This window comes from Syngnathus scovelli, unplaced genomic scaffold, assembly GCF_024217435.2.
Source record: "Syngnathus scovelli strain Florida unplaced genomic scaffold, RoL_Ssco_1.2 HiC_scaffold_27, whole genome shotgun sequence".
Classification (NCBI taxonomy): Eukaryota; Metazoa; Chordata; class Actinopteri; order Syngnathiformes; family Syngnathidae; genus Syngnathus; species Syngnathus scovelli.
Window position 1 is genome coordinate 1,281,528 of NW_026061362.1, and position 144,179 is coordinate 1,425,706.

General features: G+C 46.7%; 2 long non-coding RNA genes and 2 pseudogenes across 2 annotated transcripts; all 4 read right to left on the reverse strand.

The window, feature by feature from the left end:
• Positions 1 to 6,584: 6,584 nt before the first annotated feature.
• Positions 6,585 to 7,147, reverse strand: LOC137839931 (uncharacterized). Its single transcript, XR_011086327.1, has 3 exons — positions 7,027 to 7,147; positions 6,802 to 6,848; positions 6,585 to 6,678 (listed from the first exon to the last, which is right to left on the reverse strand). It is a non-coding gene; the product is annotated as an uncharacterized lncRNA (long non-coding RNA).
• Positions 7,148 to 31,056: 23,909 nt separating this feature from the next.
• Positions 31,057 to 39,383, reverse strand: LOC125993153 (janus kinase and microtubule-interacting protein 3-like; annotated as a pseudogene).
• Positions 39,384 to 43,422: 4,039 nt separating this feature from the next.
• Positions 43,423 to 50,846, reverse strand: LOC125993174 (uncharacterized). The gene is made up of 2 exons (XR_007490054.1): positions 47,955 to 50,846; positions 43,423 to 47,882 (listed from the first exon to the last, which is right to left on the reverse strand). It is a non-coding gene; the product is annotated as an uncharacterized lncRNA (long non-coding RNA).
• Positions 50,847 to 78,459: 27,613 nt separating this feature from the next.
• Positions 78,460 to 100,437, reverse strand: LOC125993140 (janus kinase and microtubule-interacting protein 3-like; annotated as a pseudogene).
• Positions 100,438 to 144,179: the final 43,742 nt, after the last annotated feature.

Below are 144,179 nucleotides of genomic sequence, written 5' to 3' on the forward strand. Positions count from 1 at the left end.
TTCCCCCACCATCGGAGCCAACCCACCACCAGGTGGTGATCAGTTGACAGCTCCGCCCCTCTCTTCACCCGAGTATCCAAAACATGCGGCCGCAAATCCGATGACACAACTACAAAGTCGATCATCGAACTGCGGCCTAGGGTGTCCTGGTGCCAAGTGCACACATGGACACCCTTATGTTTGAACATGGTGTTCATTATTGAAAATCCGTGTCGAGCACAGAAGTCCAACAATAGAACACCGCTCGGGTTCAGATCAGGGGGGCCGTTCCTCCCAATCACGCCCTTCCAGGTCTCACTGTCATTGCCCACGTGAGCATTGAAGTCACCCAGTAGAACGATAGAGTCCCCAGAAGGAGCGCTCTCCAGCACTTCCTCCAGGGACCCCAAGAAGGGTGGGTACTCTGAGCTGCTGTTTGGTGCATAGACACAAACAACAGTCAGGACCCGTCCCCCCACCCGAAGGCGGAGGGAGGCTACCCTCTCGTTCACCGGGGTGAACCCCAATGTGCAGGCGCCCAGCCGGGGGGCAATAAGTATACCCACACCTGCTCGACGCCTCTCACCGTGGGCAACTCCAGAGTGGAAGAGAGTCCAGCCCCTCTCGAGAGGGCTTGTACCGGAACCCAAACTGTGTGTGGAGGCTAGTCCGACTATATCTAGTCGGAATCTTTCTGCCTCACACACCAGCTCGGGCTCCTTTCCAGCCAGAGAGGTCCCAAGAGCCAGCTTCTGCAGCCGGGGATCAGACCGCCAAGGTCCCCGCCTTTGGCTGCCGCCCAGCTCACATTGCACCCGACCCCTTCGGCCCCTCCCACAGGTGGTGAGCCCATGGCAACGCAAACTACATAAACGTAAATCTTTTTAAACACAATGAGTTGTACTTACCGTGTACGCTCTAGACGGTCCACTTGCAAGCAGAAAATAAAGATATTTCTGTTGATAATCGTCGTGTTTGTATCCGGTGTCTCGCTCAAGGCCATTGCGCCCACAGATTTGAATTTTGGCGAGAGTTCAGCCTATTGACGTCATTTCCGCGGTGTAATACCCGCATATCTGAAACGGCAAAGTTAAGAGTAGAGTTAAATAAAGTTTTTAGTCAACGCAATAATTTACAACCGTTGACCAGTCGAAATAATCGTCGAAATTTGGCGTCTGTGGCTGGAAGCAGACGCCGAGTTCGACATTCCTCCCAAACGCCACACTCCCTCGCTTTTCAGGGCTAAAAAAAACAGTTGTAATTACCTTGTACGCTCTAGACGGTCAAGTTGCAAGCTGAAAACAAAAATATTTGCCTTGTAAGTCATCGTGTTACTAACCGCTGTGTCTTGATTGCCAGAATTGCCGCTTTCCTACTTCCTGTTGCAAGCCACGCCCACGGATTATAATTTTGCCGTGAGTTCCGCCTATTGACGTCATGTCCGCGTCACATGACTGCGACGTAATATTATCTAAAACTGTTTGTGCGGTATTGTGTTGTTCTGTGCGGTATTGTGTTATTCTGTGCGGCGTCGTGTTGTTCTGTGCGGCGTCGTGTTGTTCAGTGCGACGTCGTGTTGTTCAGTGCGGCATGGTGTTGTTCAGTGCGGCATGGTGTTGTTCAGTGCGGCATGGTGTTGTTCAGTGCGGCATAATGTTGTTCAGTGCGGCATAATGTTGTTCAGTGCGGCATGGTGTTGTTCAGTGCGGCATGGTGTTGGTCAGTGCGGCATGGTGTTGTTCAGTGCGGCATGGTGTTGTTCAGTGCGGCATAATGTTGTTCAGTAAGCCATAATGTTGTTCAGTGCGGCATGGTGTTGTTCAGTGCGGGATGGTGTTGTTCAGTGCAGGATGGTGTTGTTCAGTGCGGCATGGTGTTGTTCAATGCGGCATGGTGTTGTTCAGTGCGGGATGGTGTTGTTCAGTGCAGGATGGTGTTGTTCAGTGCGGCATGGTGTTGTTCAATGCGGCATGGTGTTGTTCAGTGCGGCATGGTGTTGTTCAGTGCGGCATGGTGTTGTTCAGTGCGGCATGGTGTTGTTCAGTGCGGCATGGTGTTGTTCAGTGCGGAATGGTGTTGTTCAGTGCGGCATGGTGTTGTTCAGTGTGGGATGGTGTTGTTCAATGCGGGATCGTGTTGTTCAGTACGGGGTGGTGTTGTTCAGTGCAGGATGGTGTTGTTCAGTGCAGGATGGTGTTGTTCAGTGCGGCATGGTGTTGTTCAATGCAGGATCGTGTTGTTCAGTGCAGCATGGTGTTGTTCAGTGCGGCATGGTGTTGTTCAGTGCGGAATGGTGTTGTTCAGTGCGGCATGGTGTTGTTCAGTGCGGCATGGTGTTGTTCAGTGCAGGATGGTGTTGTTCAATGCGGGATGGTGTTGTTCAGTGCGGGATGGTGTTGTTCAGTGCAGGATGGTGTTGTTCAGTGCGGCATGGTGTTGTTCAATGCGGCATGGTGTTGTTCAGTGCAGGATGGTGTTGTTCAGTGCGGCATGGTGTTGTTCAATGCGGCATGGTGTTGTTCAATGCGGCATGGTGTTGTTCAGTGCGGCATGGTGTTGTTCAGTGCGGCATGGTGTTGTTCAGTGCAGCGTAATGTTGTTCAGTGCGGCATGGTGTTGTTCAGTGCGGAATGGTGTTGTTCAGTGCGGCATGGTGTTGTTCAGTGCGGGATGGTGTTGTTCAGTGCGGCATGGTGTTGCTCAGTGCGGCATGGTGTTGTTCAGTGCGGGATGGTGTTGTTCAGTGCGGCATGGTGTTGTTCAGTGCGGCATGGTGTTGTTCAGTGCGGCATGGTGTTGTTCAGTGCGGCATAATGTTGTTCAGTGCGCCATAATGTTGTTCAGTGCGGCATGGTGTTGTTCAGTGCGGGATGGTGTTGTTCAGTGCAGGATGGTGTTGTTCAGTGCGGCATGGTGTTGTTCAATGCGGGATCGTGTTGTTCAGTGCGGCATGGTGTTGTTCAGTGCGGCATAATGTTGTTCAGTGCGGCATAATGTTGTTCAGTGCGGCATAATGTTGTTCAGTGCGGCATAATGTTGTTCAGTGCGGCATAATGTTGTTCAGTGCGGCATAATGTTGTTCAGTGCGGGATGGTGTTGTTCATTGCGGCATGGTGTTGTTCAGTGCGGCATGGTGTTGTTCAGTGCGGCATGGTGTTGTTCAGTGCGGGATGGTGTTGTTCAGTGCAGGATGGTGTTGTTCAGTGCGGCATGGTGTTGTTCAATGCGGCATGGTGTTGTTCAGTTCGGGATGGTGTTGTTCAGTGCGGCATGGTGTTGTTCAGTGCGGCATAATGTTTTTCAGTGCGGCATGTTGTTGTTCAGTGCGGCATGGTGTTGTTCAGTGCAGCATAATGTTGTTCAGTGCGGCATGGTGTTGTTCAGTGCGGAATGGTGTTGTTCAGTGCGGCATGGTGTTGTTCAGTGCGGCATGGTGTTGTTCAGTGCGGCATGGTGTTGTTCAGTGCGGGATGGTGTTCAATGCGGGATCGTGTTGTTCAGTGCGGCATGGTGTTGTTCAGTGCGGCATGGTGTTGTTCAGTGCGGCATGGTGTTGTTCAGTGCGGCATGGTGTTGTTCATTTCGGCATAATGTTGTTCAGTGCGGCATAATGTTGTTTAGTGCGGCATGGTGTTGTTCAGTGCGGGATGGTGTTGTTCAGTGCGGGATGGTGTTGTTCAGTGCGGCATGGTGTTGTTCAGTGCGGCATGGTGTTGTTCAGTGCGGCATGGTGTTGTTCAGTGCGGCATAATGTTGTTCAGTGCGGCATAATGTTGTTCAGTGCGGGATGGTGTTGTTCAGTGCGGGATGGTGTTGTTCAGTGCGGCATGGTGTTCAATGCGGAATGGTGTTGTTCAGTGCAGGATGGTGTTGTTCAGTGCGGCATGGTGTTGTTCAGTGCGGCATAATGTTGTTCAGTGCGGCATGGTGTTGTTCAGTGCGGCATGGTGTTGTTCAGTGCGGCATGGTGTTGTTCAGTGCGGCATGGTGTTGTTCAGTGCGGCATGGTGTTGTTCAGTGCGGCATAATGTTCAGTGAGGCATAATGTTGTTCAGTGCGGCATAATGTTGTTCAGTGCGGCATGGTGTTGTTCAGTGCGGGATGGTGTTGTTCAGTGCAGGATGGTGTTGTTCAGTGCGGCATGGTGTTCAGTGCGGGATGGTGTCTTTCAGTGCGGCATGGTGTCGTTCAGTGCGGCATGGTGTCTTTCAGTGCGGCATGGTGTCTTTCAGTGAGGCATGGTGTTGTTCAGTGCGGCATGGTGTTGTTTAGTGCGGCATGGTGTTGTTCAGTGCGGGATGGTGTTGTTCAGTGTGGCATGGTGTTCAGTGCGGCATGGTGTTGTTCAGTGCGGTATCGTGTTGTTCAGTGCGGTATCGTGTTTCTCAGTGCGGTATCGTGTTGTTCAGTGCAGTATCGTTGTGTTGTTCGTATTGTGTTGTGTTGTTCGTAATGTGTTGTGTTGTTCGTATTGTGTTGTGTTGTTCGTATTGTGTTGTGTTGTTCGTATTGTGTTGTGTTGTTCATATTGTGTTGTTCATATTGTGTTGAGTTGTTCGTATTGTGTTGTGTTGTTCGTATTGTGTTGCCTTTAACACTTAGCCTCTAACACTTAGCCTCTAACACTTAGCCTCTAGCATCTAGAAGGTAAATAAATAGGAAGGAAGGACTCACCGGTGACGTCTTCGCCCACGTCCAAGCGTTGTACTTTGTATTTTCATCCTTCTGACAGTGGAAAACATAGCCAACAAACACCGTGGAACCTAAACGAATGAAAGAAAACTATCATTTGGCCACAACCAACATTCACAGATACAACACAATGTGACGTGCGGGGTTGAGGTTAAAGGTTGAGTGAAGGGCCCTCGTTTTAAACTACTTTTTTGAAAAGGATTGGGAACAAGTAAGACGTATTTAATTTATTTAATGGGAAGTAGTAAGAGCTATTGAATTTAATCTATGTATTATATTCTATTGTATTGTATTCTGTTGTATTCTTTTGGATTGTATTCACACTAACCCCACTAAAACTTCAGCCCACAAAAACTCGCCTCTGGCGCCTAGCCTCTGGCACTTAGCCTCTAACACTTAGCCTTTAACACTTAGCCTTTAACACTTAGCCTTTAACACTTAGCCTTTAACACTTAGCCTAGAAGGTGAATAAATAGGGTTAAAGGTTGAGTGAAGGGCCCTCGTTTTAAACTACTGTTTTGAAAAGGAGTGGGAACAAGTAAGACGTATTTAATTTATTTAATGGGAAGTAGTAAGACTTATTAAATTTATTTAATCTACTTTTCTTCCCAGGCAAAATTTGATGTGCTGCAATTCCAAATTTCCAAAGTGAATGAAGGAATGAAGTCCTTTAAATTATGATTTTGTATAAATACTAGGCATTAACACAAAATCGACGGCACAAAATGGGCAGACTTTACTTGTTTGAAAAGGACTGGTTACAAGACAGACTTTTTTAATTTATTTAATGGGAAGAAGACTTATTTAGTTTAATTGATCTATTTTTGTTCCCTGGCAAAATTCGATTTGCTGCAATTCCAAATTTCCAAAGTGAATGAAGGCAAGAAGTCGTTTAAATTATGATTTTGTTTAAATACTAGGCATGGACACAAAATCTACGGCACAAAATGGGCAGACTTTACTTGTTTGAAGAGGACTGGTTACAAGACAGACTTTTCTGATTTATTTATTGGGAAGAAGACTTATTTAGTTTATTTAATCTATTTTTGTTCCCTGGCAAAATTGGATTTGCTGAAACTGTATTTTGCCAAATCTTGCCTTGAGACCTGATAGGAAGTATTAAACGCTTAGTTAAATCAATACAAGTTGGTAGTAAGAGCGAGTAATGTTGGTTGAACCGATGAATGAAGGTTGAAAGCAATTTAAATTATGACTTTGTATAAATACTAGATATTAACAGAACATCTACTGCGCGAAATGGGCAGAGTTTACTTGTTTGAGAAGGAGTGGCTTATTCAAAACTAAGATTTATTTAATCTGTTTGTTCCCAGGCAAAATTGGATGTGATGCAATTCCAAATTTCACCACATGACGGTGCCCAATTTCGACTTCATAGGACATATTAAACACTTAGCTTGTTATTATGTTCAAGGTAATCAGATTTGTTTATTATTCTAATGGCCTCTTCAAAACTATTCTGGATTACTACTTTGGATCTATTCTACATTACTTGGCAACAACATACTCTGTAACAGATTAGGCAGTATAATCATATATGTTAACTTGAGAGTGCCCACACTCAATCTACTTATTGTGATGTGTTCAATCAATTACTGTTAGACATTATTTGTCTAATAATCTACCAAATCTTTGAATTGAAGAATTTGTGATTTAATTAATAGCTTGTTGTTATGTTCAGGGTAATCAGACTTGTATATAATTCTAATGGCCTTCTTTTGAAAACTATTCTGAATTACAACTTTGGATCTTATATTACTTTGCAACAATCTACTCGGTGACAGATTAGGCAGTATAATCACATATGTTAACTTCAGTGCCCACACTGTATTTATTTATGGTTATTTGTTAAATCAAGTACTGTTAGACATGAAATAGGAAGTGTTTAACATAAATGTTATGGCTACTCACCATTGTAGCTCGCTCCTGGTCAATGATACGAGCCTCTTCTTGCAGTGGAAAACTTGCAGCCAACAAACACCGTGGAACCTAAAGGAATGAAATTAAACATTAACATTTCGCCTCGACCAATTTTCACACGTACAACGCAACGCGGCTACACTTCTGCTATTACAAACGTAAATCTCCTTAAACACAATGAGTGTTACTTACCGTGTACGCTCTAGGCAAAATTGGATGTGATGCAATTCCAAATCTATCTGAAACGGCAGTTAAAAGTAGAGTTACATCAAGTTTTCTTTTTTTAATCAACACAATCATTTACAACCGTTGACCAGAAAGAATCGTCGAAATTCGACGTCCCCCACAAACGCCACGCTCACTCGCTTTTCAGGGCAACAAAAGTACTTCTTTTTAAAAACGATGAGTTGTACTTACCGTGTACGCTCTGGACGGTCCAGTTGCAAGCAGAAAATAAAAATATTTCTCTTGTTAGTCGTATGTTACCATCCGCTGTGTCTTTGTCAACATCGCCGCCGTTTTCCTACTTCCTGCTGCGAGCCACGCCCACGGATTTAAATTTGGGCGGAAGCTCTTTCCATTGGCGTCGTTTTCGCGTATAGCAAATCCGATTGGTTGGGAAGGGGGCACGGTTATGCAGCCGAGGGGTCCTGTGATCGGTGGGATGTAAAGTAGGCGTCGACGTCACGTCCGCGTCACGTGACCACGACGTGGCAGACGTCATATAGCAACCGCTGTTTTGTTTAGTAGACTTACAGTTGTTATGCATTGACATAATGGCGCACACACCAAATAGATTTAAATAAATTAAATAATTCTTCTGCCCACTCTCTTTTAAACAAGTTAACTCTCCCCGCGGATTTGAATTCCGGCGAAAGTTACGCCCATCGACGTCACGTATGTCACGTGACCACGACGTGGCAGATGTCATATAGCAACCGCTGTTTTGTTTAGTAGATTTACAGTTGTTATGCATTGGCATAATGGTGTGCACTCAAAATAGATTTAAATAAATTAAATATTTCTTCTGCCCACTCCCTTTTAAACAAGTTAACTCTGCCCACGTCCATTGACGTCTTGTCTGCGTCACGTGACCACGACGTAGCGACGTCATATAGTAACCGCTGTTTTGATCAGTAGACTTACAGTTATTATGCGTTGACATAATGGCGCACTGGTTAGCATGGCCACCTCTTAAGCATGATGTTGCGGGTTCGACGCCTGATCAATGTTAGCATGGAGTGAGCTGAAGTGCATGGCGCTGAAGATTTGAATCTTTGAAATGCGCTGAGGTCTGACATATCAGGCAGAATGGTTTGCCATCACGTTCAACAAAAAATAGAAACTTTCCCACTCTGATTAAAACGTCCTGTGTTCATCTACGTATTTTCGTTTTGCTGTGCATCTTTTCCCTGCCAATTCGAGAGCCCAATTGACACTCATAGTTTAAAGAAATGTGTTTGCCCATCCTACTTTGTGGAATTTCACCACATGCGCTTTTGACCAAAATACCAAATTGAACTCAAGTGAAGCCAACACGCACAACCCCCCCCCCCCACACACACACACACACAAATGTTGATATGAACATAAAAGAGCCGCATGCGGTTCGGGAGTTGCGGCTTGGCCAAACCTGTACTATACAACTTTATTTGTATAAAATTTTCACAACAGCTGTCACACAAACAAAGCGGGAAAAACCGAAGACGTGCGTGTTCCGCCCACGCTGGATTTATTTGCACCTTTGAAAAGACACCGTATTGCCGCAGATGTGGCAAAGAGTACTTTTGGGCATCTGAGACGGAAGGATGTCCAAAGCATCACGTCACCTGCTCTGGTAGGCATGGTGGTGGGACGTTGAGGTCAACCGCTTTGGGGTTGGCTGAATCTTTGATCGCAGGATGCCACACACTTGAAGACAGAAGCAGAAAAGCAGAGCTAAATGCAAAATGTACTCACCGGTGACTCCAATTTTTTTCCCCCCTGAAGAAACAGCTGGACGGGTGGCCCCGGCTGGCCAGTGGGACTCTTGTTATTCTGACCCTTTTTAGTGCGCGTTTGGGGCAACAACCGTTTTTTGTGGCGCTCTCTTCTGGTTCAAAAGTGCCCTGCATGTGAATTTGCTTTTCCTGCCTTCTGATTGGATGAGCGCCGGTGTGACGCGGTGCCTCTGTCACCGTGGCGGGGGGTATACGTTGGCATCGGAGCGTCTGCCAACGTCTGAGACCGGCTGGCAGTGTATCGGAGGTGTCGAGTGCGGTGCCGCTGGAGCTCACTCACCAGCTGGTGTTAGGGCCACAGAATGAAGGCCAAGGAGAAGAATAGAAAGAGAAACAGAAACTTCTCCTCCAATTGTTTGATTTGTCTCTTCTGAGCTTCGATGAATTCTTTCAGCTCTTTGTTCCTCTAGGACGGACAAATGGAAAGTGGCATTCAAAAGCCAGTAAGCGTGCAAGTAAGTGCCGGGCTGGCTTTGGGCCCTTACCTGTTGCGCGCTGTGCAGCAGATCCATTCTCTCTTGGAGGATGCAAGCGTCGCGCTCCCTCAACTCGCACATCAGGGCTCGCTTCCATTGGTCCACGGCGCTCCTAAGCTCTTCTCTCTGATCCGCCGTCAGCACGTCATTCACGCCAGCGTGGCTGGCTTTTTCGCCGTCCGTGGCGGGGCAGTCCCGCTGCGGTAGCGCCTCGTACAACATGGCCTCCAGCTCCAGGATCCTCTGGGCCGCAATCCTCGTCCATCAGTGGTCCGGCGGGAGATTTGAGGGCGGCTTACCTTATGAGCCTGGTCCATGGAACACTTCCTGAAGTCCAACTCTTCATCCAGGTAGCCCTTCTGCTTGCAGAACATATCCTAGCACAGCTCAAGGTCAGAATTGTTGGGGCACATTGCCGGAGTTCCCCTTGGCTGATGTCGCGTGTCTGTCTACCTTCTCACTTTCAATGTCCAACATCTTCTGTTGAAGTGCTGACTTGGTCACTTTGATGTATTCTAACCACTGAGGAAAGGCTGCTGTCACATAAGCAGAATGCGAGAGCGTGCGTGGACGTGCGCGTTACCTTCTCGGCTAGGGTGAGAAGGGTCCTGGCGTGAATCACGACCACCTGCTCCTCGTTGGTGAGATTCTGCAAGAGCCCAAAGGCACAGCGTCAACAAGCTTCTTTCAGCGCAAAGCCTTCCAAAAGTCACATTTGAGCCGCCGAGTCTCGTGGAGTGCGAACATAAGGAGTTCGACATACAATTACGGCGTTATAGCCCAGGATGTCCAGCTTCTTCATCAGATCACTGATGACGATGTCCGGGGGAAAGGCGCAAGGAGCAATGTAAGGTGTTCTGGGACCTCGGGTTAAGGTTAGGGTTGCAAGGGACGCCTTACGTACGCTCACGCCCTCGGCCTCGCAGTAGATCTGCAAAGGGCTGAGGCCGTCTGGGAAACGGACTTGCAGAAACTTCAAGACGGGGGAGCCCCACTCCCTCTCCTGAAAGGCAGAGGCATGCATCCGTCCGTCCGTCCGTCCGTCCGTCCGTCCGTCCGTCCGTCCGTCCGTCCGTCACATCTCTGGCCTCAACACGCTTGTGCGAGTCTTCCCACCTCCAGCTCCAGGATGCGGAACTCAAGCAGTTCGTTTTGGTCTCGGATATCCTGGATGTGCTCTTTCAGACGCGCTTCTTCCGCCTCCATCCGCCTGACCTGAAAAGACAGTCAGACCTCATCTGCGGGGCTTCCCGACAGGTGTGACGCCAAGCGACTCCGCCCAGCGCCTTTCTTTCCGTCACCTTTTCGGCCAACTGCTGATTGCTCTGACGCAGCAGCTGCTTCTCCTCCACCCACTTGACATTCTAGAAGAGACAAACGCGTGGACAGCTTTGGAATGTTGTGTCATTTTCATCCACAAATTCTTTGGTTGACTGGAAAATGACATTTGCTTTTCTCCGCATTTTCCCAGCCACGTTCGGGGGGGGGGGGGGGGGGGTTGGTCCAGTAATGCCAGACGGATGAGTGACTGAAGAATGTAGCTATTTTGTCTGAGAAAAAGGTGTGCTCATTGATGAGCTTACCTGTCCTTGTTGCTTCAGCGCTGACTCCAGATCTGCTACTCTGCTTTGATAGTGACCCATTTCTACCATCAGCTTTTCTCTGGTCTGAAAGGAGGAGGAGGGAGGCTCCTCCTCCTCCTTTCAGACCAGAGAACACCCGAGGCTGGGTGAGAACGGGGAGGCTGCGACCCGGCCGGGGGTTGCGGGAAGGGGCGCCACCTTGATCTCCTTCTCGGCGTCGTAGTCCCCTTCGCTGGTCTGGGCTAGCAGAGCGTAGGCTCGTTGCAGCGCTTGATATTCTTGCGTCAGCTGGCGGTAGCGAAGCTCCGCCTCTTCATGCACACACCAATGCAACACAGCACTAGTACCAGAATCAGTCAGACCGGCGACAAAGCACCCGCGACGCAAAGACGAGTCCGATTCCAGGCTGAAGAGGAATGTTTGGTGCCAATACGCTGGCAGAAATGGCGGGCTACCTCTTCGGGTTCCGTGTCGGGGGTTCTGTCGGTGTGAAAAGACAAGGACGATCCGTCCGGGTCCACCAACACGTCTTCGTCGTAGCCGTAAAATGTTTCGATGACCTGCGGGCGCGGAAGCAAACATCTCTCTGAACAAACTGAAGCGACACCTCACGATGAATCGACGAGAGGAACGATAGCGAGAAAAAGGCCATTTCATCTTGCGCAACACCAAGCAGCCGCAAACAAACAGACTCACCTTGCAGGACCTCACGCTTTGTTCCTCCTCAGAGATTCTCGACGTCGGTATCGTAGCAGCAAATCTCTCTCCTGTCGACACAAATAATCCGCCTTTGAGATTCTTTGGATGCAAAGGGAACGAACGGCTCCGGCGCAGAAACAAACGCGACTCACAATGACATTTCTGACATGAGCTCCTGTCTCCAGAGCCTGAAAAACACGTCACCGGCGATGATTGGAGGGACGCTCGTCTTTTCCAAAAGTGACAACTACAGGGTGTTAGATGTTAGGGTTTTCAGGTTAGTTTGATCCTATGATTATGTTGGAATGTAGACTGTAATAATTAAATCAATCACGTCTGGCCCTCACAATGCAGAGTCTGTTTCCCACAATAGTGTAAAACACCCCCTGCTCTGATCTTATCAGAGGCCGGGGGTTCACCAAACCTGTCCACTCCCACCCCCACTCTGTTCCTCCTAATAAATATGCCCTTGCAGGGAGGAGACTTTTAGACTTCATTCGATAATCGCTGTTCAGACAGCGACGAGTGGACTCTCCACCTGCAGGTGTCTAAAAGAACTTGCTTGTCTTCTGTTTCGTTCTTGCAAAATAAGTTGGAGTGAGCAAATCTCTAACATTTTGGTGCCGAAACCCGGGATCCTCATACCCACCATCTGACCGGCGAAGGAGGACGTGCTGCATTGTCGACAAGCCAGCGTCCATTAGGAGGACCTGGAAAAGAAAGTCCTGGGAAGAGAATTCTTCGCTGGGCCAGCATCTTAGGTCTGCCTTCGTCTGACAGAGGTGGATTGACGGGATCCGGCGGTGCAACGAACCAGGGGACAAGTAAGTTAAAGCGCTAAAGATACGGCTTTGGTTTGTCCGAGCTATGAGATACGGCTTTGGTTTGTCCGAGCTATGAGATACGGCTTTGGTTTGTCCGAGCTATGAGATACGGCTTTGGTTTGTCCGAGCTATGAGATTCGGCTTTGGTTTGTCCGAGCTATGAGATACGGCTTTGGTTTGTCCGAGCTATGAGATTCGGCTTTGGTTTGTCCGAGCTATGAGATTCGGCTTTGGTTTATCCGAGCTATGAGATACGGCTTTGGTTTGTCCGAGCCATGAGGCCTAAAAAAGCGCTGGAGTTAGTGTGATTGAGTGTGTGACTGGTAGGATAAAATGACTAAAAAGCAGTTCTAGCGTTGATCCATGGCAAAAAAAACAGGCTAGTAATTTGTTGAAAGGTCAATTTAAACCTGCATTGAGGATCCTCAAAGAAATAAATAAGTAATAATAGTAATAATAATAATAATAATAATATTTTTGAGACAGAGATTGTAAAACCTAAAACTACTAGAATTAAGATGGGAAATAAAAACGGTAAATCTCTACCTCTTGACGGAGATGAGAAGTACATGGCGAGTAGATTTCTTAATTGTATGCAATACATGCCAAAGTGGAAGAAAAAGTATGGTGTAGAAGGGAAGTTGAAAGTTGAAGTGTGGAAGATAGTGGTTGAAGTTTTGGAGGACAGTGTGGCTAGGAAGATAGGACTGAAAAAGAAAAGAAAAGAGAGTGAATTGGATTGTGCTAAAATGTGGTTGAAAGCTTCACAAGAAAGAAGAGAACAAATCCAAAAGACAAAAGATAGAAAGTTGAAAAGTGATGAGGCCGCCATTCAATTGAGATTTGAAAAAGAATTCAGGGTGCATAGTGGCATCCCATTCAATGATACAGCTGAGAGTGCTTATCAACAACAGCTTAAAAATGCGCTCCTCACTAATTTCCGCCCTGAAATAGGCAACTGGGTGAGGAAACATTTGGTGGAAGTGGATGTTGCAAGTGTGACAACAACTATGCAATGGGCCAGACATGCTGGAAAAGTGATCAAAAAAGGCAAAAGTTCTGATGTATTTCATCTAGATAATGATGATGATGAACTAGATGAAGATACAACAGTCTTCTTCCAAGGGTCCCAGCAGGTTAGAGGGAGAGGTAGAGGCCAACAAGGTCGCAGGCCGCCATATAATTCAAAACCCCCACGAGATTCTGACAACTGTTGGAACTGTGGGAGACGAGGACACTTCGCACGAGAGTGTCGTTTTGCAAAACAATATCAATCAAAGGGTGGAGGAAAGAGCAGAGGAGAAGCCAAATGTTTAGCATGACAAGCTTCCTCCTCTTTGACCGCTTATGCTCATACAGAGAAAGAAAGAATAGATGCCCATATGACAGCAAAACATGTCATTGTCAGATTATTAGAATTTTTTTTGATTATTAGAAGTCCTGTCCATCCAAGAAGTATGACAATGCTGTTTGTATTACAAATAACTAGAGCTCAAATTTGTGGTACACTAAAGTTAAAATATGCAAATCAAGTGGTAAAGAAATGCAACTTGCTTCTAGAAGATAAATAAATAAAATTAGAATGTGCTGTCCTCGTGTGCATGGGAGGGACCAGCTCATGATCGACCACAGGAAATGGCCAGCCTGTGACGAATCATTGTTGCTGGGAACTACCTTTTGCATGCGAGAGCTGTGCCTTTTGTGTGCGTATATGTTAAAATGATGAACATTGGCTAAAGTTTTAGTATAAAAAAAAAAAAAAAAAAAATTTTTTAGACTGTGGTCTATCCAATTTGCACCGCAGAACTGAAATGATTTTGATAGATAAAAATGAGGGGAAAAAGAGAGAAATCTGTTTGCAAGCAGAAACTAATCCACACTAGTGCATGTTAAGTGTCGAGCCCACATGAGAAATTCGAAGAAAAAAAAAATGACAGAACATGCTTTCAAGAATTGGAAGAAGCTAAATTGTGAATTTAAGATTTTGCAATGCTACATTTAATAGGAATAATTGATTGGTTGTGTTATAAGATTATACAAAATTCTAAATGCAAGCTAAATCTGAGAGATTGAGTTCTTCAAATTTAAAAACAAAGAAAAACTTCAGATTAATTTGCCAATTGTTTGTTTTAGTTAAGTTTTTTTAAATTGGTGGATTGTTCTACCAGGAAAGCTAAGTTGAAAATGATATATGAATGTTGTGTGGTGAGCTTGGATGAATTGGGACCAATGTAATAGAAAGACTCCTTTTTGGAGACTGCGTGTGAGATGCAAATGAACATTGATGGATGATAGCCTGAATGAAAAGAAATTACAGGTTGAATGTTAGAAAGAAACACGTAGCTTTTGGATTGATAATTAACTAGAAAAAAACTGGAGAACCAGTAACACATGTAGAAGATGTGTGAACTGAGAAATTGAGAAGCGTTTTGGAAAGTAAGTCAAATTAAATAATGATGGAATCGTATGTAGTAAAGAACACATTCTCCCAAAAAGTTTGTCAAGGTGTGAGGCATGGGCGTTGCCAGGCCTCAAAAAGGGGGGGAGTGAGTAGGACAGATAGTGGAAGATAGTAATAATACAACACTTTATGAAAATGAATTTTCGAATACATTTGGTGTTATATTGTGGTAATTTTTTTGTTCTGGTGTAGATAGGTTAGCAACACGAGAGATTTAGAGGTTCAAAAGAAAGACAGTTAAAAGAAAATATTTTTGATTTGGACAATTGCAGGCTAACAGGAACATGAGAACGATAAGAACTACGAGGTGGGATCCAATTTCATTGGGGAGATTGAGAATTCACAGCACCATACTCTAAGTCACATTTTTGAGCAAGCATGACAATAACATGTGATAGGTCAAGACATACAGATCAGGGCTTGATGTGGAAAGCAGACCTCGATGAGTTGGTTTTCAATAATGATACTGAAGACAACATACTGTCTGATTAAATTGGAACTATAGATAAAATGTAGCTCAAAAATAGGATGAGTTGCAGGATTTACGATATGAAAACGAGACCGCTGTTATTAGAAGAATTTGAAGTTTGGTAAACAAACATTACCAGCAAATTGATGGAAGCAGCTACATTTGGAGATAGTCTTACAAGTGTTCAAACCAGCCTGTCATTCTCAGTGTCAGGGCCCCTGAAACCCAATCCGAGTCTTCGCCTGCAGCCGTGAACAACCACAAAATGGTGCCTGGCTCTGAAGCACCTTTGACCTTTGGCGAAGGACAAGAAAAGACTGCTGTTGTGCTTGGAGGAGGACAAGTACACTCCAGAGGAAATACAACATCCTCGGGGACGAGAAAAGACAGTGGAAAGCGGAGGAACTCACAATGATGAAAATTGACTCATTTGAACAATGGACTCATTCAAGAGTGATGGATGGGGTCACTCTGAAGCAACAACAAAAGAACACCAACTTGATAGGGTGAAGTGCGGCAAAAAGATATGGACTTGGAGTGTCTGACAACCAAATCGCACTCCTTGCTACGGCGTTCCCAAATTTGGTGAAGCTTGGTTCAAAGTGGAAGGGAGGTTCATTGTGCACTGAGTTTGACAGAACTGAGGAGATTTGATAAATAAATAAATAAATAAAAATGTGAAAAATCCGTTGGGCTACAGAGAAAAGCATTATAATCAGAGATTGAATGGATTTGGATAAAACAAATAGGCTAAAACGGTAGGAAACAAGAGCAAGATCTTATATTTTGGCTCATCAAGCTTAAGACGTAGAGGTCGAGTTATATAAATTTTAGAACAGGACATTTGGCTGTCAGGAGGAAGCTAGGTTGCTCAATGTACCTACTCAATACAATAGTAAGTTTTTTTGCACCACAGTGGAGGTTGGATGGTCAGAAAGTTAGGTACGTTCAATTTTTGACATTCTCACAATCATGCATAGGAGCCACACGGCGACAGTTATCAAGACAATGACTGCAATAGGGGCCACCTACGACTGCACCGACATGAAAAAGTAGAAGTGAGAGAGCAGAGTATGGGATTATATGCTAAAACGTCTGCTATACAGTTACCGATAGGAGATTCTATCAAGAGAAGCTACATGAGAGATGGATTAGAATCTCTTTGTCTGCGTGGGTGCGTGTGCGTGTGTGTGTGTGTGTGTGTTCACACCCTGTGTGGATGCGAGCGTGTGAGGAGAAAGAAGGCATGGGTAAGACAATCTCTTTTAAACCAGGAGGCAATAAATGGGAACGCCCCTGTCATAAATAGTTTTTGGTTAAAGGGAATCATTAGGAAGTGTTCAAACTCTTCCCGCAAACATTCCTATTTGCCAGTTAAATGGGCACTACAATTGACTACGAGAGTTGCAAACAACAGATGAAGAGCAGTCCTTGGCAGATTATATGATCAGGACGCTCAAACTGTGTCAAAGACAAATTTACTGCCGCTTGATCTTTCCTCCTCACAGGTCGACAACCCCATCAATCCAGGAGACTGGGTCTACATCGAGGTCATCAAAGGAAGGAACTGGGCCAGCCACGACGGGAGGGAGCATTCCAAGTCTTGCTGACTGCACATGTTGCACCCAAGGTTGCAGGACCCACAAATGCATTAACGACGACTGCTCTCCAGGAGGAAACTGGATGGGAGCTTTGGACATCACCGCTGTGTGCCAGGATGAGAGAGCCGTTTTCAAGGAGCACGTAACTCTACTGGACGTCGACGCAGAGCAGTTACAACCTTTGACCCTCATGACCCTGTCTGGGGTGCGAACGTTCCAGATGACCATAAAGTATGGTCCGTCGGAGACAAAGTTGTCCTTGCGCTCTTCCCTCAGATGTACTGTTTCTGTGTTTTTCTTTTTATTTTTTGTTATTCATAGCATTCTGGCCGCCTGTGGCAACGGGGCCGTGTAAGAATTTTCCTGCTAATAACATCTGGCCAGCAGGTTTTTCGCTTACACAATAAGTTTGATCTGGGGTGTTGAGGTAATGCCTCATCTTCACTGGAAAGTGTTGCTATCATTGTTTGTTGTTTTTATTTTTACCATTCTACTTTCTTCATTATACGTATATATGTTTTTTTTTCTTGCTTATCGTTGTTGTTTGGGGTGGCATAATCATATGATAAATCAGGAGGGAGATGTTAGGGTTTTCAGGTTAGTTTGATCCTATGATTATGTTGGAATGTAGACTGTAATAATTAAATCAATCACGTCTGGCCCTCACAATGCAGAGTCTGTTTCCCACAATAGTGTAAAACACCCCCTGCTCTGATCTTATCAGAGGCCGGGGGTTCACCAAACCTGTCCACTCCCACCCCCACTCTGTTCCTCCTAATAAATATGCCCTTGCAGGGAGGAGACTTTTAGACTTCATTCGATAATCGCTGTTCAGACAGCGACGAGTGGACTCTCCACCTGCAGGTGTCTAAAAGAACTTGCTTGTCTTCTGTTTCGTTCTTGCAAAATAAGTTGGAGTGAGCAAATCTCTAACACAGGGTGTGTCAGGGTTTTCCAGATTATCTTTATCGTATCATTGTGTTGCTTTGACTTTGACTGCGACCTGTAATAAATAATATTATTTATCCCTTATTTATCCCTATCGCTTATCCCTTCCTACACAAAGTCGTAAAACACCCCTTGCTATGTTTTGACTAGAGGTCAAGGGCTTCCTCTATTCAATCCACTCTTACACCCACCCTGTTTCTCTTAATTAAAATGCTCGTGCAGGAGCCGAGAGTCAGACTTCATTCGTACAACGGATGGACTCTCCACCTGCAGGTGTCCAAAAGAACTTACTTGTCTCCCGTGTGGTTCTTGCAAAATAAGTTGGAGCGAGCGCAACTCTAACAGGGTGCATTTTGCCACTAGCTGCCTACGGACAATGACGTCGCACTCGCGGCTCATGGTTGACGGGCTGAGCAGCCGGGCAAGTCCGTCGTTTTCAGCGCACAGCGAGTGGCAAAGGCGCTGACAAAACGGGAGCTTTGAGCTGCTGAAAACGGCAAAACAAGTCTAAAGCGTGTTCAAACGCGTGCGCACAATGCTCCTGCTTGAAAGGTCGGAATTTAAGGGGCCAATTTTTTGGATGGCGGCCGCCGGCCAAGCTTTGGACGGAAAAGGTTTCCTGGCGACAGCGAGCGAGCGCGGCGCTGCCGTACGTGCACCGAGTCGCCTGCCTGAAGACCTTGGACAAGTCGTCGATGATGTGCCGCTGCTCCACAACTTGAAGGAACTCCATTTCACCGTCCTGCTGGCCGCAACCGCGGTCCAGGTCATTGAGCGAACTAGGCCTTCTCTGTGGAACACAAATGCAGTGGACTCTGTTGGCACGCCGCCGTTGTCCGCGTCGACTTACCAAGCTTGCCATCTCCTCGTTCTCCTGGGTGACAAAGCGCACTTTGTTTTCAAGGCGACACAGCACCAGCGAGAGTTCTTCATTCTTCCTGCTCAGGCGTTTGTTTTTGTACAGGAGTGGCAGAAACTGGCTTTCTGTTTCTCTCAGTCGCTTTAGCTGCAAGCATGAAGTGCGGGATGTGAAAGACGCACAACACGCGGGCCAGAACGTATCCATTCCTTTTGCATCGGTTTGAACGGAATCGTGGCTTTGGCTCCCAATAAAAGACATCTACCAGGCAACCGACTCGCCGCGCCGCTCAACTAATAAGCAAGCGCAATGGGTGCCTCGCTGGATGGCGCGCATCAAACGTAGCGCAAACCTTCAAGCGTGCCGTCAATAAATTACCAGTCCATTGCGCTCTTCAGAAAGCAGGGCGTTTCGATCCTCCAGTTTCCTGATGACTGCGCTGAGCTCAGCGATTTTCAGATGAAACCGTCGCGTGTCCCGATCCTCCTGAGACTGAAAACGCCCCGCAACACACACACACAAGCACTCGTTCAAAGTTCAAAACTGTTTTTGTGCTACCTTCCTCCAGCAACGAACTAAGTCATGCGTACTGCAAGTGTGTGATGAGGTGGCTTACGCAATGAAGAGGATTGCTAGTAGCGGCGTTGACCCCACTTCCAGGGTAGTTTAGGCCCGCCCTTTGGGAATCCCTCAGGGCAGCGATCTGCTGCTCGGCAGCCTGAGTCTGCAGCTGAAGGCGGTGGACGTGGCCGGCCCCAGGGCTTCATCCAAAACACTAACCGCTCTGTCTTTCAGCTTGATCTCATCCGTCTGGATGTACAAACGGGGAGCGCTCAGGCAGGCGGGCAAACTCATTTGCCAGAATTGTGACAAAAACAAAGAGAGCAACCGGCCAATTTTTTTCTTGAATCGACTAGAACACCTTTGCTGTGACAAAAGCGAAGCGAGCAACCGGACATTTTCTTCTTGTGAAATAGAATAGAATAGAATGCCTTAGGTGTCATTGCACTGCAGGTATACAACGAAATTGGGAACATAGCCACGCACCGCGCATCTGATCAGTCCTACCAGTCGGCGGATCTCCCTCTCGCAGTCTCTCTTGGTTCGGCTCAGCTCCTCCCGATGCTGGTGATGAGCCGATCGGAGCTCGGCCGCTCGGGACTGCCAGGCCTGCTGGGCCGCTGCCAGGGCTTCTTCCGCGCTCCTGGTGGAGGCGACACCGCTCGGTCTCCCGACACCGCCGCGTCTCCTCCACCTCCGCCAGCAAAGCGCCCCCCCTCGTCACCTGAGCAGACATTGCGCCACACCTGGCCGTTGAGACCGCAACGGAGCGCCGCGACGCTTACTGGGGACAAGCTACACAATACGGTAGCGGCCGCATCGAAGCCCGACGTGGCGTGCGGATAGTCAGACACGGATAGAGCGGATCACCTTGTCCATGGAGCCGTCCCTCAGGCTGAGGACCAAGGCATTCAGTCGCTGGATCTCTCCATCTTTGATTTTGATCACTCTCATCAGCTCCATTTCATGCTGCCGCAGTAATGTCTCCCTGGTAATGGCTAACTCTTTCTGCTTCTCCTCATGGAGTTTGCTTTTGAGTTCCGTCATGGCGGCGGTGGCACGGTGGTGCTCCGCCCGCAGGTCCTGACTTCTCTCTCTCTCCAGACAGCTGACCTGACATGACTTAGACTTAGACTTAGACAAACTTTATTGTCATCTTGTCTGCACATGGTGCATACAAAACGAAATTCCGTTGCATACGTCTTACAACAAAGTAGTGATATTGCAGTTGAATAGAAGTAACATATCCTATGAAAATATATATATATACATATACTATATATATATATATATATATATATTTATTAAAAATAAGTATAAAGTGCAGCAGTGATAATTATGCAATAGTGCAAGTAGGCAAAACAGTATTCAAGAGTGTGCAGAGGAATGCTAAACCATGTATTAAACTTCTATTTAAAGGGTTTATACAAGTTCAGTAAAGTTGGTAGTGCGAGATAGTGCAAGATAGAGGTCCGTAGTGTCATAAAGTACAGTTCTGTGAATGTGTGATGCAGAGTTCAGTTTAGAGCTCAACAGTTCTAGTGTTCAACAGTCTGATGACAGCAGGGAAAAAGCTGTTGCAGAACCTGGTGGACCTGCAGCGGATGCTGCAAACCTCTTCCCAGAGGGCAGCAGGGAGAACAGTCCATGGTGGGGGTGTGATGGGTCATTGATGATGTTACGGGCACGGGACATGCAGCGCTGAGATGAAATGTCCTGAATGGAGGGAAGAGGAGCCCCTATGATCCTCTCTGCTGTCCTCACCACTCTCCTCACGTTCTTCCAATCGGAGGCGGTGCAGCCTCCACACCACACAGAGAGACAGCTTGTCAGAATGCTCTCTATGGTGCTCCTGTAGAACGTCCTCATGATGGGTGGGGGCAGGTGGGCTCTCCTCATCCTCCGCAGGAAGTACAAGCGCTTCTGTGCCCTCTTGACCAGTGCCGTAGTGTTCATAGTCCAGGTGAGGTCTTCTGTGATGTGGACCCCCAGGAATTTGGTGCTGCTGACCACCTCCACAGCTGAGCTGTTGATGATCAGTGGAGCGTGGTGAGGCTGTTTTTTCCTGAAGTCGACGATGATCTCCTTCATCTTCTCCTCATTCAGGATCAGGCTGTTTTCTCTGCACCAGCCCACCAGCTGCTCCACCTCCTCTCTGTAGTCCAGGTCGTTGTTGTCTCTGATGAGCCCCACCACCGTTGTGTCGTCTGCTGACTTCACGATGTGATTGGTGGTGAACCTGAGGACGCAGTCGTGTGTCATCAGGGTGCACAGCAGGGGGCTCAGGACGCAGCCCTGAAGGGAGCCTGTGCTGAGGGTGATGACATCAGAGGTGTTCTGTCCGACCCGGACTGACTGAGGTCTGTTGGTGAGGAAGTCTAGCAGCCAGTTGCGAAGGGGGGTGTTGAAGCCCAGGTGTTCCAATTTTCCTACCAGATGCTGTGGGATGATGGTGTTAAACGCTGAGCTGAAGTCCAGGAACAGCCTCCGCACATGGGTGTTCTTCTCCTCCAGGTGAGCCAGGCTCAGGTGAAGAACGGAGGCGATGGCTTCCTGAGTGGAGCGGTTTTGCCGGTCGGCAAACTGGAACGGGTCAAATAATAGGGGGAGTCTGGAAACGATGTGACCTTTAAGCAGCCTTTCGAAGCACTTCATCATAACCGGAGTCAGTGCAACAGGCCGGTAATCATTAAATGAGGTGATTTGAGGTTTCTTCGGCACCGGAATGATGGAGGCAGTCTTAAAGCACGCCGGCACTGTGGCTTGGCCCAGCGAGGTGTTAAAAATGTCTGTGATGACCCCAGCCAGATGACTTGCACATTCCCTGAACACACGCCCAGGAATGTTGTCCGGGCCAGGGGCCCTACAGGGGTTGACTCTCCTCAGGGTCTTCAACACATCGGCGGAGTCAAGGCAGAGTACCTCCTCTTCCTGATGGGGGACAGTTTTAACTGCTGGAGTGCCGTTTAGTGCCTCGAACCTCCCAAAGAAGTTATTTAGACCATTTAGAAAGTCAGCATCAACTACACCCACCGGGGGGGGGAGGGTGAGTTGTCGTCTGTAATCGCCCGTATGCCTTGCCACATACTCCTGATGTTTTTGACGTCGTGGAAACGATCCTGAAATTTTCGACTGCGGTCTCGCTTCGCTATTCTGATGGCACGGTTCAAGTTGGCTCTCGCTGTCCTCAGTGTCTCCTTGTCGCCAGACTTGAAGGCAGAGTTCCGCGCTCGTAGCGTTTGACGTACCTCCTCAGTCATCCAGGGTCGTTGGTTGCCCCGGGTGATGATATTCTTAGTGGTGCTGACGTCCTCGGTGCATTTGTTGATGTAGGCTGACACAGTCATGGCACACGCATGTCTAATCTACATCGGGAAAACTGGGAGGGAGGGAGGCAGGCAGGGAGGCAGGCAGGGAGGCAGGCAGGGAGGCAGGCAGTGTCTGTCTGTTGAGGTTTTCACCTTGTTCTTCTCCTGCTGAAGTTCTAACTGGACGTCCATCAGTTTGGTTCTCAGCTCGTCATTGGCGGCCTGAAGGGCGTCCGTTCGCTCCGCCTTGGCCCGCCCTGCCGGAGCTCGTTTGGACATCTCTTACTCGAGTCTCGCCCGGTCGTCAGTCAGAGATCACAACATTTGTACCTGGAGAGCACAAACGCAGCGCTGTTTTCCACTGGCTTCGAACTCAACTTCAATCGGTACCGTAACTTACAACATCATAAACATAGAACTAGCTTGACTTATTCATTGAATAAATGCATTTGGTTCTTCAAAACTGCATCACGCAACATAGCGTGACCGAGACGGCCGTTATCCACCTGCGTGAAGTTATTTGGTGAAATGAATGAGATGTTTAAGACACCATCGTTCTGTCTCTATGTAGATGAAGGGAAATAATCGATTGCTGAAGGTCCAAAGGTGTTGTGATAAACAAATAAACATATTAGTGATTAGTGACATATTTGTGATAAACATATTAGGCAGGATAATCACATATGTTAACGTGACTGCCCACACTGTATTTATTTATGGTTATTTGTTAAATCGAGTACTGTTAGACATGAAATAGGAAGTGTTTAACATAAATGGAAGACGAAAGGGGTACTCACCATTGTAGCTCCTGCTGGTCAATGATACGAGCCTCTTCTTGCAGTGGAAAACATACAGCCAACAAACACCGTGGAACCTAAAGGAATGAAATTAAACATTAACATTTAGCCTAAACCAACATTCACAGATACAACGCAACGCAAACTACATAAACGTAAATCTTTTTAAACACAATGAGTTGTACTTACCGTGTACGCTCTAGACGGTCCACTTGCAAGCAGAAAATAAAGATATTTCTGTTGATAATCGTCGTGTTTGTATCCGGTGTCTCGCTCAAGGCCATTGCGCCCACAGATTTGAATTTTGGCGAGAGTTCAGCCTATTGACGTCATTTCCGCGGTGTAATACCCGCATATCTGAAACGGCAAAGTTAAGAGTAGAGTTAAATAAAGTTTTTAGTCAACGCAATAATTTACAACCGTTGACCAGTCGAAATAATCGTCGAAATTTGGCGTCTGTGGCTGGAAGCAGACGCCGAGTTCGACATTCCTCCCAAACGCCACACTCCCTCGCTTTTCAGGGCTAAAAAAAACAGTTGTAATTACCTTGTACGCTCTAGACGGTCAAGTTGCAAGCTGAAAACAAAAATATTTGCCTTGTAAGTCATCGTGTTACTAACCGCTGTGTCTTGTTTGCCAGAATTGCCGCTTTCCTACTTCCTGTTGCAAGCCACGCCCACGGATTATAATTTTGCCGTGAGTTCCGCCTATTGACGTCATGTCCGCGTCACATGACTGCGACGTAATATTATCTAAAACTGTTTGTGCGGTATTGTGTTGTTCTGTGCGGTATTGTGTTATTCTGTGCGGCGTCGTGTTGTTCTGTGCGGCGTCGTGTTGTTCAGTGCGACGACGTGTTGTTCAGTGCGGCATGGTGTTGTTCAGTGCGGCATGGTGTTGTTCAGTGTGGCATGGTGTTGTTCAGTGCGGCATAATGTTGTTCAGTGCGGCATAATGTTGTTCAGTGCGGCATGGTGTTGTTCAGTGCGGCATGGTGTTGTTCAGTGCGGCATGGTGTTGTTCAGTGCGGCATAATGTTGTTCAGTAAGCCATAATGTTGTTCAGTGCGGCATGGTGTTGTTCAGTGCGGGATGGTGTTGTTCAGTGCAGGATGGTGTTGTTCAGTGCGGCATGGTGTTGTTCAATGCGGCATGGTGTTGTTCAGTGCGGGATGGTGTTGTTCAGTGCAGGATGGTGTTGTTCAGTGCGGCATGGTGTTGTTCAATGCGGCATGGTGTTGTTCAGTGCGGCATGGTGTTGTTCAGTGCGGCATGGTGTTGTTCAGTGCGGCATGGTGTTGTTCAGTGCGGAATGGTGTTGTTCAGTGCGGCATGGTGTTGTTCAGTGCGGGATGGTGTTGTTCAGTGTGGGATGGTGTTGTTCAATGCGGGATCGTGTTGTTCAGTACGGGGTGGTGTTGTTCAGTGCAGGATGGTGTTGTTCAGTGCAGGATGGTGTTGTTCAGTGCGGCATGGTGTTGTTCAATTCAGGATCGTGTTGTTCAGTGCAGCATGGTGTTGTTCAGTGCGGGATGGTGTTGTTCAGTGCGGCATGGTGTTGTTCAATGCGGCATGGTGTTGTTCAGTGCGGGATGGTGTTGTTCAGTGCGGCATGGTGTTTTTCAGTGCGGCATAATGTTGTTCAGTGCAGCATGGTGTTGTTCAGTGCGGCATGGTGTTGTTTAGTGCGACATAATGTTGTTCAGTGCGGCATAATGTTGTTCAGTGCGGCATGGTGTTGTTCAGTGCGGCATGGTGTTGTTCAGTGCAGCATGGTGTTGTTCAGTGCGGCATGGTGTTGTTCAGTGCAGGATGGTGTTGTTCAATGCGGGATGGTGTTGTTCAGTGCGGGATGGTGTTGTTCAGTGCAGGATGGTGTTGTTCAGTGCGGCATGGTGTTGTTCAATGCGGCATGGTGTTGTTCAGTGCAGGATGGTGTTGTTCAGTGCGGCATGGTGTTGTTCAATGCGGCATGGTGTTGTTCAATGCGGCATGGTGTTGTTCAGTGCGGCATGGTGTTGTTCAGTGCGGCATGGTGTTGTTCAGTGCGGCGTAATGTTGTTCAGTGCGGCATGGTGTTGTTCAGTGCGGAATGGTGTTGTTCAGTGTGGCATGGTGTTGTTCAGTGCGGGATGGTGTTGTTCAGTGCGGCATGGTGTTGCTCAGTGCGGCATGGTGTTGTTCAGTGCGGGATGGTGTTGTTCAGTGCGGCATGGTGTTGTTCAGTGCGGCATGGTGTTGTTCAGTGCGGCATGGTGTTGTTCAGTGTGGCATGGTGTTGTTCAGTGCGGCATAATGTTGTTCAGTGCGCCATAATGTTGTTCAGTGCGGCATGGTGTTGTTCAGTGCGGGATGGTGTTGTTCAGTGCAGGATGGTGTTGTTCAGTGCGGCATGGTGTTGTTCAATGCGGAATTGTGTTGTTCAGTGCGGCATGGTGTTGTTCAGTGCGGCATGGTGTTGTTCAGTGCGGCATGGTGTTGTTCAGTGCGGCATGGTGTTTTTCAGTGCGGCATAATGTTGTTCAGTGCGGCATAATGTTGTTCAGTGCGGCATAATGTTGTTCAGTGCAGCATAATGTTGTTCAGTGCGGCATAATGTTGTTCAGTGCGGCATAATGTTGTTCAGTGCGGCATGGTGTTGTTCATTGCGGCATGGTGTTGTTCAGTGCGGCATGGTGTTGTTCAGTGCGGGATGGTGTTGTTCAGTGCGGGATGGTGTTGTTCAGTGCGGCATGGTGTTGTTCAATGCGGCATGGTGTTGTTCAGTTCGGGATGGTGTTGTTCAGTGCGGCATGGTGTTGTTCAGTGCGGCATAATGTTTTTCAGTGCGGCATGTTGTTGTTCAGTGCGGCATGGTGTTGTTCAGTGCAGCATAATGTTGTTCAGTGCGGCATGGTGTTGTTCAGTGCGGAATGGTGTTGTTCAGTGCGGCATGGTGTTGTTCAGTGCGGCATGGTGTTGTTCAGTGCGGCATGGTGTTGTTCAGTGCGGCATGGTGTTGTTCAGTGCGGGATGGTGTTCAATGCGGGATCGTGTTGTTCAGTGCGGCATGGTGTTGTTCAGTGCGGCATGGTGTTGTTCAGTGCGGCATGGTGTTGTTTAGTGCGGCATGGTGTTGTTCATTTCGGCATAATGTTGTTCAGTGCGGCATAATGTTGTTTAGTGCGGCATGGTGTTGTTCAGTGCGGGATGGTGTTGTTCAGTGCGTTATAATGTTGTTCAGTGCGGCATGGTGTTGTTCAGTGCGGCATGGTGTTGTTCAGTGCGGCATGGTGTTGTTCAGTGCGGCATAATGTTGTTCAGTGCGGCATAATGTTGTTCAGTGCGGGATGGTGTTGTTCAGTGCGGGATGGTGTTGTTCAGTGCGGCATGGTGTTCAATGCGGAATGGTGTTGTTCAGTGCAGGATGGTGTTGTTCAGTGCGGCATGGTGTTGTTCAGTGCGGCATAATGTTGTTCAGTGCGGCATGGTGTTGTTCAGTGCGGCATGGTGTTGTTCAGTGCGGCATGGTGTTGTTCAGTGCGGCATGGTGTTGTTCAGTGCGGCATGGTGTTGTTCAGTGCGGCATAATGTTCAGTGAGGCATAATGTTGTTCAGTGCGGCATAATGTTGTTCAGTGCGGCATGGTGTTGTTCAGTGCGGGATGGTGTTGTTCAGTGCAGGATGGTGTTGTTCAGTGCGGCATGGTGTTCAGTGCGGGATGGTGTCTTTCAGTGCGGCATGGTGTCGTTCAGTGCGGCATGGTGTCTTTCAGTGCGGCATGGTGTCGTTCAGTGAGGCATGGTGTTGTTCAGTGCGGCATGGTGTTGTTTAGTGCGGCATGGTGTTGTTCAGTGCGGGATGGTGTTGTTCAGTGTGGCATGGTGTTCAGTGCGGCATGGTGTTGTTCAGTGCGGTATCGTGTTGTTCAGTGCGGTATCGTGTTTCTCAGTGCGGTATCGTGTTGTTCAGTGCAGTATCGTTGTGTTGTTCGTATTGTGTTGTGTTGTTCGTAATGTGTTGTGTTGTTCGTTGTGTTGTTCGTATTGTGTTGTTCATATTGTGTTGAGTTGTTCGTATTGTGTTGTGTTGTTCGTATTGTGTTGCCTTTAACACTTAGCCTCTAACACTTAGCCTCTAACACTTAGCCTCTAGCATCTAGAAGGTAAATAAATAGGAAGGAAGGACTCACCGGTGACGTCTTCGCCCACGTCCAAGCGTTGTACTTTGTATTTTCATCCTTCTGACAGTGGAAAACATAGCCAACAAACACCGTGGAACCTAAACGAATGAAAGAAAACTATCATTTGGCCACAACCAACATTCACAGATACAACACAATGTGACGTGCGGGGTTGAGGTTAAAGGTTGAGTGAAGGGCCCTTGTTTTAAACTACTTTTTTGAAAAGGATTGGGAACAAGTAAGATGTATTTAATTTATTTAATGGGAAGTAGTAAGAGCTATTGAATTTAATCTATGTATTATATTCTATTGTATTGTATTCTGTTGTATTCTTTTGGATTGTATTCACACTAACCCCACTAAAACTTCAGCCCACAAAAACTCGCCTCTGGCGCCTAGCCTCTGGCACTTAGCCTCTAACACTTAGCCTTTAACACTTAGCCTTTAACACTTAGCCTTTAACACTTAGCCTTTAACACTCAGCCTTTAACACTTAGCCTTTAACACTTAGCCTTTAACACTTAGCCTAGAAGGTGAATAAATAGGGTTAAAGGTTGAGTGAAGGGCCCTCGTTTTAAACTACTGTTTTGAAAAGGAGTGGGAACAAGTAAGACGTATTTAATTTATTTAATGGGAAGTAGTAAGACTTATTAAATTTATTTAATCTACTTTTCTTCCCAGGCAAAATTTGATGTGCTGCAATTCCAAATTTCCAAAGTGAATGAAGGAATGAAGTCCTTTAAATTATGATTTTGTATAAATACTAGGCATTAACACAAAATCGACGGCACAAAATGGGCAGACTTTACTTGTTTGAAAAGGACTGGTTACAAGACAGACTTTTTTAATTTATTTAATGGGAAGAAGACTTAGTTTAATTGATCTATTTTTGTTCCCTGGCAAAATTCGATTTGCTGCAATTCCAAATTTCCAAAGTGAATGAAGGCAAGAAGTCGTTTAAATTATGATTTTGTTTAAATACTAGGCATGGACACAAAATCTACGGCACAAAATGGGCAGACTTTACTTGTTTGAAGAGGACTGGTTACAAGACAGACTTTTCTGATTTATTTATTGGGAAGAAGACTTAGTTTATTTAATCTATTTTTGTTCCCTGGCAAAATTGGATTTGCTGAAACTGTATTTTGCCAAATCTTGCCTTGAGACCTGATAGGAAGTATTAAACGCTTAGTTAAATCAATACAAGTTGGTAGTAAGAGCGAGTAATGTTGGTTGAACCGATGAATGAAGGTTGAAAGCAATTTAAATTATGACTTTGTATAAATACTAGATATTAACAGAACATCTACTGCGCGAAATGGGCAGAGTTTACTTGTTTGAGAAGGAGTGGCTTATTCAAAACTAAGATTTATTTAATCTGTTTGTTCCCAGGCAAAATTGGATGTGATGCAATTCCAAATTTCACCACATGACGGTGCCCAATTTCGACTTCATAGGACATATTAAACACTTAGCTTGTTATTATGTTCAAGGTAATCAGATTTGTTTATTATTCTAATGGCCTCTTCAAAACTATTCTGGATTACTACTTTGGATCTATTCTACATTACTTGGCAACAACATACTCTGTAACAGATTAGGCAGTATAATCATATATGTTAACTTGAGAGTGCCCACACTCAATCTACTTATTGTGATGTGTTAAATCAATTACTGTTAGACATTATTTGTCTGATAATCTACCAAATCTTTGAATTGAAGAATTTGTGATTTAATTAATAGCTTGTTCAGGGTAATCAGACTTGTATATAATTCTAATGGCCTTCTTTTGAAAACTATTCTGAATTACAACTTTGGATCTTATATTACTTTGCAACAATCTACTCGGTGACAGATTAGGCAGTATAATCACATATGTTAACTTCAGTGCCCACACTGTATTTATTTATGGTTATTTGTTAAATCAAGTACTGTTAGACATGAAATAGGAAGTGTTTAACATAAATGTTATGGCTACTCACCATTGTAGCTCGCTCCTGGTCAATGATACGAGCCTCTTCTTGCAGTGGAAAACTTGCAGCCAACAAACACCGTGGAACCTAAAGGAATGAAATTAAACATTAACATTTCGCCTCGACCAATTTTCACACGTACAACGCAACGCGGCTACACTTCTGCTATTACAAACGTAAATCTCCTTAAACACAATGAGTGTTACTTACCGTGTACGCTCTAGGCAAAATTGGATGTGATGCAATTCCAAATCTATCTGAAACGGCAGTTAAAAGTAGAGTTACATCAAGTTTTCTTTTTTAATCAACACAATCATTTACAACCGTTGACCAGAAAGAATCGTCGAAATTCGACGTCCCCCACAAACGCCACGCTCACTCGCTTTTCAGGGCAACAAAAGTACTTCTTTTTAAAAACGATGAGTTGTACTTACCGTGTACGCTCTGGACGGTCCAGTTGCAAGCAGAAAATAAAAATATTTCTCTTGTTAGTCGTATGTTACCATCCGCTGTGTCTTTGTCAACATCGCCGCCGTTTTCCTACTTCCTGCTGCGAGCCACGCCCACGGATTTAAATTTGGGCGGAAGCTCTTTCCATTGGCGTCGTTTTCGCGTATAGCAAATCCGATTGGTTGGGAAGGGGGCACGGTTATGCAGCCGAGGGGTCCTGTGATCGGTGGGATGTAAAGTAGGCGTCGACGTCACGTCCGCGTCACGTGACCACGACGTGGCAGACGTCATATAGCAACCGCTGTTTTGTTTAGTAGACTTACAGTTGTTATGCATTGACATAATGGCGCACACACCAAATAGATTTAAATAAATTAAATAATTCTTCTGCCCACTCTCTTTTAAACAAGTTAACTCTCCCCGCGGATTTGAATTCCGGCGAAAGTTACGCCCATCGACGTCACGTATGTCACGTGACCACGACGTGGCAGATGTCATATAGCAACCGCTGTTTTGTTTAGTAGATTTACAGTTGTTATGCATTGGCATAATGGTGTGCACTCAAAATAGATTTAAATAAATTAAATATTTCTTCTGCCCACTCCCTTTTAAACAAGTTAACTCTGCCCACGTCCATTGACGTCTTGTCTGCGTCACGTGACCACGACGTAGCGACGTCATATAGTAACCGCTGTTTTGATCAGTAGACTTACAGTTATTATGCGTTGACATAATGGCGCACTGGTTAGCATGGCCACCTCTTAAGCATGATGTTGCGGGTTCGACGCCTGATCAATGTTAGCATGGAGTGAGCTGAAGTGCATGGCGCTGAAGATTTGAATCTTTGAAATGCGCTGAGGTCTGACATATCAGGCAGAATGGTTTGCCATCACGTTCAACAAAAAATAGAAACTTTCCCACTCTGATTAAAACGTCCTGTGTTCATCTATGTATTTTCGTTTTGCTGTGCATCTTTTCCCTGCCATTTCGAGAGCCCAATTGACACTCATAGTTTAAAGAAATGTGTTTGCCCATCCTACTTTGTGGAATTTCACCACATGCGCTTTTGACCAAAATACCAAATTGAACTCAAGTGAAGCCAACACGCACAACCCCCCCCCCCCCCACACACACACACACACACACAAATGTTGATATGAACATAAAAGAGCCGCATGCGGTTCGGGAGTTGCGGCTTGGCCAAACCTGTACTATACAACTTTATTTGTATAAAATTTTCACAACAGCTGTCACACAAACAAAGCGGGAAAAACCGAAGACGTGCGTGTTCCGCCCACGCTGGATTTATTTGCACCTTTGAAAAGACACCGTATTGCCGCAGATGTGGCAAAGAGTACTTTTGGGCATCTGAGACGGAAGGATGTCCAAAGCATCACGTCACCTGCTCTGGTAGGCATGGTGGTGGGACGTTGAGGTCAACCGCTTTGGGGTTGGCTGAATCTTTGATCGCAGGATGCCACACACTTGAAGACAGAAGCAGAAAAGCAGAGCTAAATGCAAAATGTACTCACCGGTGACTCCAATTTTTTTCCCCCCTGAAGAAACAGCTGGACGGGTGGCCCCGGCTGGCCAGTGGGACTCTTGTTATTCTGACCCTTTTTAGTGCGCGTTTGGGGCAACAACCGTTTTTTGTGGCGCTCTTTTCTGGTTCAAAAGTGCCCTGCATGTGAATTTGCTTTTCCTGCCTTCTGATTGGATGAGCGCCGGTGTGACGCGGTGCCTCTGTCACCGTGGCGGGTGGTATACGTTGGCATCGGAGCGTCTGCCAACGTCTGAGACCGGCTGGCAGTGTATCGGAGGTGTCGAGTGCGGTGCCGCTGGAGCTCACTCACCAGCTGGTGTTAGGGCCACAGAATGAAGGCCAAGGAGAAGAATAGAAAGAGAAACAGAAACTTCTCCTCCAATTGTTTGATTTGTCTCTTCTGAGCTTCGATGAATTCTTTCAGCTCTTTGTTCCTCTAGGACGGACAAATGGAAAGTGGCATTCAAAAGCCAGTAAGCGTGCAAGTAAGTGCCGGGCTGGCTTTGGGCCCTTACCTGTTGCGCGCTGTGCAGCAGATCCATTCTCTCTTGGAGGATGCAAGCGTCGCGCTCCCTCAACTCGCACATCAGGGCTCGCTTCCATTGGTCCACGGCGCTCCTAAGCTCTTCTCTCTGATCCGCCGTCAGCACGTCATTCACGCCAGCGTGGCTGGCTTTTTCGCCGTCCGTGGCGGGGCAGTCCCGCTGCGGTAGCGCCTCGTACAACATGGCCTCCAGCTCCAGGATACTCTGGGCCGCAATCCTCGTCCATCAGTGGTCCGGCGGGAGATTTGAGGGCGGCTTACCTTATGAGCCTGGTCCATGGAACACTTCCTGAAGTCCAACTCTTCATCCAGGTAGCCCTTCTGCTTGCAGAACATATCCTAGCACAGCTCAAGGTCAGAATTGTTGGGGCACATTGCCGGAGTTCCCCTTGGCTGATGTCGCGTGTCTGTCTACCTTCTCACTTTCAATGTCCAACATCTTCTGTTGAAGTGCTGACTTGGTCACTTTGATGTATTCTAACCACTGAGGAAAGGCTGCTGTCACATAAGCAGAATGCGAGAGCGTGCGTGGACGTGCGCGTTACCTTCTCGGCTAGGGTGAGAAGGGTCCTGGCGTGAATCACGACCACCTGCTCCTCGTTGGTGAGATTCTGCAAGAGCCCAAAGGCACAGCGTCAACAAGCTTCTTTCAGCGCAAAGCCTTCCAAAAGTCACATTTGAGCCGCCGAGTCTCGTGGAGTGCGAACATAAGGAGTTCGACATACACTTACGGCGTTATAGCCCAGGATGTCCAGCTTCTTCATCAGATCACTGATGACGATGTCCGGGGGAAAGGCGCAAGGAGCAATGTAAGGTGTTCTGGGACCTCGGGTTAAGGTTAGGGTTGCAAGGGACGCCTTACGTACGCTCACGCCCTCGGCCTCGCAGTAGATCTGCAAAGGGCTGAGGCCGTCTGGGAAACGGACTTGCAGAAACTTCAAGACGGGGGAGCGCCACTCCCTCTCCTGAAAGGCAGAGGCATGCATCCGTCCGTCCGTCCGTCCGTCCGTCCGTCCGTCCGTCCGTCCGTCCGTCACATCTCTGGCCTCAACACGCTTGTGCGAGTCTTCCCACCTCCAGCTCCAGGATGCGGAACTCAAGCAGTTCGTTTTGGTCTCGGATATCCTGGATGTGCTCTTTCAGACGCGCTTCTTCCGCCTCCATCCGCCTGACCTGAAAAGACAGTCAGACCTCATCTGCGGGGCTTCCCGACAGGTGTGACGCCAAGCGACTCCGCCCAGCGCCTTTCTTTCCGTCACCTTTTCGGCCAACTGCTGATTGCTCTGACGCAGCAGCTGCTTCTCCTCCACCCACTTGACATTCTAGAAGAGACAAACGCGTGGACAGCTTTGGAATGTTGTGTCATTTTCTTCCACAAATTCTTTGGTTGACTGGAAAATGACATTTGCTTTTCTCCGCATTTTCCCAGCCACGTTCGGGGGGGGGGGGGGGGGGGGGTTGGTCCAGTAATGCCAGACGGATGAGTGACTGAAGAATGTAGCTATTTTGTCTGAGAAAAAGGTGTGCTCATTGATGAGCTTACCTGTCCTTGTTGCTTCAGCGCTGACTCCAGATCTGCTACTCTGCTTTGATAGTGACCCATTTCTACCATCAGCTTTTCTCTGGTCTGAAAGGAGGAGGAGGGAGGCTCCTCCTCCTCCTTTCAGACCAGAGAACACCCGAGGCTGGGTGAGAACGGGGAGGCTGCGACCCGGCCGGGGGTTGCGGGAAGGGGCGCCACCTTGATCTCCTTCTCGGCGTCGTAGTCCCCTTCGCTGGTCTGGGCTAGCAGAGCGTAGGCTCGTTGCAGCGCTTGATATTCTTGCGTCAGCTGGCGGTAGCGAAGCTCCGCCTCTTCATGCACACACCAATGCAACACAGCACTAGTACCAGAATCAGTCAGACCGGCGACAAAGCACCCGCGATGCAAAGACGAGTCCGATTCCAGGCTGAAGAGGAATGTTTGGTGCCAATACGCTGGCAGAAATGGCGGGCTACCTCTTCGGGTTCCGTGTCGGGGGTTCTGTCGGTGTGAAAAGACAAGGACGATCCGTCCGGGTCCACCAACACGTCTTCGTCGTAGCCGTAAAATGTTTCGATGACCTGCGGGCGCGGAAGCAAACATCTCTCTGAACAAACTGAAGCGACACCTCACGATGAATCGACGAGAGGAACGATAGCGAGAAAAAGGCCATTTCATCTTGCGCAACACCAAGCAGCCGCAAACAAACAGACTCACCTTGCAGGACCTCACGCTTTGTTCCTCCTCAGAGATTCTCGACGTCGGTATCGTAGCAGCAAATCTCTCTCCTGTCGACACAAATAATCCGCCTTTGAGATTCTTTGGATGCAAAGGGAACGAACGGCTCCGGCGCAGAAACAAACGCGACTCACAATGACATTTCTGACATGAGCTCCTGTCTCCAGAGCCTGAAAAACACGTCACCGGCGATGATTGGAGGGACGCTCGTCTTTTCCAAAAGTGACAACTACAGGGTGTGTCAGGGTTTTCCAGATTATCTTTATCGTATCATTGTGTTGCTTTGACTTTGACTGCGACCTGTAATAAATAATATTATTTATCCCTTATTTATCCCTATCGCTTATCCCTTCCTACACAAAGTCGTAAAACACCCCTTGCTATGTTTTGACTAGAGGTCAAGGGCTTCCTCTATTCAATCCACTCTTACACCCACCCTGTTTCTCTTAATTAAAATGCTCGTGCAGGAGCCGAGAGTCAGACTTCATTCGTACAACGGATGGACTCTCCACCTGCAGGTGTCCAAAAGAACTTACTTGTCTCCCGTGTGGTTCTTGCAAAATAAGTTGGAGCGAGCGCAACTCTAACAGGGTGCATTTTGCCACTAGCTGCCTACGGACAATGACGTCGCGCTCGCGGCTCATGGTTGACGGGCTGAGCAGCCGGGCAAGTCCGTCGTTTTCAGCGCACAGCGAGTGGCAAAGGCGCTGACAAAACGGGAGCTTTGAGCTGCTGAAAACGGCAAAACAAGTCTAAAGCGTGTTCAAACGCGTGCGCACAATGCTCCTGCTTGAAAGGTCGGAATTTAAGGGGCCAATTTTTTGGATGGCGGCCGCCGGCCAAGCTTTGGACGGAAAAGGTTTCCTGGCGACAGCGAGCGAGCGCGGCGCTGCCGTACGTGCACCGAGTCGCCTGCCTGAAGACCTTGGACAAGTCGTCGATGATGTGCCGCTGCTCCACAACTTGAAGGAACTCCATTTCACCGTCCTGCTGGCCGCAACCGCGGTCCAGGTCATTGAGCGAACTAGGCCTTCTCTGTGGAACACAAATGCAGTGGACTCTGTTGGCACGCCGCCGTTGTCCGCGTCGACTTACCAAGCTTGCCATCTCCTCGTTCTCCTGGGTGACAAAGCGCACTTTGTTTTCAAGGCGACACAGCACCAGCGAGAGTTCTTCATTCTTCCTGCTCAGGCGTTTGTTTTTGTACAGGAGTGGCAGAAACTGGCTTTCTGTTTCTCTCAGTCGCTTTAGCTGCAAGCATGAAGTGCGGGATGTGAAAGACGCACAACACGCGGGCCAGAACGTATCCATTTCTTTTGCATCGGTTTGAACGGAATCGTGGCTTTGGCTCCCAATAAAAGACATCTACCAGGCAACCGACTCGCCGCGCCGCTCAACTAATAAGCAAGCGCAATGGGTGCCTCGCTGGATGGCGCGCATCAAACGTAGCGCAAACCTTCAAGCGTGCCGTCAATAAATTACCAGTTCATTGCGCTCTTCAGAAAGCAGGGCGTTTCGATCCTCCAGTTTCCTGATGACTGCGCTGAGCTCAGCGATTTTCAGATGAAACCGTCGCGTGTCCCGATCCTCCTGAGACTGAAAACGCCCCGCAACACACACACACAAGCACTCGTTCAAAGTTCAAAACTGTTTTTGTGCTACCTTCCTCCAGCAACGAACTAAGTCATGCGTACTGCAAGTGTGTGATGAGGTGGCTTACGCAATGAAGAGGATTGCTAGTAGCGGCGTTGACCCCACTTCCAGGGTAGTTTAGGCTCGCCCTTTGGGAATCCCTCAGGGCAGCGATCTGCTGCTCGGCAGCCTGAGTCTGCAGCTGAAGGCGGTGGACGTGGCCGGCCCCAGGGCTTCATCCAAAACACTAACCGCTCTGTCTTTCAGCTTGATCTCATCCGTCTGGATGTACAAACGGGGAGCGCTCAGGCAGGCGGGCAAACTCATTTGCCAGAATTGTGACAAAAACAAAGAGAGCAACCGGCCAATTTTTTTCTTGAATCGACTAGAACACCTTTGCTGTGACAAAAGCGAAGCGAGCAACCGGACATTTTCTTCTTGTGAAATAGAATAGAATAGAATGCCTTAGGTGTCATTGCACTGCAGGTATACAACGAAATTGGGAACATAGCCACGCACCGCGCATCTGATCAGTCCTACCAGTCGGCGGATCTCCCTCTCGCAGTCTCTCTTGGTTCGGCTCAGCTCCTCCCGATGCTGGTGATGAGCCGATCGGAGCTCGGCCGCTCGGGACTGCCAGGCCTGCTGGGCCGCTGCCAGGGCTTCTTCCGCGCTCCTGGTGGAGGCGACACCGCTCGGTCTCCCGACACCGCCGCGTCTCCTCCACCTCCGCCAGCAAAGCGCCCCCCCTCCTCACCTGAGCAGACATTGCGCCACACCGGGCCGTTGAGACCGCAACGGAGCGCCGCGACGCTTACTGGGGACAAGCTACACAATACGGTAGCGGCCGCATCGAAGCCCGACGTGGCGTGCGGATAGTCAGACACGGATAGAGCGGATCACCTTGTCCATGGAGCCGTCCCTCAGGCTGAGGACCAAGGCATTCAGTCGCTGGATCTCTCCATCTTTGATTTTGATCACTCTCATCAGCTCCATTTCATGCTGCCGCAGTAATGTCTCCCTGGTAATGGCTAACTCTTTCTGCTTCTCCTCATGGAGTTTGCTTTTGAGTTCCGTCATGGCGGCGGTGGCACGGTGGTGCTCCGCCCGCAGGTCCTGACTTCTCTCTCTCTCCAGACAGCTGACCTGACATGACTTAGACTTAGACTTAGACAAACTTTATTGTCATCTTGTCTGCACATGGTGCATACAAAACGAAATTCCGTTGCATACGTCTTACAACAAAGTAGTGATATTGCAGTTGAATAGAAGTAACATATCCTATGAAAATATATATATATACATATACTATATATATATATATATATATATATATATTTATTAAAAATAAGTATAAAGTGCAGCAGTGATAATTATGCAATAGTGCAAGTAGGCAAAACAGTATTCAAGAGTGTGCAGAGGAATGCTAAACCATGTATTAAACTTCTATTTAAAGGGTTTATACAAGTTCAGTAAAGTTGGTAGTGCGAGATAGTGCAAGATAGAGGTCCGTAGTGTCATAAAGTACAGTTCTGTGAATGTGTGATGCAGAGTTCAGTTTAGAGCTCAACAGTTCTAGTGTTCAACAGTCTGATGACAGCAGGGAAAAAGCTGTTGCAGAACCTGGTGGACCTGCAGCGGATGCTGCAAACCTCTTCCCAGAGGGCAGCAGGGAGAACAGTCCATGGTGGGGGTGTGATGGGTCATTGATGATGTTACGGGCACGGGACATGCAGCGCTGAGATGAAATGTCCTGAATGGAGGGAAGAGGAGCCCCTATGATCCTCTCTGCTGTCCTCACCACTCTCCTCACGTTCTTCCAATCGGAGGCGGTGCAGCCTCCACACCACACAGAGAGACAGCTTGTCAGAATGCTCTCTATGGTGCTCCTGTAGAACGTCCTCATGATGGGTGGGGGCAGGTGGGCTCTCCTCATCCTCCGCAGGAAGTACAAGCGCTTCTGTGCCCTCTTGACCAGTGCCGTAGTGTTCATAGTCCAGGTGAGGTCTTCTGTGATGTGGACCCCCAGGAATTTGGTGCTGCTGACCACCTCCGCAGCTGAGCTGTTGATGATCAGTGGAGCGTGGTGAGGCTGTTTTTTCCTGAAGTCGACGATGATCTCCTTCATCTTCTCCTCATTCAGGATCAGGCTGTTTTCTCTGCACCAGCCCACCAGCTGCTCCACCTCCTCTCTGTAGTCCAGGTCGTTGTTGTCTCTGATGAGCCCCACCACCGTTGTGTCGTCTGCTGACTTCACGATGTGATTGGTGGTGAACCTGAGGACGCAGTCGTGTGTCATCAGGGTGCACAGCAGGGGGCTCAGGACGCAGCCCTGAAGGGAGCCTGTGCTGAGGGTGATGACATCAGAGGTGTTCTGTCCGACCCGGACTGACTGAGGTCTGTTGGTGAGGAAGTCTAGCAGCCCGTTGCGAAGGGGGGTGTTGAAGCCCAGGTGTTCCAATTTTCCTACCAGATGCTGTGGGATGATGGTGTTAAACGCTGAGCTGAAGTCCAGGAACAGCCTCCGCACATGCGTGTTCTTCTCCTCCAGGTGAGCCAGGCTCAGGTGAAGAACGGAGGAGATGGCTTCCTGAGTGGAGCGGTTTTGCCGGTCGGCAAACTGGAACGGGTCAAATAATAGGGGGAGTCTGGAAACGATGTGACCTTTAAGCAGCCTTTCGAAGCACTTCATCATAACCGGAGTCAGTGCAACAGGCCGGTAATCATTAAATGAGGTGATTTGAGGTTTCTTCGGCACCGGAATGATGGAGGCAGTCTTAAAGCACGCCGGCACTGTGGCTTGGCCCAGCGAGGTGTTAAAAATGTCTGTGATGACCCCAGCCAGATGACTTGCACATTCCCTGAACACACGCCCAGGAATGTTGTCCGGGCCAGGGGCCTTACAGGGGTTGACTCTCCTCAGGGTCTTCAACACATCGGCGGAGTCAAGGCAGAGTACCTCCTCTTCCTGATGGGGGACAGTTTTAACTGCTGGAGTGCCGTTTAGTGCCTCGAACCTCCCAAAGAAGTTATTTAGACCATTTAGAAAGTCAGCATCAACTACACCCACCGGGGGGGGGGAGGGTGAGTTGTCGTCTGTAATCGCCCGTATGCCTTGCCACATACTCCTGATGTTTTTGACGTCGTGGAAACGATCCTGAAATTTTTGACTGCGGTCTCGCTTCGCTATTCTGATGGCACGGTTCAAGTTGGCTCTCGCTGTCCTCAGTGTCTCCTTGTCGCCAGACTTGAAGGCAGAGTTCCGCGCTCGTAGCGTTTGACGTACCTCCTCAGTCATCCAGGGTCGTTGGTTGCCCCGGGTGATGATATTCTTAGTGGTGCTGACGTCCTCGGTGCATTTGTTGATGTAGGCTGACACAGTCATGGCACACGCATGTCTAATCTACATCGGGAAAACTGGGAGGGAGGGAGGCAGGCAGGGAGGCAGGCAGGGAGGCAGGCAGGGAGGCAGGCAGTGTCTGTCTGTTGAGGTTTTCACCTTGTTCTTCTCCTGCTGAAGTTCTAACTGGACGTCCATCAGTTTGGTTCTCAGCTCGTCATTGGCGGCCTGAAGGGCGTCCGTTCGCTCCGCCTTGGCCCGCCCTGCCGGAGCTCGTTTGGACATCTCTTACTCGAGTCTCGCCCGGTCGTCAGTCAGAGATCACAACATTTGTACCTGGAGAGCACAAACGCAGCGCTGTTTTCCACTGGCTTCAAACTCAACTTCAATCGGTACCGTAACTTACAACATCATAAACATAGAACTAGCTTGACTTATTCATTGAATAAATGCATTTGGTTCTTCAAAACTGCATCACGCAACATAGCGTGACCGAGACGGCCGTTATCCACCTGCGTGAAGTTATTTGGTGAAATGAATGAGATGTTTAAGACACCATCGTTCTGTCTCTATGTAGATGAAGGGAAATAATCGATTGCTGAAGGTCCAAAGGTGTTGTGATAAACAAATAAACATATTAGTGATTAGTGACATATTTGTGATAAACATATTAGGCAGGATAATCACATATGTTAACGTGACTGCCCACACTGTATTTATTTATGGTTATTTGTTAAATCGAGTACTGTTAGACATGAAATAGGAAGTGTTTAACATAAATGGAAGACGAAAGGGGTACTCACCATTGTAGCTCCTGCTGGTCAATGATACGAGCCTCTTCTTGCAGTGGAAAACATACAGCCAACAAACACCGTGGAACCTAAAGGAATGAAATTAAACATTAACATTTAGCCTAAACCAACATTCACAGATACAACGCAACGCAAACTACACAAACCTAAATCTTTTTAAACACAATGAGTTGTACTTACCGTGTACGCTCTAGACGGTCCACTTGCAAGCAGAAAATAAAGATATTTCTGTTGATAATCGTCGTGTTTGTATCCGGTGTCTCGCTCAAGGCCATTGCGCCCACAGATTTGAATTTTGGCGAGAGTTCAGCCTATTGACAACATTTCCGCGGTGTAATACCCGCATATCTGAAACGGCAAAGTTAAGAGTAGAGTTAAATAAAGTTTTTAGTCAACGCAATAATTTACAACCGTTGACCAGTCGAAATAATCGTCGAAATTTGGCGTCTGTGGCTGGAAGCAGACGCCGAGTTCGACATTCCTCCCAAACGCCACACTCCCTCGCTTTTCAGGGCTAAAAAAAAAACAGTTGTAATTACCTTGTACGCTCTAGACGGTCAAGTTGCAAGCTGAAAACAAAAATATTTGCCTTGTAAGTCATCGTGTTACTAACCGCTGTGTCTTGTTTGCCAGAATTGCCGCTTTCCTACTTCCTGTTGCAAGCCACGCCCACGGATTATAATTTTGCCGTGAGTTCCGCCTATTGACGTCATGTCCGCGTCACATGACTGCGACGTAATATTATCTAAAACTGTTTGTGCGGTATTGTGTTGTTCTGTGCGGTATTGTGTTATTCTGTGCGGCGTCGTGTTGTTCAGTGCGACGTCGTGTTGTTCAGTGCGGCATGGTGTTGTTCAGTGCGGCATGGTGTTGTTCAGTGCGGCATGGTGTTGTTCAGTGCGGCATAATGTTGTTCAGTGCGGCATAATGTTGTTCAGTGCGGCATGGTGTTGTTCAGTGCGGCATGGTGTTGTTCAGTGCGGCATGGTGTTGTTCAGTGCGGCATGGTGTTGTTCAGTAAGCCATAATGTTGTTCAGTGCGGCATGGTGTTGTTCAGTGCGGGATGGTGTTGTTCAGTGCAGGATGGTGTTGTTCAGTGCGGCATGGTGTTGTTCAATGCGGCATGGTGTTGTTCAGTGCGGGATGGTGTTGTTCAGTGCAGGATGGTGTTGTTCAGTGCGGCATGGTGTTGTTCAATGCGGCATGGTGTTGTTCAGTGCGGCATGGTGTTGTTCAGTGCGGCATGGTGTTGTTCAGTGCGGCATGGTGTTGTTCAGTGCGGAATGGTGTTGTTCAGTGCGGAATGGTGTTGTTCAGTGCGGCATGGTGTTGTTCAGTGTGGGATGGTGTTGTTCAATGCGGGATCGTGTTGTTCAGTACGGGGTGGTGTTGTTCAGTGCAGGATGGTGTTGTTCAGTGCAGGATGGTGTTGTTCAGTGCGGCATGGTGTTGTTCAATGCAGGATCGTGTTGTTCAGTGCAGCATGGTGTTGTTCAGTGCAGCATGGTGTTGTTCAGTGCGGCATGGTGTTGTTCAATGCGGCATGGTGTTGTTCAGTGCGGGATGGTGTTGTTCAGTGCGGCATGGTGTTTTTCAGTGCGGCATAATGTTGTTCAGTGCAGCATGGTGTTGTTCAGTGCGGCATGGTGTTGTTCAGTGCGACATAATGTTGTTCAGTGCGGCATAATGTTGTTCAGTGCGGCATGGTGTTGTTCAGTGCGGCATGGTGTTGTTCAGTGCGGCATGGTGTTGTTCAGTGCGGCATGGTGTTGTTCAGTGCGGCATGGTGTTGTTCAGTGCAGGATGGTGTTGTTCAGTGCAGGATGGTGTTGTTCAATGCGGCATGGTGTTGTTCAATGCGGCATGGTGTTGTTCAGTGCGGGATGGTGTTGTTCAGTGCAGGATGGTGTTGTTCAGTGCGGAATGGTGTTGTTCAGTGCGGCATGGTGTTGTTCAGTGCGGCATGGTGTTGTTCAGTGCAGGATGGTGTTGTTCAATGCGGGATGGTGTTGTTCAGTGCGGGATGGTGTTGTTCAGTGCAGGATGGTGTTGTTCAGTGCGGCATGGTGTTGTTCAATGCGGCATGGTGTTGTTCAGTGCAGGATGGTGTTGTTCAGTGCGGCATGGTGTTGTTCAATGCGGCATGGTGTTGTTCAATGCGGCATGGTGTTGTTCAGTGCGGCATGGTGTTGTTCAGTGCGGCATGGTGTTGTTCAGTGCGGCATGGTGTTGTTCAGTGCGGCATGGTGTTGTTCAGTGCAGCGTAATGTTGTTCAGTGCGGCATGGTGTTGTTCAGTGCGGAATGGTGTTGTTCAGTGCGGCATGGTGTTGTTCAGTGCGGGATGGTGTTGTTCAGTGCGGCATGGTGTTGCTCAGTGCGGCATGGTGTTGTTCAGTGCGGGATGGTGTTGTTCAGTGCGGCATGGTGTTGTTCAGTGCGGCATGGTGTTGTTCAGTGCGGCATGGTGTTGTTCAGTGCGGCATGGTGTTGTTCAGTGCGGCATAATGTTGTTCAGTGCGCCATAATGTTGTTCAGTGCGGCATGGTGTTGTTCAGTGCGGGATGGTGTTGTTCAGTGCGGCATGGTGTTGTTCAGTGCGGCATGGTGTTGTTCAATGCGGGATCGTGTTGTTCAGTGCGGCATGGTGTTGTTCAGTGCGGCATGGTGTTGTTCAGTGCGGCATGGTGTTGTTCAGTGCGGCATGGTGTTGTTCAGTGCGGCATAATGTTGTTCAGTGCGGCATAATGTTGTTCAGTGCGGCATAATGTTGTTCAGTGCGGCATAATGTTGTTCAGTGCGGCATAATGTTGTTCAGTGCGGGATGGTGTTGTTCATTGCGGCATGGTGTTGTTCAGTGCGGCATGGTGTTGTTCAGTGCGGCATGGTGTTGTTCAGTGCGGGATGGTGTTGTTCAGTGCAGGATGGTGTTGTTCAGTGCGGCATGGTGTTGTTCAATGCGGCATGGTGTTGTTCAGTTCGGGATGGTGTTGTTCAGTGCGGCATGGTGTTGTTCAGTGCGGCATAATGTTTTTCAGTGCGGCATGTTGTTGTTCAGTGCGGCATGGTGTTGTTCAGTGCAGCATAATGTTGTTCAGTGCGGCATGGTGTTGTTCAGTGCGGAATGGTGTTGTTCAGTGCGGCATGGTGTTGTTCAGTGCGGCATGGTGTTGTTCAGTGCGGCATGGTGTTGTTCAGTGCGGGATGGTGTTCAATGCGGGATCGTGTTGTTCAGTGCGGCATGGTGTTGTTCAGTGCGGCATGGTGTTGTTCAGTGCGGCATGGTGTTGTTCAGTGCGGCATGGTGTTGTTCATTTCGGCATAATGTTGTTCAGTGCGGCATAATGTTGTTTAGTGCGGCATGGTGTTGTTCAGTGCGGGATGGTGTTGTTCAGTGCGTTATAATGTTGTTCAGTGCGGCATGGTGTTGTTCAGTGCGGCATGGTGTTGTTCAGTGCGGCATGGTTGTTGGGTTGACAACATTTATCTGAAATCAATCTCGGAGACGGTAGGTCTTTCTTGGCTTAGCGTTTTCTCCTGCGCAGAAGGGCGCATCCCAGACACAGCAAGTGTGGCTGAGATTCGCGCTTCGCGCTGAGTTTTGCCGACCTTTTTATTGAGAAAGAAACAATTGGGCAAGTGTACATGATCGGGTAGGTTCACAGGCAGGAAATACATTCCAAAGTTATATCTCATTACCACAGAACAAAGGGGATACTCTCGTGGACGGAGCAGTATTGGACGTCTCATGACTATTAGCTTAACAAAAACGTAGTCTTTAGTGGCCCTGGGAATACATCCCGGTGTCGTACTCATGACTTCAACTTAAATGAGACCTCTGTCTGCTTCAGCCATCCCATGACAATCTCATGATCTGAACATGTCTAGCTAACTATGGGGCTTATTGTATAGCGTGGCTAATGACTCCAGTCATTAGCCGGCCATATGCCCCCAAATCATTTTCACAAGGCTAGATGGTCACATACTGCGGAGAGTCTTGCACACAAAAGTAGATACATAGAATCCAATGATAAAAAGTATATCATTTCCAACATTCCCTCCTGTTTTTAACATTGGAATTCATGGGAAAACAAAACATCAACTAATAACTACATATGTGTATAAATGAGTATATGCTTACACAATATAGTATAGTACCATCAAAAAGCATGAAAATTTACATTCCAGAGTTTATCAGAACTACAGCCCTTCATCCGGCTTTGGCTATGTTCGTTATAATGGAATGTATTTTGTTCTGGATCGTCAAGAAAAATAGACAGGTAGGCGATTTACGCAAGGCGGTCCCACTCATCTTGTTCACACTGGGCCAACATGATATTCTGGACAGCAGATGCTGATGTCAGCCTTTTAGTCATGTGACTAATTAAAATAATGCCGCATGTGGTCATTTGATAAAGTAATGAAGGACATAATATTGACACAATATCACAGCATACTGCAAAGTTGAAATGCTCTTAGTTTTGCCCCCCTTGCATATGTATGTGTCTGTCGATGAATTGCTCTGGGATCACTGCCCAGGGCCTGCTGTCCATCCAAGATCTTTATGTCCACTTCACCGTCCTCAGAGTCTCTTCCCAGGCCCCGGTCAGCGTTCAGGAGTTCCCTAGTAATCGACATCTCCATAACCAGTCGTCAGCAAACAATTCTTCTCCTTTGTGGTTGTTTGGGGCACGGGGATGATTGGTGGTCGTTGTTCAATAGAACCTCCAAGCGTCCCTGCATCTACTCCTACGATCCAGAGGCCCGCGTGAACCTAAAACAAACAAACAAACAAACAACAACACTCCCCCCAGGAGTTATGAATTATCTTCCTTATTTCTCATCGTGCTGTCAGTCTCGCACGATTTCTCCTGTGACTGCTGCCTGTTGAATTCTGGCACGCCCTGTTAAAGCCTCCAAAACAAGTGAATCCAAAAAAGCATTGAATGTCACAATTAAATTTTATATGTATCTACTTACGCACTCAAACGTAACTCCACCCCCCTTTAACACATTCGCCCAATGTGTCATTAGGCATTTAAAAAGGAACCGGCAAACGTCCTACCACATCATCACGTCTTGCAGCCAGTCCTGTCGAACCTTGCAGTCATCCAGGATCGTCATCCCCAAGTTCCTGAAAATTGACTGTGCACCTCACACTCGGCAATACCAACAACGAACACTTGTACTCACAAAACTACACAGGCATCGAGTATCTACTAAATGAAAATAGACACACAATGAATCATGGCGCACGGGGATTCCGTCCTGAAAATCATCAATCATCATAAAAATCAAAAGGGTTAGGGTTAACATTTTCACGTGAATTCAACATAAACTTTCCAAGACTGCAATCGACAACCTGCAAAAGTAATACAAGTTATAAAACAACCAGCAATCTGCTCCTTGGCTGTCGGTTGACGCTGCAATAAGTCAAGTGACACACAGAAACAAAGCCAAGCTCGCACTTGCCACAAGCAAGCTTAAGTTCCATATGTATGGTTGTCATCTACATAGTCTGTCACCTTGTCGGGTGAGTTCAGGTTCGTCATGTCATATGTCCATCGTCCTAGTGTTCGATATCAGTCCTGTCTTGTCCATCCGTGTTGCTGAATTCGGCCTTCTCCATGAACTATTTTTGTTGTTCATGGTGCCTTTGATTAACCATCGGCTGTTAGTCATCACGCTTGGGTGTTCCCGTCTCAGGTGAGAGGAATCTCACCCTCAACTGTGACCCTTTCATACCAACCACAAAATACTTTGGCCTTTCATACTGCCCTCAACACACACACACACATATTCGTAACCACACAAGCGCCAATCCATTTGCATCTATCACTCATACAACAGCAAACAAATTTAGTATGTGTAAGTGAACAGGCAATCAGCGAATATTAACGGTAAACCCTTCATTTCTGGATGTCCTTCCCAAGTGAATATTTCGTACATTCGTACCGGACCTTTACTGTAAAATTGCCAATTAAATGCCTAAAAATTCAGTCATTTGTACTGCTGAGCATGTTCATGGGTGAGCATGGGGAAAGAAGCAGCCTCAGTAGGTCCTTAAATAATCTTGTCCTAATCCATCGTTCTGATCGAGCACCTGGGTAAAGATACTCAAAAGTCTTCCTCCAACAGTCTACTCCACTACATTATTTTCACTTTGCCATGTTAAGGCATTTGTTTTCCGAGTCCTATCACATTTGTCATCGCGTTCACTGTCACTTGGTGTGAGTCTCATGCAGTGTTATTCTTAACTGTAAAAAGTTTTCATGGCTGTTATTCCTTGATCTTATCAAACTTTTTGTTTTGACACCAGAATTTCCCTATGAGGTGTGATTAACTTCTACTTTATTAATTACCTCCATTGAATAATCTAATCACCTTTTGACTGCATCCTAGTAGATCCTAATGCCCTATTTTTCCTTCTCCGAACTGTTAATGACTAAATGTCTAATTGTTAAGCTGGATGGGCTAAATGTGATTCTACTCTTATCTCTTACAATTTTAGCCTATCTGTTTCATCCAAATTTATCCTCTGACTATGATACTTTTTCTTTCTTCGTAACACTACACAATTTGTTCCTTATTTGTTTATCTTTTAGCAAGACTCCTCAGTTGTGTCAAACTCAGTGCCCAAGCAAGCTTCCATCCACTCTGACCCAAGCTCCACCAAGTTTGATAACGTCTTGATGCATCTTTCAGGTCTTGTGTGTCTTTCGCCGCACCTCATTGTCAGGTTGTTATCTTTGGTTGTAGTCCCAGAGTCAACTCATCCCTCACTCTTGGATGAGTCCATTTTCAACTGAGTCCATTCTCATCTTGTGAGCTCCTTCACTCTTTGTACTCCGCCTCCGAGGATGTCGTTCTCCTCCAGGGCGTTGTGCTCCCCCCAAGCACAAATATAGTCCTTCTTTGCTCCTGCAAAGGTCAAAGGTGCCTTAGAGCCATGCACCATTTTTCTTGATGTTCTCAGCTGTCGGTGGAGTCTCGGGATCGAGTTTCAGAGTCACTGATGGATACTGAAAAAACAGACTGGGATACCAAACTTAAATATCATCTTCCAATTTGACATAAATTCCATAGTGCCTTCTGTTAATCAAACTTCAAATTCTACTATTATCAATAATCTAATCTACCTGAGAAGAACAGCGCCTTTCCTTCATGAGCGCTCGGATGTATTGTGATGGACCTCATTTGAACCATTTTAAATTGACAGATTACCCTAAACTTAAATTGCAAGTCTTAACTGTTATTTCTCTCAATTATACTGTAATTTCCAGAAACTCCTCCTATTTTCAGGCCACTATCTATCTTTTGTTTTCCTAACTTTGATTTTATGCCATTCTCTCTATTACCTTTCCACCTTTCCTGATTTGAGCCTTCAATTTCTGATCTAGTTTCCAAATTTTGCCTAGTATCATCTCTATTTTGACCTCAGTATTAATGGTGTTATGCTCACTTTACAGATATTACTGAACTGTCCTGAATTTATAATTCACTGCCAGTACATCGAAGGCCATTTCTCAGCTGTTCACTTTTTCCATGTTCCTGTTAGGCTCCACTATTCGAATCTTCGAATTTTTATATAGAGTTTCTTTTAGGTTCCTGTGTGGATCATGTTTCACACAAACAGGACATGCTTAAAAAAAATTTTTTTTTTCAAGAATCTAAACCAAAGGTAACTAATAGGTAACTAATAACTCATCTCCCCCCTGTTGTCACATAAGTGACACAACAGGCGTTGCCTTAAAAGTCATTTTGGCAAAACAGTTTTGTTATTGACATCGTCAATAGCACCTTATCCATTATCACACCCTTTGTTGTTTGAACTAATATCATTTTCAATCTTGTCAATCCTTCTTCTACTTTTGGTGTCCACGCGAATGTATCTTTGACTGCTAACGGCTGTCCATGAGCCACTCCTGTTAGTGGCTTAGCAATTTCAGCATAGCATGGAGCCCAAGCTCAGCTGTAATGACAAAAAAAAAAACATCAGTTGTTCTTCGTGGCAGGTCGTGGTGTGTCTAATATAACCTGTTACCTGCTCTCCCTTTCGCTGAGAGTAAACCAAGATAGTTTACTTCTGGTTTTTACCCATCCTAACTTCTGTTACTTGACTTCACTTCCTCTCTGGCCTAAATGCTGCATGAGGAGAAAGGAATCTCATCCTTACACTTCCTTTGTTTCAAAAGCAATTATCATCATTGTAGACGAAAACTTGAACTTTTGTCTACTTGAAGCCCTTTGAGACTGTTTGTGATTTAGGGCTATACAATAAACTTGACTTGACTTTTAGATGAAAGCCTAAAACGAGCCATTCAATTCATGATAATCAGTCAACCACTGTGAAATAAGGCCTATTTTCTTTTCTTAGCATTAAATATGCTCAAAATCATTCTTTCTTCAAAGTTGTTCTACTACTTTTCACATAGTAGTCTCCAACAACGTCAACCAGTCAAGCTGTATCTTGTCATTCATTCCTGCTCATTTGCATCTCACACACGCGCACACACACACAGGCACGCACGCATGCACTGTTCTCACTCTCCTCAAGCTCTCTTCAAGCTGTCCACACAGTCATACTACATCATTTTTAATTCACAGTCCTCATTTGAATCTGTCCTATCTCAAGGTTCTTGGTAAAACAACCCACTCATTCCGATTTTGACATATTCCAAAAATTCACTCAAGAGATGCTTGCATTGAATTAATTCCATAAGCTTTTCATTTCCAAAAAATTTGCAGATTTAGGGCAATTTTCCTTCCACTCATTCTTACAGGCAAATTCTACATTTCACCTTTACATTGTCCCAGTTTGAAATTCACATCATTCAGCCCATTTAAATCACACTGGGAACGTTTTTAAACATTCCCGAAATTGCAAAATTAAGAAATTCATATTTTCACGTTAAATTATTACTTCTTTGTAATGCTATGGCATGCTCAAACTTGGCCAATAAAAGATTGATTCAAATTTCTGCAAAATTTTACAAAATTCATATTTCACCTCTAAGTTCTACATGTTTCAACTGATTCAATTCTGCTCGAACATCATTCTGTTGCATCTCCTAAATATTTATTCATCTTTTTCGCCTGTCTTTACACCAATTTCTCCAAAAAATGCATTTTCCAGTTTCAATGTCTCCTTTTTATTTTATTTTTTCTTGCAGTGCAAATCGAATAGACCCCAGTCTAGTAACTTTCCTTGCACACTATTTTAGCCAATTTCAAAATTTTAACACATAGACACACATAAACACACAGAGAACACAAGGACAACACAAAGGCCCACAACAAAACACAATGCACAAACAACATCAACAAACAATGCTGTGCAAACGTCTTCCTCTATTTGATGTTTTGGTTTTACTATTTTTATTTATTTTTTCTCACATTACTGGCCTTTCAATAAGGTTTGACAACTGTATCATTCGCATACATCAGCATCATTTATACTTTGGGGAAATTTAACAGCCTTGGTCATGCTTCTTGTTTGTACAGGAGTTCTTATTGACTGACCATAATATATTTTGCTATCATATGGGGGGGGGGGTTCAGGTCTTTTAAATTAGATGCATGTTTTGCATAGGAGCAGAAGGAGCTTCTGCCTCAGGCTCCTCTTCTTGAGCCACGCCTAACAGTGCGCCTACGCACTATAGCTTCATTGTCTGACAATCATACTTGCGGCCTCAAGTTTGGTAACTTATTTAACGTATACTTCTCATCCCCTGATACATTGTCAGTAACACTTTGACGGCCCCCCCCATTGTAATCAATTTAGTTCAACATTTAAATCATAGGGATTTCTAAAGATGGAATGTTTCTTTAGTGCAATAACAACTTTCTGTGGTAATTCCTGCTTTGACCAGTTTTCTGGTGAGGAATTCCACAGAAATTTGCCATTTCTCCCCACCATGTTACATGCAGCACAATAGCGAGTGATACGTGCTACCATTCACACACATTCACACCGCGGAATTTTCTTAACACAACGAGGTGTATTTCCGTCTACAAGTTCCATCTGTAGACCGAATTCCTATCACTTGGAATTCACAACAAGGACTCCGCCGTCCTTACCCGGGTACCCTTTTTCTGGGGACTAAAATACCCCAACCACGCAGCCAACAAAGAGGTCTCACCGAGTCTCTGAGAGATTTCTTTTGAAGTTTCCGTCAATCCTCGCTGCCGAGAGGTGCTGAACCGGACGCCGGCCTGGTGGATGAACATTGTTCCCCAGGGCTTTCCTTCAGGCGTCCTGTGACCTCTGCCGTGCACGGATTCGGCGTCTTCAACACTCTTCGGATCAGCGAGCAGATTTTCAGGAAATCCCGGACGAGCCCCCAAAAATGTTGGGTTGACAACATTTATCTGAAATCAATCTCGGAGACGGTAGGTCTTTCTTGGCTTAGCGTTTTCTCCTGCGCAGAAGGGCGCATCCCAGACACAGCAAGTGTGGCTGAGATTCGCGCTTCGCGCTGAGTTTTGCCGACCTTTTTATTGAGAAAGAAACAATTGGGCAAGTGTACATGATCGGGTAGGTTCACAGGCAGGAAATACATTCCAAAGTTATATCTCATTACCACAGAACAAAGGGGATACTCTCGTGGACGGAGCAGTATTGGACGTCTCATGACTATTAGCTTAACAAAAACGTAGTCTTTAGTGGCCCTGGGAATACATCCCGGTGTCGTACTCATGACTTCAACTTAAATGAGACCTCTGTCTGCTTCAGCCATCCCATGACAATCTCATGATCTGAACATGTCTAGCTAACTATGGGGCTTATTGTATAGCGTGGCTAATGACTCCAGTCATTAGCCGGCCATATGCCCCCAAATCATTTTCACAAGGCTAGATGGTCACATACTGCGGAGAGTCTTGCACACAAAAGTAGATACATAGAATCCAATGATAAAAAGTATATCATTTCCAACAATGGTGTTGTTCAGTGCGGCATAATGTTGTTCAGTGCGGCATAATGTTGTTCAGTGCGGGATGGTGTTGTTCAGTGCGGGATGGTGTTGTTCAGTGCGGCATGGTGTTCAATGCGGAATGGTGTTGTTCAGTGCAGGATGGTGTTGTTCAGTGCGGCATGGTGTTGTTCAGTGCGGCATAATGTTGTTCAGTGCGGCATGGTGTTGTTCAGTGCGGCATGGTGTTGTTCAGTGCGGCATGGTGTTGTTCAGTGCGGCATGGTGTTGTTCAGTGCGGCATGGTGTTGTTCAGTGCGGCATGGTGTTGTTCAGTGCGGCATAATGTTCAGTGCGGCATAATGTTCAGTGAGGCATAATGTTGTTCAGTGCGGCATAATGTTGTTCAGTGCGGCATGGTGTTGTTCAGTGCGGGATGGTGTTGTTCAGTGCAGGATGGTGTTGTTCAGTGCGGCATGGTGTTCAGTGCGGGATGGTGTCTTTCAGTGCGGCATGGTGTCGTTCAGTGCGGCATGGTGTCTTTCAGTGCGGCATGGTGTCGTTCAGTGAGGCATGGTGTTGTTCAGTGCGGCATGGTGTTGTTTAGTGCGGCATGGTGTTGTTCAGTGCGGGATGGTGTTGTTCAGTGTGGCATGGTGTTCAGTGCGGCATGGTGTTGTTCAGTGCGGTATCGTGTTGTTCAGTGCGGTATCGTGTTTCTCAGTGCGGTATCGTGTTGTTCAGTGCAGTATCGTTGTGTTGTTCGTATTGTGTTGTGTTGTTCGTAATGTGTTGTGTTGTTCGTATTGTGTTGTGTTGTTCGTATTGTGTTGTGTTGTTCGTATTGTGTTGTGTTGTTCATATTGTGTTGTTCATATTGTGTTGAGTTGTTCGTATTGTGTTGTGTTGTTCGTATTGTGTTGCCTTTAACACTTAGCCTCTAACACTTAGCCTCTAACACTTAGCCTCTAGCATCTAGAAGGTAAATAAATAGGAAGGAAGGACTCACCGGTGACGTCTTCGCCCACGTCCAAGCGTTGTACTTTGTATTTTCATCCTTCTGACAGTGGAAAACATAGCCAACAAACACCGTGGAACCTAAACGAATGAAAGAAAACTATCATTTGGCCACAACCAACATTCACAGATACAACACAATGTGACGTGCGGGGTTGAGGTTAAAGGTTGAGTGAAGGGCCCTCGTTTTAAACTACTTTTTTGAAAAGGATTGGGAACAAGTAAGACGTATTTAATTTATTTAATGGGAAGTAGTAAGAGCTATTGAATTTAATCTATGTATTATATTCTATTGTATTGTATTCTGTTGTATTCTTTTGGATTGTATTCACACTAACCCCACTAAAACTTCAGCCCACAAAAACTCGCCTCTGGCGCCTAGCCTCTGGCACTTAGCCTTTAACACTTAGCCTTTAACACTTAGCCTTTAACACTTAGCCTTTAACACTTAGCCTTTAACACTTAGCCTTTAACACTTAGCCTTTAACACTTAGCCTAGAAGGTGAATAAATAGGGTTAAAGGTTGAGTGAAGGGCCCTCGTTTTAAACTACTGTTTTGAAAAGGAGTGGGAACAAGTAAGACGTATTTAATTTATTTAATGGGAAGTAGTAAGACTTATTAAATTTATTTAATCTACTTTTCTTCCCAGGCAAAATTTGATGTGCTGCAATTCCAAATTTCCAAAGTGAATGAAGGAATGAAGTCCTTTAAATTATGATTTTGTATAAATACTAGGCATTAACACAAAATCGACGGCACAAAATGGGCAGACTTTACTTGTTTGAAAAGGACTGGTTACAAGACAGACTTTTTTAATTTATTTAATGGGAAGAAGACTTAGTTTAATTGATCTATTTTTGTTCCCTGGCAAAATTCGATTTGCTGCAATTCCAAATTTCCAAAGTGAATGAAGGCAAGAAGTCGTTTAAATTATGATTTTGTTTAAATACTAGGCATGGACACAAAATCTACGGCACAAAATGGGCAGACTTTACTTGTTTGAAGAGGACTGGTTACAAGACAGACTTTTCTGATTTATTTATTGGGAAGAAGACTTATTTAGTTTATTTAATCTATTTTTGTTCCCTGGCAAAATCTGATTTGCTGAAACTGTATTTTGCCAAATCTTGCCTTGAGACCTGATAGGAAGTATTAAACGCTTAGTTAAATCAATACAAGTTGGTAGTAAGAGCGAGTAATGTTGGTTGAACCGATGAATGAAGGTTGAAAGCAATTTAAATTATGACTTTGTATAAATACTAGATATTAACAGAACATCTACTGCGCGAAGTGGCCTAGTAGTAGAGTGTCCGCCCTGAGACTGGAAGGTTGTGGGTTCAAACCCCGGCCGGGTCATACCAAAGACTATAAAAATGGGACCCATTGCCTCCCTGCTTGGCACTCAGCATTAAGGGTTGGAATTGGGGGGTTAGATCACCAAATGATTCCCGAGCGCGGCACCGCTGCTGCTCACTGCTCCCCTCTCCCCCAGGGGATGGATCAAAATCACATGGGGATGGGTTAAATGCAGAGGACAAATTTCACCACACCCAGATGTGTGTGTGACGATGATCATTGGGACTTTAAATGGGCAGAGTTTACTTGTTTGAGAAGGAGTGGCTTATTCAAAACTAAGATTTATTTAATCTGTTTGTTCCCAGGCAAAATTGGATGTGATGCAATTCCAAATTTCACCACATGACGGTGCCCAATTTCGACTTCATAGGACATATTAAACACTTAGCTTGTTATTATGTTCAAGGTAATCAGATTTGTTTATTATTCTAATGGCCTCTTCAAAACTATTCTGGATTACTACTTTGGATCTATTCTACATTACTTGGCAACAACATACTCTGTAACAGATTAGGCAGTATAATCATATATGTTAACTTGAGAGTGCCCACACTCAATCTACTTATCGTGATGTGTTAAATCAATTACTGTTAGACATTATTTGTCTGATAATCTACCAAATCTTTGAATTGAAGAATTTGTGATTTAATTAATAGCTTGTTGTTATGTTCAGGGTAATCAGACTTGTATATAATTCTAATGGCCTTCTTTTGAAAACTATTCTGAATTACAACTTTGGATCTTATATTACTTTGCAACAATCTACTCGGTGACAGATTAGGCAGTATAATCACATATGTTAACTTCAGTGCCCACACTGTATTTATTTATGGTTATTTGTTAAATCAAGTACTGTTAGACATGAAATAGGAAGTGTTTAACATAAATGTAATGGCTACTCACCATTGTAGCTCGCTCCTGGTCAATGATACGAGCCTCTTCTTGCAGTGGAAAACTTGCAGCCAACAAACACCGTGGAACCTAAAGGAATGAAATTAAACATTAACATTTCGCCTCGACCAATTTTCACACGTACAACGCAACGCGGCTACACTTCTGCTATTACAAACGTAAATCTCCTTAAACACAATGAGTGTTACTTACCGTGTACGCTCTAGACGGTCCAGTTGCAAGCAGAAAATAAAGATATTTCTGTTGATAATCGTCGCTGCTCAGTGGCTCACGGCCATCGCGCCAACAGATTTGAATTTTGGCGGAGGTTCCGGCAATTACGTCATATCCGCGGCACATGACTGCGACGTAATACCCGCTTATCTGAAACGGCAGTTAAAAGTAGAGTTACATCAAGTTTTCTTGGAACCTAAACGAATGAAAGAAAACTATCATTTGGCCACAACCAACATTCACAGATACAACACAACGTGCGGGGTTGAGGTTAAAGATTGAGTGAAGGGCCCTCATTTTAAACTACTGTTTTGAAAAGGAGTGGAAACAAGTAAGACGTATTTAATTTATTTAATGGGAAGTAGTAAGACTTATTAAATTTATTTAATCTACTTTTCTTCCCAGGCAAAATTTGATGTGCTGCAATTCCAAATTTCCAAAGTGAATGAAGGAATGAAGTCCTTTAAATTATGATTTTGTATAAATACTAGGCATAAACACAAAATCGACGGCACAAAATGGGCAGACTTTACTTGTTTGAAAAGGACTGGTTACAAGACAGACTTTTTTAATTTATTTAATGGGAAGAAGACTTATTTAGTTTAATTGATCTATTTTTGTTCCCTGGCAAAATTCGATTTGCTGCAATTCCAAATTTCCAAAGTGAATGAAGGAAAGAAGTCGTTTAAATTATGATTTTGTTTAAATACTAGGCATAGACACAAAATCTACGGCACAAAATGGGCAGACTTTACTTGTTTGAAGAGGACTGGTTACAAGACAGACTTTTCTGATTTATTTAATGGGAAGAGGACTTATTTAGTTTATTTAATCTATTTTTGTTCCCTGGCAAAATTGGATTTGCTGAAATTGTATTTTGCCAAATCTCGATTTGAGACCTGATAGGAAGTATTAAACGCTTAGTTAAATCAATACAAGTTGGTAATAAGAGCGAGTAATGTTGGTTGAACCGATGAATGAAGGTTGAAAGCAATTTAAATTATGACTTTGTATAAATACTAGATATTAACAGAACATCTACTGCGCAAAATGGGCAGAGTTTACTTGTTTGAGAAGGAGTGGTTTATTCAAAACTAAGATTTATGTAATCTGTTTGTTCCGAGGCAAAATTGGATGTGATGCAATTCCAAATTTCACCACATGATGGTGCCCAATTTTGACTTCATAGGACATGTCAAACGCACCTCTTGCAATCAGGTGCCCCCGGCTTCCCGGTAACGGGTTCGTTTTAGCCGGGTTCGGAGATTCGTCCGTAATCTAACCACCCGAGTTAAATTAACTCCTCCGGAATCAATCTAATTTCTGTACGACGCCAATCCCTCTCAAGTCACCCGAAGCGCGTGCCGAGTAACTCAATTCGAGGCAGGACTTCGAAGTGACCGCATCGTATTGATGGCTCCCCGCTAATGTTTGAAGTTCTTATTCGTTACGGATATTTTTTAGATGTCTTTGTTAAGACCTCAGGGATTCGTTTGTATAGCGCACCCAAGCACTAGTTTTGCCGAAGTAAATGTTCATACGGGTCCGTTCCACTTGGTCGCTCATGCAGCGAGCCGACCAACTTTTTTTATTCGAAAGAGAATCGAATTAATAAAAGTGTGACAATAATAGCATTTAAGAAGAAAATTAATGCCCTTTATATTATTAATTCTAACTTCGTATACGTAGACCTAGCACTTGACCGTCGGAGTTCTTCACCCCACTTAATTGTTTCGAAGAGAATAGCGACTTTCTTACCGAATAAAAATGTCGTGCTGTCTTTAGATTTGCCCAATAATTAATTTGGAAGGCAAGTCTATTTTTTGATCGTGTCCTATTTAACTTTTGACGCGGCCCGACAAAAGGGGAACTGGGCCGCGCCCGACAGACAATCGAAATATTTTTATCCTCCACCAACTTCACTGATTTATTTTAATCATCGTCATTATGTTATTTAAAGGAAGTAAATTCTCAACCGAATTCACTTTCAACGAACTCAACTCTTCCGTTAAATATTTACGAAAGTTATTTAATTCTCTAACTTGCTCAGAGTTACTTTCTACGCGGCCCGTCAAAAAAGGGGAACTGAGCCGCGCCCGACGGACAATCGAAATATTTTTATTCTCCACCAACTTCACTGATTTATTTTAATCATCGTCATTATGTTATTTAAAGGAAGTAAATTCTCAACCGAATTCACTTTCAACGAACTCAACTCTTCCGTTAAATATTTACGAAAGTTATTTAATTCTCTAACTTGCTCAGAGTTACTTTCTACGCGGCCCGTCAAAAAAGGGGAACTGAGCCGCGCCCGACGGACAATCGAAATATTTTTATTCTCCACCAACTCCACTGATTTATTTCAACCGTCGTCGTTAATTTATTTAGAAGAAGTAAATTTCCAACAATTCACTTCTAACGAAATCCACTCCTCCCTTAAATATTTACGAAAGTTATTTAATTCTCCAACGGGCTCAGAGTTACTTTTTACGCGGCCCGTCGAAAAAGGGGAAGCGGGCCTGAGCCTTTCAAATAGTTAAACAACTTTTCGTTCTACACAAAATAATAATCCGATTTAAACACTTCCGTTGATTTATTTTATTTAAATCGGCCCCAAACCATCGGTTGCATATTCAGTACAAATCCGAGTACAACGAAGTAAGTAATATACAAAACACATTTATTGAAGAAACATGGAATAGAATTACAAATCTCAATTACCCCAGAAACTGAACAATTTCACTCACTGATACCCGTGTTAATAAAATCATTTAATCCCAGAACAATTCGATTGCAAAACACAGTTCATAAAAAAGGGAAGCGGTGATTACCAGCTGCGTGCTATTTTTGGTGAAAGCAAAGTCGAGTGATCAGTTCGATCTTGCTTCTAAATCCAAATTAAAGAAACAGGCTGGCCACGAGGAATCCGGCGGCCCGATGACTATTCCCCCCTCTCGCTAAAATACATAAAAAAATATAAATCCCTCTCACCTATTTCTCCTATAAAGTTGTCCAGTCCAATTTTTGGGAGTAAACCCAAGTTAATTTCAGTCCAGCGATCCTGCGTCTCACACAAAGATCTTCGGGACTTTGGAAAAAATCTTGAAACTCCTCCGGGCCTCTTCACGTATAAGCGCTCTTTTGGGGAAAAAAGCCCTGAAGCTACTCCAGCAGGACCTTTTATAGACCTCTCCGTCTCCCCCCCTCCCCTTTCTTTTCTCCTGTACTTTCCCTATAGGGTAAGACTGCCCAGTTCTCTCACGCGTATAGAAGGGACTGTCCAGCATTCCCACGCCTATGGAGGGACTGGCCTTTAGCAGCTGTTTCCGCCCTGACCACGCAGTACTTTCCACCAAATGCACAGCTAGTGGCAAAACCTTTCACTTCCCCTTTTCACCTTTGACCTACTTTCTGTTACATGAATTGATCGAATTGACAAATAATATTGCTTTAAAGCGGTTACAGAGTACATTTTTAGCCAAGCAAAAAAAATCAAAAAATTAAAATCACATAATAAACATTTCATTTGTGCTTCTCCAAACAATTTATGTCACGCCACTATTTTCAGTGACGGGTCCCTTGATCGAATTGACAAATAATATTGCTTAAAGCGGTTACAGAGTACATTTTTAGCCAAGCAAAAAAATCAAAAAATAAAAAACACATAATAAACATTTCATTTGTGCTTCTCCAAACAATTTATGTCACGCCACTATTTTCAGTGACGGGTCCCTTGATCGAATTGACAAATAATATTGCTTTAAGCGGTTACAGAGTACATTTTCAGCCAAGCAAAAAAATCAAAAAATAAAAAACACATAATAAAAATTTCATTTGTGCCTCCATGCGTGACTTACACTCTGACACCGTGTTCCTCTTTTCTATTTTAACTGGTCTAGCTTATCCTGGCCCCTCTTTTGGTCTCATGTTTTGGTCTGGCGCCATCTTTTGGACAAATTTGGAATTTTAGCTCTGTCAATTTATCCCTGTGAACAATCCATATTCTACCCTTTGGACCATCTCTACCCCCATGTTACATGACACCACCTCCTTGGATTGAAAAACAGGTATAAATTTTCTCTGCTCACTCCCTCCCCCGTTACGAGCTAGGCAGTCATGTCGTCGTCTCCGTCTGAGATACTCACGACCTCAGCGGTTGTTGAAGTAGGGCAGGCCGCCGCCATATCACCTTGTCTGGCGATCTCCGCGAGGGCGTTGATCAGGCGCGACAACCGACCAGCAGCGTTGTCGTCGTCAGCGTGGTCCTCCACCGCGAGGGCTCTCAGCACCGGTGGCGTTGAATTCCCTGTGGCCACACTCTCGACATCTGCTTCCTCATCCTCAGCCCCGAGGTCGCTCTCGCGTTCTCTGTCTTGAGCCTCATCGTCGTCCTCAGACCCAGAAGGAGCTGCATCCACATCCAGCGGGCTTATCAGCCGTACGGGGCTGGTGGGTGAGTCGAGGGGAGGACCATCACCGTAGCCAGGCCCTCCATACATACGGCTGTCGTCTGAATCCCGACGCCTCATGGAACCCTCGCCTGGCTCTCTGTACCGTCCTCCTCCCCGACGCGCAGGCCGGACAAGCCCCACAGGGGCCTCGCTGGGTATCACCATAGGTCGGTGTGCTCCATATTCCGCGTTCGGGTGGGTGTAAAAGTCAGCCGGGAGAAAGCGATGAGGAGCGCTCACCGCCAGACAGCGCCCACATTGCCAATGCGAAGTGACGCATCGAGTGCCGTTCCGTTGACGCCAGGTCAGGTGAATCAAAGGCCAGATGGTGCCGTGGGTTCTTCCTGCTCCTTGCGTGAGAACCGTACATGCTGTTAGGGGCCCTCGAGTTGTCTCTAGCAGAGTCGCGGTGATCATCAACTCCGCACATCCTTCCCATCCGAGATGGTCCAAGCTGGACTGCTCTCCCTCTTTTACATACAGACCGTCGGGGACCAGCCAAGTCAAACTAAAGCCGGCCTGATAACAACAGCTTCCCACATAAGATCTCCCGATCACCCAGGCCAATTTCATATGGCTCATTCCGCACAGGATGCATTTAGGTGCATCCCCAAACCAGTGTACAGTCTGTAAAACATGGAAGCACAAATTTTAACATTTTTCATCAAACAATCACCCCTCTGCCAGCCCCTTGGTATACAATAGGGGGGCTTCTCTGCGGCCGTCCTCCCGCCTCTCGGGGCGGGAGGGGAAAAAAAACAGAGTATGTAAAAAACCAGGTTATCATTGCCAATTGGTCCACCACTTCGACCCAAAGTAACACAGACAATGACCCCCATATCACGCACCAGAGTACGAGTTTGGCCGTACGCCATCTCCACGCGACAGAGGTGCGTGCATGCTGGTCAAGTCCGGCTACCATCTTTATAACATACATGGCCATTCCTATTACCAATATCGCTTCCAATATGACAACCCCAAACACAACATAGTAAACAAAAATTGACACCACTTCCAAAACACTCCACAAAATAAGCAATACAATTTCGGCGATACCTCTGGGTGTATCAGGGTCAACATACATTCGGCCATGCATGTAGACTACAAAAAGACCCAAACCCATCGTGTGTCTTGTGTATAAAAATCTCAAAATCAAAACCTTGAATATTGATATGACCAAAATTACGGGGCGAGTGAGTTGTTGCAAATCCCAAGACCCAGAACAGCAGTAGGCTGTCCAGATACTGAATAAAACCCAATATTGAACTTCGTTACTCACTCTCATCGCTCCTGGCCTCCCCCTCGGATCTAAAAGCCCACTTGAGCTGTTTGTTGCCATTATTAGTTTTAGTTCCTTTTTTTTTTTTTTCTCTCTCTTGTAGTCCCTGTCTCTGAGCTGTCAGGCTCGAATGCCCGACGGCTGGCCGACTTCTCCTTTTAATACGACGTTCCGACCACCCCTCTTGCGGGCCGTCATTTGCCTAACTAGAGACACCCCTCTTTTGCGGGGGTCGAATAAAATCTTCTTAATGCTTCCTTTTATGGCAATGCACAGAGTTGTTGCTACCCCTATCAATGCAAACCCTACTAGCACCCACGCCCAGATTGGCCCCAGTACCATTTCCAACGCACCAGTGATCACGTCCCCAAAGGCCTCAACCGCGGCACTTGTTGCTGACTGCAGCGCCGCCCCTATCTTCTCATACCAAGTGCAATCATGAATATTGTCTCCATGACCACATTTTATCCAATGCTCTGACGGGGAGAAACATGTTCCATTATTGAAAATTCTATTGGGGCCAACCCAATCAAAACCTATAAACTGCCGCCCCTCACACAGACTCTTTCGGAACGCACGCCCCTCAGCAATCTGCATCAGCGCAGGCAGCCGATAGGGGATAGACACTGGCTTGCCTAAATTTAGCAATCCTTCATTTTGTACCCAGGTACTACAAGGCACCCGGTCTCTAGCGGGCTGCCGCCTCCACCTGTTTTGTGGCGAGACGTACTCCCACAAAGCCCCTTCTACACTTCTGTATCTCTCATCTTGATATTTATCTAAACAATATTCTTTCCAATTAGGCAGTGTAACGCATTGTTCACGAGCTAAGGCAATCAAACATTTTGTTTTCTCAGTGTTACAAGTCATCGCCCAGGGCCGAGGATTCACATAGATATATGGGGAATATATTCCCGTGGGCTTGATATCAGTCTCTTTTGAATATACTGTTGACATAAATTGGTATTGAACCCAGTAATTTGTTGTTACGTTTAAACAGGGTATAACCCATTGCTTCATCTCATACCCGTTAAATCCCCACCATGTCTTGGCGGGGTCCCGAACGTTTATCTCAGACCATGCCTGTAAAATTCCTTTCACTGTTTTGTTTACTAAGAGACTGGCACAGTTGTGAACCCACCTGGTGCCCACGACGGATCGCTTGATCTCATCCAGGTCACATCTTGGTGACTTCCCAACTGTCCAATCCCTCCCATGCAATCCAGCATAAATTTTGCCCACTACACATTGGTCAATTTTGTCAAATTCTCCCGGAGTTACCGTCAACAAATCGGCAGGAGTGGGTAACCGTTGAACCCATAAGTGCCTTGCCGATGGGTACAACCGGTGTCTGCCCTGGTCACTGCTGGGCACAGCGATCTGTCTCTGTACCTGCCATAACCATGGAAATGAACTATTTAGCCAAAATTCAAAATCCACTGGTTCCTTATTTGGGTTGAACTTCCTCCCTCCCCTTGTTGACACTGCGACAGGGGACTTCATCTTTTGGAATTTATAGGCCCACATTATCACATGATAATTATTCTCACAAAATTGTCCCACATTAAAGTAACACGCATTTAGCCTACTAAAAACTCTCTGACAGTCCCAAAATACTGGCTTCTGGCTGTCGGACAGGCTTCTCGGCACCCGGTTAAGGCGACGCTTACTTGAATAATCCTGAGTTTTTTCACAAACCAAATCTAAACAACTCCAGCACGGCTCCCATCCGGGATAAGTGCCACGGCACGTGGAGTTTTTCATTGGGGCCGGGAATGAAAATTCATCCGGCCTTTTCCCACTCTTTTCCCAATACCCTCCTTTTGATTCGGGCAACGGGACACACGAGGCATTGCTATACCATTCCGCATGCTCCTCGCCCACTTTTAAAATCCAATTTCTTTTAACAATTTTCTCTTCACGTTTGTTCTTGCAAATCAAGCTTATTGTTAGATTAGCAAAGTTTTCTGGCGCTTTGAAGTACCTCATATCACAAGCACTGATGTTACTTATTATTTGCCCTGTCCAATTCACGAGACCCAAATGATCGGGAAAGTGAGTTACCTCACTCACTATTTCCCTTTTTGTCTTATATCGTCTTTCCTCCTCGTCTCCTGCGCGCGGAATTGCTCCTGGTTCCACTGGCAAGGCGATCATCTTCTCTCGTCGTCGCAGCATCGATGTCCAATATTGTCTGGTAGCGATGTCTGGTGCTATGGATGTATTCCATTTCACGGTGACGCTTCCAAAGTCCACTGCCCAACAGGTTTGATTGAAGAGCTTCGTTCCATCGTACTCGATATTGATCATCTCCATCGGATCATAGCGGGCCGCGCTCTTCCAAAGTGTGAAGCTGAGTAGGATGCCTGTCAAAATGACTGACAGTATTATAGCTGTCAGCCAATCCGTCATCAGGGTCTTCTTCCATGATATCGCTGGCTGAGGAAAAATAGATGGTCTCCATTCAATTGTGTTCCAATCCATTGGAGGGTTGTCGGGTAAATTCGGTGGTTCGTCGCAAAAAGGCGAAGTGCTGGGAATCTCATACCCGCCGTCTGCACATAAAGTTATTCTTCGCCTTTCAAAATTTGGCTCTGGATTCCTGCTCACGGGAACTGCATTCGCGTAGAGTGGCTCCAGAGCTATCCATTCCCGGTTTGCATAAATCTCTTGTTCCTCTTGCGCAAAAAACGGATTCCTCCCGTTTTTCCCATCGTTGTCTGTGGAAGCCCCGGTCCCGGGGCTCAGCCTACCCGCTGGTTCCACCGGGTTGCAGCCAGCGGGATCATCCGTGTAGCCTGGGGGGGTCATTGGTGACTCCCCACTCTCCAGGCTCATTGTTCTCTTTCTCTTGACCCCGCGCGGGAAGTTCATGGTTGGTCACTTCTCAGGGCTGAATGAAGATCTGGTTCTTCTCTCCCGGCTTTATAGGGGATCTTCCAGCCCCTCCTCCTTCCCTGGCTCCTCCCTTGTGCCAAGGAAAACGTCCACCTCCTTGGCCAAGGTGGTCACTCCTTCCGCTGTCCCCGTCTGGTTTTCTTTCTATTATTGGTTATGTACAGTCCATTAATGATACATTGTTATCATACTTTTATATACACATGTATACATACACAATTACATGACTATTCATTTACATATACACGTATGTACACATTCTTCTCTTTTTTTTTTTTTTTCAGTTGTCTCCCCCCTGGGAATCTGGCCGCCTCCACAGCTTAACCAACCCCTCCACTGCGGCTCGACCCCTTTTTTTCTTTTGAGGGTCTGTCTCTTTAGACCGCAGTGTATAGTAGGAGGCCGCTTGAGCCAACGTTCCTAGCGGCCTATCAGAGGTGGACGGCCCTGGTTCCCCCGGCCTGGTGTCTACCGCATCTTCTGCCATGTCGCTCTCTTGGCCACCGGCTTGTTTTCTGGTTTCGGAGGCTTTGCGCTTCATTTCTGCCAGCACTGGACATGTCTTAAGGGTGCGGTGACGCTCCGGACCCCATCTGGTGTTTCCTTTTCCATCACATCCCGGCGTGGGACACACCTCGAGGCTCCCCACATATATCGGACAAGCTCTAAATGAGCGGTGGTAAGTTGCCCCTGGTCGTGTGCTACCGCTTCCGTCGCAGCCAGGAGTAGAGCAATTTGCCGGATACAATTTCGTCCAATCAAAAGGGGTCCAGTCCGGTAGAATCTTCCCGGGTCGGTCACTTACGCCACCACCTTCCGCCTTTGGAAACAGGTTTTCCTTCTGGACTCCTGTCTCTGGCGGGAGAGAAGTTGTTGGCTTTTCCACTTGGATTCCTACTTCTAGCGGGAGAGAAGTGGTTGGATTTTCCACTTGGACTCCTACTTCTGGCGGGAGAGAAGTGGTTGGATTTTCCTCCGTCACCAACGATTGGAACATGCTTCCTCCAGCTGGACATCCCTGTGTCCACTCCTGGCTGGGACCTTTATCCCATTCTCTTGCTTCCGACCGGTCAAGGTCATCTGTCTCCTTGGCCTTTCTTTGAGGTTCTATCGCCGCTACCGTGCCGTGCTCCTTTCTTGTTTGTATTTGTTCACTAAGAACATTCCGCATCTGGGACCCGGCGTTTCTTATGGCTACAACTTGGCTAAGCCTTTTGGCCTCCAATTTGATTCCCAGTGAATATATTCCTTCGTAAGGAATGATGGCCATTTTCACTGTAATCCTTACCAGTGCTGCTTCACCCTCATTCACTATAAGGACTGATCCAACTTTATTCCCAGGGGCAAAACAGTATATTCCTTTTTTTGTCACATACTGGAAGTCCTTGTTACACATGTCCAAAATACTTCGATAGCAGTACATGTTGCTCACAGTCGGGCTTGTTTCCGCAGGGGCTGCCTCCACTTTGACCAATGGTGCGTCCTTGCACGCCAACAACTGGGCTACAGCCCGAGCCCAAGTCATGGGCCTCCAAGGTCCCTCAAGCAGGTCCCCAAGGACTGCGGTTCCTCCTGCGGAAAGAACCGACTCACGAGCAAACAAGGCCATTTCGTCGGCCTCTTCTGTATAACTGTCGGGGGCAGGCCGGCCGACTGGCCTTGGCCAAGGCCAACAATGGCCCAAGGCCAGATAAAGGTTCTTCATGGCCTGATTATTATCATAAGCCGGCCAAGATGCTCCTCCCAACACTGGATAGAGGGTCGCCAGGGGGGTCATTGCCCTGGTGATTTGCCATCCCTCTGCTTCTCCGACTTTCAATAATTTTCCTCTTGCCATGTGTTCTAAACACATGGGGCAATATTCCAGCTCATCGCCGTCCCATATACACGTGCACGAGCTAATTTGTCGAGCCCGTACATCCGTAGTTGGTCCGATCTCCCACTGTGAAAAGAACACCATTCGTGTCAAAATGGTAATTCGACACTGGTGGCATACCATGGCATCTAACACTTTGACTGGAAGCTTGTCCTCATTCCTCTGGGCAAATTCCAGTTCTCTTACATCGGTGGTCAGTACCGGTGGCATCATGAAGCCTACTCCCGACCACATAGTAGGCAACAGGTTGGGTGTCAAACAAATGACACACGCTTCGTCGACCCATGTCCAGTGAAAATGTTCTGGTCCACCGGGTGTGCTACCCCGCTTGGCCAATCTCACCAGATTTAGGGCCCTTCCGGTTTGGATCCCATTTGGCGTTCTTCTTACGATGACCGCACCTTTGTGTGCGGCCATGCGCACGAAGGCCGGGATTATTCTGTAGTCCGTTGCCATATGTTATTTAAATTACTTCTTGGCTTGAATCGGGTCAGCCGATAACGGCTTCAGCTGTTCAACTCCTTGGATACCTTTCTTCTTTAGTCGTACTGTGTTCCTGTCCAAGACTTCACTAACGATGTCCGAGCAGTCGTACTTGGCCTTCACTGCCGTGTTGCTGTTCAGGTCCCTTGACTTGATCCACACCTTCTGTCCAACGCTGAACCGACACTTCTCTTTATCCTGGGACGGGCTGTCTTGGGTTCTGCCCACTTCCTGGGACACAAAGAGTCGTTGATTGAGTTCTTCGGACGGGGAGGGCCGGCTGCTCCTACTCCTCCCGTTCAGGTCTGCAACCAAATCAAGTAGTTTAGTACTCCACTCTTTCCCGTTTGCATTTTTTCCCAACCAGGTTTTGACTAGGCCAATACTTCTTTCTGCCACTCCATTTGCCTGTGGTGTATAGGGAGGCGAATAGACTCTGACTATTCCCCACCTACGACACCATTCGTCTACCTGGGCGTTTTTGAAATGAGTTCCATTGTCTGTTCTCAACTCTTTTGGGATTCCTAGCCACATGCACCCATCTTCTAGTGTCTTGATCACACTGTTTGCATTGGCTTTTCTCACTGCTTTCAGCCCGACGTGTCCTGACATCGAGTCTACCAGCACAACCAGGTATTTTTCACCCTTTGCGCCACTTATTCCCATGGGGCCAGCTACGTCCATACAAACCGAGCCCCACGGCACAGTACTCCTGATCGTCAATCCGTCCGTGCGTCGTCCTCTTCGCCCTGCGTTGTATTTGTTGCACGGATTACAATCCCGCAGAACCGCACGAATCATTCGGTCAGGGACCCAGAGTTCCAGCTTCTCTAACTCTTTCCGCGTAGGCAGTGGACCCGCGTGGCCTAGTGCTTCATGCACTGCCGACACGACTTGCCTCACGCTCTTGTCTGGGACCACTTTTCCGCGAGGGGTCTTGTCCCATTTTTCTGCTCCTACAACTATTATCCTTCTTTCCTGGACGTATCGATCAACTTCGTTATTCCCTCTCCAATGAGCTCCTTCTTTTACATGAGATTTCTGGTGAACCACATCCAGACTCAAATTTAGCCGTAACTCGGCTATTTTTTTCCACACTTCATAGTGGGCCACTAGTTTTCCTTTCGCGCCCTCAAAGCCATTCTCTTCCCAAATGGCTAGATCGAATTTGAGAGCTTGCGCGCAATAATGACTGTCAGTTATAAGTCTTACGCGTCCAGCGTGATTTTTTTCTGCTTCTAACAGTCCTTCCAGCACTGCCGTGGCCTCTCCTGCTTGCGCGCTGCCGGGTGTCTTTCCTTTGCGGCGGCAACGCTCCACTCCATTCTGCTTCAGAATAAACCCCCAGTGGGCATTCTGCTCTCCTTCCTTTTTTGACCCATCGGTGTAAAGAGTCCATTCATAGGGCTTCTCTTCATCCATACTCTTTTTGGGTATCGGCTTCTTTGTGGAGGTTGTATTTGGTCCAATTTCCAAGTCGGGGTCTAGTAGGATGTCTTCCCATCTGCCCCATCGGATGTTGGTCGCTTTAGTGCTCTCGATTGTAGTCTTTCTTAGAAAACGATGCACGTTACTTCCGGTCTGGACTTTGATACCTTGTCCCTGGGCCAGGTCTTTTAAATTACTCCAGTACCTTGCCAACACTGCAAGTTCTTTCTCCTCCTGGGGGAATTTTTTCTCGACGCTGGACAGGGTGTAGGTCCACAAGGCCACCAAACCGGCACCTTCGTTTCTGACCGACACCATTGCATCATTTTCTTCGCACTGCACCTTTGCGACCAGTCTTACTGTCAAACTTCGTGGCTCAAGCCGCACGGCTTCTCGGACGGCCTGTTTCAAATTATTCAAGTTCTCATTGTCTTTGTCTGACCACTGCCACTTTGTTGGTTTTTGGCCCTCCGGTGTTTTCTTCAAGCGGCCGTACAGCGGCCTTGCATGTTTCTGATAGTGAGGAATATGATCCCGCACATAATTGCACAGTCCAAGTATTCGCTGCAACTCTGTTTCTGATCTCGGGGGCGAAATCTGTTCAATTTTCTGTCGAAATCCTTCTGAGATTCCTAGGTTCTCAGTCACTTGGAATCCCAAGTAATCCACTTGGAATCGAGCTAGTTGGCATTTCTTGAGATTCAGCTTGAGGCCGGCAGCGGAGACTCGTTCCACCACTTTCTGCAGCAAGTCCAAATGTTCTTCCTCTTCGTCATTTGAAACAAACACATCATCGATGTACACCGTAACATCCAAACCACTCAAAACTTGTAAAACCGCTGATTGAAACACATTTGGGGAGTTTTTGTATCCTTGTGGCAATCTTTGCCACACGTATGATTTCCCTTTATGCGTGAATGCTGTTTTTCCTTGTGATGTTTTGGCCAGTCGTAGTGAAAAGAACCCGTTTGCTAAATCAATGCATGATTTATATTTCTTCACTCTTAGCGTCTTTAGGGATGCCTGGGGATTTATGAGGCTAGCTCGATTAGCCACCGTCCGGCGGTTAAGAGCTTTAAAGTTGATAACTGGCCTCCATCCTCCCCCGGACGCCTCTGGTTTTTTCACTGCCTGAATCGGGCTGTTGGTCACTGGATTTGATTCTTCCCGAATGATGCCAAGCTGTAGAAGTTCCTTCACGATTGTTTCCATTTCAGCCACTGCTTCGGGATTCAAGGGATATTGTCTCACCGGTGGATGCACTCCTCCTTCAATTGTGTGGATGTATTTTGATCCAAGGTCACCACAGTCGTTCTTGAAATACGCCACAGCTGCCCTTTCCAATATGGCGGTCAGTTTCTGCTTCCCATCTGGAGACAGGTCGCTGTTTTGGACCAATTGGATCCGGACGGAGTCCACATCCACAGGTTTGTACCACTCATTCAGTGGCATGGTTTTAGTTGGACCCACTCGGACTGTTTTTGCTTTAATATTTTCCAACCTTGCTTTTACTGGCTGACGCTGATGTGCTGTTTTTTTCAGATCTTCGGCGTCTCTTAATGTCAGTAAATTGTGGGGCCCTTTCACCCAAACGATTCTTTTCCAGACTCCAATTGGCATGCTGGTCACTGATCCATCTGCCATCATAACAGTTAGGTGTCCTATCACTTTCAAGGCTTTGCGGGTCATCGACACCTCAGCTCCGGTATCTACTAAATATGGAGCTCCATCAATATCAGTGTAGAGATTGTCTCCCTCTCTGTACACGCCTGACAGGGTGACCCGCGCCTCTTTTTCACTTATTTTCTGGGCCCAGCAGGGGCCGCAGCCTTGCGAGCCTTTACCAGGGCCTTTCTTTCTTCTGGTGACATTTTGTCATACACATCTTTTGCCACATAACCAGTTGAATTCACTTTACCATAAGGGGGTTTGGGATTCTCTCGGGTGTTTTGTCTCTGATTATCATTAAATTTTTGCCCCTTCCCATAAGTTGGCTGTGGTGGTGGTTTCCGACTTGCTTGTGTATCTTCTGTGCGAGTGCGAGTGCTGCCCGATGGATTCGGCTTTTGTCTCTCCATGTAGTGTTTTGTTACTCTGTCCCATTTCTTTATGGATTCTTCGATTCGTGCCAGAGTTGCCTCCGCACCCAGCTTCACAAAAGTGGTGTCCTTGTCCTCGGTAACTGCTCTCAATACTCGCACGTATCTGTTTGGGCTTATCACTTGTTTCAACTTATGCCACACATTCAGCAAGGTGAGACCCTGTTTTAATGCTTCTTTAGCTCTGGTTATATGTGCATCTTCGTCATCTTCTTCATCATCCACCCACCTCTGGTAGGCTTCCTGGGCTGTCTCATCCCTTCCAATGGGCTCGGCTGTAATATATTGCAGCCACAACTTCTTTGACAACTCTCCGCCCGGACCGTCTTTGATTACTGGCCAAGTTGCCAATAAATATTCTTTGACGCTTTCTTTTTGGTACTTTACGCGTACCATTCCTTTTAAAGTTTTAAAGGCTCGTGTCTCTCTTTCCAGGTCATTTCCGGGCATCCCTGTATTTTCCAGATAAGTCGCTCCCAGTTGTGTGGTGCTCGGCTGAGCTTGTTGGGTGAAGTTTCCAATTATGTTGGTTTGTGTGGACATTGCGGGATTAACAGCGTGTGTGTCCAACTCTTCACACGCTCTTAGTTCTGCTTGAGCGGCATCATACACACCCTGCTTCATCCTCCGCAACAATACGTCATACATTACGGTCACAAAGCCTTCCCTAAAATTTTTTGTCAAATCTGTGTAACTTACTAGGGTGTGGTAGGCTGGTGTGTTTAACACATTCATCGCCTCCCTGTAAGTTAGCTTCACCGGGACGTCTATATTTCCTTCTATTTTTTCCCACCAGGCTGGTGGGAAGGGGTATTCTTTCTGCCTAACTTCTGGGATATAGGTTTTCCTTCCATCCTTGGTTTCCACCCATCCTAATTGAACCTCCCTTGCCAGCCTTTCCGAAGCCTGGAAGATGCTTAATACCGGCTGTTGCTTCTTGAATCCTTTCCGGGTTGCTCCTAGCACAACTCTCGGTGGGGGGTCATTAGGATCAGGAGGGCCTACTGCCGACATCACCGAAGCCTGATTTTCCTCTTCGGAGACCACGTCATCACTCGAGGTGGCCGCCTCCCTGTCTTCTCCCTCTCCATCATTATTACCCTCTTCCTCGTGGGATGTATGAGCATGTTCAGTGGCCCCAACTCCGGTGTTCCTTGATTCTTTTTGTTGACGTGGGCCCTGAACCGTGGAGGGTCTATTTTTGGGAGTAGACGTCAGGCGTGCTCGGTAAGAGGTACCAGCCACTTCTCGGTTTGATCTTAAAACCACTCTCCTCTCTCTTTCAATTCTTCTCCCTCTTTCCTGAGGTGGTTTCTCGGGAGCCGGGACCTCAGTTGGTGCCGGATCCGGCCCTCCCGGTTTAGTTATCTCTGGGTTGATTTTGTGGGTCACGGTTTCGTCCTCATCCCCTGTAGTTGGGGATGGTGTCCTGGACCGTACGGTCCTCTTTTGCAATTCTGGGGTAGCACTTGAGGCTGCCCCTTTTTCTTCTTCTGTTCGAATTGTTTTGGCTGATGGATGAGGCAAGACTGTCACCTTACGTTTTGTTTGCTGTTCCATCTTCTGCTCTTTACGAGCCACCTGTAGCGCTTGGTCATATGTGGCTTCCAGGGCTACCAATTCCCTTTCTCTTCTTTGAGAGGCTGATATTGCCAACACCAACTCCAGCCCTTCCACTGCTGTGATCGGGGTGGATATCTGCAGTTTATAAGCTCCTGCAATTGCTGTTTCCGCAATTTTCCATGACATCCGTCCAGATCTAACGCCATTTACTTCCGTAACTATTCTTCTGGCCCCCCTCTCGATGGCCGCATCCACCGCTCTCTCCAGAATTTTTGTCATCATCTTCAGGTAATCCTGCTGGTCCAGGTCCGCACTCCACTTCTGCACGACGGCATGTATTATCATGTGATATTTTGATCTTCCCCCACTTGTGAAGATGAAGGTAAGATCCTCCGGGACATGTTCCATCTGCCGTCTTGCATCTTGTAGGTCCTCAATATATTTTTCACCGGCCATCAACCTCATCCGTGAATCAAAGGTCTGGTTCCAGGCACGGAATTTGTCGTTGGTGAAAACAATGAGGGCGTCTCCTGTCAGTGACCAAATATCTCCGACAAACTGGCACATCAGCACTCCGTTGCCCACAATCACTTTCTTGGTTGATTCTTCCGGTAAAGACGGTAGGGGGTCTTTTCTAATAAGGGGATTGAGCTTTGGTGCAAAGGCGCCTTCGCGCCTGGTGTCCTTGGTCTCCCATAGCTCCTCTGTGTCCTTGCTCGTGCCCAACCCTTCTTCCTCTTTAGGCACTTCCTCTTCGTCTTCACTGGAGAATACCGGCTGATCAGTTCTTTTCTCCAAAATACTTCTCATCCTCGCCAGGTGCTGCATGCACTCGTAATAGCGAGGCACTGCCTGCACTTCTCCCGGTAATGGAGTTGCAAGCTCGCTCTGGATGCCAGATTCGTTGGTCAGCATTTTCACTATTGAGTCCAAATCTGTACTTGTACTTATTATTTTTCTCATATTACATTCCTCCACCATTTTTGCCCCCCATTCACACCAGTCAGGCGCTTCTCTTCGAGTGTAGCCCCTTTCCGGGTGGGCTGACACTATTATTGTTAGTCCATCTTCTCCTGGCTGCTCGGCAAAAAATCTTCCATCTTTCTCGATGGCTTCTTCCATTCGCGTTGAGAGGCATTCCGGCTCTATCGACGGGTTAGATCCCACTATGTACTCAGTCCATTTCTGAGGCCACTTCTCCAAGCCTCCTCCATACAATATTACACATGCTGGTTCCTCATGTCGTCTCAGAGGGTCTGGATTAGACCCCTCCTTTCTGGTTCCTTCCATAGGATTACCAGGTTCGAGGTCCAGTCCTCTTCCACCGCTAGCCATCTCTTTAATGAATAGCAGTTTTTTCAGTTGTAGGGTCGAGCTGTCTTCTTTCGAAGCCTTTCCGTGTGCACTCGGGACAGGGACGATACAGCTCTTAGTTACTCAGCGGCGCCTTTTGCGTCGCCTCTACTCAGAACACCAATATGAGAACTCTTGCCTCACTTATTGATGCTCTCAACGGCGGGATGCACGTTTTTTTTTTTCTTTCTTTTTCCCACCAGGTTTTTCTACTGACAGGAAATCCTAACAAGGGTACATTCAACAGCAAATTCTAATTCAAATGTTATTGTAGCGAACAGGAAATGACGACTAATCATCAGCCCGAAGCCCCTCAGCCCTTCAATTCTTGGGAACCTGTAAGTCACAGCGGGTCGCCAACAGTTAAGGGTCATGAACCATATAAGCCTCAGAAGAATCGTTGTGGCCGATTTTTGACTGTCTGGAGAGTATGTACGTTTACTACTCCTGGTGAGCTTCAACTGTCGTCCTCAACAAGCGGAAAAAGGGAAAGGGCGGAAAGAAGGGGGGGAAAAAAAAAAAAAAAAAAAAAAAAAAAATCCTTTTGTGAGTTCAGCGGACAAAAATCTGTAATCCTCTGATGCGTCCGGGAACAAAAAAAAAAAAAAAAATTTGTAATCCACACAGGTGTCCGGAAACAAGAAAATTTGTAATCCACACAGGTGTCCGGGAACAAAAAAATTTGTAATCCACACAAGTGTCCGGGAACAAAAAAAAAATTTGTAATCCACACAAGTGTCCGGGAACAAAAAAAAATTTGTAATCCACACAGGTGTCCGGAAACAAGAAAATCTGTAATCCACACAGGTGTCCGGGAACAAAAATCTTTGTAATCCAGACAAGTGTCCGGGAACAAAAAAAATTTGTAATCCACACAAGTGTCCGGAAACAAGAAAATCTTGTAATCCACACAGGTGTTCAGCAACAAAAATCTTGTAAGGGGGAAATTAGTATATATTATAAAATGAAATTAAGAAGGAAAAAGGGAAAAAGAAGAGAGGAGAAAAGCCTACTTTTCTTTCTTTTTTATCTTTCAAAATAAAAAGCCCTCTCTTCTGTCGGTCTCCTAACTATCTGCCTCCTCCTCGGCTTTGGTTTTGGCATGAAATCTAAAACATTTGCAGGCTCCTCGTCGACTGGTTCATTTTCTGTATTTATACCCAATATCCGTGCCCATGTACCGGCCCCTCTGGCTTTTGCAAGTTCTGCTGCATACTCTGCGTATACTACAAACATTACTTTCAGCACCCCATACAAGTACAAGCTGTGAAGGAACTCCTCCTTACTCATGCTTAAAGTAATGTGCTGAGGGGCATCGGTCACCGTTTACTATGACACAATACAGTTCTAATCCTCCCGTGCTAATAAGGTTCTTTTCTAGGAAACTCTATTCCTTAAAGAGACTGTACTTATGTCACTCAAGGCCGTTCTGACATTTGTTTGTATCAGTGAGCGGAATTAGGACAGTTTCTGGGAAGAAAAAACTGAAAAACTCCACACAGGTTCGTTTTGGAGCTGTGAGCAAAACAAAAAAAACAAATGTTCTTCTATTGTCTCATTTGTATTTTTTTTTTTTTTTCCTAAACTTCTACTCACAACCCCCCTCCTACTCGTTGGGCGCCAAAATGTCAAACGCACCTCTTGCAATCAGGTGCCCCCGGCTTCCCGGTAACGGGTTCGTTTTAGCCGGGTTCGGAGATTCGTCCGTAATCTAACCACCCGAGTTAAATTAACTCCTCCGGAATCAATCTAATTTCTGTACGACGCCAATCCCTCTCAAGTCACCCGAAGCGCGTGCCGAGTAACTCAATTCGAGGCAGGACTTCGAAGTGACCGCATCGTATTGATGGCTCCCCGCTAATGTTTGAAGTTCTTATTCGTTACGGATATTTTTTAGATGTCTTTGTTAAGACCTCAGGGATTCGTTTGTATAGCGCACCCAAGCACTAGTTTTGCCGAAGTAAATGTTCATACGGGTCCGTTCCACTTGGTCGCTCATGCAGCGAGCCGACCAACTTTTTTTATTCGAAAGAGAATCGAATTAATAAAAGTGTGACAATAATAGCATTTAAGAAGAAAATTAATGCCCTTTATATTATTAATTCTAACTTCGTATACGTAGACCTAGCACTTGACCGTCGGAGTTCTTCACCCCACTTAATTGTTTCGAAGAGAATAGCGACTTTCTTACCGAATAAAAATGTCGTGCTGTCTTTAGATTTGCCCAATAATTAATTTGGAAGGCAAGTCTATTTTTTGATCGTGTCCTATTTAACTTTTGACGCGGCCCGACAAAAGGGGAACTGGGCCGCGCCCGACAGACAATCGAAATATTTTTATCCTCCACCAACTTCACTGATTTATTTTAATCATCGTCATTATGTTATTTAAAGGAAGTAAATTCTCAACCGAATTCACTTTCAACGAACTCAACTCTTCCGTTAAATATTTACGAAAGTTATTTAATTCTCTAACTTGCTCAGAGTTACTTTCTACGCGGCCCGTCAAAAAAGGGGAACTGAGCCGCGCCCGACGGACAATCGAAATATTTTTATTCTCCACCAACTTCACTGATTTATTTTAATCATCGTCATTATGTTATTTAAAGGAAGTAAATTCTCAACCGAATTCACTTTCAACGAACTCAACTCTTCCGTTAAATATTTACGAAAGTTATTTAATTCTCTAACTTGCTCAGAGTTACTTTCTACGCGGCCCGTCAAAAAAGGGGAACTGAGCCGCGCCCGACGGACAATCGAAATATTTTTATTCTCCACCAACTCCACTGATTTATTTCAACCGTCGTCGTTAATTTATTTAGAAGAAGTAAATTTCCAACAATTCACTTCTAACGAAATCCACTCCTCCCTTAAATATTTACGAAAGTTATTTAATTCTCCAACGGGCTCAGAGTTACTTTTTACGCGGCCCGTCGAAAAAGGGGAAGCGGGCCTGAGCCTTTCAAATAGTTAAACAACTTTTCGTTCTACACAAAATAATAATCCGATTTAAACACTTCCGTTGATTTATTTTATTTAAATCGGCCCCAAACCATCGGTTGCATATTCAGTACAAATCCGAGTACAACGAAGTAAGTAATATACAAAACACATTTATTGAAGAAACATGGAATAGAATTACAAATCTCAATTACCCCAGAAACTGAACAATTTCACTCACTGATACCCGTGTTAATAAAATCATTTAATCCCAGAACAATTCGATTGCAAAACACAGTTCATAAAAAAGGGAAGCGGTGATTACCAGCTGCGTGCTATTTTTGGTGAAAGCAAAGTCGAGTGATCAGTTCGATCTTGCTTCTAAATCCAAATTAAAGAAACAGGCTGGCCACGAGGAATCCGGCGGCCCGATGACTATTCCCCCCTCTCGCTAAAATACATAAAAAAATATAAATCCCTCTCACCTATTTCTCCTATAAAGTTGTCCAGTCCAATTTTTGGGAGTAAACCCAAGTTAATTTCAGTCCAGCGATCCTGCGTCTCACACAAAGATCTTCGGGACTTTGGAAAAAATCTTGAAACTCCTCCGGGCCTCTTCACGTATAAGCGCTCTTTTGGGGAAAAAAGCCCTGAAGCTACTCCAGCAGGACCTTTTATAGACCTCTCCGTCTCCCCCCCTCCCCTTTCTTTTCTCCTGTACTTTCCCTATAGGGTAAGACTGCCCAGTTCTCTCACGCGTATAGAAGGGACTGTCCAGCATTCCCACGCCTATGGAGGGACTGGCCTTTAGCAGCTGTTTCCGCCCTGACCACGCAGTACTTTCCACCAAATGCACAGCTAGTGGCAAAACCTTTCACTTCCCCTTTTCACCTTTGACCTACTTTCTGTTACATGAATTGATCGAATTGACAAATAATATTGCTTTAAAGCGGTTACAGAGTACATTTTTAGCCAAGCAAAAAAAATCAAAAAATTAAAATCACATAATAAACATTTCATTTGTGCTTCTCCAAACAATTTATGTCACGCCACTATTTTCAGTGACGGGTCCCTTGATCGAATTGACAAATAATATTGCTTAAAGCGGTTACAGAGTACATTTTTAGCCAAGCAAAAAAATCAAAAAATAAAAAACACATAATAAACATTTCATTTGTGCTTCTCCAAACAATTTATGTCACGCCACTATTTTCAGTGACGGGTCCCTTGATCGAATTGACAAATAATATTGCTTTAAGCGGTTACAGAGTACATTTTCAGCCAAGCAAAAAAATCAAAAAATAAAAAACACATAATAAAAATTTCATTTGTGCCTCCATGCGTGACTTACACTCTGACACCGTGTTCCTCTTTTCTATTTTAACTGGTCTAGCTTATCCTGGCCCCTCTTTTGGTCTCATGTTTTGGTCTGGCGCCATCTTTTGGACAAATTTGGAATTTTAGCTCTGTCAATTTATCCCTGTGAACAATCCATATTCTACCCTTTGGACCATCTCTACCCCCATGTTACATGACAGACATATTAAACACTTAGCTTGTTATTATGTTCAAGGTAATCAGATTTGTTTATCATTCTAATGGCCTCTTCAAAACTATTCTGGATTACTACTTTGGATCTATTCTACATTACTTGGCAACAACATACTCTGTAACAGATTAGGCAGTATAATCACATATGTTAACTTGAGAGTGCCCACACTCAATCTACTTATCGTGATGTGTTAAATCAATTACTGTTAGACATTATTTGTCTGATAATCTACCAAATCTTTGAATTGAAGAATTTGTGATTTAATTAATAGCTTGTTCAGGGTAATCAGACTTGTATATAATTCTAATGGCCTTCTTTTGAAAACTATTCTGAATTACAACTTTGGATCTTATATTACTTTGCAACAATCTACTCGGTGACAGATTAGGCAGTATAATCACATATGTTAACTTCAGTGCCCACACTGTATTTATTTATGGTTATTTGTTAAATCAAGTACTGTTAGACATGAAATAGGAAGTGTTTAACATAAATGTTATGGCTACTCACCATTGTAGCTCGCTCCTGGTCAATGATACGAGCCTCTTCTTGCAGTGGAAAACTTGCAGCCAACAAACACCGTGGAACCTAAAGGAATGAAATTAAACATTAACATTTCGCCTCGACCAATTTTCACACGTACAACGCAACGCGGCTACACTTCTGCTATTACAAACGTAAATCTCCTTAAACACAATGAGTGTTACTTACCGTGTACGCTCTAGGCAAAATTGGATGTGATGCAATTCCAAATCTATCTGAAACGGCAGTTAAAAGTAGAGTTACATCAAGTTTTCTTTTTTAATCAACACAATCATTTACAACCGTTGACCAGAAAGAATCGTCGAAATTCGACGTCCCCCACAAACGCCACGCTCACTCGCTTTTCAGGGCAACAAAAGTACTTCTTTTTAAAAACGATGAGTTGTACTTACCGTGTACGCTCTGGACGGTCCAGTTGCAAGCAGAAAATAAAAATATTTCTCTTGTTAGTCGTATGTTACCATCCGCTGTGTCTTTGTCAACATCGCCGCCGTTTTCCTACTTCCTGCTGCGAGCCACGCCCACGGATTTAAATTTGGGCGGAAGCTCTTTCCATTGGCGTCGTTTTCGCGTATAGCAAATCCGATTGGTTGGGAAGGGGGCACGGTTATGCAGCCGAGGGGTCCTGTGATCGGTGGGATGTAAAGTAGGCGTCGACGTCACGTCCGCGTCACGTGACCACGACGTGGCAGACGTCATATAGCAACCGCTGTTTTGTTTAGTAGACTTACAGTTGTTATGCATTGACATAATGGCGCACACACCAAATAGATTTAAATAAATTAAATAATTCTTCTGCCCACTCTCTTTTAAACAAGTTAACTCTCCCCGCGGATTTGAATTCCGGCGAAAGTTACGCCCATCGACGTCACGTATGTCACGTGACCACGACGTGGCAGATGTCATATAGCAACCGCTGTTTTGTTTAGTAGATTTACAGTTGTTATGCATTGGCATAATGGTGTGCACTCAAAATAGATTTAAATAAATTAAATATTTCTTCTGCCCACTCCCTTTTAAACAAGTTAACTCTGCCCACGTCCATTGACGTCTTGTCTGCGTCACGTGACCACGACGTAGCGACGTCATATAGTAACCGCTGTTTTGATCAGTAGACTTACAGTTATTATGCGTTGACATAATGGCGCACTGGTTAGCATGGCCACCTCTTAAGCATGATGTTGCGGGTTCGACGCCTGATCAATGTTAGCATGGAGTGAGCTGAAGTGCATGGCGCTGAAGATTTGAATCTTTGAAATGCGCTGAGGTCTGACATATCAGGCAGAATGGTTTGCCATCACGTTCAACAAAAAATAGAAACTTTCCCACTCTGATTAAAACGTCCTGTGTTCATCTACGTATTTTCGTTTTGCTGTGCATCTTTTCCCTGCCATTTCGAGAGCCCAATTGACACTCATAGTTTAAAGAAATGTGTTTGCCCATCCTACTTTGTGGAATTTCACCACATGCGCTTTTGACCAAAATACCAAATTGAACTCAAGTGAAGCCAACACGCACAACCCCCCCCACACACACACACACACACACACAAATGTTGATATGAACATAAAAGAGCCGCATGCGGTTCGGGAGTTGCGGCTTGGCCAAACCTGTACTATACAACTTTATTTGTATAAAATTTTCACAACAGCTGTCACACAAACAAAGCGGGAAAAACCGAAGACGTGCGTGTTCCGCCCACGCTGGATTTATTTGCACCTTTGAAAAGACACCGTATTGCCGCAGATGTGGCAAAGAGTACTTTTGGGCATCTGAGACGGAAGGATGTCCAAAGCATCACGTCACCTGCTCTGGTAGGCATGGTGGTGGGACGTTGAGGTCAACCGCTTTGGGGTTGGCTGAATCTTTGATCGCAGGATGCCACACACTTGAAGACAGAAGCAGAAAAGCAGAGCTAAATGCAAAATGTACTCACCGGTGACTCCAATTTTTTCCCCCCTGAAGAAACAGCTGGACGGGTGGCCCCGGCTGGCCAGTGGGACTCTTGTTATTCTGACCCTTTTTAGTGCGCGTTTGGGGCAACAACCGTTTTTTGTGGCGCTCTCTTCTGGTTCAAAAGTGCCCTGCATGTGAATTTGCTTTTCCTGCCTTCTGATTGGATGAGCGCCGGTGTGACGCGGTGCCTCTGTCACCGTGGCGGTTGGTATACGTTGGCATCGGAGCGTCTGCCAACGTCTGAGACCGGCTGGCAGTGTATCGGAGGTGTCGAGTGCGGTGCCGCTGGAGCTCACTCACCAGCTGGTGTTAGGGCCACAGAATGAAGGCCAAGGAGAAGAATAGAAAGAGAAACAGAAACTTCTCCTCCAATTGTTTGATTTGTCTCTTCTGAGCTTCGATGAATTCTTTCAGCTCTTTGTTCCTCTAGGACGGACAAATGGAAAGTGCCATTCAAAAGCCAGTAAGCGTGCAAGTAAGTGCCGGGCTGGCTTTGGGCCCTTACCTGTTGCGCGCTGTGCAGCAGATCCATTCTCTCTTGGAGGATGCAAGCGTCGCGCTCCCTCAACTCGCACATCAGGGCTCGCTTCCATTGGTCCACGGCGCTCCTAAGCTCTTCTCTCTGATCCGCCGTCAGCACGTCATTCACGCCAGCGTGGCTGGCTTTTTCGCCGTCCGTGGCGGGGCAGTCCCGCTGCGGTAGCGCCTCGTACAACATGGCCTCCAGCTCCAGGATCCTCTGGGCCGCAATCCTCGTCCATCAGTGGTCCGGCGGGAGATTTGAGGGCGGCTTACCTTATGAGCCTGGTCCATGGAACACTTCCTGAAGTCCAACTCTTCATCCAGGTAGCCCTTCTGCTTGCAGAACATATCCTAGCACAGCTCAAGGTCAGAATTGTTGGGGCACATTGCCGGAGTTCCCCTTGGCTGATGTCGCGTGTCTGTCTACCTTCTCACTTTCAATGTCCAACATCTTCTGTTGAAGTGCTGACTTGGTCACTTTGATGTATTCTAACCACTGAGGAAAGGCTGCTGTCACATAAGCAGAATGCGAGAGCGTGCGTGGACGTGCGCGTTACCTTCTCGGCTAGGGTGAGAAGGGTCCTGGCGTGAATCACGACCACCTGCTCCTCGTTGGTGAGATTCTGCAAGAGCCCAAAGGCACAGCGTCAACAAGCTTCTTTCAGCGCAAAGCCTTCCAAAAGTCACATTTGAGCCGCCGAGTCTCGTGGAGTGCGAACATAAGGAGTTCGACATACACTTACGGCGTTATAGCCCAGGATGTCCAGCTTCTTCATCAGATCACTGATGACGATGTCCGGGGGAAAGGCGCAAGGAGCAATGTAAGGTGTTCTGGGACCTCGGGTTAAGGTTAGGGTTGCAAGGGACGCCTTACGTACGCTCACGCCCTCGGCCTCGCAGTAGATCTGCAAAGGGCTGAGGCCGTCTGGGAAACGGACTTGCAGAAACTTCAAGACGGGGGAGCGCCACTCCCTCTCCTGAAAGGCAGAGGCATGCATCCGTCCGTCCGTCCGTCCGTCCGTCCGTCCGTCCGTCCGTCACATCTCTGGCCTCAACACGCTTGTGCGAGTCTTCCCACCTCCAGCTCCAGGATGCGGAACTCAAGCAGTTCGTTTTGGTCTCGGATATCCTGGATGTGCTCTTTCAGACGCGCTTCTTCCGCCTCCATCCGCCTGACCTGAAAAGACAGTCAGACCTCATCTGCGGGGCTTCCCGACAGGTGTGACGCCAAGCGACTCCGCCCAGCGCCTTTCTTTCCGTCACCTTTTCGGCCAACTGCTGATTGCTCTGACGCAGCAGCTGCTTCTCCTCCACCCACTTGACATTCTAGAAGAGACAAACGCGTGGACAGCTTTGGAATGTTGTGTCATTTTCATCCACAAATTCTTTGGTTGACTGGAAAATGACATTTGCTTTTCTCCGCATTTTCCCAGCCACGTTCGGGGGGGGGGGGGGGGGGGGGGTTGGTCCAGTAATGCCAGACGGATGAGTGACTGAAGAATGTAGCTATTTTGTCTGAGAAAAAGGTGTGCTCATTGATGAGCTTACCTGTCCTTGTTGCTTCAGCGCTGACTCCAGATCTGCTACTCTGCTTTGATAGTGACCCATTTCTACCATCAGCTTTTCTCTGGTCTGAAAGGAGGAGGAGGGAGGCTCCTCCTCCTCCTTTCAGACCAGAGAACACCCGAGGCTGGGTGAGAACGGGGAGGCTGCGACCCGGCCGGGGGTTGCGGGAAGGGGCGCCACCTTGATCTCCTTCTCGGCGTCGTAGTCCCCTTCGTTGGTCTGGGCTAGCAGAGCGTAGGCTCGTTGCAGCGCTTGATATTCTTGCGTCAGCTGGCGGTAGCGAAGCTCCGCCTCTTCATGCACACACCAATGCAACACAGCACTAGTACCAGAATCAGTCAGACCGGCGACAAAGCACCCGCGACGCAAAGACGAGTCCGATTCCAGGCTGAAGAGGAATGTTTGGTGCCAATACGCTGGCAGAAATGGCGGGCTACCTCTTCGGGTTCCGTGTCGGGGGTTCTGTCGGTGTGAAAAGACAAGGACGATCCGTCCGGGTCCACCAACACGTCTTCGTCGTAGCCGTAAAATGTTTCGATGACCTGCGGGCGCGGAAGCAAACATCTCTCTGAACAAACTGAAGCGACACCTCACGATGAATCGACGAGAGGAACGATAGCGAGAAAAAGGCCATTTCATCTTGCGCAACACCAAGCAGCCGCAAACAAACAGACTCACCTTGCAGGACCTCACGCTTTGTTCCTCCTCAGAGATTCTCGACGTCGGTATCGTAGCAGCAAATCTCTCTCCTGTCGACACAAATAATCCGCCTTTGAGATTCTTTGGATGCAAAGGGAACGAACGGCTCCGGCGCAGAAACAAACGCGACTCACAATGACATTTCTGACATGAGCTCCTGTCTCCAGAGCCTGAAAAACACGTCACCGGCGATGATTGGAGGGACGCTCGTCTTTTCCAAAAGTGACAACTACAGGGTGTGTCAGGGTTTTCCAGATTATCTTTATCGTATCATTGTGTTGCTTTGACTTTGACTGCGACCTGTAATAAATAATATTATTTATCCCTTATTTATCCCTATCGCTTATCCCTTCCTACACAAAGTCGTAAAACACCCCTTGCTATGTTTTGACTAGAGGTCAAGGGCTTCCTCTATTCAATCCACTCTTACACCCACCCTGTTTCTCTTAATTAAAATGCTCGTGCAGGAGCCGAGAGTCAGACTTCATTCGTACAACGGATGGACTCTCCACCTGCAGGTGTCCAAAAGAACTTACTTGTCTCCCGTGTGGTTCTTGCAAAATAAGTTGGAGCGAGCGCAACTCTAACAGGGTGCATTTTGCCACTAGCTGCTGTCAAACGCACCTCTCGAATTAAGGTGCCCCCGGCTTCCCAGTAACGGGTTTGTTTTAGCCGGGTTCGGAGATTCGTCCGTAATCTAACCACCCGAGTTAAATTAACTCCTCCGGAATCAATCTAATTTCTGTACGACGCCAATCCCTCTCAAGTCACCCGAAGCGCGTGCCGAGTAACTCAATTCGAGGCAGGACTTCGAAGTGACCGCATCGTATTGATGGCTCCCCGCTAATGTTTGAAGTTCTTATTCGTTACGGATATTTTTTTAGATGTCTTTGTTAAGACCTCAGGGATTCGTTTGTATAGCGCACCCAAGCACTAGTTTTGCCGAAGTAAATGTCAATATGGGTCCGTTCCACTTGGTCGCTCATGCAGCGAGCCGACCAACTTTTTTATTCGAAAGAGAATCGAATTAATAAAAGTGTGACAATAATAGCATTTAAGAAGAAAATTAATGCACCCTATATGATTAATTCTAACTTCGTATACGTAGATCTAGCACTTGACCGTCGGAGTTCTTCACCCCACTTAATTGCTTCGAAGAGAATAGCGACTTTCTTAAACCGAATAAAAATGTCGTGCTGTCTTTAGATTTGCCCAATAATTAATTTGGAAGGCAAGTCTATTTTTTGATCGTGTCCTATTTAACTTTTGACGCGGCCCGACAAAAAGGGGAACTGGGCCGCGCCCGACGGACAATCGAAATACTTTTATCCTCCACCAACTTCACTAATTTATTTTAATCATCGTCGTTATGTTATTTAAAGGAAGTAAATTCTCAACCGAATTCACTTTCAACGAACTCAACTCTTCCGTTAAATATTTACGAAAGTTATCTAATTCTCTAACTTGCTCAGAGTTACTTTTTACGCGGCCCGTCAAAAAGGGGAACTGGGCCGCGCCCGACGGACAATCGAAATACTTTTATCCTCCACCAACTTCACTGATTTATTTTAATCATCGTCGTTATGTTATTTAAAGGAAGTAAATTTCCAACAATTCACTTTTAACGAAATCCACTCCTCCTTTAAATATTTACGAAAGTTATTTAATTCTCCAACTTCCTCGGAGTTACTTTTTCCGCGACCCGTCAAAAAGGGGAAGCGGGCCTGAGCCTTTCAAATAGTTAAATAACTTTCCGTTCTACACAAAACCAATAATCTGATTTAAACACTTCCTTTAATTTTATTCAGACGAAACAACTTTCGAACAGATCGAAATTCACTCGTGGCTCAGATAACTACGGAAGTTATTTAAGTCTCTAACTTGTTCGGAGTTCCTTTTTACGCGGCCCGTCTAAAAGGGGAAGCGGGCCTGAGCCTTCGGTTGCATATTTAGTACAAATCCGCGCACAACGAAGTAAGTAATATACAAAACACATTTATTGAAGAAACATGGAATAGAATTACAAATCTCAATTACTCCAGAAACTGAACAACTTCACTCACTGATACCCGTGTTAATAAAATCATTCAATCCCAGAACAATTCGATTGCAAAACACAGTTCATAAAAAAGGGAAGAGGTAAATACCAGTTGCGTGCTATTTTTGGTGGAAGCAAAGTCGAGTGATCAGTTCGATCTTGCTTCTAAAATCCAAATTAGAGAAACAGGCTGGCCACGAGGAAGCCGGCGGCCCGATGACTATTCCCCCCTCTCGCTAAAATACATAAAAACGGTCATCCTCACCAATTTCTCGTTTAAAGTTGTCCAGTCCAATTTTTAGGAGTAAATCCAAGTTAATTTCAGTCCAGTGATCCTGCGTCTCACACAAAGATCTTTGGGACTTTGGAAAAAATCTTGAAACTCCTCCGGGCCTCTTCACGTATCAGAGCTCCTTTGGGGGGAAAAGCCCTGAAGCTTCTCCAGCAGGACCTTTTATAGACCTCTCCGTCCCCCCCCCTCCCCTTTCTTTTCTCCGGTACTTTCCCTATAGGGTAAGACTGCCCAGTTTTCCCACGCCTATAGAAGGGACTGGCCAGCTTTCTCACGCCTATAGAGGGAACTGGCCAGTTTCCCACGCCCATAGAGGGAACTGGCCAGCCTCCCCACGCTTTGTTATCTGTGGCCTTCAGCCGCTGTTTCCGCCCTGACCACGCAGTACTTTCCACCAAATGCACAGCTAGTGGTAAAACCTTTCACTTCCCCTTTTCACCTTTGACCTACTTTCTTAAGCAATTTGTGTCACGCCACTATTCCCATAGTGACGGGTTTCTTGATCAAATTGACAAATAATATTGCTTAAAGCGGTTACAGAATACATTTTTAGCCAAGCAAAGAAATCAAAAAATAAAAATCACATAATAAAAATCTCATTTGTGCTTCTCCAAACAATTTGTCACGCCACTGAGAAGCCACTATTCTCAGTGACGGGTCTCTTGATCAAATTGACAAATAATATTGCTTAAAGCGGTTACAGAATACATTTTTAGCCAAGCAAAGAAATAAAAATAAAAATCACATTTGTGCTTCCATGCGTGACTCACACTCTGACACCGTGTTCCTTTTTTATATCCATTTTAACCGGTTTAGCTTATTCTGGCCCCTCTTTTGGTCTCACGTTTCGGTCTGGCGCCATCTTTTGGACAAATTTGGAATTTCAGCTCTGCCAATTTATTCCTGTGAACAATCCATATTCTACCATTTGGGCCATCTCTACCCCCATGTTACACGACACCCTCCCCTTGGATTGAAAACAGGTATAAATTATCCCTGATCCCCAAGAGCTACACAGCCATGTCGTCGTCTTCGTCTGAGATATTCACAACCTCAGCGGTTGTTGAAGTAGGGCAGGCCGCTGCCATGTCTCCCTGCCGGGCGATCTCTGCGAGGGCGTTGATCAGGCGCGACAACCGACTAGCAGCGTTGTCGTCGTCAGCGTGGTTCTCCACGGCGAGGGCTCTCAGCCCCGGTGTTGAACGCCCCGTGGCCACACTCTCGACATCTGCCTCCTCATTTTCAGCCTCGCTCCCGCGTCCTCCGTCTCGAGCCTCATCGTCGTCCTCAGACTCAGAAGGAGCTGCATCCACATCCAGCGGGCTTATCAGCCGTACGGGGCTGGTGGGCGAGTCGAGGGGAGGATCATCATTGTAGCCAGGCCCTCCATACGTACGGCTGCCGTCTGGATCCCGACGCCCCATGCAACCCTCGCATGGCTCTCTGCACCGGACGTAAGACCCATCCAGGGTCCAATGTCCAACACACCGTCCTCCTCCCCGACGCGCAGGCCGGACAAGCCCCACAGGGGCCTCGCTGGGCATCCCCATAGGTCGGTGTAATCCATATCCTGCGTTTGGGTGTGTGTAAAAGTCAGCCGGGAGAAAGCGATGAGGAGCGCTCACTGTCAGACAGCGCCCACATTGCCAATGTGAAGTGACGCATCGGGTGCCGTTCTGTTGACGCCAGGTCATGTGAATCAAAGGCCAGATAGTGCCGTGGGTTACTCCTGCTCCATGCATGAGAACCGTACGTGCCATCAGGGGCCCTGTAGTTGTCTCGAGCAGAGTCGCGGTGGTCATCAAATCCGCACATCCTTCCCATGCAATCCAGCATAAATTTTGCCCACTACACATTGGTCAATTTTATCAAATTCTCCCGGAGTTACCGTCAACAAATCGGCAGGAGTGGGTAACCGTTGAACCCATAAGTGCCTTGCCGACGGGTACAACCGGTGTCTGCCCTGGTCACTGCTGGGCACAGCAATTTGTCTCTGTACCTGCCATAACCATGGAAATGAACTATTTAGCCAAAATTCAAAATCCACTGGTTCCTTATTTGGGTTGAACTTCCTCCCTCCCCTTGTTGACACTGCGACAGGGGACTTCATCTTTTGAAATTTATAGGCCCACATTATCACATGATAATTATTCTCACAAAATTGTCCCACGTTAAAGTAACACGCATTTAACCTACTAAAAACTCTCTGACAGTCCCAAAATACTGGCTTCTGGCTGTCGGACAGGCTTCTCGGCACCCGGTTAAGGCGACGCTTACTTAAATAATCCTGAGTTTTTTCACAAACCAAATCTAAACAACTCCAGCACGGCTCCCATCCGGGATAAGTGCCACGGCACGTGGAGTTTTTCATTGGGGCCGGGAATGAAAATTCATCCGGCCTTTTCCCACTCTTTTCCCAATACCCTCCTTTTGATTCGGGCAACGGGACACACGAGGCATTGCTATACCATTCCGCATGCTCCTCGCCCACTTTCAAAATCCAATTTCTTTTAACAATTTTCTCTTCACGTTTGTTCTTGCAAATCAAGCTTATCGTTAGATTAGCAAAGTTTTCTGGCGCCTTGAAGTACCTCATATCACAAGCACTGATGTTACTTATTATTTGCCCTGTCCAATTCACGAGACCCAAATGATCGGGAAAGTGAGTTACTTCACTCACTATTTCCCTTTTTGTCTTATACCGTCTTTCCTCCTCGTCTCCTGCGCGCGGAATTGCTCCTGGTTCCAGTGGCAAGGCGATCATCTTCTCTCGTCGTCGCAGCACCGATGTCCAATATTGTCTGGTAGCGATGTCTGGTGCTATGGATGTATTCCATTTCACGGTGACGCTTCCAAAGTCCACTGCCCAACAGGTTTGATTGAAGAGTTTCGTTCCATCGTACTCGATATTGATCATCTCCATCGGATCATAGCGGGCCGCGCTCTTCCAAAGTGTGAAGCTGAGTAGGATGCCTGTCAAAATGACTGAAAGTATTATAGCTGTCAGCCAATCCGTCACCAGATTCTTCTTCCATGATATCGCCGGCTGAGGGAAAGTAGATGGTCTCCATTCAATTGTACTCCAATCCATTGGAGGGTTGTCGGGTAGATTCGGTGGTTCGTTGCAAAAAGGCGAAGTGCTGGGAATCTCATACCCGCTGTCTGCAAATAAAGTTGCTCCTGGACTTTCAAAGTTCGGCTCTGGATCCTTTTTCACGGGAACTGCGTTCGCGTAGATTGGCTCCAGAGCTATCCATTCCTGATTTACATAAATCTCTTGCTCTTCTTCCATGAAAAACGGATTCCTCCAGTTCTTCCCATCGTTGTCTGTGGAAGCCCCGGTCCCGGGGCTCAGCCTACCCGCTGGTTCCACCGGGTTGCAACCAGCGGGATCATCCGTGTAGCCTGGGGGGGCCATTGGTGACTCCCCACTCTCCAGGCTCATTGTTCTCTTTCTCTTGACTCCGCGCGGGAAGTTCATGGTTGGTCACTTCTCAGGGCTGAATGAAGATCTGGTTCTTCTCTCCTGGCTTTATAGGGGATCTTCCAGCCCCTCCTCCTTCCCTGGCTCCTCCCTTGTGCCAAGGAAAACGTCCACCTCCTTGGCCAAGGTGGTCACTCCTTCTGCTGTCCCCGTCTGGTTTTCTTTCTGTTCTTGGTTATGTACAGTCCATTAATGATACATTGTCATCATACTTCTATATACACATGTATACATACACAATTACATGCCTATTCATTTACATATACACGTATGTACACATTCTTTTCTTTTTTTTTTTTCAGTTGTCTTCCCCCTGGGAATCTGGCTGGCTCCACAGCCTAGTCAATTCCTCTACTGCGGCCCGACCCCTCTTTTTCTTTTGAGGTTCTGTTTTTGTGGACCACACTGCATAATAGGAGGCCGTTCGAGCCAACGTTCCCAGCGGCCTATCGGATGCAGACGGACCTGGTTCCTCGGGCCTGGTGTCTACCGCATCATTCGACATGTTGTTCTCTTGGCTACCGGCTTGTTTCCTGGTTTCGGAGGCTTTGCGCTTCATTTCTGCCAGCACTGGACATGTCTTAAGGGTGCGGTGACGCTCCGGACCCCATCTGGTGTTTCCTTTTCCATCACATCCAGGCGTGGGACACACCTCGAGGCTCCCCACATACACCGGGCAAGCTCTAAATGAGCGGTGGTGTGTTGCCCCTGGTCGGGCGCTACCGCTCCCGTCGCAGCCAGGAGTAGGGCAATTTGCCGGATACAACTTCGTCCAATCAAAAGGGGTCCAGTCTTGTAGAATCCTCCTGGGTTGGTCACTTACGCCACCGCCCTCCGCTTTTGGACATGATAAGTTTCCCTCCTGGACTTTTGCTTCTGGCAGGAGTGAAGTGGGTTGACTTTCCACTCGGACTTCTGGTTCTGGCGGGAGAGAAGTTGTTTGAATTTCCACTTGGGCTCCTGCTTCTGGCGGGAGAGAAGTGGTTGAATTTTCCTCCGTCACCACCGATTGGAACATGCTTCCTCCAGCTGGACATCCCTGTGCCAACTCCTGGCTGGGACCTTTATCCCATTCTCTTGCTTCCGACCGGTCAAGGTCATCTGTCTCCTTGGCCTTTTCTTGAGGTTCTATCTCCGCTACTGTGCCGTGCTCCTTTCTCGTTTGTATTTGTTCCCTAAAAATATCCCGTATCTGGGACCCGGTGTTTCTTATGGCTACAAATTGGCTAAGCCTTTTGGCCTCCAATTTGATTCCCAGTGAATATATTCCTTCGTAAGGAATGATGGCCATTTTCACTGTAATCCCTACCAGTGCTGCTTCACCCTCATTCACTATAAGGACTGATCCGACTTTATTCCCAGGGGCAAAACAGTATATTCCCTTTTTGGTCACATACTGAAAGTCTTTGTTACTTGTGTCCAAAACACTTCGATAGCAGTACATGTTGCTCACGGTCGGGCTTGTTTCCGCAGGGGCTGCCTCCACTTTGACCAATGGTGCATCCTTGCACGCCAACAACTGGGCTATAGACCGAGCCCAAGTCATGGGCCTCCAAGGTCCCTCAAGCAGGTCCCCAAGGACTGCGGTTCCTCCTGCGGAAAGAACCGACTCACGAGCAAACAAGGCCATTTCGTCGGCCTTTTCTGTATAACTGTCGGGGGCAGGCCGGCCGACTGGCCTTGGCCAAGGCCAACAATGGCCCAAGGCCAGATAAAGGTTCTTCATGGCCTGATTATTATCATATGCCGGCCAAGATGCTCCTCCCAACACTGGATAGAGGGTCGCCAGGGGGGTCATTGCCCTGGTGATTTGCCATCCCTCTGCTTCTCCGACTTTCAATAATTTTCCTCTTGCCATGCGATTTAAACACATGAGGCAATATTTCAGCTCATCGCCGTCCCAAACACACGTGCACGAGCTAATTTGTCGAGCCCGTACATCTGTAGTTGGTCCGATCTCCCACTGTGAAAAAAACACCATTCGTGCCAAGATGGTAATTCGACACTGGTGGCATACCATGGCATCTAATACTTTGACTGGAAGCTTGTCCTCATTTCTCTGGGCAAATTCCAGCTCTCTTACTTCGGTGGTCAGTACAGGTGACATCATGAAGCCTACTCCCGACCACATAGTAGGCAACAGGTTGGGTGTCAAACAAATGACACAAGCTTCGTTGACCCATGTCCAGTGAAAATGTTCTGGTCCACCGGGTGTGCAACCCCGCTTGGCCAATCTCACCAGATTTAGGGCCCTTCCGGTCTGGATCCCATTTGGTGTTCTTCTTACGATGACCGCACCTTTGTGTGCGGCCATGCGCACGAAGGCTGGGATTGTTCCGTGGTCCGTTGCCATATGTTATTTAAATTACTTCTTGGCTTGACTCGGGTCAGCCGATAACGGCTTCAGCTGTTCAACTCCTTGGATACCTTTCTTCTTTAGTCGTACTGTGTTTCTATCCAAAACTTCACTAACTATGTCCGAGCAGTCGTACTGGGCCTTCACTGCCGTGTTGCTGTTCAGGTCCCTCGACTTGATCCACACCTTCTGTCCAACGCTGATCCGACACTTCTCTTTATTCTGGGACAGCCGTCTTGGGTTCTGCCCACTTCTTGTGACACAAAGAGTCGTTGGTTCAGTTATTCGGACGGGGAGGGCCGGCTGCTTCTGCTCCTCCCGTTTAGGTCTGCAACCAAATCAAGCAATTTAGTACTCCACTCTTTTCCGTTTGCATTTTTTCCCAACCAGGTTTTGACCAGACCAATAGTACTTTCTGCCACCCCATTTGCTTGTGGTGTATAAGGAGGCGAATAGACTCTGACTATTCCCCACCTACGACACCATTCGTCCACCTGGGCGTTTTTGAAATGTGTTCCATTGTCTGTTCTCAACTCTTTTGGGATTCCTAGCCACATGCACCCATCTTCTAGTGTCTTGATCACACTGTTTGCATTGGCTTTTCTCACTGCTTTCAGCCCGACGTGTCCTGACATCGAGTCAACCAGCACAACAAGGTATTTCTCACCCTTTGCGCCACTTATTCCCATGGGGCCAGCTACGTCCATACAAACCGAGCCCCACGGCACAGTACTCCTAATCTTCAATCCATCCGTGCGTCGTCCTCTTCGCCCTGCGTTGTATTTGTTGCACGGATTACAATCCCGCAGGACCGCACGAATCGTCCGGTCAGGGACCCAGAGTTCCAGCATCTCTAACTTTTTTCGCGTAGGCAGTGGACCCGCGTGGCCTAGTGCTTCATGCACTGCCGACACGACTTGCCTCACGCTCTCATCTGGGACCACTTTTCCGCGAGGGGTCTTGTCCCATTTTTCTGCTCCTACAACTTTTATTCTTCTTTTCTGGACGTATCAATCAACTTCGTTATTACCTCTCCAATAAGCTCCTTCTTTCACATGAGATTTCTGGTGAACCACATCCAGACTCAAATTTAGCCGTAACTCGGCTATCTTTTTCCACACTTCATAGTGGGCCACTAGTTTTCCTTTCGCGCCCTCGAAGCCATTCTCTTCCCAAATGGCTAGATCGAATTTGAGAGCTTGCTCACAATAATGACTATCAGTTATAAGTCTTACGCGTCCAGCGTGATTTTTTTTTTTCTAACAGTCCTTCCAACACTGCCGTGGCCTCTCCTGTTTGCGCGCTGCCGGGTGTCTTTCCTTTGCGGCGGCAACGCTCCACTCCATTTTGCTTCAGAACAAAACCCCAGTGGGCATTCTGCTCTCCTTCCTTTCTTGACCCATCGGTGTAAAGAGTCCATTCATAGGGCTTCTCTTCATCCGCGTTGAGAGGCATCCTGCCTCTATCGACGGGTTTGATCCCACTATGTACTCAGTCCATTTCTGAGGCCACTTCTCTAAGCCTCCTCCATACAATATTACACATGCTGGTTCTTCATGTCGTCTTGGAAAGTCTGGATTAGACCCCTCCTTTCCGGTTCCTTTCATAGGATTTCCAGGTTCGGGATCCAATCTCCTTCCACCGCTAGCCATCCTTTCAATGAGTAGCAGTTTCTCTAGTTGTAGGGTCGAGCTGTCTCCTTTCGAAGCCTTTCCGTGCGCATTCGGAACAGGGTCGATTCAGCTCTTAGTTACTCAGCGGCGCCCTTTGCGTCGCCTCTACTCAGAACACCAATATGAGAACTTTTGCCTCGCTTATTGATGCTCTCAACGGTGGGATGCACTTCTTTTTCTTTTTCCTTTTTCCCCACCAGGTTTTCTACTGACAGGAAATTCTAACAAGGGTATATTCAATTGCAAATTCAAACATTATTGTAGCGAACAGGAAATGACGACTAATCATCAGCCCGAAGCCACTCAGCCTTTCAATTCTTGGGAACCTGTAAGTCACAGAAGGTCTCCAACAGTTAAGAATCATGTACCATACAAGCCTTAGAAGAATTATCTTGGCTGTTTTTCTTCTGCCTGGAGAGTAAGTATAGTTACTACTCCTGGTCAGCCTTTACTGTAGTCTTCAACAGCAGGAAAAAAAAAAAAAGAGAAAAGGGCGGAAAGAAGAAAAATCCTTTTGTGAGTTCAGCGGACAAAAATCTGTAATCCTCTGATGCGTCCGGGAACAAAAACCCTTGTAATCCACACAGGTGTCCGGGAACAAAAATCTTGTAATCCACACAGGTGTCCGGGAACAAAAAAATTTGTAATCCACACTGGTGTCCGGGAACAAAAATTTTGTAATCCACACAAGTGTCCGGGAACAAAAAATTTGTAATCCACACAGGTGTCCGGGAACAAAAAATCTTGTAATCCACACAGGTGTCCGGGAACAAAAAATTTGTAATCCACACAGGTGTCCGGGAACAAAAAATCTTGTAATCCACACAGGTGTCCGGGAACAAAAAAAAAATTTGTAATCCACACAAGTGTCCGGGAACAAGAAAATTTGTAATCCACACAAGTGTCCGGGAACAAAAATTTTATAATCCACACAGGTGTCCGGGAACAAAAAATTTGTAATCCACACAAGTGTCCGGGAACAAAAATTTTATAATCCACACAGGTGTCCGGGAACAAAAAATTTGTAATCCACACAAGTGTCCGGGAACAAAAAAAATAAAATAAAATTTTGTAAGGGAGAAATGAAGGTTTATTATAAAGTTAAATTGAGAAAGAAAAACGAAAAGGAAGAGGGGAGACAAGTCTTCTCTTTTTATCTTTCAAAAGGCCTCTCTTCAGTCGGTCTCCTAATTGGTTGCCTTCTCTTTGGCCTTGGTTTTGGCATGAAATCTAAAACATTTGCAGGCTCCTCATCGACTGGTTCATCTTCTGTATTTATACCCAATATCCGTGCCCATGTACCGGCCCCTCTTTCTCTTGCAAGTTCTGCCGCATACTCTGCGTACACTACAAACATTACTTTCAGCACCCCATACAAGTACAAGCTGTGAAGGATCTCCTCCTTACTCATGCTTAAAGTAATGTGCTGAGGGGTCACGGTCACCGTTTACCATGACACAATACAGTTCTAATCCTCCCGTGCTATCAAGGTTCTTTTCTAGGAAACTCTATTCCTTAAAGAGACTGTACTTATGTCACTCAAGGCCGTTCTGACATTTATTTGTATCAGTGAGCGGAATTAAGACAGTTTCTGGGAAGAAAAAACTGAAAAACTCCACACAGGTTCGTTTTGGAGCTGTGAGCAAAACAAAAAAAACAAATGTTCTTCTATTGTCTCATTTTTATTTTTTTTCTAAACTTTTACTCACAACCCCCCTCCTACTCGTTGGGCGCCAAAATGTCAAACGCACCTCTCGAATTAAGGTGCCCCCGGCTTCCCAGTAACGGGTTTGTTTTAGCCGGGTTCGGAGATTCGTCCGTAATCTAACCACCCGAGTTAAATTAACTCCTCCGGAATCAATCTAATTTCTGTACGACGCCAATCCCTCTCAAGTCACCCGAAGCGCGTGCCGAGTAACTCAATTCGAGGCAGGACTTCGAAGTGACCGCATCGTATTGATGGCTCCCCGCTAATGTTTGAAGTTCTTATTCGTTACGGATATTTTTTTAGATGTCTTTGTTAAGACCTCAGGGATTCGTTTGTATAGCGCACCCAAGCACTAGTTTTGCCGAAGTAAATGTCAATATGGGTCCGTTCCACTTGGTCGCTCATGCAGCGAGCCGACCAACTTTTTTATTCGAAAGAGAATCGAATTAATAAAAGTGTGACAATAATAGCATTTAAGAAGAAAATTAATGCACCCTATATGATTAATTCTAACTTCGTATACGTAGATCTAGCACTTGACCGTCGGAGTTCTTCACCCCACTTAATTGCTTCGAAGAGAATAGCGACTTTCTTAAACCGAATAAAAATGTCGTGCTGTCTTTAGATTTGCCCAATAATTAATTTGGAAGGCAAGTCTATTTTTTGATCGTGTCCTATTTAACTTTTGACGCGGCCCGACAAAAAGGGGAACTGGGCCGCGCCCGACGGACAATCGAAATACTTTTATCCTCCACCAACTTCACTAATTTATTTTAATCATCGTCGTTATGTTATTTAAAGGAAGTAAATTCTCAACCGAATTCACTTTCAACGAACTCAACTCTTCCGTTAAATATTTACGAAAGTTATCTAATTCTCTAACTTGCTCAGAGTTACTTTTTACGCGGCTCGTCAAAAAGGGGAACTGGGCCGCGCCCGACGGACAATCGAAATACTTTTATCCTCCACCAACTTCACTGATTTATTTTAATCATCGTCGTTATGTTATTTAAAGGAAGTAAATTTCCAACAATTCACTTTTAACAAATCCACTCCTCCTTTAAATATTTACGAAAGTTATTTAATTCTCCAACTTCCTCGGAGTTACTTTTTCCGCGACCCGTCAAAAAGGGGAAGCGGGCCTGAGCCTTTCAAATAGTTAAATAACTTTCCGTTCTACACAAAACCAATAATCTGATTTAAACACTTCCTTTAATTTTATTCAGACGAAACAACTTTCGAACAGATCGAAATTCACTCGTGGCTCAGATAACTACGGAAGTTATTTAAGTCTCTAACTTGTTCGGAGTTCCTTTTTACGCGGCCCGTCTAAAAGGGGAAGCGGGCCTGAGCCTTCGGTTGCATATTTAGTACAAATCCGCGCACAACGAAGTAAGTAATATACAAAACACATTTATTGAAGAAACATGGAATAGAATTACAAATCTCAATTACTCCAGAAACTGAACAACTTCACTCACTGATACCCGTGTTAATAAAATCATTCAATCCCAGAACAATTCGATTGCAAAACACAGTTCATAAAAAAGGGAAGAGGTAAATACCAGTTGCGTGCTATTTTTGGTGGAAGCAAAGTCGAGTGATCAGTTCGATCTTGCTTCTAAAATCCAAATTAGAGAAACAGGCTGGCCACGAGGAAGCCGGCGGCCCGATGACTATTCCCCCCTCTCGCTAAAATACATAAAAACGGTCATCCTCACCAATTTCTCGTTTAAAGTTGTCCAGTCCAATTTTTAGGAGTAAATCCAAGTTAATTTCAGTCCAGTGATCCTGCGTCTCACACAAAGATCTTTGGGACTTTGGAAAAAATCTTGAAACTCCTCCGGGCCTCTTCACGTATCAGAGCTCCTTTGGGGGGAAAAGCCCTGAAGCTTCTCCAGCAGGACCTTTTATAGACCTCTCCGTCCCCCCCCCTCCCCTTTCTTTTCTCCGGTACTTTCCCTATAGGGTAAGACTGCCCAGTTTTCCCACGCCTATAGAAGGGACTGGCCAGCTTTCTCACGCCTATAGAGGGAACTGGCCAGTTTCCCACGCCCATAGAGGGAACTGGCCAGCCTCCCCACGCTTTGTTATCTGTGGCCTTCAGCCGCTGTTTCCGCCCTGACCACGCAGTACTTTCCACCAAATGCACAGCTAGTGGTAAAACCTTTCACTTCCCCTTTTCACCTTTGACCTACTTTCTTAAGCAATTTGTGTCACGCCACTATTCCCATAGTGACGGGTTTCTTGATCAAATTGACAAATAATATTGCTTAAAGCGGTTACAGAATACATTTTTAGCCAAGCAAAGAAATCAAAAAATAAAAATCACATAATAAAAATCTCATTTGTGCTTCTCCAAACAATTTGTCACGCCACTGAGAAGCCACTATTCTCAGTGACGGGTCTCTTGATCAAATTGACAAATAATATTGCTTAAAGCGGTTACAGAATACATTTTTAGCCAAGCAAAGAAATAAAAATAAAAATCACATTTGTGCTTCCATGCGTGACTCACACTCTGACACCGTGTTCCTTTTTTATATCCATTTTAACCGGTTTAGCTTATTCTGGCCCCTCTTTTGGTCTCACGTTTCGGTCTGGCGCCATCTTTTGGACAAATTTGGAATTTCAGCTCTGCCAATTTATTCCTGTGAACAATCCATATTCTACCATTTGGGCCATCTCTACCCCCATGTTACACGACACTGCCTACGGACAATGACGTCGCGCTCGCGGCTCATGGTTGACGGGCTGAGCAGCCGGGCAAGTCCGTCGTTTTCAGCGCACAGCGAGTGGCAAAGGCGCTGACAAAACGGGAGCTTTGAGCTGCTGAAAACGGCAAAACAAGTCTAAAGCGTGTTCAAACGCGTGCGCACAATGCTCCTGCTTGAAAGGTCGGAATTTAAGGGGCCAATTTTTTGGATGGCGGCCGCCGGCCAAGCTTTGGACGGAAAAGGTTTCCTGGCGACAGCGAGCGAGCGCGGCGCTGCCGTACGTGCACCGAGTCGCCTGCCTGAAGACCTTGGACAAGTCGTCGATGATGTGCCGCTGCTCCACAACTTGAAGGAACTCCATTTCACCGTCCTGCTGGCCGCAACCGCGGTCCAGGTCATTGAGCGAACTAGGCCTTCTCTGTGGAACACAAATGCAGTGGACTCTGTTGGCACGCCGCCGTTGTCCGCGTCGACTTACCAAGCTTGCCATCTCCTCGTTCTCCTGGGTGACAAAGCGCACTTTGTTTTCAAGGCGACACAGCACCAGCGAGAGTTCTTCATTCTTCCTGCTCAGGCGTTTGTTTTTGTACAGGAGTGGCAGAAACTGGCTTTCTGTTTCTCTCAGTCGCTTTAGCTGCAAGCATGAAGTGCGGGATGTGAAAGACGCACAACACGCGGGCCAGAACGTATCCATTTCTTTTGCATCGGTTTGAACGGAATCGTGGCTTTGGCTCCCAATAAAAGACATCTACCAGGCAACCGACTCGCCGCGCCGCTCAACTAATAAGCAAGCGCAATGGGTGCCTCGCTGGATGGCGCGCATCAAACGTAGCGCAAACCTTCAAGCGTGCCGTCAATAAATTACCAGTTCATTGCGCTCTTCAGAAAGCAGGGCGTTTCGATCCTCCAGTTTCCTGATGACTGCGCTGAGCTCAGCGATTTTCAGATGAAACCGTCGCGTGTCCCGATCCTCCTGAGACTGAAAACGCCCCGCAACACACACACACAAGCACTCGTTCAAAGTTCAAAACTGTTTTTGTGCTACCTTCCTCCAGCAACGAACTAAGTCATGCGTACTGCAAGTGTGTGATGAGGTGGCTTACGCAATGAAGAGGATTGCTAGTAGCGGCGTTGACCCCACTTCCAGGGTAGTTTAGGCCCGCCCTTTGGGAATCCCTCAGGGCAGCGATCTGCTGCTCGGCAGCCTGAGTCTGCAGCTGAAGGCGGTGGACGTGGCCGGCCCCAGGGCTTCATCCAAAACACTAACCGCTCTGTCTTTCAGCTTGATCTCATCCGTCTGGATGTACAAACGGGGAGCGCTCAGGCAGGCGGGCAAACTCATTTGCCAGAATTGTGACAAAAACAAAGAGAGCAACCGGCCAATTTTTTTCTTGAATCGACTAGAACACCTTTGCTGTGACAAAAGCGAAGCGAGCAACCGGACATTTTCTTCTTGTGAAATAGAATAGAATAGAATGCCTTAGGTGTCATTGCACTGCAGGTATACAACGAAATTGGGAACATAGCCACGCACCGCGCATCTGATCAGTCCTACCAGTCGGCGGATCTCCCTCTCGCAGTCTCTCTTGGTTCGGCTCAGCTCCTCCCGATGCTGGTGATGAGCCGATCGGAGCTCGGCCGCTCGGGACTGCCAGGCCTGCTGGGCCGCTGCCAGGGCTTCTTCCGCGCTCCTGGTGGAGGCGACACCGCTCGGTCTCCCGACACCGCCGCGTCTCCTCCACCTCCGCCAGCAAAGCGCCCCCCCTCCTCACCTGAGCAGACATTGCGCCACACCGGGCCGTTGAGACCGCAACGGAGCGCCGCGACGCTTACTGGGGACAAGCTACACAATACGGTAGCGGCCGCATCGAAGCCCGACGTGGCGTGCGGATAGTCAGACACGGATAGAGCGGATCACCTTGTCCATGGAGCCGTCCCTCAGGCTGAGGACCAAGGCATTCAGTCGCTGGATCTCTCCATCTTTGATTTTGATCACTCTCATCAGCTCCATTTCATGCTGCCGCAGTAATGTCTCCCTGGTAATGGCTAACTCTTTCTGCTTCTCCTCATGGAGTTTGCTTTTGAGTTCCGTCATGGCGGCGGTGGCACGGTGGTGCTCCGCCCGCAGGTCCTGACTTCTCTCTCTCTCCAGACAGCTGACCTGACATGACTTAGACTTAGACTTAGACAAACTTTATTGTCATCTTGTCTGCACATGGTGCATACAAAACGAAATTCCGTTGCATACGTCTTACAACAAAGTAGTGATATTGCAGTTGAATAGAAGTAACATATCCTATGAAAATATATATATATACATATACTATATATATATATATATATATATATATATATATTAAAAATAAGTATAAAGTGCAGCAGTGATAATTATGCAATAGTGCAAGTAGGCAAAACAGTATTCAAGAGTGTGCAGAGGAATGCTAAACCATGTATTAAACTTCTATTTAAAGGGTTTATACAAGTTCAGTAAAGTTGGTAGTGCGAGATAGTGCAAGATAGAGGTCCGTAGTGTCATAAAGTACAGTTCTGTGAATGTGTGATGCAGAGTTCAGTTTAGAGCTCAACAGTTCTAGTGTTCAACAGTCTGATGACAGCAGGGAAAAAGCTGTTGCAGAACCTGGTGGACCTGCAGCGGATGCTGCAAACCTCTTCCCAGAGGGCAGCAGGGAGAACAGTCCATGGTGGGGGTGTGATGGGTCATTGATGATGTTACGGGCACGGGACATGCAGCGCTGAGATGAAATGTCCTGAATGGAGGGAAGAGGAGCCCCTATGATCCTCTCTGCTGTCCTCACCACTCTCCTCACGTTCTTCCAATCGGAGGCGGTGCAGCCTCCACACCACACAGAGAGACAGCTTGTCAGAATGCTCTCTATGGTGCTCCTGTAGAACGTCCTCATGATGGGTGGGGGCAGGTGGGCTCTCCTCATCCTCCGCAGGAAGTACAAGCGCTTCTGTGCCCTCTTGACCAGTGCCGTAGTGTTCATAGTCCAGGTGAGGTCTTCTGTGATGTGGACCCCCAGGAATTTGGTGCTGCTGACCACCTCCACAGCTGAGCTGTTGATGATCAGTGGAGCGTGGTGAGGCTGTTTTTTCCTGAAGTCGACGATGATCTCCTTCATCTTCTCCTCATTCAGGATCAGGCTGTTTTCTCTGCACCAGCCCACCAGCTGCTCCACCTCCTCTCTGTAGTCCAGGTCGTTGTTGTCTCTGATGAGCCCCACCACCGTTGTGTCGTCTGCTGACTTCACGATGTGATTGGTGGTGAACCTGAGGACGCAGTCGTGTGTCATCAGGGTGCACAGCAGGGGGCTCAGGACGCAGCCCTGAAGGGAGCCTGTGCTGAGGGTGATGACATCAGAGGTGTTCTGTCCGACCCGGACTGACTGAGGTCTGTTGGTGAGGAAGTCTAGCAGCCAGTTGCGAAGGGGGGTGTTGAAGCCCAGGTGTTCCAATTTTCCTACCAGATGCTGTGGGATGATGGTGTTAAACGCTGAGCTGAAGTCCAGGAACAGCCTCCGCACATGGGTGTTCTTCTCCTCCAGGTGAGCCAGGCTCAGGTGAAGAACGGAGGAGATGGCTTCCTGAGTGGAGCGGTTTTGCCGGTCGGCAAACTGGAACGGGTCAAATAATAGGGGGAGTCTGGAAACGATGTGACCTTTAAGCAGCCTTTCGAAGCACTTCATCATAACCGGAGTCAGTGCAACAGGCCGGTAATCATTAAATGAGGTGATTTGAGGTTTCTTCGGCACCGGAATGATGGAGGCAGTCTTAAAGCACGCCGGCACTGTGGCTTGGCCCAGCGAGGTGTTAAAAATGTCTGTGATGACCCCAGCCAGATGACTTGCACATTCCCTGAACACACGCCCAGGAATGTTGTCCGGGCCAGGGGCCTTACAGGGGTTGACTCTCCTCAGGTTCTTCAACACATCGGCGGAGTCAAGGCAGAGTACCTCCTCTTCCTGATGGGGGACAGTTTTAACTGCTGGAGTGCCGTTTAGTGCCTCGAACCTCCCAAAGAAGTTATTTAGACCATTTAGAAAGTCAGCATCAACTACACCCACCGGGGGGGGGGAGGGTGAGTTGTCGTCTGTAATCGCCCGTATGCCTTGCCACATACTCCTGATGTTTTTGACGTCGTGGAAACGATCCTGAAATTTTTGACTGCGGTCTCGCTTCGCTATTCTGATGGCACGGTTCAAGTTGGCTCTCGCTGTCCTCAGTGTCTCCTTGTCGCCAGACTTGAAGGCAGAGTTCCGCGCTCGTAGCGTTTGACGTACCTCCTCAGTCATCCAGGGTCGTTGGTTGCCCCGGGTGATGATATTCTTAGTGGTGCTGACGTCCTCGGTGCATTTGTTGATGTAGGCTGACACAGTCATGGCACACGCATGTCTAATCTACATCGGGAAAACTGGGAGGGAGGGAGGCAGGCAGGGAGGCAGGCAGGGAGGCAGGCAGGGAGGCAGGCAGTGTCTGTCTGTTGAGGTTTTCACCTTGTTCTTCTCCTGCTGAAGTTCTAACTGTACGTCCATCAGTTTGGTTCTCAGCTCGTCATTGGCGGCCTGAAGGGCGTCCGTTCGCTCCGCCTTGGCCCGCCCTGCCGGAGCTCGTTTGGACATCTCTTACTCGAGTCTCGCCCGGTCGTCAGTCAGAGATCACAACATTTGTACCTGGAGAGCACAAACGCAGCGCTGTTTTCCACTGGCTTCGAACTCAACTTCAATCGGTACCGTAACTTACAACATCATAAACATAGAACTAGCTTGACTTATTCATTGAATAAATGCATTTGGTTCTTCAAAACTGCATCACGCAACATAGCGTGACCGAGACGGCCGTTATCCACCTGCGTGAAGTTATTTGGTGAAATGAATGAGATGTTTAAGACACCATCGTTCTGTCTCTATGTAGATGAAGGGAAATAATCGATTGCTGAAGGTCCAAAGGTGTTGTGATAAACAAATAAACATATTAGTGATTAGTGACATATTTGTGATAAACATATTAGGCAGGATAATCACATATGTTAACGTGACTGCCCACACTGTATTTATTTATGGTTATTTGTTAAATCGAGTACTGTTAGACATGAAATAGGAAGTGTTTAACATAAATGGAAGACGAAAGGGGTACTCACCATTGTAGCTCCTGCTGGTCAATGATACGAGCCTCTTCTTGCAGTGGAAAACATACAGCCAACAAACACCGTGGAACCTAAAGGAATGAAATTAAACATTAACATTTAGCCTAAACCAACATTCACAGATACAACGCAACGCAAACTACACAAACGTAAATCTTTTTAAACACAATGAGTTGTACTTACCGTGTACGCTCTAGACGGTCCACTTGCAAGCAGAAAATAAAGATATTTCTGTTGATAATCGTCGTGTTTGTATCCGGTGTCTCGCTCAAGGCCATTGCGCCCACAGATTTGAATTTTGGCGAGAGTTCAGCCTATTGACGTCATTTCCGCGGTGTAATACCCGCATATCTGAAACGGCAAAGTTAAGAGTAGAGTTAAATAAAGTTTTTAGTCAACGCAATAATTTACAACCGTTGACCAGTCGAAATAATCGTCGAAATTTGGCGTCTGTGGCTGGAAGCAGACGCCGAGTTCGACATTCCTCCCAAACGCCACACTCCCTCGCTTTTCAGGGCTAAAAAAAAACAGTTGTAATTACCTTGTACGCTCTAGACGGTCAAGTTGCAAGCTGAAAACAAAAATATTTGCCTTGTAAGTCATCGTGTTACTAACCGCTGTGTCTTGTTTGCCAGAATTGCCGCTTTCCTACTTCCTGTTGCAAGCCACGCCCACGGATTATAATTTTGCCGTGAGTTCCGCCTATTGACGTCATGTCCGCGTCACATGACTGCGACGTAATATTATCTAAAACTGTTTGTGCGGTATTGTGTTGTTCTGTGCGGTATTGTGTTATTCTGTGCGGCGTCGTGTTGTTCAGTGCGACGTCGTGTTGTTCAGTGCGGCATGGTGTTGTTCAGTGCGGCATGGTGTTGTTCAGTGCGGCATGGTGTTGTTCAGTGCGGCATAATGTTGTTCAGTGCGGCATAATGTTGTTCAGTGCGGCATGGTGTTGTTCAGTGCGGCATGGTGTTGTTCAGTGCGGCATGGTGTTGTTCAGTGCGGCATAATGTTGTTCAGTAAGCCATAATGTTGTTCAGTGCGGCATGGTGTTGTTCAGTGCGGGATGGTGTTGTTCAGTGCAGGATGGTGTTGTTCAGTGCGGCATGGTGTTGTTCAATGCGGCATGGTGTTGTTCAGTGCGGGATGGTGTTGTTCAGTGCAGGATGGTGTTGTTCAGTGCGGCATGGTGTTGTTCAATGCGGCATGGTGTTGTTCAGTGCGGCATGGTGTTGTTCAGTGCGGCATGGTGTTGTTCAGTGCGGCATGGTGTTGTTCAGTGCGGAATGGTGTTGTTCAGTGCGGAATGGTGTTGTTCAGTGCGGCATGGTGTTGTTCAGTGTGGGATGGTGTTGTTCAATGCGGGATCGTGTTGTTCAGTACGGGGTGGTGTTGTTCAGTGCAGGATGGTGTTGTTCAGTGCGGCATGGTGTTGTTCAATGCAGGATCGTGTTGTTCAGTGCAGCATGGTGTTGTTCAGTGCAGCATGGTGTTGTTCAGTGCGGCATGGTGTTGTTCAATGCGGCATGGTGTTGTTCAGTGCGGGATGGTGTTGTTCAGTGCGGCATGGTGTTTTTCAGTGCGGCATAATGTTGTTCAGTGCAGCATGGTGTTGTTCAGTGCGGCATGGTGTTGTTCAGTGCGACATAATGTTGTTCAGTGCGACATAATGTTGTTCAGTGCGGCATGGTGTTGTTCAGTGCGGCATGGTGTTGTTCAGTGCGGCATGGTGTTGTTCAGTGCGGCATGGTGTTGTTCAGTGCGGCATGGTGTTGTTCAGTGCAGGATGGTGTTGTTCAGTGCAGGATGGTGTTGTTCAATGCGGCATGGTGTTGTTCAATGCGGCATGGTGTTGTTCAGTGCGGGATGGTGTTGTTCAGTGCAGGATGGTGTTGTTCAGTGCGGCATGGTGTTGTTCAGTGCGGAATGGTGTTGTTCAGTGCGGCATGGTGTTGTTCAGTGCGGCATGGTGTTGTTCAGTGCGGCATGGTGTTGTTCAGTGCAGGATGGTGTTGTTCAATGCGGGATGGTGTTGTTCAGTGCGGGATGGTGTTGTTCAGTGCAGGATGGTGTTGTTCAGTGCGGCATGGTGTTGTTCAATGCGGCATGGTGTTGTTCAGTGCAGGATGGTGTTGTTCAGTGCGGCATGGTGTTGTTCAATGCGGCATGGTGTTGTTCAATGCGGCATGGTGTTGTTCAGTGCGGCATGGTGTTGTTCAGTGCGGCATGGTGTTGTTCAGTGCGGTATGGTGTTGTTCAGTGCAGCGTAATGTTTTTCAGTGCGGCATGGTGTTGTTCAGTGCGGAATGGTGTTGTTCAGTGCGGCATGGTGTTGTTCAGTGCGGGATGGTGTTGTTCAGTGCGGCATGGTGTTGCTCAGTGCGGCATGGTGTTGTTCAGTGCGGGATGGTGTTGTTCAGTGCGGCATGGTGTTGTTCAGTGCGGCATGGTGTTGTTCAGTGCGGCATGGTGTTGTTCAGTGCGGCATGGTGTTGTTCAGTGCGGCATAATGTTGTTCAGTGCGCCATAATGTTGTTCAGTGCGGCATGGTGTTGTTCAGTGCGGGATGGTGTTGTTCAGTGCGGGATGGTGTTGTTCAGTGCGGCATGGTGTTGTTCAATGCGGGATCGTGTTGTTCAGTGCGGCATGGTGTTGTTCAGTGCGGCATGGTGTTGTTCAGTGCGGCATGGTGTTGTTCAGTGCGGGATGGTGTTGTTCAGTGCGGGATGGTGTTGTTCAGTGCGGCATGGTGTTGTTCAATGCGGGATCGTGTTGTTCAGTGCGGCATGGTGTTGTTCAGTGCGGCATGGTGTTGTTCAGTGCGGCATGGTGTTGTTCAGTGCGGCATGGTGTTGTTCAGTGCGGCATAATGTTGTTCAGTGCGGCATAATGTTGTTCAGTGCGGCATAATGTTGTTCAGTGCGGCATAATGTTGTTCAGTGCGGCATAATGTTGTTCAGTGCGGCATAATGTTGTTCAGTGCGGGATGGTGTTGTTCATTGCGGCATGGTGTTGTTCAGTGCGGCATGGTGTTGTTCAGTGCGGCATGGTGTTGTTCAGTGCGGGATGGTGTTGTTCAGTGCAGGATGGTGTTGTTCAGTGCGGCATGGTGTTGTTCAATGCGGCATGGTGTTGTTCAGTTCGGGATGGTGTTGTTCAGTGCGGCATGGTGTTGTTCAGTGCGGCATAATGTTTTTCAGTGCGGCATGTTGTTGTTCAGTGCGGCATGGTGTTGTTCAGTGCAGCATAATGTTGTTCAGTGCGGCATGGTGTTGTTCAGTGCGGAATGGTGTTGTTCAGTGCGGCATGGTGTTGTTCAGTGCGGCATGGTGTTGTTCAGTGCGGCATGGTGTTGTTCAGTGCGGCATGGTGTTGTTCAGTGCGGGATGGTGTTCAATGCGGGATCGTGTTGTTCAGTGCGGCATGGTGTTGTTCAGTGCGGCATGGTGTTGTTCAGTGCGGCATGGTGTTGTTCAGTGCGGCATGGTGTTGTTCATTTCGGCATAATGTTGTTCAGTGCGGCATAATGTTGTTTAGTGCGGCATGGTGTTGTTCAGTGCGGGATGGTGTTGTTCAGTGCGTTATAATGTTGTTCAGTGCGGCATGGTGTTGTTCAGTGCGGCATGGTGTTGTTCAGTGCGGCATGGTGTTGTTCAGTGCGGCATAATGTTGTTCAGTGCGGCATAATGTTGTTCAGTGCGGGATGGTGTTGTTCAGTGCGGGATGGTGTTGTTCAGTGCGGCATGGTGTTCAATGCGGAATGGTGTTGTTCAGTGCAGGATGGTGTTGTTCAGTGCGGCATGGTGTTGTTCAGTGCGGCATAATGTTGTTCAGTGCGGCATGGTGTTGTTCAGTGCGGCATGGTGTTGTTCAGTGCGGCATGGTGTTGTTCAGTGCGGCATGGTGTTGTTCAGTGCGGCATGGTGTTGTTCAGTGCGGCATGGTGTTGTTCAGTGCGGCATGGTGTTGTTCAGTGCGGCATAATGTTGTTCAGTGCGGCATGGTGTTGTTCAGTGCGGGATGGTGTTGTTCAGTGCAGGATGGTGTTGTTCAGTGCGGCATGGTGTTCAGTGCGGGATGGTGTCTTTCAGTGCGGCATGGTGTCGTTCAGTGCGGCATGGTGTCTTTCAGTGCGGCATGGTGTCGTTCAGTGAGGCATGGTGTTGTTCAGTGCGGCATGGTGTTGTTTAGTGCGGCATGGTGTTGTTCAGTGCGGGATGGTGTTGTTCAGTGTGGCATGGTGTTCAGTGCGGCATGGTGTTGTTCAGTGCGGTATCGTGTTGTTCAGTGCGGTATCGTGTTTCTCAGTGCGGTATCGTGTTGTTCAGTGCAGTATCGTTGTGTTGTTCGTATTGTGTTGTGTTGTTCGTAATGTGTTGTGTTGTTCGTATTGTGTTGTGTTGTTTGTATTGTGTTGTGTTGTTCGTATTGTGTTGTGTTGTTCATATTGTGTTGTTCATATTGTGTTGAGTTGTTCGTATTGTGTTGTGTTGTTCGTATTGTGTTGCCTTTAACACTTAGCCTCTAACACTTAGCCTCTAACACTTAGCCTCTAGCATCTAGAAGGTAAATAAATAGGAAGGAAGGACTCACCGGTGACGTCTTCGCCCACGTCCAAGCGTTGTACTTTGTATTTTCATCCTTCTGACAGTGGAAAACATAGCCAACAAACACCGTGGAACCTAAACGAATGAAAGAAAACTATCATTTGGCCACAACCAACATTCACAGATACAACACAATGTGACGTGCGGGGTTGAGGTTAAAGGTTGAGTGAAGGGCCCTCGTTTTAAACTACTTTTTTGAAAAGGATTGGGAACAAGTAAGACGTATTTAATTTATTTAATGGGAAGTAGTAAGAGCTATTGAATTTAATCTATGTATTATATTCTATTGTATTGTATTCTGTTGTATTCTTTTGGATTGTATTCACACTAACCCCACTAAAACTTCAGCCCACAAAAACTCGCCTCTGGCGCCTAGCCTCTGGCACTTAGCCTTTAACACTTAGCCTTTAACACTTAGCCTTTAACACTTAGCCTTTAACACTTAGCCTTTAACACTTAGCCTTTAACACTTAGCCTTTAACACTTAGCCTAGAAGGTGAATAAATAGGGTTAAAGGTTGAGTGAAGGGCCCTCGTTTTAAACTACTGTTTTGAAAAGGAGTGGGAACAAGTAAGACGTATTTAATTTATTTAATGGGAAGTAGTAAGACTTATTAAATTTATTTAATCTACTTTTCTTCCCAGGCAAAATTTGATGTGCTGCAATTCCAAATTTCCAAAGTGAATGAAGGAATGAATACTAGGCATTAACACAAAATCGACGGCACAAAATGGGCAGACTTTACTTGTTTGAAAAGGACTGGTTACAAGACAGACTTTTTTAATTTATTTAATGGGAAGAAGACTTAGTTTAATTGATCTATTTTTGTTCCCTGGCAAAATTCGATTTGCTGCAATTCCAAATTTCCAAAGTGAATGAAGGCAAGAAGTCGTTTAAATTATGATTTTGTTTAAATACTAGGCATGGACACAAAATCTACGGCACAAAATGGGCAGACTTTACTTGTTTGAAGAGGACTGGTTACAAGACAGACTTTTCTGATTTATTTATTGGGAAGAAGACTTATTTAGTTTATTTAATCTATTTTTGTTGCCTGGCAAAATCTGATTTGCTGAAACTGTATTTTGCCAAATCTTGCCTTGAGACCTGATAGGAAGTATTAAACGCTTAGTTAAATCAATACAAGTTGGTAGTAAGAGCGAGTAATGTTGGTTGAACCGATGAATGAAGGTTGAAAGCAATTTAAATTATGACTTTGTATAAATACTAGATATTAACAGAACATCTACTGCGCGAAGTGGCCTAGTAGTAGGTTGAGTGAAGGGCCCTCGTTTTAAACTACTGTTTTGAAAAGGAGTGGGAACAAGTAAGACGTATTTAATTTATTTAATGGGAAGTAGTAAGACTTATTAAATTTATTTAATCTACTTTTCTTCCCAGGCAAAATTTGATGTGCTGCAATTCCAAATTTCCAAAGTGAATGAAGGAATGAATACTAGGCATAAACACAAAATCGACGGCACAAAATGGGCAGACTTTACTTGTTTGAAAAGGACTGGTTACAAGACAGACTTTTTTAATTTATTTAATGGGAAGAAGACTTATTTAGTTTAATTGATCTATTTTTGTTCCCTGGCAAAATTCGATTTGCTGCAATTCCAAATTTCCAAAGTGAATGAAGGAAAGAAGTCGTTTAAATTATGATTTTGTTTAAATACTAGGCATAGACACAAAATCTACGGCACAAAATGGGCAGACTTTACTTGTTTGAAGAGGACTGGTTACAAGACAGACTTTTCTGATTTATTTAATGGGAAGAGGACTTATTTAGTTTATTTAATCTATTTTTGTTCCCTGGCAAAATTGGATTTGCTGAAATTGTATTTTGCCAAATCTCGATTTGAGACCTGATAGGAAGTATTAAACGCTTAGTTAAATCAATACAAGTTGGTAATAAGAGCGAGTAATGTTGGTTGAACCGATGAATGAAGGTTGAAAGCAATTTAAATTATGACTTTGTATAAATACTAGATATTAACAGAACATCTACTGCGCAAAATGGGCAGAGTTTACTTGTTTGAGAAGGAGTGGTTTATTCAAAACTAAGATTTATGTAATCTGTTTGTTCCCAGGCAAAATTGGATGTGATGCAATTCCAAATTTCACCACATGATGGTGCCCAATTTTGACTTCATAGGACATATTAAACACTTAGCTTGTTATTATGTTCAAGGTAATCAGATTTGTTTATCATTCTAATGGCCTCTTCAAAACTATTCTGGATTACTACTTTGGATCTATTCTACATTACTTGGCAACAACATACTCTGTAACAGATTAGGCAGTATAATCACATATGTTAACTTGAGAGTGCCCACACTCAATCTACTTATCGTGATGTGTTAAATCAATTACTGTTAGACATTATTTGTCTGATAATCTACCAAATCTTTGAATTGAAGAATTTGTGATTTAATTAATAGCTTGTTCAGGGTAATCAGACTTGTATATAATTCTAATGGCCTTCTTTTGAAAACTATTCTGAATTACAACTTTGGATCTTATATTACTTTGCAACAATCTACTCGGTGACAGATTAGGCAGTATAATCACATATGTTAACTTCAGTGCCCACACTGTATTTATTTATGGTTATTTGTTAAATCAAGTACTGTTAGACATGAAATAGGAAGTGTTTAACATAAATGTTATGGCTACTCACCATTGTAGCTCGCTCCTGGTCAATGATACGAGCCTCTTCTTGCAGTGGAAAACTTGCAGCCAACAAACACCGTGGAACCTAAAGGAATGAAATTAAACATTAACATTTCGCCTCGACCAATTTTCACACGTACAACGCAACGCGGCTACACTTCTGCTATTACAAACGTAAATCTCCTTAAACACAATGAGTGTTACTTACCGTGTACGCTCTAGGCAAAATTGGATGTGATGCAATTCCAAATCTATCTGAAACGGCAGTTAAAAGTAGAGTTACATCAAGTTTTCTTTTTTAATCAACACAATCATTTACAACCGTTGACCAGAAAGAATCGTCGAAATTCGACGTCCCCCACAAACGCCACGCTCACTCGCTTTTCAGGGCAACAAAAGTACTTCTTTTTAAAAACGATGAGTTGTACTTACCGTGTACGCTCTGGACGGTCCAGTTGCAAGCAGAAAATAAAAATATTTCTCTTGTTAGTCGTATGTTACCATCCGCTGTGTCTTTGTCAACATCGCCGCCGTTTTCCTACTTCCTGCTGCGAGCCACGCCCACGGATTTAAATTTGGGCGGAAGCTCTTTCCATTGGCGTCGTTTTCGCGTATAGCAAATCCGATTGGTTGGGAAGGGGGCACGGTTATGCAGCCGAGGGGTCCTGTGATCGGTGGGATGTAAAGTAGGCGTCGACGTCACGTCCGCGTCACGTGACCACGACGTGGCAGACGTCATATAGCAACCGCTGTTTTGTTTAGTAGACTTACAGTTGTTATGCATTGACATAATGGCGCACACACCAAATAGATTTAAATAAATTAAATAATTCTTCTGCCCACTCTCTTTTAAACAAGTTAACTCTCCCCGCGGATTTGAATTCCGGCGAAAGTTACGCCCATCGACGTCACGTATGTCACGTGACCACGACGTGGCAGATGTCATATAGCAACCGCTGTTTTGTTTAGTAGATTTACAGTTGTTATGCATTGGCATAATGGTGTGCACTCAAAATAGATTTAAATAAATTAAATATTTCTTCTGCCCACTCCCTTTTAAACAAGTTAACTCTGCCCACGTCCATTGACGTCTTGTCTGCGTCACGTGACCACGACGTAGCGACGTCATATAGTAACCGCTGTTTTGATCAGTAGACTTACAGTTATTATGCGTTGACATAATGGCGCACTGGTTAGCATGGCCACCTCTTAAGCATGATGTTGCGGGTTCGACGCCTGATCAATGTTAGCATGGAGTGAGCTGAAGTGCATGGCGCTGAAGATTTGAATCTTTGAAATGCGCTGAGGTCTGACATATCAGGCAGAATGGTTTGCCATCACGTTCAACAAAAAATAGAAACTTTCCCACTCTGATTAAAACGTCCTGTGTTCATCTACGTATTTTCGTTTTGCTGTGCATCTTTTCCCTGCCATTTCGAGAGCCCAATTGACACTCATAGTTTAAAGAAATGTGTTTGCCCATCCTACTTTGTGGAATTTCACCACATGCGCTTTTGACCAAAATACCAAATTGAACTCAAGTGAAGCCAACACGCACAACCCCCCCCACACACACACACACACACACACACAAATGTTGATATGAACATAAAAGAGCCGCATGCGGTTCGGGAGTTGCGGCTTGGCCAAACCTGTACTATACAACTTTATTTGTATAAAATTTTCACAACAGCTGTCACACAAACAAAGCGGGAAAAACCGAAGACGTGCGTGTTCCGCCCACGCTGGATTTATTTGCACCTTTGAAAAGACACCGTATTGCCGCAGATGTGGCAAAGAGTACTTTTGGGCATCTGAGACGGAAGGATGTCCAAAGCATCACGTCACCTGCTCTGGTAGGCATGGTGGTGGGACGTTGAGGTCAACCGCTTTGGGGTTGGCTGAATCTTTGATCGCAGGATGCCACACACTTGAAGACAGAAGCAGAAAAGCAGAGCTAAATGCAAAATGTACTCACCGGTGACTCCAATTTTTTTCCCCCCTGAAGAAACAGCTGGACGGGTGGCCCCGGCTGGCCAGTGGGACTCTTGTTATTCTGACCCTTTTTAGTGCGCGTTTGGGGCAACAACCGTTTTTTGTGGCGCTCTCTTCTGGTTCAAAAGTGCCCTGCATGTGAATTTGCTTTTCCTGCCTTCTGATTGGATGAGCGCCGGTGTGACGCGGTGCCTCTGTCACCGTGGCGGTTGGTATACGTTGGCATCGGAGCGTCTGCCAACGTCTGAGACCGGCTGGCAGTGTATCGGAGGTGTCGAGTGCGGTGCCGCTGGAGCTCACTCACCAGCTGGTGTTAGGGCCACAGAATGAAGGCCAAGGAGAAGAATAGAAAGAGAAACAGAAACTTCTCCTCCAATTGTTTGATTTGTCTCTTCTGAGCTTCGATGAATTCTTTCAGCTCTTTGTTCCTCTAGGACGGACAAATGGAAAGTGGCATTCAAAAGCCAGTAAGCGTGCAAGTAAGTGCCGGGCTGGCTTTGGGCCCTTACCTGTTGCGCGCTGTGCAGCAGATCCATTCTCTCTTGGAGGATGCAAGCGTCGCGCTCCCTCAACTCGCACATCAGGGCTCGCTTCCATTGGTCCACGGCGCTCCTAAGCTCTTCTCTCTGATCCGCCGTCAGCACGTCATTCACGCCAGCGTGGCTGGCTTTTTCGCCGTCCGTGGCGGGGCAGTCCCGCTGCGGTAGCGCCTCGTACAACATGGCCTCCAGCTCCAGGATCCTCTGGGCCGCAATCCTCGTCCATCAGTGGTCCGGCGGGAGATTTGAGGGCGGCTTACCTTATGAGCCTGGTCCATGGAACACTTCCTGAAGTCCAACTCTTCATCCAGGTAGCCCTTCTGCTTGCAGAACATATCCTAGCACAGCTCAAGGTCAGAATTGTTGGGGCACATTGCCGGAGTTCCCCTTGGCTGATGTCGCGTGTCTGTCTACCTTCTCACTTTCAATGTCCAACATCTTCTGTTGAAGTGCTGACTTGGTCACTTTGATGTATTCTAACCACTGAGGAAAGGCTGCTGTCACATAAGCAGAATGCGAGAGCGTGCGTGGACGTGCGCGTTACCTTCTCGGCTAGGGTGAGAAGGGTCCTGGCGTGAATCACGACCACCTGCTCCTCGTTGGTGAGATTCTGCAAGAGCCCAAAGGCACAGCGTCAACAAGCTTCTTTCAGCGCAAAGCCTTCCAAAAGTCACATTTGAGCCGCCGAGTCTCGTGGAGTGCGAACATAAGGAGTTCGACATACACTTACGGCGTTATAGCCCAGGATGTCCAGCTTCTTCATCAGATCACTGATGACGATGTCCGGGGGAAAGGCGCAAGGAGCAATGTAAGGTGTTCTGGGACCTCGGGTTAAGGTTAGGGTTGCAAGGGACGCCTTACGTACGCTCACGCCCTCGGCCTCGCAGTAGATCTGCAAAGGGCTGAGGCCGTCTGGGAAACGGACTTGCAGAAACTTCAAGACGGGGGAGCGCCACTCCCTCTCCTGAAAGGCAGAGGCATGCATCCGTCCGTCCGTCCGTCCGTCCGTCCGTCCGTCCGTCCGTCCGTCCGTCCGTCCGTCACATCTCTGGCCTCAACACGCTTGTGCGAGTCTTCCCACCTCCAGCTCCAGGATGCGGAACTCAAGCAGTTCGTTTTGGTCTCGGATATCCTGGATGTGCTCTTTCAGACGCGCTTCTTCCGCCTCCATCCGCCTGACCTGAAAAGACAGTCAGACCTCATCTGCGGGGCTTCCCGACAGGTGTGACGCCAAGCGACTCCGCCCAGCGCCTTTCTTTCCGTCACCTTTTCGGCCAACTGCTGATTGCTCTGACGCAGCAGCTGCTTCTCCTCCACCCACTTGACATTCTAGAAGAGACAAACGCGTGGACAGCTTTGGAATGTTGTGTCATTTTCATCCACAAATTCTTTGGTTGACTGGAAAATGACATTTGCTTTTCTCCGCATTTTCCCAGCCACGTTCGGGGGGGGGGGGGGGGGGGGGGTTGGTCCAGTAATGCCAGACGGATGAGTGACTGAAGAATGTAGCTATTTTGTCTGAGAAAAAGGTGTGCTCATTGATGAGCTTACCTGTCCTTGTTGCTTCAGCGCTGACTCCAGATCTGCTACTCTGCTTTGATAGTGACCCATTTCTACCATCAGCTTTTCTCTGGTCTGAAAGGAGGAGGAGGGAGGCTCCTCCTCCTCCTTTCAGACCAGAGAACACCCGAGGCTGGGTGAGAACGGGGAGGCTGCGACCCGGCCGGGGGTTGCGGGAAGGGGCGCCACCTTGATCTCCTTCTCGGCGTCGTAGTCCCCTTCGTTGGTCTGGGCTAGCAGAGCGTAGGCTCGTTGCAGCGCTTGATATTCTTGCGTCAGCTGGCGGTAGCGAAGCTCCGCCTCTTCATGCACACACCAATGCAACACAGCACTAGTACCAGAATCAGTCAAACCGGCGACAAAGCACCCGCGACGCAAAGACGAGTCCGATTCCAGGCTGAAGAGGAATGTTTGGTGCCAATACGCTGGCAGAAATGGCGGGCTACCTCTTCGGGTTCCGTGTCGGGGGTTCTGTCGGTGTGAAAAGACAAGGACGATCCGTCCGGGTCCACCAACACGTCTTCGTCGTAGCCGTAAAATGTTTCGATGACCTGCGGGCGCGGAAGCAAACATCTCTCTGAACAAACTGAAGCGACACCTCACGATGAATCGACGAGAGGAACGATAGCGAGAAAAAGGCCATTTCATCTTGCGCAACACCAAGCAGCCGCAAACAAACAGACTCACCTTGCAGGACCTCACGCTTTGTTCCTCCTCAGAGATTCTCGACGTCGGTATCGTAGCAGCAAATCTCTCTCCTGTCGACACAAATAATCCGCCTTTGAGATTCTTTGGATGCAAAGGGAACGAACGGCTCCGGCGCAGAAACAAACGCGACTCACAATGACATTTCTGACATGAGCTCCTGTCTCCAGAGCCTGAAAAACACGTCACCGGCGATGATTGGAGGGACGCTCGTCTTTTCCAAAAGTGACAACTACAGGGTGTGTCAGGGTTTTCCAGATTATCTTTATCGTATCATTGTGTTGCTTTGACTTTGACTGCGACCTGTAATAAATAATATTATTTATCCCTTATTTATCCCTATCGCTTATCCCTTCCTACACAAAGTCGTAAAACACCCCTTGCTATGTTTTGACTAGAGGTCAAGGGCTTCCTCTATTCAATCCACTCTTACACCCACCCTGTTTCTCTTAATTAAAATGCTCGTGCAGGAGCCGAGAGTCAGACTTCATTCGTACAACGGATGGACTCTCCACCTGCAGGTGTCCAAAAGAACTTACTTGTCTCCCGTGTGGTTCTTGCAAAATAAGTTGGAGCGAGCGCAACTCTAACAGGGTGCATTTTGCCACTAGCTGCTGTCAAACGCACCTCTCGAATTAAGGTGCCCCCGGCTTCCCAGTAACGGGTTTGTTTTAGCCGGGTTCGGAGATTCGTCCGTAATCTAACCACCCGAGTTAAATTAACTCCTCCGGAATCAATCTAATTTCTGTACGACGCCAATCCCTCTCAAGTCACCCGAAGCGCGTGCCGAGTAACTCAATTCGAGGCAGGACTTCGAAGTGACCGCATCGTATTGATGGCTCCCCGCTAATGTTTGAAGTTCTTATTCGTTACGGATATTTTTTTAGATGTCTTTGTTAAGACCTCAGGGATTCGTTTGTATAGCGCACCCAAGCACTAGTTTTGCCGAAGTAAATGTCAATATGGGTCCGTTCCACTTGGTCGCTCATGCAGCGAGCCGACCAACTTTTTTATTCGAAAGAGAATCGAATTAATAAAAGTGTGACAATAATAGCATTTAAGAAGAAAATTAATGCACCCTATATGATTAATTCTAACTTCGTATACGTAGATCTAGCACTTGACCGTCGGAGTTCTTCACCCCACTTAATTGCTTCGAAGAGAATAGCGACTTTCTTAAACCGAATAAAAATGTCGTGCTGTCTTTAGATTTGCCCAATAATTAATTTGGAAGGCAAGTCTATTTTTTGATCGTGTCCTATTTAACTTTTGACGCGGCCCGACAAAAAGGGGAACTGGGCCGCGCCCAACGGACAATCGAAATACTTTTATCCTCCACCAACTTCACTAATTTATTTTAATCATCGTCGTTATGTTATTTAAAGGAAGTAAATTCTCAACCGAATTCACTTTCAACGAACTCAACTCTTCCGTTAAATATTTACGAAAGTTATCTAATTCTCTAACTTGCTCAGAGTTACTTTTTACGCGGCCCGTCAAAAAGGGGAACTGGGCCGCGCCCGACGGACAATCGAAATACTTTTATCCTCCACCAACTTCACTGATTTATTTTAATCATCGTCGTTATGTTATTTAAAGGAAGTAAATTTCCAACAATTCACTTTTAACGAAATCCACTCCTCCTTTAAATATTTACGAAAGTTATTTAATTCTCCAACTTCCTCGGAGTTACTTTTTCCGCGACCCGTCAAAAAGGGGAAGCGGGCCTGAGCCTTTCAAATAGTTAAATAACTTTCCGTTCTACACAAAACCAATAATCTGATTTAAACACTTCCTTTAATTTTATTCAGACGAAACAACTTTCGAACAGATCGAAATTCACTCGTGGCTCAGATAACTACGGAAGTTATTTAAGTCTCTAACTTGTTCGGAGTTCCTTTTTACGCGGCCCGTCTAAAAGGGGAAGCGGGCCTGAGCCTTCGGTTGCATATTTAGTACAAATCCGCGCACAACGAAGTAAGTAATATACAAAACACATTTATTGAAGAAACATGGAATAGAATTACAAATCTCAATTACTCCAGAAACTGAACAACTTCACTCACTGATACCCGTGTTAATAAAATCATTCAATCCCAGAACAATTCGATTGCAAAACACAGTTCATAAAAAAGGGAAGAGGTAAATACCAGTTGCGTGCTATTTTTGGTGGAAGCAAAGTCGAGTGATCAGTTCGATCTTGCTTCTAAAATCCAAATTAGAGAAACAGGCTGGCCACGAGGAAGCCGGCGGCCCGATGACTATTCCCCCCTCTCGCTAAAATACATAAAAACGGTCATCCTCACCAATTTCTCGTTTAAAGTTGTCCAGTCCAATTTTTAGGAGTAAATCCAAGTTAATTTCAGTCCAGTGATCCTGCGTCTCACACAAAGATCTTTGGGACTTTGGAAAAAATCTTGAAACTCCTCCGGGCCTCTTCACGTATCAGAGCTCCTTTGGGGGGAAAAGCCCTGAAGCTTCTCCAGCAGGACCTTTTATAGACCTCTCCGTCCCCCCCCTCCCCTTTCTTTTCTCCGGTACTTTCCCTATAGGGTAAGACTGCCCAGTTTTCCCACGCCTATAGAAGGGACTGGCCAGCTTTCTCACGCCTATAGAGGGAACTGGCCAGTTTCCCACGCCCATAGAGGGAACTGGCCAGCCTCCCCACGCTTTGTTATCTGTGGCCTTCAGCCGCTGTTTCCGCCCTGACCACGCAGTACTTTCCACCAAATGCACAGCTAGTGGTAAAACCTTTCACTTCCCCTTTTCACCTTTGACCTACTTTCTTAAGCAATTTGTGTCACGCCACTATTCCCATAGTGACGGGTTTCTTGATCAAATTGACAAATAATATTGCTTAAAGCGGTTACAGAATACATTTTTAGCCAAGCAAAGAAATCAAAAAATAAAAATCACATAATAAAAATCTCATTTGTGCTTCTCCAAACAATTTGTCACGCCACTGAGAAGCCACTATTCTCAGTGACGGGTCTCTTGATCAAATTGACAAATAATATTGCTTAAAGCGGTTACAGAATACATTTTTAGCCAAGCAAAGAAATAAAAATAAAAATCACATTTGTGCTTCCATGCGTGACTCACACTCTGACACCGTGTTCCTTTTTTATATCCATTTTAACCGGTTTAGCTTATTCTGGCCCCTCTTTTGGTCTCACGTTTCGGTCTGGCGCCATCTTTTGGACAAATTTGGAATTTCAGCTCTGCCAATTTATTCCTGTGAACAATCCATATTCTACCATTTGGGCCATCTCTACCCCCATGTTACACGACACCCTCCCCTTGGATTGAAAACAGGTATAAATTATCCCTGATCCCCAAGAGCTACACAGCCATGTCGTCGTCTTCGTCTGAGATATTCACAACCTCAGCGGTTGTTGAAGTAGGGCAGGCCGCTGCCATGTCTCCCTGCCGGGCGATCTCTGCGAGGGCGTTGATCAGGCGCGACAACCGACTAGCAGCGTTGTCGTCGTCAGCGTGGTTCTCCACGGCGAGGGCTCTCAGCCCCGGTGTTGAACGCCCCGTGGCCACACTCTCGACATCTGCCTCCTCATTTTCAGCCTCGCTCCCGCGTCCTCCGTCTCGAGCCTCATCGTCGTCCTCAGACTCAGAAGGAGCTGCATCCACATCCAGCGGGCTTATCAGCCGTACGGGGCTGGTGGGCGAGTCGAGGGGAGGATCATCATTGTAGCCAGGCCCTCCATACGTACGGCTGCCGTCTGGATCCCGACGCCCCATGCAACCCTCGCATGGCTCTCTGCACCGGACGTAAGACCCATCCAGGGTCCAATGTCCAACACACCGTCCTCCTCCCCGACGCGCAGGCCGGACAAGCCCCACAGGGGCCTCGCTGGGCATCCCCATAGGTCGGTGTAATCCATATCCTGCGTTTGGGTGTGTGTAAAAGTCAGCCGGGAGAAAGCGATGAGGAGCGCTCACTGTCAGACAGCGCCCACATTGCCAATGTGAAGTGACGCATCGGGTGCCGTTCTGTTGACGCCAGGTCATGTGAATCAAAGGCCAGATAGTGCCGTGGGTTACTCCTGCTCCATGCATGAGAACCGTACGTGCCATCAGGGGCCCTGTAGTTGTCTCGAGCAGAGTCGCGGTGGTCATCAAATCCGCACATCCTTCCCATGCAATCCAGCATAAATTTTGCCCACTACACATTGGTCAATTTTATCAAATTCTCCCGGAGTTACCGTCAACAAATCGGCAGGAGTGGGTAACCGTTGAACCCATAAGTGCCTTGCCGACGGGTACAACCGGTGTCTGCCCTGGTCACTGCTGGGCACAGCAATTTGTCTCTGTACCTGCCATAACCATGGAAATGAACTATTTAGCCAAAATTCAAAATCCACTGGTTCCTTATTTGGGTTGAACTTCCTCCCTCCCCTTGTTGACACTGCGACAGGGGACTTCATCTTTTGAAATTTATAGGCCCACATTATCACATGATAATTATTCTCACAAAATTGTCCCACGTTAAAGTAACACGCATTTAACCTACTAAAAACTCTCTGACAGTCCCAAAATACTGGCTTCTGGCTGTCGGACAGGCTTCTCGGCACCCGGTTAAGGCGACGCTTACTTAAATAATCCTGAGTTTTTTCACAAACCAAATCTAAACAACTCCAGCACGGCTCCCATCCGGGATAAGTGCCACGGCACGTGGAGTTTTTCATTGGGGCCGGGAATGAAAATTCATCCGGCCTTTTCCCACTCTTTTCCCAATACCCTCCTTTTGATTCGGGCAACGGGACACACGAGGCATTGCTATACCATTCCGCATGCTCCTCGCCCACTTTCAAAATCCAATTTCTTTTAACAATTTTCTCTTCACGTTTGTTCTTGCAAATCAAGCTTATCGTTAGATTAGCAAAGTTTTCTGGCGCCTTGAAGTACCTCATATCACAAGCACTGATGTTACTTATTATTTGCCCTGTCCAATTCACGAGACCCAAATGATCGGGAAAGTGAGTTACTTCACTCACTATTTCCCTTTTTGTCTTATACCGTCTTTCCTCCTCGTCTCCTGCGCGCGGAATTGCTCCTGGTTCCAGTGGCAAGGCGATCATCTTCTCTCGTCGTCGCAGCACCGATGTCCAATATTGTCTGGTAGCGATGTCTGGTGCTATGGATGTATTCCATTTCACGGTGACGCTTCCAAAGTCCACTGCCCAACAGGTTTGATTGAAGAGTTTCGTTCCATCGTACTCGATATTGATCATCTCCATCGGATCATAGCGGGCCGCGCTCTTCCAAAGTGTGAAGCTGAGTAGGATGCCTGTCAAAATGACTGAAAGTATTATAGCTGTCAGCCAATCCGTCACCAGATTCTTCTTCCATGATATCGCCGGCTGAGGGAAAGTAGATGGTCTCCATTCAATTGTACTCCAATCCATTGGAGGGTTGTCGGGTAGATTCGGTGGTTCGTTGCAAAAAGGCGAAGTGCTGGGAATCTCATACCCGCTGTCTGCAAATAAAGTTGCTCCTGGACTTTCAAAGTTCGGCTCTGGATCCTTTTTCACGGGAACTGCGTTCGCGTAGATTGGCTCCAGAGCTATCCATTCCTGATTTACATAAATCTCTTGCTCTTCTTCCATGAAAAACGGATTCCTCCAGTTCTTCCCATCGTTGTCTGTGGAAGCCCCGGTCCCGGGGCTCAGCCTACCCGCTGGTTCCACCGGGTTGCAACCAGCGGGATCATCCGTGTAGCCTGGGGGGGCCATTGGTGACTCCCCACTCTCCAGGCTCATTGTTCTCTTTCTCTTGACTCCGCGCGGGAAGTTCATGGTTGGTCACTTCTCAGGGCTGAATGAAGATCTGGTTCTTCTCTCCTGGCTTTATAGGGGATCTTCCAGCCCCTCCTCCTTCCCTGGCTCCTCCCTTGTGCCAAGGAAAACGTCCACCTCCTTGGCCAAGGTGGTCACTCCTTCTGCTGTCCCCGTCTGGTTTTCTTTCTGTTCTTGGTTATGTACAGTCCATTAATGATACATTGTCATCATACTTCTATATACACATGTATACATACACAATTACATGCCTATTCATTTACATATACACGTATGTACACATTCTTTTCTTTTTTTTTTTTCAGTTGTCTTCCCCCTGGGAATCTGGCTGGCTCCACAGCCTAGTCAATTCCTCTACTGCGGCCCGACCCCTCTTTTTCTTTTGAGGTTCTGTTTTTGTGGACCACACTGCATAATAGGAGGCCGTTCGAGCCAACGTTCCCAGCGGCCTATCGGATGCAGACGGACCTGGTTCCTCGGGCCTGGTGTCTACCGCATCATTCGACATGTTGTTCTCTTGGCTACCGGCTTGTTTCCTGGTTTCGGAGGCTTTGCGCTTCATTTCTGCCAGCACTGGACATGTCTTAAGGGTGCGGTGACGCTCCGGACCCCATCTGGTGTTTCCTTTTCCATCACATCCAGGCGTGGGACACACCTCGAGGCTCCCCACATACACCGGGCAAGCTCTAAATGAGCGGTGGTGTGTTGCCCCTGGTCGGGCGCTACCGCTCCCGTCGCAGCCAGGAGTAGGGCAATTTGCCGGATACAACTTCGTCCAATCAAAAGGGGTCCAGTCTTGTAGAATCCTCCTGGGTTGGTCACTTACGCCACCGCCCTCCGCTTTTGGACATGATAAGTTTCCCTCCTGGACTTTTGCTTCTGGCAGGAGTGAAGTGGGTTGACTTTCCACTCGGACTTCTGGTTCTGGCAGGAGAGAAGTTGTTTGAATTTCCACTTGGGCTCCTGCTTCTGGCGGGAGAGAAGTGGTTGAATTTTCCTCCGTCACCACCGATTGGAACATGCTTCCTCCAGCTGGACATCCCTGTGCCAACTCCTGGCTGGGACCTTTATCCCATTCTCTTGCTTCCGACCGGTCAAGGTCATCTGTCTCCTTGGCCTTTTCTTGAGGTTCTATCTCCGCTACTGTGCCGTGCTCCTTTCTCGTTTGTATTTGTTCCCTAAAAATATCCCGTATCTGGGACCCGGTGTTTCTTATGGCTACAAATTGGCTAAGCCTTTTGGCCTCCAATTTGATTCCCAGTGAATATATTCCTTCGTAAGGAATGATGGCCATTTTCACTGTAATCCCTACCAGTGCTGCTTCACCCTCATTCACTATAAGGACTGATCCGACTTTATTCCCAGGGGCAAAACAGTATATTCCCTTTTTGGTCACATACTGAAAGTCTTTGTTACTTGTGTCCAAAACACTTCGATAGCAGTACATGTTGCTCACGGTCGGGCTTGTTTCCGCAGGGGCTGCCTCCACTTTGACCAATGGTGCATCCTTGCACGCCAACAACTGGGCTATAGACCGAGCCCAAGTCATGGGCCTCCAAGGTCCCTCAAGCAGGTCCCCAAGGACTGCGGTTCCTCCTGCGGAAAGAACCGACTCACGAGCAAACAAGGCCATTTCGTCGGCCTTTTCTGTATAACTGTCGGGGGCAGGCCGGCCGACTGGCCTTGGCCAAGGCCAACAATGGCCCAAGGCCAGATAAAGGTTCTTCATGGCCTGATTATTATCATATGCCGGCCAAGATGCTCCTCCCAACACTGGATAGAGGGTCGCCAGGGGGGTCATTGCCCTGGTGATTTGCCATCCCTCTGCTTCTCCGACTTTCAATAATTTTCCTCTTGCCATGCGATTTAAACACATGAGGCAATATTTCAGCTCATCGCCGTCCCAAACACACGTGCACGAGCTAATTTGTCGAGCCCGTACATCTGTAGTTGGTCCGATCTCCCACTGTGAAAAAAACACCATTCGTGCCAAGATGGTAATTCGACACTGGTGGCATACCATGGCATCTAATACTTTGACTGGAAGCTTGTCCTCATTTCTCTGGGCAAATTCCAGCTCTCTTACTTCGGTGGTCAGTACAGGTGACATCATGAAGCCTACTCCCGACCACATAGTAGGCAACAGGTTGGGTGTCAAACAAATGACACAAGCTTCGTTGACCCATGTCCAGTGAAAATGTTCTGGTCCACCGGGTGTGCAACCCCGCTTGGCCAATCTCACCAGATTTAGGGCCCTTCCGGTCTGGATCCCATTTGGTGTTCTTCTTACGATGACCGCACCTTTGTGTGCGGCCATGCGCACGAAGGCTGGGATTGTTCCGTGGTCCGTTGCCATATGTTATTTAAATTACTTCTTGGCTTGACTCGGGTCAGCCGATAACGGCTTCAGCTGTTCAACTCCTTGGATACCTTTCTTCTTTAGTCGTACTGTGTTTCTATCCAAAACTTCACTAACTATGTCCGAGCAGTCGTACTGGGCCTTCACTGCCGTGTTGCTGTTCAGGTCCCTCGACTTGATCCACACCTTCTGTCCAACGCTGATCCGACACTTCTCTTTATTCTGGGACAGCCGTCTTGGGTTCTGCCCACTTCTTGTGACACAAAGAGTCGTTGGTTCAGTTATTCGGACGGGGAGGGCCGGCTGCTTCTGCTCCTCCCGTTTAGGTCTGCAACCAAATCAAGCAATTTAGTACTCCACTCTTTTCCGTTTGCATTTTTTCCCAACCAGGTTTTGACCAGACCAATAGTACTTTCTGCCACCCCATTTGCTTGTGGTGTATAAGGAGGCGAATAGACTCTGACTATTCCCCACCTACGACACCATTCGTCCACCTGGGCGTTTTTGAAATGTGTTCCATTGTCTGTTCTCAACTCTTTTGGGATTCCTAGCCACATGCACCCATCTTCTAGTGTCTTGATCACACTGTTTGCATTGGCTTTTCTCACTGCTTTCAGCCCGACGTGTCCTGACATCGAGTCAACCAGCACAACAAGGTATTTCTCACCCTTTGCGCCACTTATTCCCATGGGGCCAGCTACGTCCATACAAACCGAGCCCCACGGCACAGTACTCCTAATCTTCAATCCATCCGTGCGTCGTCCTCTTCGCCCTGCGTTGTATTTGTTGCACGGATTACAATCCCGCAGGACCGCACGAATCGTCCAGTCAGGGACCCAGAGTTCCAGCATCTCTAACTTTTTTCGCGTAGGCAGTGGACCCGCGTGGCCTAGTGCTTCATGCACTGCCGACACGACTTGCCTCACGCTCTCATCTGGGACCACTTTTCCGCGAGGGGTCTTGTCCCATTTTTCTGCTCCTACAACTTTTATTCTTCTTTTCTGGACGTATCAATCAACTTCGTTATTACCTCTCCAATAAGCTCCTTCTTTCACATGAGATTTCTGGTGAACCACATCCAGACTCAAATTTAGCCGTAACTCGGCTATCTTTTTCCACACTTCATAGTGGGCCACTAGTTTTCCTTTCGCGCCCTCGAAGCCATTCTCTTCCCAAATGGCTAGATCGAATTTGAGAGCTTGCTCACAATAATGACTATCAGTTATAAGTCTTACGCGTCCAGCGTGATTTTTTTTTTTCTAACAGTCCTTCCAACACTGCCGTGGCCTCTCCTGTTTGCGCGCTGCCGGGTGTCTTTCCTTTGCGGCGGCAACGCTCCACTCCATTTTGCTTCAGAACAAAACCCCAGTGGGCATTCTGCTCTCCTTCCTTTCTTGACCCATCGGTGTAAAGAGTCCATTCATAGGGCTTCTCTTCATCCGCGTTGAGAGGCATCCTGCCTCTATCGACGGGTTTGATCCCACTATGTACTCAGTCCATTTCTGAGGCCACTTCTCTAAGCCTCCTCCATACAATATTACACATGCTGGTTCTTCATGTCGTCTTGGAAAGTCTGGATTAGACCCCTCCTTTCCGGTTCCTTTCATAGGATTTCCAGGTTCGGGATCCAATCTCCTTCCACCGCTAGCCATCCTTTCAATGAGTAGCAGTTTCTCTAGTTGTAGGGTCGAGCTGTCTCCTTTCGAAGCCTTTCCGTGCGCATTCGGAACAGGGTCGATTCAGCTCTTAGTTACTCAGCGGCGCCCTTTGCGTCGCCTCTACTCAGAACACCAATATGAGAACTTTTGCCTCGCTTATTGATGCTCTCAACGGTGGGATGCACTTCTTTTTCTTTTTCCTTTTTCCCCACCAGGTTTTCTACTGACAGGAAATTCTAACAAGGGTATATTCAATTGCAAATTCAAACATTATTGTAGCGAACAGGAAATGACGACTAATCATCAGCCCGAAGCCACTCAGCCTTTCAATTCTTGGGAACCTGTAAGTCACAGAAGGTCTCCAACAGTTAAGAATCATGTACCATACAAGCCTTAGAAGAATTATCTTGGCTGTTTTTCTTCTGCCTGGAGAGTAAGTATAGTTACTACTCCTGGTCAGCCTTTACTGTAGTCTTCAACAGCAGGAAAAAAAAAAAAAGAGAAAAGGGCGGAAAGAAGAAAAATCCTTTTGTGAGTTCAGCGGACAAAAATCTGTAATCCTCTGATGCGTCCGGGAACAAAAACCCTTGTAATCCACACAGGTGTCCGGGAACAAAAATCTTGTAATCCACACAGGTGTCCGGGAACAAAAAAATTTGTAATCCACACTGGTGTCCGGGAACAAAAATTTTGTAATCCACACAAGTGTCCGGGAACAAAAAATTTGTAATCCACACAGGTGTCCGGGAACAAAAAATCTTGTAATCCACACAGGTGTCCGGGAACAAAAAATTTGTAATCCACACAGGTGTCCGGGAACAAAAAATCTTGTAATCCACACAGGTGTCCGGGAACAAAAAAAAAATTTGTAATCCACACAAGTGTCCGGGAACAAGAAAATTTGTAATCCACACAAGTGTCCGGGAACAAAAATTTTATAATCCACACAGGTGTCCGGGAACAAAAAATTTGTAATCCACACAAGTGTCCGGGAACAAAAATTTTATAATCCACACAGGTGTCCGGGAACAAAAAATTTGTAATCCACACAAGTGTCCGGGAACAAAAAAAATAAAATAAAATTTTGTAAGGGAGAAATGAAGGTTTATTATAAAGTTAAATTGAGAAAGAAAAACGAAAAGGAAGAGGGGAGACAAGTCTTCTCTTTTTATCTTTCAAAAGGCCTCTCTTCAGTCGGTCTCCTAATTGGTTGCCTTCTCTTTGGCCTTGGTTTTGGCATGAAATCTAAAACATTTGCAGGCTCCTCATCGACTGGTTCATCTTCTGTATTTATACCCAATATCCGTGCCCATGTACCGGCCCCTCTTTCTCTTGCAAGTTCTGCCGCATACTCTGCGTACACTACAAACATTACTTTCAGCACCCCATACAAGTACAAGCTGTGAAGGATCTCCTCCTTACTCATGCTTAAAGTAATGTGCTGAGGGATCACGGTCACCGTTTACCATGACACAATACAGTTCTAATCCTCCCGTGCTATCAAGGTTCTTTTCTAGGAAACTCTATTCCTTAAAGAGACTGTACTTATGTCACTCAAGGCCGTTCTGACATTTATTTGTACTATCAGTGAGCGGAATTAAGACAGTTTCTGGGAAGAAAAAACTGAAAAACTCCACACAGGTTCGTTTTGGAGCTGTGAGCAAAACAAAAAAAACAAATGTTCTTCTATTGTCTCATTTTTATTTTTTTTCTAAACTTTTACTCACAACCCCCCTCCTACTCGTTGGGCGCCAAAATGTCAAACGCACCTCTCGAATTAAGGTGCCCCCGGCTTCCCAGTAACGGGTTTGTTTTAGCCGGGTTCGGAGATTCGTCCGTAATCTAACCACCCGAGTTAAATTAACTCCTCCGGAATCAATCTAATTTCTGTACGACGCCAATCCCTCTCAAGTCACCCGAAGCGCGTGCCGAGTAACTCAATTCGAGGCAGGACTTCGAAGTGACCGCATCGTATTGATGGCTCCCCGCTAATGTTTGAAGTTCTTATTCGTTACGGATATTTTTTTAGATGTCTTTGTTAAGACCTCAGGGATTCGTTTGTATAGCGCACCCAAGCACTAGTTTTGCCGAAGTAAATGTCAATATGGGTCCGTTCCACTTGGTCGCTCATGCAGCGAGCCGACCAACTTTTTTATTCGAAAGAGAATCGAATTAATAAAAGTGTGACAATAATAGCATTTAAGAAGAAAATTAATGCACCCTATATGATTAATTCTAACTTCGTATACGTAGATCTAGCACTTGACCGTCGGAGTTCTTCACCCCACTTAATTGCTTCGAAGAGAATAGCGACTTTCTTAAACCGAATAAAAATGTCGTGCTGTCTTTAGATTTGCCCAATAATTAATTTGGAAGGCAAGTCTATTTTTTGATCGTGTCCTATTTAACTTTTGACGCGGCCCGACAAAAAGGGGAACTGGGCCGCGCCCGACGGACAATCGAAATACTTTTATCCTCCACCAACTTCACTAATTTATTTTAATCATCGTCGTTATGTTATTTAAAGGAAGTAAATTCTCAACCGAATTCACTTTCAACGAACTCAACTCTTCCGTTAAATATTTACGAAAGTTATCTAATTCTCGAACTTGCTCAGAGTTACTTTTTACGCGGCCCGTCAAAAAGGGGAACTGGGCCGCGCCCGACGGACAATCGAAATACTTTTATCCTCCACCAACTTCACTGATTTATTTTAATCATCGTCGTTATGTTATTTAAAGGAAGTAAATTTCCAACAATTCACTTTTAACGAAATCCACTCCTCCTTTAAATATTTACGAAAGTTATTTAATTCTCCAACTTCCTCGGAGTTACTTTTTCCGCGACCCGTCAAAAAGGGGAAGCGGGCCTGAGCCTTTCAAATAGTTAAATAACTTTCCGTTCTACACAAAACCAATAATCTGATTTAAACACTTCCTTTAATTTTATTCAGACGAAACAACTTTCGAACAGATCGAAATTCACTCGTGGCTCAGATAACTACGGAAGTTATTTAAGTCTCTAACTTGTTCGGAGTTCCTTTTTACGCGGCCCGTCTAAAAGGGGAAGCGGGCCTGAGCCTTCGGTCGCATATTTAGTACAAATCCGCGCACAACGAAGTAAGTAATATACAAAACACATTTATTGAAGAAACATGGAATAGAATTACAAATCTCAATTACTCCAGAAACTGAACAACTTCACTCACTGATACCCTTGTTAATAAAATCATTCAATCCCAGAACAATTTGATTGCAAAACACAGTTCATAAAAAAGGGAAGAGGTAAATACCAGTTGCGTGCTATTTTTGGTGGAAGCAAAGTCGAGTGATCAGTTCGATCTTGCTTCTAAAATCCAAATTAGAGAAACAGGCTGGCCACGAGGAAGCCGGCGGCCCGATGACTATTCCCCCCTCTCGCTAAAATACATAAAAACGGTCATCCTCACCAATTTCTCGTTTAAAGTTGTCCAGTCCAATTTTTAGGAGTAAATCCAAGTTAATTTCAGTCCAGTGATCCTGCGTCTCACACAAAGATCTTTGGGACTTTGGAAAAAATCTTGAAACTCCTCCGGGCCTCTTCACGTATCAGAGCTCCTTTGGGGGGAAAAGCCCTGAAGCTTCTCCAGCAGGACCTTTTATAGACCTCTCCGTCCCCCCCCCTCCCCTTTCTTTTCTCCGGTACTTTCCCTATAGGGTAAGACTGCCCAGTTTTCCCACGCCTATAGAAGGGACTGGCCAGCTTTCTCACGCCTATAGAGGGAACTGGCCAGTTTCCCACGCCCATAGAGGGAACTGGCCAGCCTCCCCACGCTTTGTTATCTGTGGCCTTCAGCCGCTGTTTCCGCCCTGACCACGCAGTACTTTCCACCAAATGCACAGCTAGTGGTAAAACCTTTCACTTCCCCTTTTCACCTTTGACCTACTTTCTTAAGCAATTTGTGTCACGCCACTATTCCCATAGTGACGGGTTTCTTGATCAAATTGACAAATAATATTGCTTAAAGCGGTTACAGAATACATTTTTAGCCAAGCAAAGAAATCAAAAAATAAAAATCAAGGAGAAGAATAGAAAGAGAAACAGAAACTTCTCCTCCAATTGTTTGATTTGTCTCTTCTGAGCTTCGATGAATTCTTTCAGCTCTTTGTTCCTCTAGGACGGACAAATGGAAAGTGCCATTCAAAAGCCAGTAAGCGTGCAAGTAAGTGCCGGGCTGGCTTTGGGCCCTTACCTGTTGCGCGCTGTGCAGCAGATCCATTCTCTCTTGGAGGATGCAAGCGTCGCGCTCCCTCAACTCGCACATCAGGGCTCGCTTCCATTGGTCCACGGCGCTCCTAAGCTCTTCTCTCTGATCCGCCGTCAGCACGTCATTCACGCCAGCGTGGCTGGCTTTTTCGCCGTCCGTGGCGGGGCAGTCCCGCTGCGGTAGCGCCTCGTACAACATGGCCTCCAGCTCCAGGATCCTCTGGGCCGCAATCCTCGTCCATCAGTGGTCCGGCGGGAGATTTGAGGGCGGCTTACCTTATGAGCCTGGTCCATGGAACACTTCCTGAAGTCCAACTCTTCATCCAGGTAGCCCTTCTGCTTGCAGAACATATCCTAGCACAGCTCAAGGTCAGAATTGTTGGGGCACATTGCCGGAGTTCCCCTTGGCTGATGTCGCGTGTCTGTCTACCTTCTCACTTTCAATGTCCAACATCTTCTGTTGAAGTGCTGACTTGGTCACTTTGATGTATTCTAACCACTGAGGAAAGGCTGCTGTCACATAAGCAGAATGCGAGAGCGTGCGTGGACGTGCGCGTTACCTTCTCGGCTAGGGTGAGAAGGGTCCTGGCGTGAATCACGACCACCTGCTCCTCGTTGGTGAGATTCTGCAAGAGCCCAAAGGCACAGCGTCAACAAGCTTCTTTCAGCGCAAAGCCTTCCAAAAGTCACATTTGAGCCGCCGAGTCTCGTGGAGTGCGAACATAAGGAGTTCGACATACACTTACGGCGTTATAGCCCAGGATGTCCAGCTTCTTCATCAGATCACTGATGACGATGTCCGGGGGAAAGGCGCAAGGAGCAATGTAAGGTGTTCTGGGACCTCGGGTTAAGGTTAGGGTTGCAAGGGACGCCTTACGTACGCTCACGCCCTCGGCCTCGCAGTAGATCTGCAAAGGGCTGAGGCCGTCTGGGAAACGGACTTGCAGAAACTTCAAGACGGGGGAGTGCCACTCCCTCTCCTGAAAGGCAGAGGCATGCATCCGTCCGTCCGTCCGTCCGTCCGTCCGTCCGTCCGTCCGTCCGTCCGTCACATCTCTGGCCTCAACACGCTTGTGCGAGTCTTCCCACCTCCAGCTCCAGGATGCGGAACTCAAGCAGTTCGTTTTGGTCTCGGATATCCTGGATGTGCTCTTTCAGACGCGCTTCTTCCGCCTCCATCCGCCTGACCTGAAAAGACAGTCAGACCTCATCTGCGGGGCTTCCCGACAGGTGTGACGCCAAGCGACTCCGCCCAGCGCCTTTCTTTCCGTCACCTTTTCGGCCAACTGCTGATTGCTCTGACGCAGCAGCTGCTTCTCCTCCACCCACTTGACATTCTAGAAGAGACAAACGCGTGGACAGCTTTGGAATGTTGTGTCATTTTCATCCACAAATTCTTTGGTTGACTGGAAAATGACATTTGCTTTTCTCCGCATTTTCCCAGCCACGTTCGGGGGGGGGGGGGGGGGGTTGGTCCAGTAATGCCAGACGGATGAGTGACTGAAGAATGTAGCTATTTTGTCTGAGAAAAAGGTGTGCTCATTGATGAGCTTACCTGTCCTTGTTGCTTCAGCGCTGACTCCAGATCTGCTACTCTGCTTTGATAGTGACCCATTTCTACCATCAGCTTTTCTCTGGTCTGAAAGGAGGAGGAGGGAGGCTCCTCCTCCTCCTTTCAGACCAGAGAACACCCGAGGCTGGGTGAGAACGGGGAGGCTGCGACCCGGCCGGGGGTTGCGGGAAGGGGCGCCACCTTGATCTCCTTCTCGGCGTCGTAGTCCCCTTCGTTGGTCTGGGCTAGCAGAGCGTAGGCTCGTTGCAGCGCTTGATATTCTTGCGTCAGCTGGCGGTAGCGAAGCTCCGCCTCTTCATGCACACACCAATGCAACACAGCACTAGTACCAGAATCAGTCAAACCGGCGACAAAGCACCCGCGACGCAAAGACGAGTCCGATTCCAGGCTGAAGAGGAATGTTTGGTGCCAATACGCTGGCAGAAATGGCGGGCTACCTCTTCGGGTTCCGTGTCGGGGGTTCTGTCGGTGTGAAAAGACAAGGACGATCCGTCCGGGTCCACCAACACGTCTTCGTCGTAGCCGTAAAATGTTTCGATGACCTGCGGGCGCGGAAGCAAACATCTCTCTGAACAAACTGAAGCGACACCTCACGATGAATCGACGAGAGGAACGATAGCGAGAAAAAGGCCATTTCATCTTGCGCAACACCAAGCAGCCGCAAACAAACAGACTCACCTTGCAGGACCTCACGCTTTGTTCCTCCTCAGAGATTCTCGACGTCGGTATCGTAGCAGCAAATCTCTCTCCTGTCGACACAAATAATCCGCCTTTGAGATTCTTTGGATGCAAAGGGAACGAACGGCTCCGGCGCAGAAACAAACGCGACTCACAATGACATTTCTGACATGAGCTCCTGTCTCCAGAGCCTGAAAAACACGTCACCGGCGATGATTGGAGGGACGCTCGTCTTTTCCAAAAGTGACAACTACAGGGTGTGTCAGGGTTTTCCAGATTATCTTTATCGTATCATTGTGTTGCTTTGACTTTGACTGCGACCTGTAATAAATAATATTATTTATCCCTTATTTATCCCTATCGCTTATCCCTTCCTACACAAAGTCGTAAAACACCCCTTGCTATGTTTTGACTAGAGGTCAAGGGCTTCCTCTATTCAATCCACTCTTACACCCACCCTGTTTCTCTTAATTAAAATGCTCGTGCAGGAGCCGAGAGTCAGACTTCATTCGTACAACGGATGGACTCTCCACCTGCAGGTGTCCAAAAGAACTTACTTGTCTCCCGTGTGGTTCTTGCAAAATAAGTTGGAGCGAGCGCAACTCTAACAGGGTGCATTTTGCCACTAGCTGCTGTCAAACGCACCTCTCGAATTAAGGTGCCCCCGGCTTCCCAGTAACGGGTTTGTTTTAGCCGGGTTCGGAGATTCGTCCGTAATCTAACCACCCGAGTTAAATTAACTCCTCCGGAATCAATCTAATTTCTGTACGACGCCAATCCCTCTCAAGTCACCCGAAGCGCGTGCCGAGTAACTCAATTCGAGGCAGGACTTCGAAGTGACCGCATCGTATTGATGGCTCCCCGCTAATGTTTGAAGTTCTTATTCGTTACGGATATTTTTTTAGATGTCTTTGTTAAGACCTCAGGGATTCGTTTGTATAGCGCACCCAAGCACTAGTTTTGCCGAAGTAAATGTCAATATGGGTCCGTTCCACTTGGTCGCTCATGCAGCGAGCCGACCAACTTTTTTATTCGAAAGAGAATCGAATTAATAAAAGTGTGACAATAATAGCATTTAAGAAGAAAATTAATGCACCCTATATGATTAATTCTAACTTCGTATACGTAGATCTAGCACTTGACCGTCGGAGTTCTTCACCCCACTTAATTGCTTCGAAGAGAATAGCGACTTTCTTAAACCGAATAAAAATGTCGTGCTGTCTTTAGATTTGCCCAATAATTAATTTGGAAGGCAAGTCTATTTTTTGATCGTGTCCTATTTAACTTTTGACGCGGCCCGACAAAAAGGGGAACTGGGCCGCGCCCAACGGACAATCGAAATACTTTTATCCTCCACCAACTTCACTAATTTATTTTAATCATCGTCGTTATGTTATTTAAAGGAAGTAAATTCTCAACCGAATTCACTTTCAACGAACTCAACTCTTCCGTTAAATATTTACGAAAGTTATCTAATTCTCTAACTTGCTCAGAGTTACTTTTTACGCGGCCCGTCAAAAAGGGGAACTGGGCCGCGCCCGACGGACAATCGAAATACTTTTATCCTCCACCAACTTCACTGATTTATTTTAATCATCGTCGTTATGTTATTTAAAGGAAGTAAATTTCCAACAATTCACTTTTAACGAAATCCACTCCTCCTTTAAATATTTACGAAAGTTATTTAATTCTCCAACTTCCTCGGAGTTACTTTTTCCGCGACCCGTCAAAAAGGGGAAGCGGGCCTGAGCCTTTCAAATAGTTAAATAACTTTCCGTTCTACACAAAACCAATAATCTGATTTAAACACTTCCTTTAATTTTATTCAGACGAAACAACTTTCGAACAGATCGAAATTCACTCGTGGCTCAGATAACTACGGAAGTTATTTAAGTCTCTAACTTGTTCGGAGTTCCTTTTTACGCGGCCCGTCTAAAAGGGGAAGCGGGCCTGAGCCTTCGGTTGCATATTTAGTACAAATCCGCGCACAACGAAGTAAGTAATATACAAAACACATTTATTGAAGAAACATGGAATAGAATTACAAATCTCAATTACTCCAGAAACTGAACAACTTCACTCACTGATACCCGTGTTAATAAAATCATTCAATCCCAGAACAATTCGATTGCAAAACACAGTTCATAAAAAAGGGAAGAGGTAAATACCAGTTGCGTGCTATTTTTGGTGGAAGCAAAGTCGAGTGATCAGTTCGATCTTGCTTCTAAAATCCAAATTAGAGAAACAGGCTGGCCACGAGGAAGCCGGCGGCCCGATGACTATTCCCCCCTCTCGCTAAAATACATAAAAACGGTCATCCTCACCAATTTCTCGTTTAAAGTTGTCCAGTCCAATTTTTAGGAGTAAATCCAAGTTAATTTCAGTCCAGTGATCCTGCGTCTCACACAAAGATCTTTGGGACTTTGGAAAAAATCTTGAAACTCCTCCGGGCCTCTTCACGTATCAGAGCTCCTTTGGGGGGAAAAGCCCTGAAGCTTCTCCAGCAGGACCTTTTATAGACCTCTCCGTCCCCCCCCTCCCCTTTCTTTTCTCCGGTACTTTCCCTATAGGGTAAGACTGCCCAGTTTTCCCACGCCTATAGAAGGGACTGGCCAGCTTTCTCACGCCTATAGAGGGAACTGGCCAGTTTCCCACGCCCATAGAGGGAACTGGCCAGCCTCCCCACGCTTTGTTATCTGTGGCCTTCAGCCGCTGTTTCCGCCCTGACCACGCAGTACTTTCCACCAAATGCACAGCTAGTGGTAAAACCTTTCACTTCCCCTTTTCACCTTTGACCTACTTTCTTAAGCAATTTGTGTCACGCCACTATTCCCATAGTGACGGGTTTCTTGATCAAATTGACAAATAATATTGCTTAAAGCGGTTACAGAATACATTTTTAGCCAAGCAAAGAAATCAAAAAATAAAAATCACATAATAAAAATCTCATTTGTGCTTCTCCAAACAATTTGTCACGCCACTGAGAAGCCACTATTCTCAGTGACGGGTCTCTTGATCAAATTGACAAATAATATTGCTTAAAGCGGTTACAGAATACATTTTTAGCCAAGCAAAGAAATAAAAATAAAAATCACATTTGTGCTTCCATGCGTGACTCACACTCTGACACCGTGTTCCTTTTTTATATCCATTTTAACCGGTTTAGCTTATTCTGGCCCCTCTTTTGGTCTCACGTTTCGGTCTGGCGCCATCTTTTGGACAAATTTGGAATTTCAGCTCTGCCAATTTATTCCTGTGAACAATCCATATTCTACCATTTGGGCCATCTCTACCCCCATGTTACACGACACTGCCTACGGACAATGACGTCGCGCTCGCGGCTCATGGTTGACGGGCTGAGCAGCCGGGCAAGTCCGTCGTTTTCAGCGCACAGCGAGTGGCAAAGGCGCTGACAAAACGGGAGCTTTGAGCTGCTGAAAACGGCAAAACAAGTCTAAAGCGTGTTCAAACGCGTGCGCACAATGCTCCTGCTTGAAAGGTCGGAATTTAAGGGGCCAATTTTTTGGATGGCGGCCGCCGGCCAAGCTTTGGACGGAAAAGGTTTCCTGGCGACAGCGAGCGAGCGCGGCGCTGCCGTACGTGCACCGAGTCGCCTGCCTGAAGACCTTGGACAAGTCGTCGATGATGTGCCGCTGCTCCACAACTTGAAGGAACTCCATTTCACCGTCCTGCTGGCCGCAACCGCGGTCCAGGTCATTGAGCGAACTAGGCCTTCTCTGTGGAACACAAATGCAGTGGACTCTGTTGGCACGCCGCCGTTGTCCGCGTCGACTTACCAAGCTTGCCATCTCCTCGTTCTCCTGGGTGACAAAGCGCACTTTGTTTTCAAGGCGACACAGCACCAGCGAGAGTTCTTCATTCTTCCTGCTCAGGCGTTTGTTTTTGTACAGGAGTGGCAGAAACTGGCTTTCTGTTTCTCTCAGTCGCTTTAGCTGCAAGCATGAAGTGCGGGATGTGAAAGACGCACAACACGCGGGCCAGAACGTATCCATTTCTTTTGCATCGGTTTGAACGGAATCGTGGCTTTGGCTCCCAATAAAAGACATCTACCAGGCAACCGACTCGCCGCGCCGCTCAACTAATAAGCAAGCGCAATGGGTGCCTCGCTGGATGGCGCGCATCAAACGTAGCGCAAACCTTCAAGCGTGCCGTCAATAAATTACCAGTTCATTGCGCTCTTCAGAAAGCAGGGCGTTTCGATCCTCCAGTTTCCTGATGACTGCGCTGAGCTCAGCGATTTTCAGATGAAACCGTCGCGTGTCCCGATCCTCCTGAGACTGAAAACGCCCCGCAACACACACACACAAGCACTCGTTCAAAGTTCAAAACTGTTTTTGTGCTACCTTCCTCCAGCAACGAACTAAGTCATGCGTACTGCAAGTGTGTGATGAGGTGGCTTACGCAATGAAGAGGATTGCTAGTAGCGGCGTTGACCCCACTTCCAGGGTAGTTTAGGCCCGCCCTTTGGGAATCCCTCAGGGCAGCGATCTGCTGCTCGGCAGCCTGAGTCTGCAGCTGAAGGCGGTGGACGTGGCCGGCCCCAGGGCTTCATCCAAAACACTAACCGCTCTGTCTTTCAGCTTGATCTCATCCGTCTGGATGTACAAACGGGGAGCGCTCAGGCAGGCGGGCAAACTCATTTGCCAGAATTGTGACAAAAACAAAGAGAGCAACCGGCCAATTTTTTTCTTGAATCGACTAGAACACCTTTGCTGTGACAAAAGCGAAGCGAGCAACCGGACATTTTCTTCTTGTGAAATAGAATAGAATAGAATGCCTTAGGTGTCATTGCACTGCAGGTATACAACGAAATTGGGAACATAGCCACGCACCGCGCATCTGATCAGTCCTACCAGTCGGCGGATCTCCCTCTCGCAGTCTCTCTTGGTTCGGCTCAGCTCCTCCCGATGCTGGTGATGAGCCGATCGGAGCTCGGCCGCTCGGGACTGCCAGGCCTGCTGGGCCGCTGCCAGGGCTTCTTCCGCGCTCCTGGTGGAGGCGACACCGCTCGGTCTCCCGACACCGCCGCGTCTCCTCCACCTCCGCCAGCAAAGCGCCCCCCCTCCTCACCTGAGCAGACATTGCGCCACACCGGGCCGTTGAGACCGCAACGGAGCGCCGCGACGCTTACTGGGGACAAGCTACACAATACGGTAGCGGCCGCATCGAAGCCCGACGTGGCGTGCGGATAGTCAGACACGGATAGAGCGGATCACCTTGTCCATGGAGCCGTCCCTCAGGCTGAGGACCAAGGCATTCAGTCGCTGGATCTCTCCATCTTTGATTTTGATCACTCTCATCAGCTCCATTTCATGCTGCCGCAGTAATGTCTCCCTGGTAATGGCTAACTCTTTCTGCTTCTCCTCATGGAGTTTGCTTTTGAGTTCCGTCATGGCGGCGGTGGCACGGTGGTGCTCCGCCCGCAGGTCCTGACTTCTCTCTCTCTCCAGACAGCTGACCTGACATGACTTAGACTTAGACTTAGACAAACTTTATTGTCATCTTGTCTGCACATGGTGCATACAAAACGAAATTCCGTTGCATACGTCTTACAACAAAGTAGTGATATTGCAGTTGAATAGAAGTAACATATCCTATGAAAATATATATATATACATATACTATATATATATATATATATATATATATATATATATATATATATATATATTAAAAATAAGTATAAAGTGCAGCAGTGATAATTATGCAATAGTGCAAGTAGGCAAAACAGTATTCAAGAGTGTGCAGAGGAATGCTAAACCATGTATTAAACTTCTATTTAAAGGGTTTATACAAGTTCAGTAAAGTTGGTAGTGCGAGATAGTGCAAGATAGAGGTCCGTAGTGTCATAAAGTACAGTTCTGTGAATGTGTGATGCAGAGTTCAGTTTAGAGCTCAACAGTTCTAGTGTTCAACAGTCTGATGACAGCAGGGAAAAAGCTGTTGCAGAACCTGGTGGACCTGCAGCGGATGCTGCAAACCTCTTCCCAGAGGGCAGCAGGGAGAACAGTCCATGGTGGGGGTGTGATGGGTCATTGATGATGTTACGGGCACGGGACATGCAGCGCTGAGATGAAATGTCCTGAATGGAGGGAAGAGGAGCCCCTATGATCCTCTCTGCTGTCCTCACCACTCTCCTCACGTTCTTCCAATCGGAGGCGGTGCAGCCTCCACACCACACAGAGAGACAGCTTGTCAGAATGCTCTCTATGGTGCTCCTGTAGAACGTCCTCATGATGGGTGGGGGCAGGTGGGCTCTCCTCATCCTCCGCAGGAAGTACAAGCGCTTCTGTGCCCTCTTGACCAGTGCCGTAGTGTTCATAGTCCAGGTGAGGTCTTCTGTGATGTGGACCCCCAGGAATTTGGTGCTGCTGACCACCTCCACAGCTGAGCTGTTGATGATCAGTGGAGCGTGGTGAGGCTGTTTTTTCCTGAAGTCGACGATGATCTCCTTCATCTTCTCCTCATTCAGGATCAGGCTGTTTTCTCTGCACCAGCCCACCAGCTGCTCCACCTCCTCTCTGTAGTCCAGGTCGTTGTTGTCTCTGATGAGCCCCACCACCGTTGTGTCGTCTGCTGACTTCACGATGTGATTGGTGGTGAACCTGAGGACGCAGTCGTGTGTCATCAGGGTGCACAGCAGGGGGCTCAGGACGCAGCCCTGAAGGGAGCCTGTGCTGAGGGTGATGACATCAGAGGTGTTCTGTCCGACCCGGACTGACTGAGGTCTGTTGGTGAGGAAGTCTAGCAGCCAGTTGCGAAGGGGGGTGTTGAAGCCCAGGTGTTCCAATTTTCCTACCAGATGCTGTGGGATGATGGTGTTAAACGCTGAGCTGAAGTCCAGGAACAGCCTCCGCACATGGGTGTTCTTCTCCTCCAGGTGAGCCAGGCTCAGGTGAAGAACGGAGGAGATGGCTTCCTGAGTGGAGCGGTTTTGCCGGTCGGCAAACTGGAACGGGTCAAATAATAGGGGGAGTCTGGAAACGATGTGACCTTTAAGCAGCCTTTCGAAGCACTTCATCATAACCGGAGTCAGTGCAACAGGCCGGTAATCATTAAATGAGGTGATTTGAGGTTTCTTCGGCACCGGAATGATGGAGGCAGTCTTAAAGCACGCCGGCACTGTGGCTTGGCCCAGCGAGGTGTTAAAAATGTCTGTGATGACCCCAGCCAGATGACTTGCACATTCCCTGAACACACGCCCAGGAATGTTGTCCGGGCCAGGGGCCTTACAGGGGTTGACTCTCCTCAGGTTCTTCAACACATCGGCGGAGTCAAGGCAGAGTACCTCCTCTTCCTGATGGGGGACAGTTTTAACTGCTGGAGTGCCGTTTAGTGCCTCGAACCTCCCAAAGAAGTTATTTAGACCATTTAGAAAGTCAGCATCAACTACACCCACCGGGGGGGGGGGGAGGGTGAGTTGTTGTCTGTAATCGCCCGTATGCCTTGCCACATACTCCTGATGTTTTTGACGTCGTGGAAACGATCCTGAAATTTTCGACTGCGGTCTCGCTTCGCTATTCTGATGGCACGGTTCAAGTTGGCTCTCGCTGTCCTCAGTGTCTCCTTGTCGCCAGACTTGAAGGCAGAGTTCCGCGCTCGTAGCGTTTGACGTACCTCCTCAGTCATCCAGGGTCGTTGGTTGCCCCGGGTGATGATATTCTTAGTGGTGCTGACGTCCTCGGTGCATTTGTTGATGTAGGCTGACACAGTCATGGCACACGCATGTCTAATCTACATCGGGAAAAGTGGGAGGGAGGGAGGCAGGCAGGGAGGCAGGCAGGGAGGCAGGCAGGGAGGCAGGCAGTGTCTGTCTGTTGAGGTTTTCACCTTGTTCTTCTCCTGCTGAAGTTCTAACTGGACGTCCATCAGTTTGTTTCTCAGCTCGTCATTGGCGGCCTGAAGGGCGTCCGTTCGCTCCGCCTTGGCCCGCCCTGCCGGAGCTCGTTTGGACATCTCTTACTCGAGTCTCGCCCGGTCGTCAGTCAGAGATCACAACATTTGTACCTGGAGAGCACAAACGCAGCGCTGTTTTCCACTGGCTTCGAACTCAACTTCAATCGGTACCGTAACTTACAACATCATAAACATAGAACTAGCTTGACTTATTCATTGAATAAATGCATTTGGTTCTTCAAAACTGCATCACGCAACATAGCGTGACCGAGACGGCCGTTATCCACCTGCGTGAAGTTATTTGGTGAAATGAATGAGATGTTTAAGACACCATCGTTCTGTCTCTATGTAGATGAAGGGAAATAATCGATTGCTGAAGGTCCAAAGGTGTTGTGATAAACAAATAAACATATTAGTGATTAGTGACATATTTGTGATAAACATATTAGGCAGGATAATCACATATGTTAACGTGACTGCCCACACTGTATTTATTTATGGTTATTTGTTAAATCGAGTACTGTTAGACATGAAATAGGAAGTGTTTAACATAAATGGAAGACGAAAGGGGTACTCACCATTGTAGCTCCTGCTGGTCAATGATACGAGCCTCTTCTTGCAGTGGAAAACATACAGCCAACAAACACCGTGGAACCTAAAGGAATGAAATTAAACATTAACATTTAGCCTAAACCAACATTCACAGATACAACGCAACGCAAACTACACAAACCTAAATCTTTTTAAACACAATGAGTTGTACTTACCGTGTACGCTCTAGACGGTCCACTTGCAAGCAGAAAATAAAGATATTTCTGTTGATAATCGTCGTGTTTGTATCCGGTGTCTCGCTCAAGGCCATTGCGCCCACAGATTTGAATTTTGGCGAGAGTTCAGCCTATTGACGTTATTTCCGCGGTGTAATACCCGCATATCTGAAACGGCAAAGTTAAGAGTAGAGTTAAATAAAGTTTTTAGTCAACGCAATAATTTACAACCGTTGACCAGTCGAAATAATCGTCGAAATTTGGCGTCTGTGGCTGGAAGCAGACGCCGAGTTCGACATTCCTCCCAAACGCCACACTCCCTCGCTTTTCAGGGCTAAAAAAAAACAGTTGTAATTACCTTGTACGCTCTAGACGGTCAAGTTGCAAGCTGAAAACAAAAATATTTGCCTTGTAAGTCATCGTGTTACTAACCGCTGTGTCTTGTTTGCCAGAATTGCCGCTTTCCTACTTCCTGTTGCAAGCCACGCCCACGGATTATAATTTTGCCGTGAGTTCCGCCTATTGACGTCATGTCCGCGTCACATGACTGCGACGTAATATTATCTAAAACTGTTTGTGCGGTATTGTGTTGTTCTGTGCGGTATTGTGTTATTCTGTGCGGCGTCGTGTTGTTCTGTGCGGCGTCGTGTTGTTCAGTGCGACGTCGTGTTGTTCAGTGCGGCATGGTGTTGTTCAGTGCGGCATGGTGTTGTTCAGTGCGGCATGGTGTTGTTCAGTGCGGCATAATGTTGTTCAGTGCGGCATAATGTTGTTCAGTGCGGCATGGTGTTGTTCAGTGCGGCATGGTGTTGTTCAGTGCGGCATGGTGTTGTTCAGTGCGGCATAATGTTGTTCAGTAAGCCATAATGTTGTTCAGTGCGGCATGGTGTTGTTCAGTGCGGGATGGTGTTGTTCAGTGCAGGATGGTGTTGTTCAGTGCGGCATGGTGTTGTTCAATGCGGCATGGTGTTGTTCAGTGCGGGATGGTGTTGTTCAGTGCAGGATGGTGTTGTTCAGTGCGGCATGGTGTTGTTCAATGCGGCATGGTGTTGTTCAGTGCGGCATGGTGTTGTTCAGTGCGGCATGGTGTTGTTCAGTGCGGCATGGTGTTGTTCAGTGCGGAATGGTGTTGTTCAGTGCGGCATGGTGTTGTTCAGTGTGGGATGGTGTTGTTCAGTGCGGGATCGTGTTGTTCAGTACGGGGTGGTGTTGTTCAGTGCAGGATGGTGTTGTTCAGTGCAGGATGGTGTTGTTCAGTGCGGCATGGTGTTGTTCAATGCAGGATCGTGTTGTTCAGTGCAGCATGGTGTTGTTCAGTGCAGCATGGTGTTGTTCAGTGCGGCATGGTGTTGTTCAATGCGGCATGGTGTTGTTCAGTGCGGGATGGTGTTGTTCAGTGCGGCATGGTGTTTTTCAGTGCGGCATAATGTTGTTCAGTGCAGCATGGTGTTGTTCAGTGCGGCATGGTGTTGTTCAGTGCGACATAATGTTGTTCAGTGCGGCATAATGTTGTTCAGTGCGGCATGGTGTTGTTCAGTGCGGCATGGTGTTGTTCAGTGCGGCATGGTGTTGTTCAGTGCGGCATGGTGTTGTTCAGTGCAGGATGGTGTTGTTCAGTGCAGGATGGTGTTGTTCAATGCGGCATGGTGTTGTTCAGTGCGGGATGGTGTTGTTCAGTGCAGGATGGTGTTGTTCAGTGCGGCATGGTGTTGTTCAGTGCGGCATGGTGTTGTTCAGTGCGGCATGGTGTTGTTCAGTGCGGCATGGTGTTGTTCAGTGCAGGATGGTGTTGTTCAATGCGGGATGGTGTTGTTCAGTGCGGGATGGTGTTGTTCAGTGCAGGATGGTGTTGTTCAGTGCGGCATGGTGTTGTTCAATGCGGCATGGTGTTGTTCAGTTCGGGATGGTGTTGTTCAGTGCGGCATGGTGTTGTTCAGTGCGGCATAATGTTTTTCAGTGCGGCATGTTGTTGTTCAGTGCGGCATGGTGTTGTTCAGTGCAGCATAATGTTGTTCAGTGCGGCATGGTGTTGTTCAGTGCGGAATGGTGTTGTTCAGTGCGGCATGGTGTTGTTCAGTGCGGCATGGTGTTGTTCAGTGCGGCATGGTGTTGTTCAGTGCGGCATGGTGTTGTTCAGTGCGGGATGGTGTTGTTCAGTGCGGCATGGTGTTTTTCAGTGCGGCATAATGTTGTTCAGTGCAGCATGGTGTTGTTCAGTGCGGCATGGTGTTGTTCAGTGCGACATAATGTTGTTCAGTGCGGCATAATGTTGTTCAGTGCGGGATGGTGTTGTTCATTGCGGCATGGTGTTGTTCAGTGCGGCATGGTGTTGTTCAGTGCGGCATGGTGTTGTTCAGTGCGGGATGGTGTTGTTCAGTGCAGGATGGTGTTGTTCAGTGCGGCATGGTGTTGTTCAATGCGGCATGGTGTTGTTCAGTTCGGGATGGTGTTGTTCAGTGCGGCATGGTGTTGTTCAGTGCGGCATAATGTTTTTCAGTGCGGCATGTTGTTGTTCAGTGCGGCATGGTGTTGTTCAGTGCAGCATAATGTTGTTCAGTGCGGCATGGTGTTGTTCAGTGCGGAATGGTGTTGTTCAGTGCGGCATGGTGTTGTTCAGTGCGGCATGGTGTTGTTCAGTGCGGCATGGTGTTGTTCAGTGCGGCATGGTGTTGTTCAGTGCGGGATGGTGTTCAATGCGGGATCGTGTTGTTCAGTGCGGCATGGTGTTGTTCAGTGCGGCATGGTGTTGTTCAGTGCGGCATGGTGTTGTTCATTTCGGCATAATGTTGTTCAGTGCGGCATAATGTTGTTTAGTGCGGCATGGTGTTGTTCAGTGGGGGATGGTGTTGTTCAGTGCGTTATAATGTTGTTCAGTGCGGCATGGTGTTGTTCAGTGCGGCATGGTGTTGTTCAGTGCGGCATGGTGTTGTTCAGTGCGGCATAATGTTGTTCAGTGCGGCATAATGTTGTTCAGTGCGGGATGGTGTTGTTCAGTGCGGGATGGTGTTGTTCAGTGCGGCATGGTGTTCAATGCGGAATGGTGTTGTTCAGTGCAGGATGGTGTTGTTCAGTGCGGCATGGTGTTGTTCAGTGCGGCATAATGTTGTTCAGTGCGGCATGGTGTTGTTCAGTGCGGCATGGTGTTGTTCAGTGCGGCATGGTGTTGTTCAGTGCGGCATGGTGTTGTTCAGTGCGGCATGGTGTTGTTCAGTGCGGCATGGTGTTGTTCAGTGCGGCATAATGTTGTTCAGTGCGGCATAATGTTGTTCAGTGCGGCATGGTGTTGTTCAGTGCGGGATGGTGTTGTTCAGTGCAGGATGGTGTTGTTCAGTGCGGCATGGTGTTCAGTGCGGGATGGTGTCTTTCAGTGCGGCATGGTGTCGTTCAGTGCGGCATGGTGTCTTTCAGTGCGGCATGGTGTCGTTCAGTGAGGCATGGTGTTGTTCAGTGCGGCATGGTGTTGTTTAGTGCGGCATGGTGTTGTTCAGTGCGGGATGGTGTTGTTCAGTGTGGCATGGTGTTCAGTGCGGCATGGTGTTGTTCAGTGCGGTATCGTGTTGTTCAGTGCGGTATCGTGTTTCTCAGTGCGGTATCGTGTTGTTCAGTGCAGTATCGTTGTGTTGTTCGTATTGTGTTGTGTTGTTCGTAATGTGTTGTGTTGTTCGTATTGTGTTGTGTTGTTCGTATTGTGTTGTGTTGTTCGTATTGTGTTGTGTTGTTCATATTGTGTTGTTCATATTGTGTTGAGTTGTTCGTATTGTGTTGTGTTGTTCGTATTGTGTTGCCTTTAACACTTAGCCTCTAACACTTAGCCTCTAACACTTAGCCTCTAGCATCTAGAAGGTAAATAAATAGGAAGGAAGGACTCACCGGTGACGTCTTCGCCCACGTCCAAGCGTTGTACTTTGTATTTTCATCCTTCTGACAGTGGAAAACATAGCCAACAAACACCGTGGAACCTAAACGAATGAAAGAAAACTATCATTTGGCCACAACCAACATTCACAGATACAACACAATGTGACGTGCGGGGTTGAGGTTAAAGGTTGAGTGAAGGGCCCTTGTTTTAAACTACTTTTTTGAAAAGGATTGGGAACAAGTAAGACGTATTTAATTTATTTAATGGGAAGTAGTAAGAGCTATTGAATTTAATCTATGTATTATATTCTATTGTATTGTATTCTGTTGTATTCTTTTGGATTGTATTCACACTAACCCCACTAAAACTTCAGCCCACAAAAACTCGCCTCTGGCGCCTAGCCTCTGGCACTTAGCCTCTAACACTTAGCCTTTAACACTTAGCCTTTAACACTTAGCCTTTAACACTTAGCCTTTAACACTTAGCCTTTAACACTTAGCCTTTAACACTTAGCCTAGAAGGTGAATAAATAGGGTTAAAGGTTGAGTGAAGGGCCCTCGTTTTAAACTACTGTTTTGAAAAGGAGTGGGAACAAGTAAGACGTATTTAATTTATTTAATGGGAAGTAGTAAGACTTATTAAATTTATTTAATCTACTTTTCTTCCCAGGCAAAATTTGATGTGCTGCAATTCCAAATTTCCAAAGTGAATGAAGGAATGAAGTCCTTTAAATTATGATTTTGTATAAATACTAGGCATTAACACAAAATCGACGGCACAAAATGGGCAGACTTTACTTGTTTGAAAAGGACTGGTTACAAGACAGACTTTTTTAATTTATTTAATGGGAAGAAGACTTAGTTTAATTGATCTATTTTTGTTCCCTGGCAAAATTCGATTTGCTGCAATTCCAAATTTCCAAAGTGAATGAAGGCAAGAAGTCGTTTAAATTATGATTTTGTTTAAATACTAGGCATGGACACAAAATCTACGGCACAAAATGGGCAGACTTTACTTGTTTGAAGAGGACTGGTTACAAGACAGACTTTTCTGATTTATTTATTGGGAAGAAGACTTATTTAGTTTATTTAATCTATTTTTGTTCCCTGGCAAAATTGGATTTGCTGAAACTGTATTTTGCCAAATCTTGCCTTGAGACCTGATAGGAAGTATTAAACGCTTAGTTAAATCAATACAAGTTGGTAGTAAGAGCGAGTAATGTTGGTTGAACCGATGAATGAAGGTTGAAAGCAATTTAAATTATGACTTTGTATAAATACTAGATATTAACAGAACATCTACTGCGCGAAATGGGCAGAGTTTACTTGTTTGAGAAGGAGTGGCTTATTCAAAACTAAGATTTATTTAATCTGTTTGTTCCCAGGCAAAATTGGATGTGATGCAATTCCAAATTTCACCACATGACGGTGCCCAATTTCGACTTCATAGGACATATTAAACACTTAGCTTGTTATTATGTTCAAGGTAATCAGATTTGTTTATTATTCTAATGGCCTCTTCAAAACTATTCTGGATTACTACTTTGGATCTATTCTACATTACTTGGCAACAACATACTCTGTAACAGATTAGGCAGTATAATCATATATGTTAACTTGAGAGTGCCCACACTCAATCTACTTATCGTGATGTGTTAAATCAATTACTGTTAGACATTATTTGTCTGATAATCTACCAAATCTTTGAATTGAAGAATTTGTGATTTAATTAATAGCTTGTTGTTATGTTCAGGGTAATCAGACTTGTATATAATTCTAATGGCCTTCTTTTGAAAACTATTCTGAATTACAACTTTGGATCTTATATTACTTTGCAACAATCTACTCGGTGACAGATTAGGCAGTATAATCACATATGTTAACTTCAGTGCCCACACTGTATTTATTTATGGTTATTTGTTAAATCAAGTACTGTTAGACATGAAATAGGAAGTGTTTAACATAAATGTAATGGCTACTCACCATTGTAGCTCGCTCCTGGTCAATGATACGAGCCTCTTCTTGCAGTGGAAAACTTGCAGCCAACAAACACCGTGGAACCTAAAGGAATGAAATTAAACATTAACATTTCGCCTCGACCAATTTTCACACGTACAACGCAACGCGGCTACACTTCTGCTATTACAAACGTAAATCTCCTTAAACACAATGAGTGTTACTTACCGTGTACGCTCTAGACGGTCCAGTTGCAAGCAGAAAATAAAGATATTTCTGTTGATAATCGTCGCTGCTCAGTGGCTCACGGCC